The sequence below is a fragment of the Cetorhinus maximus genome, chromosome 2, assembly GCF_964194155.1.
Source record: "Cetorhinus maximus chromosome 2, sCetMax3.hap1.1, whole genome shotgun sequence".
Lineage (NCBI taxonomy): Eukaryota > Metazoa > Chordata > Chondrichthyes > Lamniformes > Cetorhinidae > Cetorhinus > Cetorhinus maximus.
This window is the reverse complement of record NC_135880.1, coordinates 79,540,281-79,644,074: the sequence shown is the minus strand read 5'-3', so window position 1 is coordinate 79,644,074 and position 103,794 is coordinate 79,540,281. Positions and strand designations below refer to the sequence as shown.

The 103,794-nt window shown below is 42.6% G+C and overlaps 1 protein-coding gene across 1 annotated transcript; it reads left to right on the top strand.

The window, feature by feature from the left end:
* Window positions 1–10,247: 10,247 nt before the first annotated feature.
* Window positions 10,248–91,018, top strand: pggt1b (protein geranylgeranyltransferase type I, beta subunit). The gene is made up of 9 exons (XM_078566412.1): window positions 10,248–10,400; window positions 26,206–26,324; window positions 43,845–43,912; window positions 46,418–46,569; window positions 49,124–49,256; window positions 81,928–81,973; window positions 87,557–87,741; window positions 89,138–89,246; window positions 90,533–91,018. Exons 1-9 carry the CDS (start codon window positions 10,282–10,284, stop codon window positions 90,712–90,714), a joined length of 1,113 nt encoding a protein of 370 aa, XP_078422538.1. The 5' UTR covers window positions 10,248–10,281; the 3' UTR covers window positions 90,715–91,018.
* Window positions 91,019–103,794: the final 12,776 nt, after the last annotated feature.

The following is a 103,794-nucleotide window of genomic DNA, read 5'->3' as shown; positions in this document are numbered from 1 at the left end:
TCCAGGAGTCAGTCACGCCCCTTAGGTTAGATACTTCAGATTTTGTGTGTGACAATGAGTGAGGCAGGTACGGGGATCGAGAAGGTAGTAATGGAGAGCCTCAGCCCTTGCTATTGTCCCAACAGGTTTGAGGTTCATGCAACTTGTGTGGACAAATGCAGGGACTGCAGGGAGGATGAGCAAACTGACCATGGCACCGTGATGCAGGGAGCGAATCAAGTTGTGGTGGCGGGGGGAGTAAAAAGTAATATAGTAGGGGACAGTATAGTTCAGGGGATAAATACTGTTCTTTGCAGCTGAGAGTGTGAGCCGTAAAGATTGAGTTGCCTGCTCGGTGCTAGGGTTAAGGACATTTTCTCAGGGCTGAAGAGGAACTTGGAGTGGGAGGGGAAGGATCCTGTTTTCATGCTCCCGTGGGTACTACCAACACAAGTAGAACTAATAAAGAGATGCTGCTGAGGAAGTATGAGCAGCTAGAGTCTAAATTAAAAGCTTAATCACGAAGGTGGTAATCTTTGGATTATTACCTGAGCCACAAGCAAATTGGCAGAGGGTAAATAAGATTAGAGAGTTAAATGTGTGGCTCAAAGATTGGTATGGGAGAAATGGGTTTCAAACCATGGGGCACTGGCACCAGTACTGAGGAAAGAGGGAGCTGTACCATTGGGATGGTGTTCACCTGAACCGCACTGGGGCTAGTGTACTGACAAATTGTATAACTAGGGCTGTAGAGAGGGCTTTAAACTAAATAGTGAGGTGGGAGGGAGGGTTCAAGTGAGGGGAGACTTTGAAAATTAAGAAAAAGAACAAGGCAATAGTGCAGGTTAGCGATGCGGGTAATGATATCCAGGGTGTGACCGGAAGGGACAGACTGTACAAATAACAAAACAGATGAACTGAGAGCGCAAATAGAAATAAATAAGTATGATCTGATGGCCATTACGGAGACATGGTTGCAGGATGACATAGATTGGGACCTGAATATTGAAGGGTATGTGACATTTAGGAAGGACATGAAGCTAGGAAGAGGTGGAGGGGTGACTCTGTTAATTAATGGTGGTATTAACACAATGGAGAAAGATGACCTAAGTTCAGGGAACAGGATGTAGAAATGGTTTGGGTAGAGATGAGAAATGATAAAGGCAAAATGTCAGTTGTGGGAGTGGTATACAGGCCACTTAACAGTAACCATACAGTAGGACGGCGTATAAAGAAAGAAATAGTGGGAGCTTGTCAGAAAGATACGGCGATAATCATGGGGGATTTGTATCTACATGTAGACTGGGAAAATCAGATCGGCAAAGGTAGCATGGATGAGGAACTCATAGAACGTTTTCAGGACAGTTTCTTAGCACGTCCTGGCACCTACCAGAGAGCAGGCTATACTACACTTGGTATTGTGCAACTAGATAGGATTAATTAGTGACCTCATAGTGAAGGCGCCCCTAGGTAGCAGATATCAAAATATGACTGAATTTTATATTCGGTTTGAGGGAGAGAAGAAGGGGTCCAAGACTAGTAGTTTAAGGGAGGGAGGAACTCGGCGGGGGTGGGGGGTGGGGATCACAATCACCGGGGAAGTGGTATCGAGAAAATTATTGGAGCTGTGGGCTGACAAGCCCCTGAGTCGTGATGGACTTTATCCTAGGGTCTTAAATGAAGTGGCTAGTGAGATAGTTAATGCATTGGTTTTAATTTTCCAAAATTCCTTAGATTCGGGGAAGGTTCCATTAGATTGGGATATTCAAAAAGGGAGACAGAAAGCAGGAAACTACAGGCTAGTTAGTTTAACCTCAGTCAAAGGAAAAATGTTAGAAGCTATTATTAAAGACATTATAGCAGGGCACTTGGAAAAATTCAAGGTAATCAGACAGGGTTAACATAGTTTTGTGAAGGGGAAACTATGTTTATCAGATTTATTGGAGCTCTGTAGAAGTATCATATGCTGTGGATAAAGGGGAACTGGTGGACGTACTGTATTTAGATTTCCAGAAGGCATTTGATAAGGTACCACATCAAAGGTTATTGCGAAAAATAAAAGCTCATGGTGTAGGGGTAACATTGGCATGGATAGAAGATTGGCTAGCTAACTGGAAACGGAGGATAGGTGTAAATAGGTCTTTTTCTAGTTGGCAAGATGTAATGAATGGTGTGCCACAGGGATCAGTGTTGGGGCCTCAACTTTTTAAAAATTATATCAATAATGTGGATGAAGGGACTGGAAGGTATAGTTGTTAAATTTGCTGATGACACAAAGATAGGTAGGCTAGAAAGATGTGAAGAGGACACAAGGAGGCAACAAAGGGATATAGATAGGTTAAGTGAATGGACAAAGACCTGGCAAATGGAGTATAATGTAGGAAAGTGAAATTGTCCATTTTGGCAGGAAAAATTAAAAAGAAGCATATTATCTAAATAGTGAGAGATTACAGAACTCTGAGGTGCAGAGAGATCTGGATGTCCTAGTGCATGAATCACAAAAGGCTAATATGCGGGTACAGCAAGTAATTAGGAAAGCTAGAATGTTACCATTTATTGCGAGGGGAATTGAACACAAAAGTAGGGAGGTTATGCTTCAGTTAACAGGACATTGTTGAGACCACATCTAGAGTACTGTGTACAGTATGGTCTCCTTATTTAAGGAAGAATGTAAATGCATTGGAAGCAGTTCAGAGAAGGTTTACTAAAATAATACCTGGATTGGGCAGGTTTTATGAGGAAAGGTTGGACAGGCTAGTCTTGTATCTGCTGGAGTAAGAGGCGACTTGATTGAAACATATAAGATCCTGAGGGGTCTTGACAGGGTCGATGTGGTAGCATGTTTCCTCTTGTGGGACAATCTAGTACTGGGGGCCACTGTTTAAAAGTAAGGACCATTTAGGGCAGAGATGAGAAGAAATTTTTTCTTAGGGTTGTGAATTTTTGGAACCCTCTTCCTCAAAAGATGATGGAAGCAGAATCTTTGAATATTTTTAAGGCAAAAGTAGATAGATTCTTGATAAGCAAGGGGGTGGAAGGTTATTGGGGGTAGGTGGGAATGTTGAGTTGAGGTTACAATTAGATCAGCCATGATCTCATTGAATGGAGGAGCAGGCTCGAAAGACTGAGTGATCTTCTCCTAATTCATATGTTCGTATATAAGAGTAAATAAGGTCAGAGTAAGGAAAGATAGTGAAGACAGAACTAAAAGCTCTTTATCTAAATGCATGCAGCATTCGTAACAAGATGAATTGATAGCTCAAGTAGAAATAAATGAGTACAATATGATAGCCATTACAGAGGCATATTTGCAAAGTGATGTGAATGTTCAAGGGTATGACATTTAGGAAGGACAGGAGGAAAGGAAGTGGAGGTGGAGTGGCTCAGTTCCAAATGGATGAGATCAGTACTGTCGTGAGAAATTACCTTGATTTGGAGGATCAAAACGTGCAATCAGCTTGAAGATGAGAAATAGTAAAGGAGCAAAGTTACTGGTGAAGGTGGTTTATAGGCCTCTGGACAGTAGCTACAATGTAGGACAGAATATAAATCAATAAGGGGGAGGTGGTGGCGTAGTGGTATTGCCACTAGATTGGTAATCCAGAGACCCAAGGCAATGCTCTGGGGACCTGGGTTCAAATCCCACCACAGCAGATCGTGGAATTTGAATTCAATAAAAAAAAAATCTGGAATTAAAAGTCTAATGATGACCATGTCAATTGTTGTAAAAACCCATCAGGTTCACTAATGCCCTTCCTTTAGGGAAGGAAATCTGTCCTTACCTGTCTGCCTACATGTGACTCCAGACCCACACCAACATGGTTGACTCTTAAATGCCCTCAAGGGCAATAAGTGCTGGCCCACACCCCATAGTTTCTTAGAACAATACGTTCTGGAACCAACCAGGGAACAGGCTATTTTAGACCCGGTAATGCATAAAGAAACAGGATCTTCTAGGTAAGAGTCATCATAACATGATAGAATTTCACATGCAGTTTTGAGTGAGAGAGATTTGGGTCGGAAACTAGTGTTTGAAACAAATAAAGGCAATATTGAATAAGGAATAATAGATTTTTTAAAAATGATAAGAAGACAGTTGGGTAAAGTGGAGTGGGATAACAGGTTAAAAGTTAAGATGGTAGAGAAACGGTAGCAGACATTTAAGGAGATATTTCATAACTCTCAACAAAAATATATTCCCCTGAGAGAGAAAGATGCTATAGAAGGTTGCACCTTCTGTGACTAACTAAGGAAGTTAATGATGGTATCAAATTGAAAGAAAAGATGTACGATGATGCAAAGATTAGTGGTAGCCCAGAAGGTTGGAAAAATTTTAGAAACCAGCCAAAGATGTATTTTTTTTTAAAAAAGAGAAATTGGAGTATGAGAGAAAACCAGCAAGAATTATAAGAATAGACAGTAAAAGCTTCTACAAGTATATAAAAAGGAAGAGGGTAGCTAAAGTAAGTGCTGATGTTCATTAGAATTAAAATGGGAAGCAAGGAAATAACAGGGACTTTGAAGAAGTATTTTGTATCTGCCTTCACAGTAGAAGACACAAAAGGCATCCCAAGAAGCATAGAAAATCGAGAGGTAAAACAGTCATGAGCATTAGAAAAAAGGTACTAGGAAAACTAATGGGATAAAGGCTGACAAGTCCCTGGATCTGATGGCTTGTATCCTAGGATCTTAAAGAAAGTGGTTGCAGAGATAGTGGCGGCATTGATTGTAATCTTCCAAAATTCCCTAGCTACTGGAACTGTCCCAAAGGATTGAAAAAGCACAAATGTAACACCACTATTCAAGGAAGGAGGATGACTGAAATCAGGAAACTATAGGCCAGTTAGTCTGACATCTGTCATCGGGGAAAATGCTAGAATGCATTATTAAGGAGGTAGTAGCAGGAAACTTAGAAAATCATAACACAATCAGGCAGAGTCAATAGGTTTCTGTGAAAGGAAAATCGTGTTTGATTAATTTATTAGAGTTCTTTGAGGATGCAACGGGCAGGGTGGATAAAGGGGAACCAGAAGGTATTGTGCGTTTGGAATTCCAAAAGGCAGTCAATAAGGTAACACATAAACGGTTACTGCACAAAATAACGGCTCATGGCTTTTTTTTGCGAGGGCGGGGTGATGCATTAGCATGGATAGGAAATTAGCTATCCAATAGGAGTTGGGATAAATGGGTCACTTTTCAAGTTGGCAAACTAACCAGTGGAATGCCGGGCAGATTAGTGCTGGGGCCTCAACAATATACGATCTATATCAAAGACTTGGGTGAAGGGACAGACTGTATTGTAGCTAAAACAAAAACAAAAACAGAATTACCTGGAAAAACTCAGCAGGTCTGGCAGCATCGGTGGAGAAGAAAAGAGTTGACGTTTCGAGTCCAATAGGAGAGGGGTGAAATATAAGCTGGTATAAGGTGGGGTGGGGGGAGAGAAGTTGAGGGTGGGGTGGTTGTAGGGACAAGCAAGCAGTGATAGGAGCAGAGAATCAAAAGATGTCACAGACAAAAGGATCAAAGAGGTGTTGAAGGTGGTGATATTATCTAAGAGAATGTGCTAATTAAGAATGGATGGCAGGACACTCAAGGTACAGCTCTAGTGGGGGTGGGGTGGAAAGATTGACAAGGTATTAGTTGTAGATTTAAAAATAATGGAAATAGGTGGGACAAGAAAAATCTATATAAATTATTGAAAAAACCAAAAGGGAGGGGGGAGAAACGGGGTGGGGATGGGGGGAGGGAGTTTAAGATCTAAAGTTGTTGAATTCAATATTCAGCCCGGAAGGCTGTAAAGTGCCTAGTCGGAAGATGAGGTGCTGTTCCTCCAGTATGCGTTGGGCTTCACTGGAACAATGCAGCAAGCCAAGGACAGACATGTGGGCAAGAGAACAGGGTGGAGTGTTAAAATGGCAAGCGACAGGGAGGTTTGGGTCTTTCTTGCGGACAGACCGCAGGTGTTCTGCAAAGCAGTCGCCCAGTTTGTGTTTGTTCTCTCCAATGTAGAGGAGACCGAATTTGCTTATAATACAAAGAGGTAGGAAAGCAAGTTGAGGAGGATACTAAGTCTGCAAAAAGATTTGGATAGGTTGAGTAAGTGGGCAAAAAATTGGAGTATAATGTGGGGAAATGTGAGGCTGTCCACATTCACAGGAAGAATAGAAAAGCAGAATATTTAAACGGAGACACTGCAGAATGCTGTGGTAAGAAGGATCTGTATACAAATCACAAAGTTAGCATGCAGGTACAGCAAGTAATTAGGAAGGCAGATAAAATGTTGGCTTTTATTGCAAGGGAAATCGAGTATAAAAGTAGGGAAGTCTTTCTACAGCTCTACAGGATACTTGCAAGACCACATCTGGAGTACTGTGTACAGTTTTTGTCTCTTCACGTAAGGAGGGATATACTTGCATTGGAGAAAGTTCAGAGAAGATTTACAAGGCTGATTCTGGGATGAAGGGGTTCTCTACTGAGGAAAGATTGAGCAGGTTGGGCCTATACTCCCTGGAGTTTGGAAGAATGAGAGTTGATCTTATTGAAAGATAAGATTCTGAAGGAGCTTGACAGTGGGGCTCTTCTAGTGGAATCGGCATCTATCTCCTGGTGGCTATTGAAAACAATCGGAGAGATTTTGAAGTAATATTTTAAGCAAATAATACAATGCACATAATTTGTACAGAAGCTCATCATCCATTGAAACAGTGATCTGCCATAAAATGTAAAGCAGTACTGATGTGCATGCATACTGCTGAGCCACAACTGGACCAATCAGTCATCAGTAGCAAAAGAGAGAGAATGGCTAAAGTGAGCGAGGGGCCCTTGGAGGATGTGACTGAAGAATTGATAATGGGGAACAGGGAAATGGCAGATAATTCAAACCAATATTTTGCATCAGGCTTCAAGGTGGAGGACACTATAAACATCCCAAAGAGATCAGATAAGCAAGGAGCTAATGGGAGGAAAGATCTTGTAATAGTCTCTATCATAAGGGACAAAGTATTTGACAAACTAATGGGACTAAAGGCAGACAAGTCGCCAGGACCTGATGGCCTGCATCCAAGAGTTTTAAAGGAAGTGGCTGCAGAGATAGTGGAGGCATTGGTCGAAATATTCCAGAACTCTCTGGATTCTAGGAAGGGCCCAATGGATTAGAAAACCGCTAATGTGACGCCCCTGTTCAAGAAGGGAGGGAGACAAAAAGCAGGAAACCATAGGCCAGTCTGCCGAACATCTGTCGTTGGGAAAATGCTAGAATCCATTTTTAAGAAATAGGACATTTAGAAAAGCTTAACGCAATCAAAAAGGGTCAACATGGTTTTGTGAAAGGGAAATCATGTTTGACAAATTTGCTAGAGTTCTTAGAGGATATGACAAGCAGAGTTGATAAAGGGGAACCGGTAGATGTAGTGTATTTGGATTTCCCAAAGGCATTCGATAAGGTGCCACATAAAAGGTTTTTGCACAAGATAGGAGCCGGCAGTACTGGGGGTAATGTATTAGCATGGATTGAGGATAGGTTAACACACACAAGACAGATTCGAGATTAATCGGTCTTTTTCAGGTTGGAAAGACGTAACTAGTGGAGTGCCACAAGGATCAGTCCTAGGGCCTCAATTATTTACTATCTATATTAATGACTTGGAGGAGGGGGCAGAGCGTAATGTATCCAAATTTGCTGATGATACAAAAGTAGGTTGGAGAGCATGTTGTGATGAGGACATAAGGAATCTGCAAGGGGATATAGGTAAGTTGAGTGAGTGGGCAAAAACTTAGCAGGTGGAGTTTAATGTAGGAAAGTGTGAGGTCATGCATTTTGGTAGGAAGAATCAAAAAGTGCAGCACAGAGGGATCTTGTGCATGAAACACAAAAAGTTAGCATGCAGGTGCAGCAAGTAATTAAGAAGGCAAATGGAATTTTGGCCTGTATCTTAAGGGGGTTGGGGTTTAAAAATAGGGAAGTCTTGTTACAACTGTACAAGGTGTTGGTGAGGCCGCAGCTGGACTACTGTATATAATTTTGGTCCCTGTATTTAAGAAAGGATATACTGGCATTGGAGGCAGCTCAAAAGAGATTCACTAGGCTGATTCCTAGGATGAAGGGATTGACTTATCAAGAACAGCTAAACAGGTTAGGCCTTTATTCATTAGAGTTTAGAAGAATGAAGGATGATCTTATTGAAATGTACGAGATTCTGAGGGGGCTTGACAGGGTAGATGTTGAGAAGATGTTTCCATTAGTGGGGGCATCTCGAACTAGGGGACATAGTTACAGAATAAGGGGACACTCATTTGAAACTGAGATGCGAAGGAATATCTTCTCTCAGAGGGTAATGAATGTCTGGAATTCTCTATCCCAGAGAGTTGTGGAGGCTAGATCACAAAGTATTTAAAGAGGAGGTAGATACATTTTTGAAATATTGGGGAGTTGAGGGCTATGAGGAGCTGGCAAAAAAGAGTTGAGGTCTGGGGCAGATCAGCCATAATCTTATTGAATGGCAGGGCAGAATGGCCTCCTACTCCTATTTCTTATGTTCTTAACCACCGTAAAGGGGAAGAAATTACAACCCCTGTCATGCAGCATTGCCATGCAGTGATATCATATCTGGCACAGCATCACACAGTCAAATTCAATCCTCAAACTAAAGAAAAGCCAGGAGCATGCAGATTGCCTGGGATATTGGCGCGTTGCAATGGAATTGGCAGGGTTTGTATTTCTTTGAGGGATCGGGCATTAGTCTGAGTCTGATTGGCACAAGCGGGGTTTCGGATTACTTCACCTCAGATCTTTTTATTAAAACATAGAGAAAACAAAACATTTTCTCAGTTTTAGCAGCTTTTAATACCCCTGTTGGAAACCATGGCATTGGATCTTGCATCAAGCCCCTTAAGAGTAAAGCTTTTATTTTCTCTAAACTTCAATTGTTATTCATTTACCCTTGCTGCAAGTTCTCCCATATGCCTCCCTAAAGCTGGCATATTTTCCCTTCTCACGGTCCCTCAGAACCTGCTCACATCACACTGCCAGCTTTCCGTGACATCATTTCCACTGACATCTCTTGGGATATGTCCAGCCAGAGCTGGCAACCCTACTTTTTAGGGTACATACTGTGCAAATGTTTCCCTTCATGAGGGAATCTAGAATGAGGTGGCACGGTTTAAAAATAAGGAGTCTTGCAATTAAGACTGAAGTGGAGATTTTTTTTTCTCAGTCGTTGGTGTTTGGAATTTTCTTCCACAGAGAGCAGTGAAGGCTGGGTCATTGAATATTTTCAAGGCTGAGGTAGATTTTTGATAAAAGCAAAATACGTGGATACCGAAAATACTAGAAACCTGAAATAAAAACAGAAAATGCTGGAAAAACTCAGTAGGTCTGACAGCATCTGTGGAGAGAGAAACAGAGTTAATGTTTCAAGTCCGTATGACTCTTCCCAGCTAAAGAGAGGCAGAAATGTGATGGAATTTATACTGTTTAAGGGGGGTGGAGCAGGTAAAACAGGATAGAAGGTCAGCAATAGGTGAGGGCTAGGGAGGGATTGACAAAGACGTCATGGATACAAGACAAAGGGAGTGTAAATGTAGCGGTGAAGACTAAAGAAGGTGCTGATAGTGGCAAAAAGGTAAGAAAGAATGTTACTAGCAGAACAAGGGTGAGCACTCTGAAAGAACAACACAGAACAAGTGACAGATGGCCCTTTTGCAGGGGTGGGGGCTGGTCGGGGAAAGAAGGATAAAAAGAGGGGGTAGGGGGTGGATTTTGATCGACAAGGGAGTCGAGGGTTATTGGGCCAGGCAGGAAAGCGGAATTAAGGCCACAATCATGTCTTCTGTTGGGATAAGAGCTTGAACTGCATTGACAGTTAACGTTTCGCTTTTCAATGAAAGTTATTGAAGAACAGCTTTTTAGTTTCCCGCGAAAATAGCGGGAAGGGGGTGACGATCAGGATTACCTCTAAACTGACGTTTAGGTTTGTTTTCGCAACTATTTATTCCTTTGCTCCTATTTTAACTGTCTAGTCCCAGTCAAAGAGAAATGTGACTACATATTTCGGAACTTTCTAATCATCAGTACAATAATAGCTTTGCTGGATCTAAACTGTTGCAACAGAGGGAAATGCCCCCTATTAATTAGTTCGAGTAGATTCGCTACCTTTAAATGATTTGGTAAAGTTCATATTACGAATGAATTTTTTTGCAAATCCTTTGCGAGCGGAGGAAAGGGGAGTGCAGCTGCGCGCGGCGCTCTCGCTGATTGGCTGGAGCCAGGAGGGGGGCGGGGTGTGGCCATGGCGATCCAATATGGCCGAGGAGACGGTGGTTGCTGAGCACCTGGAGTTCCTGAGGGAGAGGCATATCGGCTTCTTCGAGCGATGTCTAAAGATCTTACCCGAGAGATACTGCTCGCTGGAGACCAGCAGGTAAGGCCTGGTTCCGGACGGAGGTGGAGTAAACCGAGAAGCCGTCTGGCCGTCCCCGTACAGAGATCTGCAAGTTCGGCCCCACCCACCAGCCCGGCACAGAGACTCTGGGCAGTGGCTGAAGGCGCAACATCCGCCCCCCCCCCATCCCCATCGTTTCCTGGTTGGTGAAGTGACGGGTTACTTCAGCTGACAGGTCGATTAAGAGGCGCACAATGGGCTACAGCTCCCGAGGGGTTTCCGGGCTGCTGGGGGGGTTTTCTTGTTAGGCGGGGCAATGGAGAAGATAACGGGAAACTGCTGAGTGTGTGTAAACGCAACGGGGTCCTTGCTTTAATTTATAAATTTCTGAAGCACCGGAAACGGGCTACACTTCTAACCAATGGTTTGTGTTGCATATGGAAGGTCCTGCAATACTTTTGTAAATGGTAATATTAATTTTCCATGCGAGCCCAAGTTTGTTGAGTCGGTCCTAAAATATCCCTAAATCGTGACTTTAATTTCTTTCAAAGTCATTAAGATTATTTCAATGGAGGGTCATACGCCAGAGATGGTGTTTGAAATTCCTGTGATTCATCATCTGGGAATTTCGTTATAATATAGGGAGGTCTTGTGGTGCAGTGGGTAGCAGCCCTGCCACTTAACCAGAAGCTCCAGTTCAAGTCCCACTACAGAACTTGATGGCTAAGGAAGGCACAATGCGGGCAACTTGTAGGTCCTTCCAGGTGGTAAGAGCGGGAGAGGTTCCTGTCAGCCATTTGATACAAAGAAATTGAAGTCTCAACCCATTTTTGTGTAAGTTGATGCAACAATTTGGACTCCTTGGGTGGCCAATTGGCAAAGTTGACTGGCCAGCTGGTGTGGATCAGTTTGGTGCCAACAGCATGGGATTTGATCCCCGTTCTGATGGGGTGGATTCAGGACCTACTTCCTTGTGCTGCCTAGGGTGGAGGTCGTGGTACTGTGGGTCGTACCTGCCTTTGGGCAGAGAACTGGAGAAGAATAATACAACACAGGAGGAGGCCATTCTCTCTATCGCCCCTGTGCTGACCACTTGTCTTCAAATATTTATCCAATTTTCTTTTCAATATTTCTGTTGAATCTCTTTCAACCACTCTTTCAGGCAGTGCATTTCAGATCACAACACACTGAAAGGAAATTATGTTGAATATTTATGAAACAGCAGCTGGAGTGTTGTGTTCAATTCTCAACATCATGCATTAGGAAAAATGTTAAGGCTTTACGATGCAGATGAGATTTATTATAATGGCTCAACAGAACAGAAGGAAACTGCTTCAGCCACTCTTTTGGACTGTGCATTTCAGATCACAACAAAATGCTGTGTTTGAAGTTTCCATCTGTTGTCTCTGGTTATTTTGTTTAAGGTTACTTACCTTAAATCTATGTCCTCTGGTTACCCACCCTTCCCACAGGAAACAGATTCTCTTTATTTCTGCTACAAAACCATTCATGATTTTGAAAACTTCTATCAGAGTTCCTCTTGAACTTCTCTGCTCTAAGGAGAACAATCTTGACTTCTCCAGTCCCTCCACATAGTTGACGTCCCTCATCCCTGGCACCATTCTAGCAAATCCCTTCTACACCCTGTTTAAAACCTTAACATCCTTCCTAAAGTGTGATGTTGAGAATTGAACTCAGTTCTACAGCTGCTGTTTTATAAATAGCATAATTTCTTTATTTTTGTACTCTCTTCCTCTTAATAAAGCCAAGGATTCCATTTGCTTTTTTAACAGCCTTTGCAACTTGCCTTTCGACCTATAAACATTTGTCCACATATACACTCAAATCTCTCTATTACACCTTTAAAATTGTGCCATTTAGTTCATATTGTCTCCTCACTTGCATTTCTCTGGTTAAATTTCATCTGCCGCGTGTTTGTCCTTTTCACCAGTCTGTCTCTGCCTTCCAAAAATTGTTTACAATCCTCATTGTTTACTATATTTCTAAGTTCCATATCATCTGTAAACTTCAAAATGACCCTGTATAACCTAAGCCTGGGCCATTAATAGGAATAGTAGCAGTGGTCCTAATGGAACACCACTGTATACCTCCCTCTAGAATGAAAAACAATCCATTCATTACTCTCCTTGTGTGCTCCCTGTCCATGAGTCAATTTTGTGTCCATGCTATATTTGTTCCTTTAATCCCATGAATTTCAATTTTGCTAACAGGTTTATTATACTTAACAAACACCTTTTTGAAAGCTTATGGAACATTAACCACATTGCACTCATCAAGGGAAGGCGGTGGTGTAGTGGTAACGTCATTGGACTAATAATCCAGAGGCCCAGGCTAATGCTTTGGGGAACAAAAATAAAAATACCTGGAAAAACTCAGCAGGTCTGGCAGCATCTGCGGAGAGGAACACAGTTAACGTTTCGAGTCCGTATGACTCTTCAACAGACTCAAAACGTTAACTGTGTTCCTCTCTGCAGATGCTGCCAGGCCTGCTGAGTTTTTCCAGGTATTTTTATTTTTGTTTTGGATTTCCAGCACCTGCAGTTTTTTGCTTTTATCTTAATGCTTTGGGGACATGGGTTCAAATCCCATCATGACAGCTGGTGGAATTTGAATTCGACTAATGAAATCTGAAATTGAAAACTAGTCTCGGTAATGGTGACTACTGTCGTAAAAACCAACCTGGTTCACTAATGTCCTTCAGGAAGGAAAGCTGCTACCCTTAAATGGTCTGGCCTACATGTAACTCCAGACCAATGTGGTTCACGCTGAAATGACCCATGACCCTCCAACGTATTGTGGAATAGATTTTGAACAGATCTAGCAACTTCAGACTGGGCCATCAGCAGCAGCAGAATTGCACTTGAACACAATCTGTAACCTCATGGCCTGGCATGTCCCCCACTCAGCCATTACCATGAAGCCAGGGGATCAACATGAGTTCATTGAAGAGTGCAGGAGGGCACGGCAGGAGCAGCTTCAGGCATACCTAAAAACAAGGTGTCAACCTGGTGAAGCTATAAGACAGGACTATTTGCATGCCAAACTGCATAAGCAGCAAGTGATCCCACAACCAGCGAATCAGATCTAAGCTCTGCAGCCCTGCCACATTTAGTCGTAAGTGGTGGTGGACAATTAAACTCACTGGAGGAGGAGGCTCCACAAATTCCCCCATTCTCAATGATGGTGGAGCCCAGCACATCAGTGCAATAGATAAGGCTGAAGAATTTGCTACAATCTTTAGCCAGAAGTGGCCCCCTCCAGAAGTCACCAGCAACACAGATGCCAGTCTTCAGCCAATTCGAGTCACTCCATGTGATATCAAGAAAAGGCTGAAGGCACTGGATAGTCCAAAGGCTATGGGCCCTGACAATATTCTGACAATAGTACTGAAAACTTGCGCTCCAGAACTTGCCGTGCCCTTAGCCAAGCTGTTCCAGTACAGCTACAACACTGGCATCTACCTGGCTATGTGGAAAATTGCCTGGGTATGTTCTGTACACAAAAAGCAGGACACATCCAACCCTGCCAATTACAGCCCCATCAGCCTACTCTCGATCATCAGTAAAGTAATGGAAGCGGTCATGAGCAGTGTTATCAAGCGGCATTTGCTCAGCAATAACCTGCTCACTGGCACCCAGTTTGGATTCCACCAGGGCCACTCAGCTCCTGGTATCATTACAGCCTTGGTTCGAACATGGACAAAAGAGCTGAATGCCCGAGGTGAGGTGAGAGTGACCTCCCTTGACATCAAGGCCGCATTTGACGGAGCGTGGTACCAAGGAGCCCTAGCAAAACTGGAATCAATGAGAACCTAGCACAAAGGAAGACGCTTGTGGTTGTTGGAGGTCAGTCATCTCAGCTCAAGGACATCAATGCAGGAGTTCCTCAGGATAGTGCCCTCAGCCCAACCATCTTCAGCTACTTCATCAACAACCTTCCATCCTAAGATCAGAAGTGGGGATGTTCGTTGATGATGATTGCACAATGTTTACCATTTGTGACTCCTCAGATACTGAAGCAGTTCATGTCCAAATGTAGCAAGCAAGACCTGGACAATATCCAGGCTTGGGGTGACAAGTAAAATTTATGCCACATGAGTGCCAGGAAATTAAATCGCCAACAAGAGAGAATCTAACCATCGCCCCTTGACGTTCAATGGCATTACCATCATTGAATCCTCCACTGTCAACACCCTGAGGGGTTACCATTGACCAGAAACTGAACTGGACTAGCCATATTAACACTGACTACAAGATCAGGTCAGAGGCTAGGCATTCTGCGATGAGTAACTCATCTGACTCCCCCAAAGCCTGTTCACCATCTACAAGGCACAAGTCAGGAGTGTGATGGAGTACTCTGTACTTGCCTAGCACAGCTCCCACAATAATCAAGAAGCTTGACACTGTCCAGGACAATGCAGCCTGCTTGATTGGCACACCATCCACAAGCATTCACTCCCTCCACCACCGACGCATAGTAGGAGCAGTGTGTACCATCTACAAGATGTACTGCAGGAATTCACCAAGGCTCCTTTGACAGCACCTTCCAAACTCATGACCACCACCATCTAGAAGGACAAGAGCAGCAGATAGATGGGAACACCACCACCTGGAAGTTCCCTTCCAAGTCACTCATCAGCCTGACTTGGAAATATATTGCCGTTCCTTCACTGTTGCTGGGTCAAAATCCTGGAACTCCCTCCCTAACAGTACTGTGAGTGTACGTACACTACTTAGACAACAGCGGTTCAAGAAGGTAATTCACCACCACCTTCTCAGGGGCAATTAGGGATGGGCAAGAAATGCTGGCCTAGCCAGCGAAACCCACATCCTGTGAATGAATCTTTTTAAAAAGCTACTCAGTTCAAGGGCAATTAGGGATAAGGAGCAAATGCTGGCTTGGCCAGCGATGCCCACATTCCATGAAAGAACAAAATAAAATAACCCATTCTTGATGAAGTAATGGAAAGAGTTAAGTTAGTCAAATAGGATTTGTCTTCAATAAATCTGTGTATTGCTGGTAAAAGACATTTTGTTGAAGCTTTTCGTCTTGCACTTAGAATCACAGAATCTTTACAGTGCAGAAGGAGGCCACTCGGCCCATTGAGTTTGCACTGGCTTTCTGAAAGAGCGTTCTACCTAGTCTCAATCCCCTGCCTAATCCCTGTAACCTTGCACATTCTCTCTTTTCAGATAGCAATCCAATTCCCTTTTGAATACCTCGATCGAACCTGTCTTCACCCTCCTCCAGACTCCAATCACCCTCAGGGTTAAAAAGTTTTTTCCTTCCATCACTATTACTCCTTTTGCCAATTATTTTGAATCAGTGCCCTCTAGCTCTTTATGCTCTCTAGAGTAAGAACAGTTTCTCACTCGTTACCCCGTCCATACCCCTCAGGATGTTGAATACTTCTATCAAGTCTCCTCAGAGTCTTAAGGTCTCCCTCTTAGACTTGCTTTTATGTTTTGGCAGAATTTTTAAAAAACATTAATTTGCAGCTAAAGGTTACAGGAGCTACAAAGTTATACTCTTTTTTTTAAAAAAAAACATTATTATACACTTAACAGAACGGGCTTTCACACAAATGGTGTGAAATGATATCTTTTGAAATCTTAACGTTTAAACAGGCATAGACTTATTCAAAAAAAATTATTTCGTGACCCACTAATCAAAGTGACAGCACCCATTTTGTGGGCTTATATTGGGTACATTTCTAATACTTTTAGTGCTCTTTTAAATATCAGAAAGGATATTTATTGACAATCGCAAGAATATCAATGTGAGGGGAAGCAACAACTTAATACTGTTTGAGAAGCAAGTGCTGATTGGTTGGCAAGTGGCCTCTGGTAGAGGCATTGCCATGGAGAATATTAATGGCGACTGACAGTTAACTGCAAAGCATTGTTTGAAATTTAAACCGGGCAGCTTGACTCTGGCCAAGGCACTGCCCTGAGGAATGAACCAGTGAATGGTTATCACTTTTGTTTAGCTGAAACAGGCACAACGTATGTACATGTTCTTTCTGTATGCCAAAAACAGGGCCCTGTGTATTAATACACGTAGCTCTTCCAGTACACGCAAATGCGCCGCACCACGAGCCTGACTGACAATCTTAAATTGGTTGTCAGCGTGATTTTTAGCACATAGAGGATTATTTAACAAATGTTGTCCAATCACAGAGTCACATCTAATGTCGGACACTGTGTTTTGAGTTTTGCAAGCATAGGCTGTGTTGTAGTGCACCTCGAAACATAAGTTCCTGAGGAGTTTTGACAGCGTGGATATTGAGAGGATGTTTCCTCTTGTGGGAGAATCTAGAACTAATACCCTGTTTCAAAATAAGGGGTTGCCATTTCAAACAGAGATGAGGCAAAATTATTTCACTGAGTGTCGTGAGTCTTTGAAACACTCTTTCTGAAGAGGTGGTGGAAGCAGAATCTTTGAATGTTTTTAAGGCAAAGGTAAATAGATTCTTGGTAAGCAAGGGGTGATAGGCTATTGGGGGTAGGTGGAATGCAGATTTCAGGTTACTATCAGATCAGCCATGATCTTATTAAATGGTGGAGCAGGCTTGGGGATGAATGGCCTACTCCTGTTCCATGTTTGTATGTTCGACAAACCACCAGGAGACTCAGGTACAGGTTTTGATTGTTTATTATTCAAGCGTATGCAGGGAGAGACAGCCTTGGGCAGTCCAAGACCGTACTCTAAAATGTTACAAGTGTTCCCTCATCAGATGCACCTTAGCCACTTGCATATATTCTAATTTTTGTCAACTTACAATCACATGCTTCCCCGGTCTCAGTTACTTGTTTCCCATGTGTACATACATCAAGTATTGTTCTCATTCATGCAAGACCACCATATCTTGCTGATTGTGCAGGAGTCTGGGCTTCCTTAATTTCAACACCCATTCCCTGGCCTTGTCCTTTGTTCTACAAGCTTGTTTGTCTCATTCCTTTTCCTGTCTAAAGCACATCTGCTACCCTCCCATTCTGCTTTTCTACTTGTATTTTATTTCACTAAAAGGCACTTCTAACTAAAATCGTTTATCCCTTTCAGTTGCCCCATTTTGGCCCTTGGCCTAGCCCAAGGTAGCCAACTCAGTGGTATTGTCCCTTTTTATTATGTTCCACTGCCCATTGATACTGGCCAGGTATCGAGCTTAGGGTTATAAGGCTATCGAGTTATACCATCTGCACAGGTTGGCCCTGCAACACGAGCACTTGCCCCGCCTTGTTTAGCCCCCATATTTCTGAAATCCCATACTCTTTGCCATATCGTGTGTCCTTCTGATGTGGTGAACCAAGTATGTTAAGTGTAGAACCAATACCAACTGGACCATAACAGAAACATGGGAGATGATCCTAATCCACGGGTGCACCTGGACATTCAGCCCCCAATTCCAGAAGTCTTCCCACCACGCGATATCGTCTTTCTGTTTGATCTCGTCTGTCAGTGTTTTAACTTGTTGCTGTGATATGTAATAGGTTCTGTGCATTTGCTGGGTCTCATCATGGATACCTGTAAGGTGTTCCAGTAACAGTGGGATTATATAGGAGAACTGGCTTAAATACCGTGTCAGGTTTTCTTTAATGCCTTCCTCTGCCTGCACATTAACTGTTTCCCTCTTGTTGATTTCCACCAGTTCTACTTTTCCCACCCTGGCTGGTACCTGTGGATGTAAGCACACCACATGGCTGGTTAAAGGACAAGATCGATTGTTCCCATACTGGTATTCTTGTTGTGATGTGGTAATGCAATATATCTCTGTACCCAAGGATGTAATGTAAATTGCTTCCATCGGAGCCCATATCGCTTCCATTGTACAACTGGCTGTTGTATTAAACCTGCACCTTGCTTCTTCTGTCTCATATATTGGATGTGGACACACTACCAAGGAGGTCTCTACACTCTAAAGTGGTGCTTACTATATTACCCTCTATCTCTACTGCATATGGCAGTATAATATGATAGTTTACATAATTACCCCAATATTTTTCTACTCTATATAATATCTTAGTGGGTGTTGATTCTGGTTTGACTGGGATTGCCAAAACAATGCCGATTAACATACTATTATTCACAACACACTTAGTATCGGTTCTAAATACACACGTTAGACCCCTAAGCTGGCAACTGTCAAATCATGATTCTTGTGTCATGACAGGTTAAACAAGTGTGCATTTATTATCCACAGAGGTACCTTACCCTCATGAATTTATCTCAAGTTTTCCCATATCTGCTTGAGTATCCATGATCCATAGGTGCTGCAGACGTCATTCCTGACCACATCATCTGAGAAGTTTCTCTTTACATTAATCAATTTGTTAATGGTCCAAGCATGGCTCTCCAGTACAGTGGCCAAGCTCTGAATTATCCGTGTCAGGTCTTGGTCTGTACTGAGTTGCCAGTCCTGGATCCCTTGTCCCTTTTCCCAAATTAAGAAAATTCTGGAGCTTACGATCTGGACCTTTTGGCCCACTGTTGCCAAATCAATTGAATTCACTATTGAGGTCCCTGTGTTAAATGCTGTGGTAATGTCATTAACCAGACTACTTTTTAGCCGATCTTTTCCCTGAACAGGGGGTGCAACCATGGTTCGCCCTCCACCATTAAATCAAGCCACCTGTGTTGTCACTTGTTTTAACCAGAGGTGCATACAATGCTTGGGTCTGACCCGAGCACCACTCAGGCAAGTCAGTATCGGCGATGTTTAGGACGATGGGTACCAGCTCATGGTGTATGTTATTGTAGCGTTTTGCTCACTTTTATCAACACCAGTCCATTCTCTGGTCCAGGGCTCAATGCTGGACTAGGGGGATCAGTTAATTGCGACTGTGGCATTTTGCCTCCACTTGTCAAATCAGTTAGTGCTGTTGTTGTAGCATCATTCCTGTGGGTTCAAGTACAAGACCTCCCAGTCACCACTGGTTGGTCGTGATTAGTTCTGTAAAATAAGATCAGTTAGTAACATGTTTCAATTGCGACCAATGCTTCTAGTGCTACTTCCTTTTCATATCCACATAGGTGCAAGTATCACTAATCATTATTATCTCAAAGTCCTCTCCATTTAGGTGCAAAACCTGGTTTCTCGGGAATTACCTTCACCGTTACCTTATCTTTCACTTCTGGCATGTCCTGGGGGAGCCGTACCCTCTCACTTCTTTCCTGGTCTGCCATCTGCTGCTGCTGTCTCACTTCGGACCTCAATTCCTTAAGCTGCATACCCAAGTCTACAATGCACCTTCTTATTCTATCTTACAATGGCTCAGTATCTTTGCTTCCAGTGGCGGTTTTCTGACAGCCTCTCAGCTCTGCCTGTCATCATGGTGTTAATCCTGTGGTCTTACTCTTTGTAGCTCTCAGGCATATTAGTATAGTCAGTAATACATCTGATCAGCCTTTTTCCAGCTTTCCCGTTACCTGTATCCATCTTGTGGTAAATTGTCAAGTATTATTTCTCCTTATCCTTCAATTGCCTCAACTACAGATTCCTTATACTTCTAGCTTTTAAGTCTTTTTTACCCTCTCTGATCATGATCATCCCAAGATTCTCTTAAGGTCAGTTTCTCTATTGCCTTGATTGTTTAAAATATTTCCTAACTCTTTACGTCATATTAACCACCCCATGTCAATGGGAATATCTGTCTCTAGATCTTTGTTTATCTCCCCCTGTGCGATTCCAATGTCTCAGGTGATGGCCAGATTATCAAATTCAGTTCTCTTAAAACAGTTTGTCTATTGTGTACTCTTTCCCTAACTCTATCTTCTATCCTTAATCTTTTCCTTGTACCATTTTACACATGCAATAGCTACCATCTCATCTCATTCAGGTTGTCTGTAGAGACTTTACAGTCAGTAAAGTATTCTCAGCATTTTTAAAACAGAAATCAAACATTTCTATTTGATTCCAGGTATTAACATGTTTTGCTTCCTTATCATCCCCTCCTTGCAACATTTTATTTTCTCAAAAGTAACCCACTAGATTGTGTCTGATTTTTTTTTTCATTTTCAAATTATCCCAGATTCATTAACTCTGCCAAAAATTGGATTTCTGCCAAACTTTGACAAGGTCTTGAGCTTAACTTTATATTTTGGGAACAGACTTACAAATGCAAAAAGCTTGCAGCATTTGAATTCGTGTCAATTGTTGTCAAACCTTTTAAAATGAAAATTTCCCTTTGAGAACTTTATCGGGAACCAAACCTCAAATTTTTAAACTTTGTAAGAACTATAATTTACGCTATCAAAATTAAAACTACCTCTTTTTATCATGTGTATAAATTTATATCCAGATTAAAATTCCCACATGTTTATCAACACACGTTCTTTATCTTGGATAGCATCCTAGTTATTCAAAATTAACTTGCTAAATTACACTGCACTTTTCACTTGTCCCAAAGTCAAATAACTTGTTGGGCTGCAGATTTCCTTTCATGTTTAATTAATCTCTTCTTCAAAAGAAACACCTTTTTATCCATAGAAACCACCTAGACATGTGCTTTTGTCTTTTGAATTTTAGGTAATTTTTTTCCTCAGAATTTTTAGAATACCAACTCGTATGAACTAAAATTAATTCATTAATCCCAATCAGCTTGGAAACGGATGGAAAGAGTTACTCCCTGCTAGTCTGCAAGGAGGTGGTGCAAAGGCTGGTTCATCTCAAAGGAAAACCCTGTTTTATCTTTGCAATACCGTCAAATTGCGATTTTTGCCAGAAATCTCAACTTGAACCTTTTACTCAAAACATTAGAATGTTTTAGTACACTTTTCCTTTAATCTAATATGAGGCTTTTGACTCAAGTGCTGAACTCCACGCACAAAGGACCTTTTAGGGAAGAAAACACATTAAAGCTCGCATACAAATGCTTCCTTGCACACAAACACACACACATATAGATAAAGCTATGTATTTCCATTCTTATAACATTTAACTTAATGACTTAAAGGTTTCATACTTTAAACAAAACTTCAAATAGCAGTGGTGGGGGGGTAAAGGGATCTTCGAGGCTCCACTTACAGGGACAATCAAAATGACTGAAGCTCCCATTTCCTCTGCTCTTGCCTATCACAGCGTATTAACTGTCTCTAGGGGTATCTCTCCCCAGATCACACAGCTCTTGTGACTTAAATGACTTAAAAATGAATTGATCAACCAGAAATTCAGTGAGGGACCTTTCGGTTCCCACCCGTCCTTTGCATTTTCTTAAGTTTTTTTAAGATGTTCTGCTATGAACCTCGTAATGGAGCCTTCCGGTCCCCAATTGAGGTCCATGGCATCCTCCATCTCCTTCTGCTCTCCCGAAAACTTCTTTTTTTCCGCCTGCCCTGCGTGATCTTTTTCACCCTAGCGTGGCTTTGGCTTATGCCTTCTAAAGGGTCCTACCTATCTGCGTGGCTTTGGCTTTTAATCCACCAGCATGGTTCCGCCTCCTGTTCTAAGTTCTTCAGATTCTTTTGGATACTTGGCTGGACCTTTACTTGGGTAGGCTTACTGCTCTAACTATGGGTGGTAAATAAATGTAGTCACCTGTTTGTAGTGCTGCTCTGATGATCCGGTACGAGTCATCCTGCTCGCAGGCCAATTGGTGTAGTTCACCTAGACAAACCATCAGGAGACTCGGGTACAGGTTTCAATTGTTTATTATTCAAGCATACGCAGGGAGAGACAGCCTTGGGCAGTCCAAGATCGTACTCTAAAAGGTTACAAGTGTTCCCTCCTCAGATGCACCTTAGCCACTTGCATGTATTCTAATTTTGTCAACTTACAATCACATGCTTCCCCGGTCTCAGTTACTGTTACTCCCATGTGTACATACATCAAGCATCTCATTCATGCAAGACCACCATATCTTGCTAATAGTGCAGGAGTCTGGGCTTCCTTGATTTCAACACCCACTCCCTGGCCTTGTCTTTGTTCTACTAGCTTGTTTATTTCCTTTTCCTGTCTAAAGCACACCTACTATTCTCCCATTCTGCATTTGTTTATAATTTATTTTACTAAAAGGCACTTCTAACTAAAAGCATTTAACCCTTTCAGGCTGGCTGAGTATGGTCTGTACCCTGCCTGTTGTGAACAGCGGAAGGGACATACTATTTGATACGATCCACCAGTTTTGGGGTGTACGGTCCACAGACCTAGCATCACACTGGCACTGAAATTCATATACCACATTACTCATTTGTGAGATGGGCATAACGTCTTCTTGGCTTGACTGCAGCATCCTGTGAATGGTGAATACCACTCGTGTTGCTACTGCATATTAGCAGTGTTTTTTTTTAAAATTCATTCACGGGAATGTGCGCTTTGCTGGCTGGACCAGCATTTATTGCCCATCCCTAGTTGCCCTTGAGATGGTGGTGGTGATCTGCCTTCATGAACCACTGCAGCCCATGTGGTGTAGGTACACCCACAGGGCTAGGAAGGGAGTTCCAGGATTTTGACCCAGCAACAGTGAAGGAATGACGATATATTTCCAAGTCAGGCCAGTGAGTGGCTTGGAGGGGAACTTCCTGGTGGTGATGTTCTTACCTATCTGCTGCCCTTGTCCTAGATGATAGTCATCGTGGATTTGGAAGGTGCCGTCGAAGAGCCTTGGTAAATTCCTGCAGTGCATCTTGTAGATGGTACACGCTGCTGCTACTGGTTGTGGGTGCTGGAGGGAGTGAATGTTTGTGGATATGTTGCTAATCAAGCGGGCTGCTTTGTCCTGGATGGTGTCAAATTTCTTGAGTGTTGTTCGAGCTGCACTCATACAGGCAAGTGGAGAGTATTCCATCAAACTCCCGACTTGTGCCTTCTAGATGTTGGTCAGGCTTTGGAGAATCAGGAGGTGAGTTACTCGTCGCAGGATTCCTAGCCTCTGATCTGCTTTTGTAGCCACAGTATTTATATGGCTAGCCCAGTTCAGTTTCTGGTCAATGGTAACCCCCAGGATGTTGATAGTGGGGGATTCGGTGATGGTAATGCCATTGAACGTCAAGGGGCGATGGTTAGATTCTCTCTTGTTGGAGATGGTCATTGCCTGGCACTTTTATGGCATGAATGTTAATTGCCGCTTGTCAGCCCAAGCCTGGATATTGTCCAGGCCTTGCTGCATTTGGACATGGACTGCTTCAGCTAGCTTCTCCTGTTGCACAAATTTTTGAGATGCCTGATTCCGGGGTAATCTGAGGTAGGCTGGGGAGTAAAGGTTTCCCCACCACTGATGTTAGGCTGACTGGCCTCTAGTTGCCAAGTTTATCCCCCTCTTTTTAAACAAGGGCGTAACATTTGGTGCCCCCCACCCACTTCTCTGGCATCAACCCCATGCCCAAGCTGGATTGTAAGATTGTGGCTAGAGACCCTGCAATTTACACATCTCCCTCCCTCCATATTCTAGGATATATTCCATCTAGACCAGATGCCTTTTAATATTTAAAGTGCATTCTCTTTATTTTTATCCTGTTCAATGTCACAACTGCCTCTTCCTTTATTGTAATGTTGATAGCAGCCTTGTTGCTAGTGAAGACAGCTGCAAAGTGCTCATTTAGTACCTCAGCCATGCCCTCTGCCTCCACAAGAAGGTTTTCTTGGTTCCTAAACATTCCCACCCTTCCTTGACTACCCTTGTTATCACAATTAAGTTACGTTGTCTTAATTGTGGGTGATATAGACAATAGGTGGAGAGGCAGTTCTAAGTGGCTTATTTACCAACCAATTGAGATGATAAAAGCATGGGATGAATTGTTTTGAGATGCCTTCTGGAATTCCTTGTAGCTTTTCACAAATCAACATTGTAAGCTCAAGACCTAGAATGCTGATCCTCTTGAACAATGTGTACTGTAAGTGGGAACATCAAAAAAAAATGTCAATTTCTTCCTGAAAAGCAACTGAGAAAACTCACTTGGATTCTACTGAAAAACCCAATCTCTGCATTAGATACGCCATGTTGCTTCTTTCAGTTGGAGGCATTATTTGTGGATTTTCTCTCTGTTCTGAGTAGTGAGGTTGTTAAGAATATGTTTGATTTTGCTACACAGCTGATTTTGAATAAATCATCTGGATGTTACCACTGACAAAGGTGCCATTTATTGCTGATCCCTAGTTTGTCTGAGCAGCTGATGATGGGCTTCCTCCTTCAACCACTGGTAGCAGTTTGAAACAGCTGAGAGCTTCAGAGGGCAGTTGTCACCCACTTTGCTGCACGACTGAAGTCAGGTATAGGCTAGATAGAACGGTCTATTCTTCACTAGTATTTGAGACAGCCTTAGCTTAGTGATGGCACTTTAGCTTCTAGAGTCAGCAGTATAATTAAATGTTGATTTACATATTTTAATGCTGGTACCTGCTGTATAGCACCAGTGTAAGAAGCTTAAGTATAGAATAGAATGAAGACATTTCTTTTTACCCTTATTTTGGTTTGTTTACATCTGTCAGTTTGTAATGCTTAAAAGGTGCCGCAAAGCATTACATTGAACTCTGAATTAAAGGAACAATGGAGCAGGGGTAGGCTATTCAACCCTTTGAGCCTGCTCTGCCATTTACTTAGATCATGGCCGATCTACCAGCTCAATGCCATCACCTTGCACTATCCATGTATCCCTTGATGTCATTGGTATCTAGAAATCCTTTGATCTCTGCTTTGAACATACTCAATGATTGAGCTTCCACAGCCCTCTGGGCAGATAATTCCAAAAATTCACCACCCTCTGACTGAAGAAATTCCTCTTCATCTCAGACCTAAACGGCCTGTAACTGTGTCCTGGTTCTAGACCCTCCCCCCACCCCACCAACCAAAGGAAAAATCCTTTTTGCATCTACCCTGTCGAGCCCTGTAAGAATTCTTTACACTTCAATGAGGTCACCTCTCATTCTTCTAAGCTCCAGAGGACACAGGCCCAGTCTCCTCATCTTTCCTCATAGGACAATCCCAGCATCCCAGGAATTAGTCTGGTCCCAGGGTTTAGTCTGAAAGACTAAAGGATAGCATAATCATACGGTCAAGAACTTTGACTTGCTAATCAGTACTGAAATCCAGTTACTACCCCAATACCTGTTTCCTATATTGATTTTACATTTTCATCCCTTCCATGCTTTTGGGCAGTTATGTTAATGCACACCCGCCAGCTGAGGATAGCTAGGATATCTTCTAGGTCAGGAGTGCACCTTCTGGAGAAATATAGGCAAGAAGCTATCTCCCTTTACTCTTTGGTATAATGCATTTAAGTTCCATAAAGATGTGCCCAGTATGCTGCCTTTGGATTCCTCAGAATTTTAAAAGTACTCTAGGAATATACGTTGATGATTTATTCAATCAGATAAGAGTGGTTTCATGTGGATCTAATTGAAATAGTGAAAGTTGTGAAAAAAGTACTATCTACATGTAGAATCTGTCTGTTGGAGAAGTCTGCAGAAATCTTGAGACTCGTCGTCTGATGGAATAATCTATTAAATAGCTGATGAATTGTCAGGCTCCTTAGTGCTAGCATTAACTATATAAACTGTGAAATTTTGAAACTGAGTTCTTGCGGTCCTTAGAGAGAAATTCACCTCGTTTTATATAGTTTTGCAGAATAAATCCATTCTACACACTTTGTCTAATCTTCAGTTCATGTAGATTTTTAAGTAATTGGCTGAGGGCTTCCAGAGTTTTGCACATAGCAAGACATTTATATGAATGTGGCTCTTGCTATGCAAGTTTTATTGAAGAGCATTTGCCTGGTTCTCAGCTAATAATTTACACTGTGTGTACATCCTATACAATATGGAATGTGAAGATGTTCACTTGATGAATCTTAATGTTTCTGTGCTTTTTTTTTTGTTGTTTGATATTCACAGATTGACCATTGCTTTCTTTGCACTGTCTGGCCTGGATATGCTGAGTGCCTTGCATCTGGTGGATAAAGCCAGCATCATTGAATGGATTTATTCGCTCCAGGTTCTTCCCACTGAAGACAGTGAGTGAGTTTTTGTTTTTGATCTTGGATTTAATGCCACCTTAAAGATACCATTGTTATGATCTTGGACCAGACCTCCAAGTTATTGGTATGATCTGGTTAGGGACCAATGACTCTTTTCAAAAGTAGACAAAGTTTGCGATTCAATAAAGCCACAAGATTCCACTGTTTTGAACAAACAAAAATAAAGTTTACTATACAAAACCAGAAAGATAAAACAATTGATGATATCTATCTTATACTCTAACATTCATGAGGTACATGTCAATTAACAAAAACTGTGGTTGAACACATTATACTGCACAATAAATGACAGATGCAACCAAGACAGATTCCATAGATTTCTCACCAACCCACCCAGACATCAGTAACCTTGAGACAATCAATCTCATTGAAATTCACACTCCCTCACAATGGATTCCAGTCTTCACCTTCGAAGATCTCGACTTTGAATTCTCTCAAAAGTCACTCCAACCCAGCCTGAACAACAGCCCACGTTGCAGGGCTTCAATCTTGTCTCTTGAGACTCCGTTCACCTTAATTCCCAAGTCTGCTGCAAGCACTACTTCAGCTCTTTGGCCATGCAGAGCACTCCAAAGGGGTACCTGCTCCAAAGGGGTACCTTTGCTGGAGTTACCAACCTTCTGCTGCCAACTTCAATTCCCGGGGACTGTCCTGGGCCCTCTCTGGCTGCCAAGGGCCCTCCCCACCTCCACTTAGTCTTCCAACTGCAGCTCTTTTTCTGCTTGGAACCTCTTTCTCTGCTCTTCTTTCTTCTTAACTGGGACCTCCATCTGTCCCCAGTCAGTCTGGCACTTCTTTTTGGACTTCTCGCTGCCTGCAGTCTGGGACTCCCTTCCGATTATGGTGCTTCGCTCCCGGTCACATGATCAGGCTTGCATGCCACTTTGTCTTGAATAATTTTGTACATTGTGAGTCGAATAAAAACCATATGAACTATGCCCAATAGATCTTTAGCTTTGTGTCGTTGCCGATGATTCACATCTATTGCTCATCTGTTGTGAATCTTCAAGTAGGAGTACAGTCCATTTTGAGCAAGGCATTGTTGGGACATCATAGATCGTTATTTACTGATGTGGGAGCTGCTGCCGCATGTTCCTTCCTGTGATAACACTTTTCTGTGGTAATCTGAAGACATAGTTTTTCAAATTTCCATGCTCCAGTATGGAGACTTCAGAGCCACATGATTTGGTCACATATAGACTGTTCTCAATTATTGAAGCAATCTGATGTGAAATGACATCTTGCTTCCATGAATCCTTGTATCTTAGTTTTTGTCACTATTGAGCTCTCCAATACGTCCACCTTTTGGTAAGTAACCATCATCCATTCTAACAACGTGGCTTTGCCATTGTAGTTGACATCTCTTTGAGCATTGCCGTGATAACTTCTGAGTTGGAAAGCTGTGCTACTTCTGTGATGGAGATCCTAACGCTGCAAATGACTCCCAGGAATCTTCCTTGTGCAGTGCATATGAAATGAGTTCAATCTGTGTTCCCGCATCTGATGTGTAGTCCAAGTTTCAGCACCATACAGCAGTCTACTTAGTACGCAGTTGTTTTAAGTACTTAGCTATGTGGTAATTGAGAGTTTGGTACTTTTCCAGGCACTTGCCTGAAGCTTTCCAAGTGTTGCAGCCGCATTACCAATATGAGCTGATATTTCCTCATCAAGTTTCATTTCTCTTGAGACTGTTGACCCCAGGTAGCAGAATTTATATACATTTTTCAGTTCAGCATTGTTTTGTCATAGTGCTGCTTTGGACTGAACACCTCGAGTCATTGTTAATGTTTCAAGTCTGTATGACCCTTCTTCAGAGCTCTGAAGAAGGGTCATAAGGAGTTGAAACGTTAACTCTGTCTCTCTCTCTCTCTCCGCATATGTTGCTCAACCTGCTGAGTTTTTCCAGCATTTTCTCTTTTTGTTTCCGATTTCCAGCATCCCCAGTATTTTGCTTTTACCTTGAGTCATTTGTAGACTGATCATGATCCCAAATTTCTCTGCAGCAGTTGAGAAGCCACTTAGAATTGACTGCAGGCCTAAAGTTTAATACACCACAAAAGCAGCAGCATCAGCAAACAGGAGTTCACAGGAAGCAGAGGGTAGGGGTAAATGGTTGGCATTTTTGGGTTGGCAAGCTGTAACCAATGAAGTGCTGCAGAGATCAGTACTGAGGCCTCAACTATTTACAAACTATGTCAATGACTTGGATGATGAGGCCAAATGCATGGTAGCTAAATTTGCTGATGACACAAAGATAGGAAACTAAGTTGTCACAAGGATGTAGAGTCTACAAAGGGATTTAGATAGTTGAAGTGAGTGGGAAAACATTTGGCAGATGGAGTACAATGTGGGAAAATCAGTCGAACTTGTTCACTTTGGTAGGAAGAATAGAAAAGCAGAATATTATTTTAATGGAGAGAGATTGCAGAACTCTGAGGTACAGTGGGACCTGGGTGTCCTGGTAAATGAATAATAAAAAGTTATTATGCAGTTACAGCAAGCCATTAGGAGTGCAAATGGATGTTGCCATTTATTGCAAAGGAAAGAGAGTATAAAAGTAGGGAAGTGTTGCTACAACTGTACAGGGCTTTGGTGAGACCGCATCTGGATTACTGTCTACAGTTTTGGTTTCCTTGCATTAAAAAGGATATAATTACATTAGAAGCAGTTTAGAGAAGGTTCACTCAACTGATTCCTGGGATGAAGGGGTTAACATAGGAGGAAAGGTTGAGCAGGTTGGGCCTATACCCATTGGAGTTCAGAAGAAAGAGCGATGATCTTATTGAAACATATAAGATCCTGAGGAGACTTGACAGGGTGGATGCTGAGAGGATATTTCCCCTTGTGGAGGAGTCTAAAACTAGGGGACACAGTTTTTTAAAAATTAGCGGTCTCCCATTTAAGACTGAGATGAGAATTTTTATTCTAAGGGTCGTTGTCTGTGAAATTCTCTTTCCCAGAGAGCAGTGGAGGCTGGGTCATTGAACATATTCAAAGCTGAATTAGATTTTTGATTGACAAGAGAGTCGAAGGTTAGGGGGGAGGGTGCGGCAGACAACTAGGTGGAGTTGAGGCCACAATCAGATCAGCCGTGATCTTATCGAATGGTGGAGCAAGCTCAAGGGGCCAAGTGGCGTACTGCTCCGAATTCTTGTGTTCAGGTATCGGAACATGTCTCACTTTAGCCTTTGCTCTCAATCTAGACAATTTGAACAGTTTTTAATCTGATCCTGTGCATAATAGTACTCCTCTGAAATCTTTATACCAGAAAGCATGCAAGAGGAGGCAGGAGAAGACAGTGCCAATGCATTGGTGCATGAACAGAACCCTGCTTTACTCCACTCAGTATTGGGAATAACTTGAATGTCATTCCATTGTAGATCATTCTTCCTTTTATTTCACAGTGTCAAAATTTCAGGATTTGGAATAGATTTGCTGGGCAACTGATTTTTATAAGAAAGAACAGACCAGCTCTGCTAACCAGAGCAAAGGCTTTGGTCAGGTTTACAAAAGTAGTGTGTGTAGTGGCTTCTGCTGTTCTCTGCACTTTTGAAGTTGTCTCAGTAAAGATCATGTCCGTGGTTAGAATGTTTCCTTTTTTTGCATATATAGTATCTTGAAGTGATGCCCACTCTTCTTGTGGACTCTGGTTCACTTGCAATAGATTTTTTCAGCAAAGGTGTCAGTTTACTGAAATTCATCTCTCTTTTGCCTATCCTTGAGTTGCACATTTATCTGTGGATGTACTTGATGTTTGTGAAATTTTTATTTTTGAATGACATGGAACATTTACAACAAACAAGAGCATGATGAGTTCCACAGTTGGCACTATACATAGATTTGGAGATCTAGACATCTTTCACATCCCAACATTGAGCAATAGTGAAATCAGGTTGACGCCACCAGTTGGAGTGGGAATGTTCCCATATTGCTTTTCATCTGTCCTTTATAGGAAACTGTGTTGATGATGTCCAAGTGATTACTATAGAACTCTTAGCAGCTGTCCAATTGAATTCATAGCTAAATATCATGGCAAAAGTCTTTTGCAATGTGTGCATTAAAGTCTCTTAAAAGATATCTTTTATCACTTTCTGGTACATTTGTTAACGTTTGGTCAAGTGCATCAACCTCCCTTTTCTCTAACTTGTGGGGCATTATTGGATCTTAAGCACTGATGAAGGTACCAAACCTGCTGAATTTATTGGGGTATGTACAGACATGTTTTTCTGAATGATACTCGGGTTTGTCAATTTACTCGGGTTTGTCAATTGTCTCAACCAATTCTTTTCTGATGGCAAAGCCTACTCCATACTCGTGCCTTGTCCCGTTTGGCTTCCCTGATTGGTAGAAGGTGTAGTCATTTTCATGGAGGGAATCAATTCCTGTAAACCATGTTTCACTCAGCTCTGCAGCATCGACATTCATACAGGACAGCTCTTAGATGGTGTTGATACCCAGTAGATAGAATTTGATTTATATTAAAAGTGATTCAACACAGATTGAGTTAATTCTGTATTCGTGGCAGTGAGAAAGAAAACTTAAGACTTAAAATTTATCTGAAGTGCACGGTGGAGTGGATGATACAATTATTTTACAAATGTAGGTGCTGAAGTTGATGACTTTGGTCTTCCCAGTGTTTAATTGGAGGAAATTGAGGCCCTTCTAAGACTAAATAGCAGACAAGTAATCTGACAATACAGGCAGTCTACAACAAAGACAGAATTACCTGGAAAAACTCAGCAGGTCTAGTAGCATCGGTGGAGAAGAAAAGAGTCGACGTTTCGAGTCCACATGACCCTTGAAGGGTCACGTGGACTCGAAACGTCGACTCTTTTCTTCTCCACCGATGCTGCCAGACCTGCTGAGTTTTTCCAGGTAATTCTGTTTTTGTTTTGGATTTCCAGCATCCGCAGTAGTTTTTTGTTTTTATCACAGGCAGTCTACAGTTGATGTTACCAAGGGCAAGTGTGCAGATTAGGAAGAGGAAGGGCCAAGGATAGACCCTTAAGATAATTGTGGTTGACCATATTATAAGATTGACAAAGAGGAGAAATATGTATTACAGCCATAGCTCAATGGAGAATGTCACTGTTGACTTTGGTTATGCTGGTTGGGTGTTGTAGTGGAATGGATGTCTGAGTGGAGAGATGCATATAGAGATTTGGGAGGGATAGGTATGGACAAGAACTTTGGAAAGGAAAGGGAGGCGGAAATAGGCAGTTGTTTGCAAGGACAAGGGTGTTGAGGATGGGATTTTTGTGAAGGGCTGATGGCAGTTTTGAAAGAAGGGAGACAACCTGAGATATTTACAGAGTAACTTGCATAGGTTAAGCATCCAGCAAGTTATTGAGGATGGTATTCAGAAATGAGACTCCTGGGTGAGGTAAACTCTGAGAACATGGAGGAGAATTTGGAGTGAGATTGAGGCTCGGGTGGGAGTGGAGTGTAGGGAGCGATTCAGTTAGATAGGGGAGTGGGGGTTGGAATGTGGCAGAGACAGCTGGATTCTAAGTTTGCTGATGGCACAAAACTAGGTTGAAACTGTGAGATGGACACCAAGGGGCTGCAAAGAGATACAGGTTAAATGACTGGACAACAAGGTGTATAATAGAGTATAATGTGGGGAAATGTGAGGTTATTCACATAGAAAAACAGAATATTTTTTAAATGATCAAGAGACTTGGGTGTACTTGCACAAGGAAAGCAAAGTTATTATGCAGGTATAGCAATCAATTAGAAAGACAAATGGCATGTTGGCCTTGTATTCTAATCCCCTTGCAATAAAGAATGATGAAGTCTTGCTACAATTGTATGGGGGTTTAATGGGACCACACCTGGAGTAGTGTCTGTAGTTTTGGTCTCCATATTTAAGGAAGGGTATGCTTGTATTAGAGGCGCTACAGCAAAAGTTCACTAGATTGGTCCCTGGCATGAGAGGGATGTCCTATGATAAGAGGCTGCAGAATGAGAGGCGCTCTCCTTGAAATGTACAGGATTCAAAAGGGGCTTGATGGACTAGACATTTAAAAGGTAGTTTCCTCTGACTGGGCAATCTAGACCACAGGCAGGATATGGGGTCAATTGTTTAAGACTCAGATGTGGGGAAACTTCTTTGTTCAGAGGGTTATGAGTCCTTTGAATTCTCTACCCCAATGGTTGTGAATGCTCCATCACTGGTTGTATTCAAGACTGAGATAGACACAGATTTTTGGTTTTTCATGAAATTGAAGGCTATGGAGAGCAGGTGGGAAAGTGGAAGTGAGGCACAAGGTTAACCATGATCATATTGCATGGTAAAGCAGGCTTGAGGGGCCATATGGTCTACCCCTGCTCCTATTTCCTATATTCTTATATTCTCTGGTGTTTCCCTCATCTAACTAGCATTTTTTTTTTAAAACTAGAAATGGCATGCCAGAACATTAAAAATTCAGACCTTCTTGTAACAATCAGTGTTGATCCAGATTTATTTTTTTTAATTTAAAACTGTCCAGGAAAGCAAAAAATCTAAAAACTAACATCATGTGTACAATATGTGTTCACAACTTCTTGAAATGTTCACAACCTGAATGGTTTGTTTTGTTAATGGTGATAATTTGAAATTATATATACACATGGTGTTATGTTCATTTTATTTTATTGCTATTAAGAACTGAATACTGCACCTCCTTTGGATACTATGGCTAGAAATATTAAACTATAATGACTTATATACAACTGTCAGTCATCCTGGTAGTTGGAATCCTTCAAATAATTGTAAGCATTCTTTGTAACTATCAGCCTCATCCGAGGAAGCCAGTGCAAGAATGCCATTTAAATAAGGTGCTTGAAATCTTTCTTTTTAATTAAAAAAAAACACACTAAATTGTCATCTGACAGGTTTCCCTGCTTGAGGGATAATTCATTCTCCCATGCCAGTTACTTCAATTGCATAGTTTTCAGATTTCACAAAATCTGCCCATTTTCCCTGCAGTTTGTGGATGGGAACGCATTGGCATTTAAAAGCTAGTAAACAGCAGGCTTATTGAAATCTGCAGAGATGAAAAACCTTTTTTGTCAGAAGAAGTGGCACCTACTCTGCACAAGATCAATATAAGTAATTGAGAAGGATTTTAATTCCAGAAAGAGGAACTGGTTATGTGTTTAATCATAGGAGATACAGAGTAAAGCTGAAAACACTCTGAAGATAGCAATTTTGTGCCCAATTTATATTGATTGTTTTCATTCATGTGGTGTAAGCCATCAATTTGTTGCCATTCTCGTTAAAAAGTGGATAAACTTGGGCATTATACAGAAGGTTTTCTTATTTGAATGAATGGTCAATAGGGTGACACTGTCTTAAGAAAATTCAAACAAATGTTTTCCATTTCAGGTAAAGGTCTTTTTTTTTGCCCCTGCACTTTATTATCACCCATCAATTATTGCCTGTCTTGAAAAGCCTGTCTACCATCTACAAGGCACAAGTCAGGAGTGTGATGGAATACCCTTCACTTGCCTGGATGAGTGCAGCTCCAACAACACTCAAAAACTCAACACCATCCAGGACAAAGCGACCTGCTTGATTAGCATACCATCCACCATGTTAAACATTCAATCCCTCCACCACCGATGCACAGTGGCAGCAGTGTGTATCATTTGCAAGATGCGCTGCAACAACTCACCCAGGGTCCTTTGACTACCCCCTCCAAACCTGCGATCTCTACTCCCTAGATGGGCAAGGGCAGCAAATCCATGGGAACACCACCATCTGCGAGTTCCCTTCCAAGCAACACACTATCTTGACTTGGAGCTATATTGTCCTTCACTGTTGCTGGGTCAAAATCCTGGAGTTCCCTTCCTAACAGCACTGTGGATGTACCTACACCAGATGGACTGCAACAGTTTAAGACGACGACTTGCCACCAACTTCTCAAGGGCAATTAGGAATGGGTGACAAACGCTGGCCTTGTCAGCCATGCCCACATCCTATGAAAGAATAGAAGAGGGATTGGTGCTGCTTATGCACTGCAAAATAGAGGAACTTTAAATAAAATACTAATTGGAATGCTGAAGCAATTTGTATATATTATGTTTGTGAGGGTATAAATCTGCCATGATTCCACCCCCCCCGCCCCAACAGTTTTCTCCAGACTATGGACTGTATTTACCCAAGAGAAATTTGTCGGCAGCATGTGCTGCTCTGAACTGCCAGAAAGGGAAATTCAAGAATATCCAAGAATAACGCTGACCCTAAGCTCTTTCCTTTTCCTCCCTAATTAGATAATTAAATTTGTAGTGTGGGAGCTACGTTTTTATACCACCGTGCGTTTTATTTCATAAATGTATTAAAACCATTTCACCTTTGTGCTCAAATGTGTGGTAATGCAACCTACCATGGCACAATCTATCCTGTGATTAATAATAACTTAATAAACTTGTGATGACACCCAGGGCCTTTGGTTTCTATCTGTGTGTTTGGGGTAATATGTTTGGATATTCTATCTATCCTCAGGGTTGGCAAATTCAGGAAGAAAGTTGAACGTTATGATCCTCACTTTAATCTCAACCTCGTGAAATAATTAGACATGAGATGCTGAAAATACTGCTCACGTGTTTTGTTAGGTTTGATGAATCTGCTGAATTTTATAGAAATTAAAATAATGTACTGTTGTAAACCAAAATAGCAGATTCCAGAAAGCTAGTTTCAAAGATCAGGAAATAATTAAGACAACAAAAAAATGCCATCTCCAAAGTGTGTTACTTGAGCAATTATTTCTTTACTATACATTCAAGTTAGAACATTAAGTACATTTTGTACATAACTTCAGTAAAGGAAGGTTGGTATGTTCAAACAAAAGCTTTAGCTTTAGTCTGGTAGAGAGGTAGATCTCCTCCTCCCCAGAGGTGTATTTGAAATATATCACACTTTAAAGATGTGTTTTTTTTTAACTGCAATGTAGTAACTGTGTAGCTTTGTTGGACATGGCGCTGGAGTGCAAACTGCCTGGTGAGGAGGGAGGGATTGAATGTAGCATGTGAATGTCACAAAATGCAGAGACAGTTCTGAGATAACGTGGCCAGAAGTGCGGGGCAGCCAGGCAGGTATGTTATCCCTGAGCATGGCTGCAGACAAGGATGAAATCAGGTAGCTGATAGCTGACTTCCAGAGAGTGAAGTTTGCAAGCATAGTGCAGAGGTACAAATGTGCAATTATATTTTCCTTTTCTCTTTGCTGATGGTACAATCAATACATTTAAATATTATATATTTAACAACACACAACTTATTTTTTTATATATTCTTTCATGGGATATGAGTGTTGCTGGCAATTTGTTACCCACCCCTGATGGCCTTGAACTGAGTGGCTTACTAGGCTATTTCAGAGGGCAGTTACAAGTCAACCACATTGATGTGGGTCTGGAATCACATGTGGGCCAGACTGGGTAAGGATGGCCGGTTTTCTCCCCTAAAGGAGATTAGTGAACCAGGTGGGTTTTTACGACAATTATTAATAGTTGTCATGGTCACAATTGCTAAGACTAGCTTTTTAATCCCGATTTACTAACTGAATTCAAATTCCACCAACTGCCGTGGTAGGATTTGAACCCATACCCCCAGAGCTTTCGCCTGGGTCTCTGGATTACTAGTTCAGTAACATTACCATTACACCACCATCTACTCATAAAATTGTTTTTTCTGCTTCTTTGAGTGTCTTCAATCAAATTTTATTTGGATGATTCATCCTCTTCAAAAGCCTGTGCATTTTAGTTAGGATAAACAGGTTAATTCAAAAATCATAAAGCAATGCTCAAACAAAAGCTTCAATGGCCCAGCATTTCTATGGGCAAATTATGCAGATCAAGAGATTCCCAGGTCACTATATGATGTCAGCTAGGATTCTGTGTCCCTGAGCTTGAGTGAGCAGAGTCTTGAAGATTAACCACTGTCAACTCCAGGTCAGGCCTGTCCGTTTTGGCAGGAAGAAAAAAGAAAAGCATATTATCTAAATGGGAGAGGGTGCAGAGAGATCTGGGCATCCTAGTGCATGAATCGTAAAAGACTAGAGTGCAGATACAGCAAGTAATTAGGAAAGCTAATAGAATGTTATCATTTATTGTGAGGGGATTTGAATTCAAAAGTAAGGTTATGTTTCAGTTGTACAGGGCACGAGTGAGACCACATTTGGAGTACCATGTGCTGCATTAGTCACCTTTATTTAAGGAAGGATGTAAATGCATTGGAAGCAGTTCAAAGAAGGTTTACCAGGCTAATACCTGGAATGAGTGGGCTGTCTTCAGAAGAAAGTTTGGACAGACTAGGCTTGTATCTGCTGGAGTTTAGAAGAGTAAGAGGCCACTTGATTGAAACATAAAAGATCCTGAGGGGTCTTGACAGGGTGGATGTGAAGAGGGTATTTCCTCTTGTGGAAAAATCTAGAACTAGGGGTCACTGTTTAAAAATAAGGGGTCGCCCATTTAAAACAAATGAGGTGAAATTTATTCACTCAAAAGGGTCGTGAGTCTCTCCCTGTAAGGGTGGTGGAAGTAGAACCTTTGAATATTTTTAAGGCAGAGGTGGAAAGATTCATGGTTAGCAGGGGGGGTGATAGGATATTGGGGGTAGGTGGGATGCAGATTTTAAAATACTATCAGATCAACCATGATCTTATTAAACGGAGGAGCAGGCTTGAGAGGCTGAATGACCTACTCCTGCTCCATGTTTGTATATAATAACCCCAGAATCCCTGTAGGCAGTGACTGGTGAGAGCTCCCTTTCAGAATGTTGTGCATCCTTGGCCTGAAGGCCTTTCTCTTGGACTATTATGTACGGGTTTAGCGGTGGGGGATGATTTTGCTGAACTTTGGTGTGCCAAACTTATTTATTGGTTATGAAGCACCAGGTAGGAGGCCTTTCCTCTATTTTTTGCCCTAACCTCTGTATTCTCTAAAGCTGCTTAGCTATATTGACCAGCAAGGAAAGTTGGTCTCAACTGCTTCACTAAAAATTACCATAAACATTTTTTTAAAAATTCTTTCACGAGATGTCGTCTTCACTGGCTAGGCCAGCGTTTTTAGTACCCATCCCTCATTGCCCTTGAAGGTGGTGGTGAGCTGCCTTCTTGAACCACTGCAGTTCATGTGGTGTAGCTACACCCACAGTGCTGTTAGAGACAACCTGTCAATTACATTGACAAAAGACAGAGCATTCAATTTGTAATTTTATTTTTAGCAAATCTTGTGAAATGAGGCAAAAATATAAATATTAGAAATGTAGCTTAAGTTCGTTTAGAGATTGTGGCTGCAACCATATGTTTGGGGAAATTAGTTAGTGATTCAGTGCTCTTATGTACATAACAGTGATTTGTATTTATAAAGGGGCTTTAATGTAATAATACATCCTGAGACGTTTCACAGTATTATAAAACGAGTATGATACCGAGCCACAGAAGGAGTTATTCGGACAGATGATGAAAACCTTGGTCAAAGAGGTAGGTTTTAAGGCATCATAAAGGAGAAAAATGAGGTGGAGAGGTTTCTTGAGGGAATTCCAGAGCTTGAGGCCTTGTCAGCTGAAGGTATGACCACCAATGATAAAGTGATTAAAATTGGGGATGCACAAGAGGCTGGAATTTAAGGAGCACAGGCCTTGGAGCTGGCGAAGATTATGGAGATAGGGAGAGGTTGAGGCCATGGAAGGATTTGAAAACAAAGGTGAAAATTTTGAAGTGGCGGTTTGATTAACCAGGAGCCAATGTAGGTCAGCAGCACAGGAGTGATAGGTGAACAAGACTTGGTGTGATTGTGGATGCGGGCAGCAGAGTTTTGGATGACCAAGTTTACTGAGGGTAGAATGTGGGAGGCCAGCCAGGATTGTGCTAGAATAGTCAAATCTAGAGATAACAAAGGTATAAATGAGGGTTTCAGCAGCGGGTGAGCTGAAACGGGCAGAGGTCAGGAATGGGAAAGGTGCAATAACAATGATTGGCGTAATATATAGACCACCAACTAATGGAAGGGATGTGGAGAAACAAATTAGCAAAGAAATTATGGAGAGATGCAAGAGTTATAGAGTAACCATAATGAGAGACTTCGATTATCCAAATATAGACTGGTGCAGGAATAGTACAAGTGGGACGAGAGTTCCTGGAATGTGTTCAAGATAATTATCTACAACAGTGTGTCTCTGGTTCAACGAGAGGACATGCATTTTTGGACCTGGTTCTGGGGAATGAGTTGACCCAAGTGGATCAAATATCAGTCGGAGAGCCTGTAGGGGTCAGTGACCATTGTATCATAAGGTTTAGGTTAATCATGGAAAAGGACAGAGAACAATCCAGAGCAAGGATAATTAACTGGGGAAAAGCCAACTTCAATGGGATAAGAATGCATCTGAGTCAAGTGAGTTGGAATCAAATGTTGGCAGAAAAGACAGTGGCTGAACAATGTGCTACCTTCAAAGAAAAAGTATTGCAGGCAATGTCAAGGTATATTCCTTGAAGGGGAAAGGTAGGACAAATAAATCCAGAGCGCCCTGGATGATGAAAGAGAGAGAGATAACTTGCACTGGAAATGGTGCAGAGGAGATTTACCAGGATGCTGCCTGGGCTGGAGGCTCTGAGCTATGTGGAAAGATTGGATAGGCTGGGGTTGTTTTCCTTGGAGCAGCGAAGGTTGAGTGGGGACTTTGTATCAGATTGAGGGGCATAGATAGGGTGGATAGGAAGGCACTTTTTCCACTAGTAGATGGGTCAATAACCAGGGGGGCATAGATTTAAGGTAGAAGGCTAAGAGGGGAGTTGAGAAGAAATTTTTTTCACCCAAGAGGGTGGTGGGAGTCAGAAACTCATGTAACATTTAAGAGGTATTTAGATATTCACTTGCCTCCAGAGCTATGGGCCAAGCGCTGGAAAATGCGATCAGTGTAATCAGATTTTTGTTGACTGGCGTGGACACGATGGGCCAGATGGCCTCCTGTGCTGTAAACATCTATGAGTAAAGATGAAAAGGAAGAAGTGTGTGTACGACAGATGTCAGGTAGAAAATACAATGGAGGATCAGGCTGACCAGAGGGGAAGTGAAGAAACTAATAAGAGAAGCAAGGAGAGAGTATGAAAAGAAGCTGGCAGCGAACACAAAAGGGAACCCCTTCTATAAGCATGTAAATAATAACAGGGTGGTAAAAGAAAGAGTAGGGCCGATTAGGGACAACAAAAGGGGCTTGTACATGGAGACTGGAGAAATAGTGGAGGTATTGAATGAGTGCTTTGCATCTGTCTTTATAAAGGAAGAACTTGCTACCCAGGCTGAGGTGAGAGGAGGTAACTAGTACACTAACAGAACTTACAATCAAGAGGAAGGAAAGGCTATCTTTACTTAAAATGGATAAGGTACCAGAACCAGATGAGATGCATCCAAGGGTACTGAGGGAAGTGAGAGTGGAAATTGCAGAAGCTCTAGTGGTAATCTTCCAGCCTTCCTTAGACAGGGGGGAGGTGCCAGAGAACTGGAAAACTGAATGTTACACCCTTGTTCAAAAAGGGGTGCAAGGATAAAGCTGGCAACTACAGGCCAGTCAGTTTGACCTCAGTGGTAGGGAAACTTCGGATAAAATCAGTAATGACTTAGACAAGTGCAGGATAATTAAAGAAAGCCAGCATAGGTTAATCAAGGGAAAATCATGTTTAACTAACTTGCTGGAGTTTTTTTGAAGAGGTAACGGAGAAGGTTGATAAAGGAAACGTTGTTGATGTGGTGTATTTGGATTTTCCAAAGACATTTGATACAGTGAGACAAAACAGATGAGCAAAATTCTAGGTCATGGAATAAAAGGGAAAGTAGGCACTTGGATAAGAAATTGGCTGAGTGGCAAGAAACAAGAGAGGAGTGATAAATGGTTGTTTTTCAGATTGGAGGAAGGTTTGTAGTGGAGTTCCTCAGGGGTTAGTGTTTGGGACCCTTGCTCTTCCTGATATATATTAATGACCTAGACCATGGTGTGCAAGGCACGATTTCAAATTTTACAGATGATACGAAGATTGGAAATGTTGTCAACTGTGATGGGGATAGTCTTGAACTTCAAAAGAACATAGACATGTTGATGGATTGGGCAGACAAGTGGCAGTTGAAGTTCAATGCAGAGAAATGAGAGCTGATTCGTTTTGGCAGGAAAGATATGGTGAGACAGTATAAAATAAAGGGAAACTCTCTAAAGGAGGTGCAGGAACAGAGGGACCTCAGTGTATATGCACATGGGGCATTGAAGATGACAGGGCATGTTGAGAGAGCAATTAATAAAACATAGCATATTAGGCTTTATTAATAGGGGCATTGAGTGCAAGAGTAAAGAGGTCATGTTGAACTTGTATAAGACACTAGTTAGACCTCATCTGGAGTACAGCGTCCAGTTCTGGGCACCATACTTGAGGAAGGATGTGAAGGCATTGGAGAGAGTGCAGAGGAGATTCATAAGAATGATTCCTGGGGTGAAGCACTGTAGCTATGAGGATAGATTGGAGAGGTTGGGACTGTTTTCCTTGGAGGAAAGAAGGCTGAGAGGAGACTTGATAGAGGTATTCAAGATCCTGAGGGATATGGGCAGGTTAAATAGTCAGAAACTGTTCTCACTTGAGAGCAGCAAGAACTAGAGGGTGTAGAATAAAAACAATTGGCAAAAGGAGTAAATGTGATGATTTTTTTTTCACCCAGAGGGTGGTTGGAGTCTGTAACAAGCTTCCTGAAAGAGTGGTGGAGGCAGGTTCAATCGAAGTATTCAAAAGGGATTGGATTGCTATCTGAAAAGAAAGAATATGCAAGGTTACAGGGTTAAGGCAGGGGAGTGGGACTAGTTAGAATGCTCTTTCAGAGAGCCAGTGCAGTCTCGATGGGCTGAATGGCCTTCTGCACTATAAAAATAGTGATACTGTGAGATGGGCCGTGTTACAGAGGTGGCAGTAGTTGATCTTAGTGATGGGATAGATACATGTTTGGAAGTTGATCTTGGGACCAGAAGAGTCTGGTTCAGCCTTAGAAGGGATTGGAATTGATGGCTAGAGAATAGAGTTTGTCTTGGGGACTGAAGACAGTGGCTTCAGTCCTCCAAATATTTAATTGGAGGACATTTCTGCTCAGTACTTGATGTTGAAGAAGTGGTCTGAGTTTTGAAGCAGTGGAGGGTTTGAGAGGGGTGATGGTGAAGTAGAGCTGCATGTTGTTTGTGCACATGTGGAAACTGGCATGTTTATAATCCAATCTACAACATCTGCCTTTGGAACTGGAGTATGTTCAATTGTCTAAACTGAGCTACAAAGTAGATTAAATTCAGCATGTTAGATTGTGGTCTGGAGTTTTCTCCTTGAACACAATTGGGAACTTAGATCCAAAAATGCCTCCATTGTTGGTGCCCGTTTTGTTGATGTCAAGTTAACCCCAAGTATTTTATCAATTTTATTAGACTACACCAAAATTTTAAATAAACGTAAATCAGATTGAACAATCAGAGCCATAGAAAACACCAAACCCACTCCATATATTTCTTTAATTATGAAAATTTATGTTTGCACCATTCATGCAGAAGATGGACAGATAAAAATAGGGCATGTTCTGTGTTAGTACTTACTACATCCTGTATTACATGTTCCAGCTGCAGAACACGCACATGTTGAAATGCTTTGGTGATTTGATACAAGTGTATTGGTCCACAGTCTTGATGGTAATAGGAAGTAAACAAAGGGAAAGCTATTGTTTCTACCCACTTGAAGTCTAATAATTCCACCTCTTAGAAGTGGCCTAGAAGCATTTGCATTCACTACAGATCATAAAATTCTATATTTACATAATTCCTTGTCACAAATTTTCAGACATTTTTTTGTCTCCTGGCACTAATTTTCAGACCTCCTTTGTCTTCACCCACTCATCCCTGTGTTAGCTCTGTTTTTCTCTCCACGGATGCTGCCAGACTTGCTGAGTATTTTCAGCATTTTCTTCAGTATTTTGCTCTTCCATTAGATGGCACTGTTGAGTCAGAAGAACATACTTTTGTAGCATGGTGGGATAATACTTAAGATATGTTGTGAATGTTGATGATATGCCACTCTTGGTTTGTTTCTGTTTATGAAAATAAATATATTTATTTTAGGGGTCTGACAGGAAATTAATTTTGTGCTAAGCTTCATTAAACAGGAGAGAATATGAGATGTAGTGTGTAGTGATTCCTCAGAGAAAATAGATTTGCATCAAAAAAGTACTTTCTGTATCAATAATTTGAAGTTTTCTAGATACATACAGAGAGGACACTGTCATGCCCAATACCAGCATGTAACAATATGAACTTTCAGACAACATTTTAACATTTTTAAAAATAGGACACAAACCAACTGTTAAGATGGCTGTTGTAAATCATGTGACTTTTGGCATTTGGGTTATAGACACTAGCAAGTCACAGTTGAATATCTAATTAAATATAAATATATGCAGCCATCCAGGGAATTCACACACCTCTTTGTTCAAGGATGGGCCAAAAGACTATAGAGATATTTAATTGGAGGAAATTTCTGCTCATCCAGTACTAGATGTCAGACAAGCAGCCTGAAAATATAAAGACAGAGGAGGGGCTGCAAAAAGTTCTGGTGTGGTAGAGCTGGATGTCATCAGTGTACATGTAAAAATTGATGAAGTCTGATGTCACCGAAGAGCAGCATGTATGGTATTGCTGTAATAGTATCCAAAGAGGAAGAATAGGAGACCAAGATAAACTGAGAAAGTTGGAATGTACAAAGTGGTACAGAAGGATGATGAAGAATTGAACTGAAACAGCTATGCATAGAACAGATTAGAAGTGCTGCAGTTGATTTCAGCGATCTGGATTAGCTAACCAGCAGTGCCTCCTAGAAAGGGAGCTTCTGTGGATGTTAGTGAGAACAGAAACCAGCTCAATTGTGATGCACCCCATGCTCAAAAGTTGCTAGTTCACATATGAAGATTGACTTCTTGGTGAATGCATTGGTAGGTAATGAGAACCTAGGAACTCTCACCTCGCATGAATCAGTAGTTTTAAGAGAAGAGTTAGACAAACAGTGAATGCAAGATTATTCTTCTGTCATACTGGGATAGATGAAGAATGATCTTAAGAAAAGGAAAGCCAGTCACTGTCTGGTAGACTGTCAGTTACAGGCAATTGACAGTCCTCTGCTACAATTTTCTGTATTCCCAAGGAGCCCATTTATAGTAGACTATTTCTAAACTGTGTCTTAAGAGTTCTGCTAATGCATTAAAGAATTAAATGTGGTATAGCACATTGAAAAAAAACTCAATCGCTGTTTACAATAATAAAACAGAAAATGCTGGAAATACTCCACCGGTCTGGCAGCACCTATTGAGAGAAAAGCCGAGTTAATATTTCAGGTTGATAACCTGTTCTTTTTAGCAGTGAGTTCAGAGATGCTTACGTTTTAAAAGGTTTTAAATAAAACTCATTGTAGTTTATTTTAGTGTAAATTAACAATTGTTTTATTTTGTTTTTCAGGATCCAATCTGGACCGCTGTGGTTTCAGGGGTTCATCACATCTGGGAATTCCGTACAGTCAGTCAAAGGTTAGCTGGACTCTGCAAAGCATCTCAGTATGAAGCCACTCCTTTATTCAGTGGTGACTACTTCAGAGGTCAGCGTAGAAGTTTCTTCATTATTCCTTATAGGGTCCCACAAGTAATTTTGAGTTGAGTGCAGTTTGAGGCTCTGTGGGTCTTATTTTCTATGGAACGTGGCTATAATTTATGTACAGGTGTAGCTTCTTAGCAATCTGCATTTAGTAATATTTGATCTTAAAAAGTTCCTTAGTGCTGTTGAATTACACTGTTTCCTTGAGATATTTTAGCATGTGTGTACCACAAACTAATAGATCAGAAAACAGTTGAAGTCTGGACATGAGTAAGGGCTATCACTTTATTATTCCAGTGGATAGAACCCATCCTTTTCAGCAGATGATAGAATAACTTAACCTTGAAATCCCACTACTGATGAGGCATGGAAAGAGGAAGTTCTGAGTAGGCGAGGAAGAATTCGGGACCATTTTTGTACCTAGAGATTAAAATTGTTTTGAAAACTGAAAAAGCACTGATGTTCCCAACTTACTTATTGCCTTGTTTGTATAAGAAGGTATTATAGTAAATTATCTGGAAATTTGTATACTATATCTCAGAAATGTAGAGTTTCCTACAAGTCACCTGAAACTGAATAAACCAGCAGTAACGCAACAACTCATACAGCACCTTCAATGTAATAAAATATCCCAAGGCACTTCACAGATATGTCATAAAGCAAAAGTTGAGATTCAGCCACGTAAGGTGATTGTAGAGCAGATGGTCAAAAGCTTGATCAAAGAGGTAGGTTCTAAGGAGCCTCTATCTTAAAGAAAGAAAGACAGGTAGAGAGGCAGAGGGGTTTAGGGAGGGAATTCCAGAGCTTAGAACCTAGGCAGGTAAAGACACAGCCACCAGTGGTGAAGCTATTAAAATTGAGGTTTCCAGATATCCTGGTGAGTGTAGATATCCCAGAGAGTTGCAGGGCTGGAGATGATTACAGAGATAGGGACATGAAAACAAGGATGAGAATTTTAAAATTGAAGCTCTGCTTGACTGGAAACCAATCGACTTGAGCAGCAGAGTTTTGGACTGCTTCAAGTTTGTGGAGGGTAGAATGTGAAAGGTTGGCCAGAAATGCATTGGAATAGTCAAGTCTTGAGAAAACAAAGAAATGGATGAGAGCTTTAACAGCAAATAAGCTGAGGCAGAGTTAGGCATTGGTACGGAGATGGAAATAGGCAGTCTTGCTGATGGTGCAGACATGTGGTTGGAAGCTCATCTCAGAATCAAATATGACATTGAGTTGCGAACAATTTGGTTCAGCGTCAGATAGTTGTCAGGTATGGGGATGAAGTGGGTAGCTAGGGAACATAGTTTGTAACCCAAAGACAATGGCTTCAGTTTTCCCAATATTTAATTGGAGGAAAATATCTGCTCATTAAGTACCGGATGTCAGACAAGCAGTCTGATAATTTAGTTACAGAGGATGAGTCAAGAAAGGTTGAACCGGGTGTCATTAATATACATGTGAAAATTAACGTTCTGTTTTTGGATGATGTCGTCAAGGGAAGTATGTAGGATGGGGCTGAGGATGGATCCTTAGGGACATCAGAGGTAATAGAGCAGGTAAAGGAGTCATTGCAAGTGATATTCTGGCTACTGTTCAATAGATAATAATGGAACCAGGCAGTGCAGTCTCAACCAGCTGGACTGCATTGTAGAGCAGATCCACGTCAAAAGCTGCAGCCAGGTCAAGGAGGACGACGAGGGATAGTTTACCTTTATCACAGTTGCATAGGATAGTCAGTTGTGACTTTAGAAAGAGTTGTTTCAGTAACCTGGCAAGGGAAGAAACCTGAATGGATGGATTCAAACATGGAGTTCTCGGAAATGGGAATGGATTTGGGAAACGACAACACTTTTTCATGGACTTTGGAGAGGAAGGAGAGGTTGGAAATGGGACGGTAGTTTGTAAGAGTGGCAGGGTCAAGGGTAACCTAAAGTGACCTGTTGCGATTGTTGTGATTATATAAAAAACACAAAGCGTACTAACTTGTTTATATCAACATCCTTATATAATTTAGGTACAAGAAAGAAGCTATGAGGCATTGATTTCAAACTTGTAACTTTTAATCTTTAGGATTTAGGGGACTGGTTCCCCTTTCATTTTCTGTCTTCTGACTCCTTTATCTCACACAAAGGAGAATTATAATTATTTTGAGTATTTGGTCTGTTTGAAACCTACGAACAAAATAAGTAAAATGCTCATACAAGAGCAAAGTATTGTAAATGCTGGAAATCTGAAATAAACATAGAAAATGATGGAAATACTCAGCAGGTCTGACTGCATCTGTCCACACAGAAACACAGTTAGCAATTCAGGTTGATGACCCCTTGAAGGGTCACTGACCTGAAACATTAACTCTGTTTCTCCCTCCACAGATGCTGCCAAACCTGCTGAGTGTTTCAATTTTTTTGTGCCATTTTACCTGATGAATGCTTACTGGTACTTTTTAGGATAATGGTGCACATCATTTGTATGACAGTGGTCACATAGCCATGACATACACTGGCCTAGCTAGCCTGGTGATCCTCGGAGATGACCTGAAACGGGTAAATAAAGAAGCATGTCTGGCTGGGCTTGGAGCTCTTCAACTGGAAGATGGCAGGTAAAGTAAAATCTTTTTTGTCACATTCTGAACAAGTTATTCCAGTACTTTGAAACCTATCATGAATTGACTTAGCAGTGGCACAAAAATGCTGAGATATTTAAGCTCTGTGGATTTATCCTCACTGGTTTGGGAAAGTCCAAGTTTTGCTCACCTGGAACCTTTGATGCCTGTGAGTAAGACAAAATTTTCTTTCTTATAAAACTGAAATGATTGAACTCCTGTGTGTGCCCTTATAGTGTTCTAATCCACTATCACGGTTACATTTGTTTTAGTTTAGTTCTTCGGTCTTTTTTCTCTTTTCCCTCAAACTTAGACTTATCCTATAGTTTAGTTTCTATGGCAAATTGCTAATACATTTATTCAAATGAATCTTTCCTTTTGTGAGCCTGTATGGTTATGGTCAAATGACTATGGCTATAACTGACTCCTAATACTTTTTTTAATGGGATGTGGGCGTCTCTGGCTAGGCCAGCATTTTTATTGCCTTTTCCTAATTTCCCTTGAGAAAGTGGTGGTGAGCTGCCTTCTTGATCCGCTGCAGCCCATCTGGTGTAGATACACCCACAGTGCTATTTGGGAAGAGTTCCAGGGTTTTGACCCAGCAACTGTGAAGGAACGACAATATAGTTCCAAGTCAGGATGGTGTGTGGCTTGGAGGAGGACTTGCAGGTGGTGATGTTCCCATCTATCTGCTGCCCTTGTCCTTTCAGGTGGTAGAGATTGTGGGTTTGGAAGGTGCTGTTGAAGGAGCCTTGGTAAGTTACTGCAGTGCATCTTGAAGATGGACATGGACAAAAGAGCTGAACTCAAGAGGTGAGATGAGAGTGACTGCCCTTGACATCAGGTAGAACTTGACCGAGCATGGCATCAAGGATGCCATGTGATGTCCTGGGACTGAGATGATTGACCTCCAACAACCACAACCACCTTTCTTTGTGCTCGGTATGACTCCAACCAGTGGAGAGTTTTACCCCTGATTCCCATTGACTCCAATTTTGCTAGGGCTCCTTGATGCCACACTTGGTCAACTTCGACCTGATGTCAAGGGCAGTTACTCTCACTTCTTGAGTTCAGCCCTTTTGTCCACGTTTGGACTAGTGCTGTAATGAGGTCAGGAGCTGAATGGCCGTGGCGGAACCCAAACTGAGTTTCAGTGGGCATTGTTTCTGAGTAAGTGCAGCTTAATAGTGCTGTCACCAACACCTTCCATCACTTTGCTGATGATCGAGTAGACTGGGGCTGAGTTGGATTTATCCTTTTTGTGACGGGACATACCCGGGCAGTTTTCCACATTGCCAGGTAGATGCCAGTGTTGTAATTGCACTGAAACAGTTTGGCTAAAGCCGCTAATTGACCATACCTGACAGCCTTCTATGTAAACCTGCCAGCGGAGATCACTGGATCCCAATTAGGAGCAGGAGTATTGTTATTTCCCCTCTACTTTCTCCACAGCAACACCTACAAAAGAAAACCCTCCCTTGAAGCAAATTGCTGAATCCAACTGAAAGTAACAGATTTGCAGTTGGACTTAATGTTATTTGTTACTTAATGCCACACCAAGTGAATTTACCCACTGAAACATCAGGAAGCCCCGTTCCACTTGAAAATTGTCTACGTCACACCTCAGCATATATTTGTAAAGAACGATTGAGGTTTGCTTCTTTTGGAATAAGATATATTTTGCTATTTAGCAAGCACATTTTTTTAAAAGTGCAATGAAGATTGAAAGTGTCCTGATCAAAACAAATTTAGAATTGTAGAGCAGATACCTTTATGAAACAAGAAGTATTGAAACCTTAGCCATGATTTTCAAAGGGTGTGGGACTGGGGCTCTGTGCAGGTGGCCTATGACAGTCACAGTCTTGGAGGTCGTGTTGGGTTCCCAGCATCTCCAGGTCCCGAATTTTCAATTGGGGGTGGGTTGAAGAGAGCAGGAAAGGTGCATGACTCCAATTATTGAGAGTTTAAGCTCCTTAAGGAGCTTGTTAATGGGCCTGTCTGAAACAAAATAAGGCTTTAAAAAATTTTCCTGGCAACCCCAAACAGTTTTGTACACGGCTGTCGGGTATGCAGTGTGGCTCAGACATCTTGTTTTGTGCAACTTTTTAAATCGTTGGGTCTGCCTAGCACTGTTCTTAACTGTCCCGACCATGGCCACTTGCAACTTTGTTCCATCTTAAGGAGCTGCCTTCTCTAATCGGCAAGGCAACGGCAGCCCCCAAATTGGTTTTCACCTTCCATTGCCCCTGTCAGCAGACAAGCAGCGCTTGCCTCCTGGAGGCACTCGACACCTCTAATTGAGCGCCACATTTGCCCTCTAGCTACTTAGGCCATTTGCATTTGAAGATCGCGTTGAGTGTGACACAGCATTTCATCCAAGAATTCATCCGAGTGTTGAGTTCCTGACCCTGCATTGAAAATCTGACCCCTTATTTTCAATATCTCTAAATTAAATTTCATGATTGAAAAATTAAATGAATGCTCGATCACCAAGTGTATTAGTTGCTGCAGTATTTTTTTTCCTACCTCTCTTTCTCTTTATGTCTTGCAGTTTCTATGCAGTGCCAGAAGGGAGTGAAAATGACATGAGGTTTGTGTACTGTGCCACTTGTATCTGCTACATGCTTAATGACTGGTCAGGAATGAACACAAAGAAAGCCATAGAATATATCAGGAAAAGCATGGTAAGTGAGAAAAGAGAAGAAAATGAGGTCTGTAACCTGAATAAATCTTTGAGTTGTTGAATTTTAAGTGTTTGTTCTATTCAATGGTTCTTACGGTTGTAATTCTCAAAACTTTAGCTCATGAAATTTATCTTCATAGTACAGATAACAACACAAATGGAAAACTACAGTTCTTCTGAGGATGCAAAGGTTTTTTTCATTTCTAAGGAGGGCTTTTATTTAGCTAGGACCCTTAGACTTGAGTAATGTTGGCAAATAACAAATACAGATATTTTATGTCTTTTATTACTCATTGATTTGGGGATTACCCAGCAGAAAATGTGATTACAGGCAACAAAATCAAATATAACACAGTCTCATTGGTGACATTTTAATAGTTGCCACAGGTTGTGCTTGGTGACCTTGTTTATGTTGCACCTTAACAAAAATGTCACGTGGGTGGGACAGGTTCCCATCCTGCCTGCAACGATGCCTGTTGCAGGCGGGACTGGAAAATCCCACCCTCAGACTTGAGTGATTTTAAGCTCTTTAGTTACCAGTGGTTAACTATTAGGCACTAGTAATTAAATACTGGGCACCCATGTTTCTTTATTTCTTACTGAAGTAAGAGATCAACCTGGAATGCTGTTTAAACTCTTCTACAACCTCCTACTCTTAATCTGTGAAATTTGGGATAATGTCAATTTCTATAGTGATATCTTAGAACAAATTGAAATTGTGTGCAAAATGAGTGCTCTGTGGATTCATTAAACTGCTTGAATAGTAATAATGCATAAAGGCTTTTTAATGAAATTAGTCTAACAGTAATAGACTGTAATTCATAGGAAACCCCAACTCGATGTTTTTTTGTAATTTTACAGTAACGTGGCAAGTATGGTTTTTATGTCTAGATACCTGAAGCTGTTTTTGACTTTACGCATTTGTTCTGGAACCTTCTAGTTGGACACTGTACTTTACATTTTAATGCAGTTAATTTTGTAGCCTTCAAGCTGACTTTTTTCCAATAGTTTGAAAGATACAGTGCAGCAAGGCAGTGGCCCAAATATAACAAATATTGCCAACATAGAGTGCCAACATAGAGCCATACCTATTCTTCCACACGCCCGCACACATTGCACATGAGCAATATGCTGCTCTTTGGTCTTATGGATGATGCTGAAGGTTCTATGATGAAGTAATATGGGTGAACATTCTCGTTTAGTTGTTCATTGGAGGGTTAAATCAAGGAGGGTACAACCTTCAGCTCTGACAACAGCCATGGTTTTTTGATTCACTTTGTGAGTGTATTTTCAAACACTTCTTTAAAAGGTAGGAAGTAAGAAGTCTTTTTTTCGCATTTGGCAAGCTTACCAGCTGATCATTGAAGAATTATTTACAGTAGTAAACATGAAGTGGTAATTTGTTGCTGCTTTCACTACCCTGTAAATGCAGGAACTTTTAGTGTGTGTGTGTATCTATTTGTGACCAATGGTCACATTTGCCATTGAGTTACCACTTGTACACTGAGTTACCATTCGCACATCAAGACTTTTAAAAGTCAAATATTCTTTGAACATCTTCTTTGTTGTTAAATCCACTTCAAAGAATTTTCAGTTCGAAAACCCTAATCACTGTAGGCACCTGGTTGAGTCATAGAGGTCTACAGCACAGAAAAAGGCCCTTTGGCCCATCGAGTCTGTGCCAGCCAAACAAGTATCTAACTATTCTAATCCCATTTTCTAGCACTAGGCCCATAGCCTTGTATGCCATGGCATCACAAGTGCGCATCCAAATACTTCTTAAGTGTTATGAGGATTTCTGCCTCTACCACCCTTTCAGGCAGTGAGTTCCAGATTCTCACCACCCTCTGGGTAAAAAAATTCTTCCTCACACCCCCTCTAAACCTCCTGCTCCTTACCTTAAATCTATGTCCCCTGGTTATTGATCCCTCAACCAAGGGAAAAAGTTCCTTCCTGTCTACCCTATCTATGCCCCTCATAATTTTATACACCTCAATCATGTCCCCCCTCAATCCCCTCTGCTCCAGGGAAAATAACCCCAATCTATCCAATCTTTCCTCATAACTAAAACTCTCCAGCCAAGACAACATCCTGGTAAATCTCCTCTGCAGTCTCTCTAGTGCAATCACATCCTTCCTATAATGCGGAATCCAGAACTGCACGCAATATTCTTGCTGTGGCCTAACCAGTGTTTTATAAAATTCCAGCTTAACCTCCCTGCTCTTATATTCTATGCCTCGGCTAATAAAGGCAAGTATCCCATATGCCGCCTTAACCACCTTATCTACCTGTCCCGCTACCTTAAGGGATCGATGGACATGTACACCAAGGTCCCTCTGATCCTCGGTACTTCCCAGGTTCCTACCATTCATCGTGTATTCCCGTGCCTTGTTTGTCCTGCCGAAGTGCATCACCTCACACTTATCTGGATTAAATTCCATTTGCCACTGATCAGCCCATCTGACCAGCCCGTCTATATCCTCCTGTAATCTAAGGCTATCCTCCTCACTGTTTACCACCCCACCAATTTTCGTGTCATCTGCAAACTTACTGATCAACCCTCCTGTATTCAAGTCTAAATCGTTTATATATACCAGAAACAGCAAGGGACCCAACACCGACCCCTGTGGAACCCTAATGGACACAGGCATCCAGCCACAAAAACACTCCTCAACCATCACCCTCTGCTTCCTGCCACTCAGCCAATTCTGGATCCAATTTGCCAAATTGCCTTGGATCCCATGGGCTCTTACTTTCGTTATCAGTCTCCCATGCGGGACCTTATCAAAAGCCTTGCTGAAGTCCAAGTAGAGTATGTCAAATGCATTGCCTTCATCTACACACTTGGTCACCTCTTCGAAAAATTCAATCAAATTGGTCAGACATGACTTCCCCTTAACAAAACCATGCTGACTGTTCTTGATTAATCCCTGCCTCTCCAAGTGTAGATTAATTCTGTTCCTCAGAATTGCATCCAATAGTTTCCCCACCACTGAGGTTAGACTGACTGGCCTGTAGTTCCCTGGTTTATCCCCTCATCCCTTCTTGAATAGCGGTACCACATTGGCTGTCCTCCAGTCCTCTGGCAGCACTCCTGTGGTCAGAGAGGTATTGAAAATTATTGCCAGCGCCCCTGCTATCTCCTCCCTTGCCTCACTCAACAGCTGGGATACATTTCATCCGGGCCTGGAGATTTATCTACTTTTAAGCCTGCCATACCACTCAGAACCTCCTCCCTTTCTATGCTAATTTCTTTAATTATATCAGAGTCCTTCTGCCTGATTCCCATACCCACGTCGTCCCTATCACTTGCAAACACCGACACAAAGTATTCATTTAGAACCCTACCTTTATCTTCCGGCTCCACATACAAATTACCACTATGGTCCTTAATGGGCCCTACTCTTTCCCTACTTATCCTCTTACTCTTAATGTACTTGTAACATAACTTTGGATTTTCCTTTATTTTACCTGCCAATGTTTTTTCATGCCCCTTTTTGCTCTCCTAATTTTTTTTTAAGTCCCCCCTTACACATTCTGTACTCCTCTAGGGCTTCCGCTGTTTTGAGCCCTCGGTTTCTGCCATAAGCCTCCCTTTTTCTCTTTATCCAATCCTGTAGATCCGTCGACATCTAGGGTTCCCTGGATTTGTTGGTCCCACCCTTGTCTTTACTGGAATATGTTGGCCCTGTACTCTCCTTGTTTCTTTCTTGAATGAGCCCCACTGCTCTGACGCAGATTTACCTAAAAATAGCTGCTCCCAGTCCAGTCTGGCCAAATCATATCTGATCTTATTAAAATCAGCCTTCCTCCAATTTAGAACTCTGATTTCTGGCCCATCCTTGTCCTTTTCCATAACAACCTTGAATCAAATGGAGTTATGATCACTATCTGCAAAATGCTCCCCCCTCTACCACTTGCCCGGCTTCATTCCCTAAAATTAAGTCCAGGACCGCCCCCTATCTTGTAGGACCTTCTACGTACTGGCTTCAAAAGCTCTCCTGGATGCGTTTTAAGAATTCTGCTCCCTCTAAACCTATCACACTATGACTAACCAGTTAATGTTGGGGAATTTGAAATCCCCCACTATTACTACCCTGTTATTTTTACACTTCTCTGAAATTTGCCTACATATTTGCTCTTTTTCTCTCTGACTGTTTGGGGGCCTATAGTACACTCCCAGTGATGTGATTGCTCCTTTTTTGTTTTTAAGTTCTACCCATATGGCTTAATTTGAGGAGCCTTCTAAGATGCCATCCCTCCTTACTGCTGTAATTGATTCCTTGATCAATATTGCGATACCCCCTCCTCTTTTACCTCCTTCCCTGTCTCACTTGAAGACCTTATATCCTGGAATATTGAGCTGCCAATCCTGCTCCTCTCTCAACCATGCCATGGTTGATTCCTCAGTTTCATATATTTCTACCATTTTGTATTCACCAGTTAGGTAACATAGTAGAAATTTATGTTAGGGTTAGGCCTTGGAAGACAGTTGATTCTCAATGCAAATTATATTATAGCCTGTTGATTTGCTATTTGTTTTACCATTTAGCAACAGATCCATCATAACATGGGCCCTTTAAGGATTTTTTCAAACTTGATGGGTGACTGGTGTGTTAAATATAGATCAAGTCTACCCACTGTAGTAACCTTTCGTCACCATCTGCTCAGGCATAAGAAGCTTTGTGGATGTAACACAGTCAGCAGTTACTGGCAACATTTCCATTGTACATCATGCTTTACTGTAGTTCTGATGACTATGGATATAGCATCCCCTTAGAACTGAAGTGAATGCTGGTTACCAAGCAAGAAAAAGTTATTTCAAGTATTGCAGCATTGTTAATACCCATAGATCTTTTGGGTTATATCGTCCTTTTGATTTTATTTGTGGCTTTGTGGTGCTTTCACAGCAATAACCCCTATTGCTGTATTTTGGAAGCAAGTCATATTTATGCTGAGTTCTGCGACCAGAACCCAGTCTCCTCATTTGACGTTGGTGCCACTTGTATCTATGGAATTGCTGTAATTTATTGCTTAACAACTCCACTAAAACCAGAGTTGACAAAAATATCTGTTTGCCAATATTTCACTTGTTGCTTGCATGCACTTTTGTGTGGTTTTTCCCCTCTAGTATCAGTAATTATAGTTAAAAATCAGAGTTTTGTTTGCCTCTACGATAGGAGAGTGCTGATTGGTTGGCAGGTGGACTCTGATTGGTAGAGGTGTTGCCATGGAGAATACACCAGTTAATGGTGATGGACAGTTAACTGCCCAGCATTGTTTGAAATTTAAATCAGGCAGCTTGACTCTGGTCAAGGCATTGCCCTGAGGAGTGAACCAGTGAATGGCCATCACTTATTTTGTCTAGCGGAAAAAAGCGCAATGTATGTACGTGTAATGTGTGTACATGTACTGCACTCTTTTCATACAGTATAAATTTGTTGCTTCCCCGACATTGATATTCTTGTGATCGTCCTGATGAGTGCAAGACAAAAAGCTTTGACAAAATGTCTCTTTTTGAAGCAATAGTCAAGCTCTGTATCACCAAACAACTATTTACATTAAATTTCTGAAGAATAAGATTATCATTTCATTTTTCTTTCTCCTCTTAAAATATCCTCCTCCAAATCAAGTAGCTTTAGTGATTTATTGCCGATAACCTGCTTAAAACTTCTCAATAACACATGCAACAGATGAAGGCCAGGTTTTCTGTGATTTCTGCTTTATAAATAACAGATTGCTTTTATGTTTTTAAACACTTTTGGGTTACAATATTTGCACAAAGTTGGACAAACTTTGGTTAAGTTTGAAGTTACTTTTTGGCATAAAGCACTTATCCTTTTTATGTTTGTACAAATAGACCAGCATTTCACAGGAATAATCCTTTTTTTGTCAATACTTCGCCATAGCTGCTACCTATTTCATTTCTGTAGGCTACATCCCAATATCAGGAGATCACCATGGAACATCCAGTAACTTATTTCACTGCTGCTTTATTTGCTTATATACAAATTCTCCCTTCATGCATATTGTTAGCAAGGACAACTCTCCCTGTTTTTCCATTTAATTTTCCACTTCAGCTGCCTAGCCCCTAAGTCCTGGAATTCCTTTTTTAAATCTCTTTATTTCTCTACCACTATGTCCTCCTTTAAGATGCTCCTTAAAACCTAGCTCTTGATTATTTGTCTTAATATCTCCTTTTGTGGTTTGTCAAATTTTGTTAACACACTGTGAAGCGCATTAGCACATTTTACTGCACTAAAATGCTATTTTAATGCAAATGGTTGCGGAATATAGGAACAGGAGTAAGCCATTCAGTCCTTGAGGATGTCCTGCCATTCAATTAGATCATGGCTAATCATTGTTCTTAATTACCCTCTTGTGTTTCCTGATGCTTCAACCATAGTTGCACAGATAGGCTTTTTTATTTGTTTATGGGATGTGGGTGTCACTGTAAAGATTAAAATTCCTTGCCCCATCCCTAATTGCCCTTGAAAAGGTGGTGGTGATAGGCTTCTTGAAATGTTGCAGTCTTTGTGCTGAAGATACTCCCACAGTGCTGATAGGAGCTGGATACATTTACTTCAGGGCAGCGTAAACTTAGGTAGGATCTGATGGAGATATATAAAATAGTGAAAGGCTAGATTGCATACTCATTGAGATTATTTGAGTTTAATGTATTTGAGAAGACATGGGGTCATGCATTTAATCTACTCGAGTAGGAGTAGACTAGATTTTAAGTGGTTCTTTTACTGAAGACTACTGGAATACGTTGTTGGCTTGTGTGACATGTTAACTCGCATGCCTTCAAAATAGAGCTGAACTGGGTCTGACCCGAGGTAGGGATTTCATCTTATAAAAATTAAGGATTAAACAGTTAACATAAGCTTGATAGATGTGGTTTTCTAGATTTATTTTGATCTCCTGATGGGGTCAAAGGCATTCTTCAGATTTTGTTTTTCCTTTTTGGCCCAGGTTTTTCACCTTTTTTTGTCTCTCCCAGGAGATTACATAGCTGTTGGGGCTAAAATGTGTCTGGACTGATGAAGCTCCAGGCATGAAAATAAAAACAAAAATAAAAACAAAAAACTGCGGATGCTGGAAATCCAAAACAAAAACAGAATTACCTGGAAAAACTCAGCAGGTCTGGCAGCATCGGCGGAGAAGAAAAGAGTTGACGTTTCGAGTCCTCATGACTCTTTTCTTCTCCGCCGATGCTGCCGGACCTGCTGATTTTTTCCAGGTAATTCTGTTTTTGTTTTGAAGCTCCAGGCATGAATGTGGGACAGACCTGATTGACCAGCTGGTCTTTTTCCACCTGTCATTTTGTATATCTGTGCTCCTGATCTTTAACCAGCTAAAACTGCATGCTTACCAGCATAGACTATTGGTAGGCTTTTCAACTGCTTATCCAAATGGGTTTTTTGGAGTCAAATGGAACCAAACCCAGTCCCAATGACATGTCTACTTCATTTGATCCCTTCAATGAGTCAATCGTGAACAGTGCTGTCAAGTATTACAAACCTGCTCGCCTCAAGTTTAACATTATTGAGTCTGCCTCAGTATCAGCATTCTCCCACTGTCAGACATGCTACCTGGGAGACAACTCAACCCCTTTAGCAGCTTATGTTGCATGCGATCTGTGCTGACACCATTGACTTCTGAAGCATAAACTCCTCCATGCAGCCACCCAAAAATAAATGGCTGGATTTGCTACCACAGATGACTAGGACCCATAGTAAATCTAGTGTATGCCTGGTAAACTTGCAATGACCCTCAGTGAACACTTCATATTATCTTAACAGAAAATAACTCATGAAGTGAAAGATTAAAATATATCTATTTGTTAAAGTGCAGATAATTCACATTTTAAGAGCCTTTTGAAAATCAGTCTCCTAGCGTCAAATGCTTTCTTAAAATGCCATAAGTCTAGATTACACCTCTCTCTACAGGAATCAAACAGCAGACCATGGAGAAATATTTAGATTTACTGTCCAAAACCTGCATAAATTCCTCCATTCTCAGCATGCTGCTTGCATTGCAGAATGGTCAGCCATTTGAATCTGCAGCAAGTGCAGTAATAAAATCCTGGGATTCAGTGCCAGGCCACATTATCAGTCTCTCTAAGCTTGTTAGTGACCATGGTGCTAGAGTTTTATGTTGTCTTTTCTTAACCTAAGAGTATCTCTTGATTAAATATTAATTGAGCTGAAACTTAATTATTTAAGGGAATTCACTTACCTCACTCAGATTTCTGGAAATATATGAGGTCTTAAAATTGAGAAAACACCAAGTTTATTGCTAGTGTTTGACCTTCCAAGATGGTGTGTTATGGGATGTGTATACTAAGGCCTTTGACAAGAAACAAATTGCAACTTTCCAAAGATCCTGGACTTTACAGCTTTATTGAGCAAACAGATGAGAGTGCACCTCCGGGCAAGCTGAGGTGTTAGGAGGTAAAAGTTTGATTTTAAAATCTTTACCTATAGAGGGAATAATGCAGTGGCACAGTATACCTGAGCACCAACCATATGTGCCTCAACAAAGATGTGACACAATTTGAGCAGAGATTCTCCTAATGCCCTGTACTAGTTGGTATCCGGTCCCCTATTCTAATGCAAAAAAAAATTGCGCTCATACACTACAGCCGTACCAGGATTTGTGCTAATTGAGTTATGTGTGCATTCACTATCATCAACACCTTGGCACTCTCTTGGTGTTGCTCCCATCAGTATGTTCATTTCAACTGCTTGACACTAAGCATCTGGACTGACAGAAGTAGGCCAACAACTCTGTAATCATATTTGGTAACTAGACTGATTAAAAGCAGCAGGGAGTTGGCAGCAGTGGTAGTTGGAGGAAATATTTGACAGTTGCTTACAGAAATGACAGTATGTGCTGGAGTTTGCAAAAGATATAGTCAAACTTTACCCATTTAAAGACAGCGATAATTAGTAATAATATTCCATGTTTAAAATATGTAGTGCACATAATTTGTTTTTCCTGTTGCAATGGTAACCAGGTTTAACCATGAGGCAGCTGCTTGGGTAGAAAATCTTTCCACTACATGGACAATGATATGATACTGATTCTACAATAGTTTTTTACTTTCAGTAATTATATAGAAGTAAAAATATTTACAAATCGTGAAATCAAATCCCAGGAGATGCTTGATGAATGTATTTTTTGCAGTCCAGCCCCTTTACACTACAAAATTGCTACCACTGGCAAGAATGCTATTAATACAATGCTCTTGCCATCCAAGTCAGCAACTATCTTTAGGTTGCATGTTTTAATCTTTCAGCCTCTGATCCTAACTGCTAGTGGTGACATAAGATCATAAAAAATAGGAGCAGGAGTAGGCAATTCAACCCATTGAGCCTGCTCCGCCATGCAATAATATCATGGCTGATCAGATTGTGGCCTTAACACCACTATCTTGCCTGTCCCCCATAACTCTTGACTCCCTTGTCAATCAAAAATCTGCCTAACTCAGCCTTGAATATATTCAACGACCCAGTCTCCACTGCTTCCTGTGGAAGAGAATTCCACAGACTAACATCCCGGAAAGAAGAAATTCATTTTCATCTCAGTCTTAAATGGGAGATCCCTTATATTTAAACTGTGTCCCCTAGCTCTAGATTCCCCTATGAGAGGAAACACCCTTTCAGCATCCACCCTGTAAAACCCCCTCAGAATCTTGTGTGTTTCAATAAGATTACCGCTCATTCTTCTAAACTCCAGTAAGTATCTGTCCAACCTGCTCAACCTTTCCTCAAGACAACTCTTTCATCCCAAGAAATCAACATAGTGAACCGTCTCCGAGTTGCTTTCGAAGCAAGTGTATCCCTCCTTGATGAGGAGACCAGAACTGTACACAATAATCCAAGTAAGGTCTCACAAATGCCTTGGAGAAATCTAAACAATTCATGCAACAAGATTGAATGCCATGGATGAGCTGAGTTCCTGGCTACGCATATGGGGCAGAAATGTCCTTTTGGTAGTGTAAAGTAAAGTACCAGTGAATCTGGAAAATGTGACTGGCCTAGTTACATATGTATAAAATCTGCATTGTCTCAGTAGGGCAAAAATCACAATTATAGCTTTGGACAACTGTCAGAAAGCTGGGTTGCATAACCTGTGACTATTTTGCTGACCATAAATGTTGAACTGCACATCGACAACAACCTAAAAAATTGGCAGATTTTCTATCAAGTGCGTTCTGCGATTTGGTTTCTTAAATTATTTAAATCTATATGTAATTATTGAAACAGCAGGATTGTACCAGTTGGTATAAATATTCTAGAATCATTTTAATTTTAGTAATGAAGGCAGGCTCTTGGTACTTCCTCCAGTGGGGGCACACAGGAGTGGAATGGCATGTTGCTGCAGGAATCGAGTATCAGTTAAATGCCTGACAGTTCAGCTGCAAGGTGAAGTGAATCCAAATTTTCAGAGAAATCAGTAGGAGTGACAGAGCCCAGGATGAGGAGAGCAAGAGACAGTATTGGGATGCGTGGAAAAAAAGTAGTCCAAGGAAATTACCCAGGTACAGTGAAGGAGGTGGACAAGGCATTAAGTGCCACCTCTGTGATACCCCACCACCCCCCCGCCCCACAATTGTACATCTCGCAACTATGCATGGATTGACCTCAATAAAATTCTCGCATAGCATGGAATTGCTTGTTTCAAGCAACTGTAGCCACCATTGTTGGAGCTGACATCTTTATTCCCGCTGTACATCATAACAACCAAAAGGAATTCTGATTTCTGACATTCTCCCAAAACAAGAAGACAGCCCTGACAGCAGGGCAGTTAGCCACATGACTTCTGTCCTGTATAGTGGAAGCTATGTAGCTAATGAGAGAGCAGACAAGAGAGTCAAAACTTGGGAAGGTGGATGTCAGCTGCAGTTCCTTTATAACAATTTTTTTTTTTGCCTTTTCATGCTTTTGGTTTAGACATAACCTGTAAGCAGACTGCATTGTCAACAATCATTATTTCTACTGTAAGTCAAATGGATTCAGGGCCTCAGCAAATCATTCTAACCTATCTCATCCTCCTTCCCTTAGGTGTCACAAAGCAGGTAGAAGCAAAGGACAGATATCTGCGAAGTGTTGTGATGCAATGCATCACATGCACTCTCACTCACCTTCTCTCTCCAAAGCATGAGCCTAGAGACATTGATCCAGGTGAATTACACAATGAGCAGAGGGGAAGCCCACAGAGTGATGTAGGGAATGCAAGTTTGCTGATTGAGCCAGAGTAGAAGTTGAAGAGAAAGACATTTTTGACACAAGGTCAGAAAATGTCTCATTTGCAGATGAATCTCTCAAAACCGATCTTGTAAATTCTACTTTTAAAAGGAAGGAGCACAGCATCACGCATGCAGGGAGTCAGGGCAGTTTGCCAGATTTGCAATAGGTGATGGAGAAGTCACATACTTACTGTTTTTATATGCGTAAGAAGATATTGGTTCCAAAAAATTGGATATCCCTGCTCCATGATAGCATTGTAACTAAAGTTATCTATCACTTTGACAGTACTGCAATAGCCATCATCAAGCACCTCGATCTCTCTGCAACCTTTGACACATTCACCTGATCCTCCTTCATTGCCTCCATTTTCCAGCCCTATAAGAGTGTCTTATTTATCCATTTGTTGCCACATATCTCAAGCAATTGCTTCTCTTCCCACTGCCATTGCCTCTGGAGCCCTGCAAACTTCAACCCCCTCCTTATTTCATCTACATGCTGCCTCATTGTACATAAACTGAAGCCATGGGATCAGGTACAAGATGCATATCAAAGACAATGAACTCTATATCAGCCATAATGCTCAATCCCTGCACAGCCTCTGTCCTGTCATACTGATTATTACCAAATCGGACCTTGGCCTGACCCCTACTTCTCTGGAACTTGCTCTTCCTTTAAGAATTTCACCTTGTTCCATCTCTCACCTTTCGTTCAAAATCATCACTATCTACTGCCCTCCCAAGTTCACTGGTTTCCTCCCTCCGCCTCTGCACTAAACAACTTCTCATCCTCTTTGGTTTCAACCTCTATCTCAACTCATCATACTCTCTCTTCTCAGCGGATGTCTGGGAGTGTGGAATCCCGGAGTTGGTGGCGGCAGTACCAGACTCTGAGTGGGTCATGCAGCTGAGATGGCAGCTTTGTGCATGAGTTCTGCACGCTCCCCCCCCCACCCCAAACAATGCAACCCGCACCCTGCTTCCAGGCCTCGTCAGCACCCTGCCCAGAGCTCGTCACCCTGACCATAACATCACCTGACTTCACACTGCCTCGGCTCATCATCTGTTGAAATCCTCATTCATGCTTTTGTTAGCTCTAGACTTGACCATTACATTGCATTCTTGGCTGGCCTCCCACGTTTTACCCTTCGTAAACTTGAAGTAATCCAAAACTCTGCTGCCCACCTTAACCGTTACAAGTTTGAGTTTACCTATCACCCCTGTTACCTATTACTTATCACTGTGTTCAATGACTTCTAATGGCCTCCTGATCAAACAAGATCTTGATTTTAAAATTCTCATCTTTGTTTACAAATCCCTTCATGGCCTTGCCCCACCCTATTTCTGTAACCTCCTCTGGCCTCATAACCCTCAAATACCTGTGCTCATCTAATTCTGGCTGTTTAAAATTGCTCCATCATTGGTGGTTGTACTTTCAGCTACCGTAAACTCTAGAATTCACTTGCTACACTTATCTGCTCATCAACCTTGCTTTCGTTCTTTAAGGTACTCTTTAAAACCTACTGCTTTGACCAAATGTTTGGCCATTTGACCTAATATCTCCTTATGTGGCTCAGTGTCTGTCATATTTTGTTTTATAGTGTTCCTGTGAAGCACCTTGGGATGTTTTATTATATTAAAGATGCTTTATAGATGTAAGTTGTTGTCCAACGTCCATTCTTGGACTTGGTTGTAACTTTCTCAAGTTAAACGTTGAGAAGACTAAAGCCAATTCCTTCTACAAATACTACAAATTCCTTCTCCTTCTCTGGTTTTGGGCATATCCCAATTGTTTACAACCTCAACATTCCATTCAAACCTGAGCTGAAGTTCTGATCCCTTAGTCTCTTCACCACAAAAACTTGCCTATTTCGCTTCCATTATATTTCCCACCTCGCTCCTTACCCGAGCCCATCTGCTACTCTTTACAGCTTTGTCACCTCCTGATTTGATGATTCGAGTCATCTCCCATTCTTCACCATCCCACAAACTACAGTTTATCCGAAACAGTTGCCTGTACGTTGTCCAGATTACCTAGCTCCATTGTCCTTGCTGACCTACATTAGCTGCCAGTTCCCAAATGACTCATTTAAAACTTTCATCTTCTCATCTAAATCTCTTCAGGTCCTTGTCTTTCTTTAATTCTGAAAATTCTTGCCCGACCCTGCCCACTCTGTTCTTTTGACCAGCATTGGCACAAGTGTCTTGAGGTATTTCATCCCCATATTCTGGAATTGCCTCTTTAAATCCTAAATAGGCCCAGGAGAAGTTGGATAATACATATAACCAACGTGTGATTGGTTTCTTTGTTCGCATATCACGTCTGTTGTGTATGTATCTAATGTACATGCTAGATTTGCGCAGCAATGATTTGCTTGAGCCAGTTGCCTCTTTCAGCCAATGGCTATTTTACGCAGTTATCACAATTTCTTTCCATGTTATAGGACAATGTATAGCCTTGTATGAAAGGAGATTTACATTATTTTGGTGTGGGGAAAGTCCATAAAAAAAGTAAATTTTTGATCTGACAAAAATTTATTCAAGCCTGAGGGAAAATTAATGATTTTCAATGAACTACCCAAACTGCATGGTTTAAATAGGCTAAAGACCGGCTTGAAATTTTATGCTGGTCTTCTGTGAGGTATCCCAAAATAGGCTAGAAAGGCATAATGCCATTTGATGCAGGGCCAATGAAAGCAGGAAGAACTGATCCCCTAGAATGTTCAAGTCATCTTTTGCATCTCCAATATAGGATTGAAAATTGGGCAGGAATTTGTTTTTCTGCTAAAGTCTTGTTAGTGATATCGCAATTTTTAATACATTTGTGCAGCATTCCTCTTTTCCACTGTTTCAATGGCAGTGCTAACACATTTTATTTTTAAAACGGTTAATGCCATCTTTAGAGGGCAGAGGGAGGTTGTAAAAACATTAAGGGTGGAATTTTCTGTGCCTGTGGGCAAGCTGCACTTCACTCTGGACTTCGAGGCTTGTTTGCCTACCTTGCTTCGGGCCGCACTCACTGTCATTAGTGCTAGGCTTTGCAGGCAGCAGCACATCACTTTTAGGGGGGTTCACGGACAGATCTTACGAGCCAGCCGTAAGACGGGGGTGGCTTTTCAACGGCTGCAGGGCTATAGCTTGCTTGGGGAAGGGGAAGAAGTGGCCTCAGACAAGGGAAGAGGCTGCAGGGCTAGGGCATTACTGGGCACCGGGGGTATCCCAGGGTCTGTGTGGGAACACATGTTGATCTGAGCATTTGGCTTCAAGACAGTGAAGGCTGAGGAGGCAGTCTCCAGAGGAGATGAGGCCAAATGGAGATGTGAGGGTGTGGGTGAGAGAGTGAGAGGTGATGTCCTTTGAGTTAGCAGTGAGTGAGATGCCAGTGAATGTGTGATGGGCTTGAGTGTGTGAGTTTAGAGTGATGGTAACACGGATGAAATCACTCATCCTCTTTCTGCATTGGATGGCGAACCTCTTCTGTACAGCGTTGGCACTGATCACCACTGCCAGCACCTCCCAACTGGAGTGGTGAGACTGATGGGCCTCCTGTGGCCAGAGCGGAGGTAGAGGACATCGCGACAAGCTCCAATAGTGTCCAGAAGGCGTCGCAGGGATGTGTCACTGAATCAGGGGGGCGGCTACAGTCTTCTTGCCTTTCGGGACAATGTCTTCTGTGCAGCAGCCCTGGGCTGGAAGCACTGAGAGGTGTGCATGCGGCTGCACTTTAAATATGGCACCTGGCGTGAGGAAGTAGCAAGGTGACAGTGTGGCGGGTGAATCGGAGGCCACCTGCCAGCGAACCAGCATGTTTACTGGAACAACATGATTAATGAAGCGGGATTGGGACAATACGGCACAAAAACCCGCCATTGCAGCCAGTGGGTAAAACATCCTTTTCCCCGTCCACTAACGTGCTTAGTACAAATCTGGAACAATTCTGGCTGCACTTGCTACCACAGTGATTCATACGAGAAGTGCGCATGTGTTCATGAATGAGGCTGTGGTTGGGTTTGGTTGTGGTGTGACCAGTTACCCCACTGATCACAATCTATCCGGATGCACACATGATTTGTAATCCTTGGGCTAGGTGATAGGTTAGTAAATTCAAGTTAAGCATATGATATTATGAAAAAGCTAACTCTAAAGGCAGTAGGTCTTGATGGGTATGCTTTGATGGACAGAAATAATTAACAGACAATATTGACACAAAGAAAGCAGGGTGAACTTATGCCAATACTTGCTTACCTGGAAATATATTACAGTGGAGGGAAGATAAAAGAGCTAGAATGTAAAGAGATAGAAATAGAATTATAGGAGGGGGAAAAATGGAATTGAAATAAAGCAAGTTGAAAAAAACCATAAACAGAAATAAAATCTGATTTAGAATATTAAATAATATCACGGTAGTCATGGCAAAGGCTGTTAGAGATATCACATTTGCATATTATTTATTTATTTAGAATGGGACATTCGGTCTTTGTTGCTTAAAACCTATTACATATCTAACTTTTTCCAATTCTGATGAAAGGGGACCTGAAGCATTACCTGTGTTTCTCTGTCCACAGATGTTGCCAGACCTGCAGAGCATTTCCAGCATTTTCTGTTTTTGTTTCAGATTTCCAGCATCTGGTGTATTTTGCTTTTGTTGCCAGTGTTTTTTCTTACCCATTTCACTATTGTAGATTTATCTAAGGAGTGTCCTCTCATCTCTTTAATGGTCCAATGGATCAGCTGCACAATGTAGTAATGTCAGCATCTGTTCTAACAGCACAAACTAGTATCATGTTGAGATAGAAACTTCTGTTTAACTGTCAGCCTGTGCCGCAGGAGTTTTATTGAAAGCAGGTATTTCTTTTAAGCCATAAAACATAATGGCATATTTTTCAGGAGTAGCAGTGTAATAAACTGCTCCAATGCTTATGCTGTCACTGCTCAAGTTAACTAAGAAGGCAATATATTCTGTAATATTGCTGGACTTTGAATAATTTACTTCTTATCGTGTCCATGACAGTCTATACATGGCCCAGCCAGAACTGGACACGTTTTTGCGCCTTGTTGTTGAATTCGGCAAGATCTGCAACTGTGCAGGGTTCCTCTAGCAATAAACATTACAGGAGATGTTGCATAGTCTGTGGCTCAGTTCCACATTCACAAGTTGTCGGGCAGGTTGTATATCCCCATTTGCTTAGTGACACCTTTGAACGACCTACACCAGCCCTAAGTCTGTTAAGGCACTTCCAGGTTGCCCAATTGCAATTAGCTCCTGGGGGAAGGCTTTCATCTGGTAGAATTTCCATTGTTGGGGGTTGTTTGAGACTGGCGAGCCGGTCTTTCCACAAGGCGATGCGGGCTTTAGATGGGGTTGATTGTAATGGAACAACACTGTTCATGAAGCTCTTCCTTGACTTTAGGCGGCTGGGTGTAGATGTATGACCATGTAGAGGGTGCCTCTCATCTGATGTTTGACGGAGTCGCTCTTTCTTGCTGGCTACCGTTCTTCTTATATCAGGGGAAGTGATACCCGCCTGGATATATAGGCTGTTGGTGTTTGTTGGTTTTAAACAATCCGTGATAAGTCGGCAGCTTGCATTCAGAACGGCATCCATCATCTTAGCATGAGTAGATCTTTCCCATGCAGGACAGGCATATTCGGCAGTGGAATAGCAAAGAGCAAGTGCACTGGTTCGCAATGTTTTCGAGCTTGCTCCCCATTTTGTGTTAGTGAGCTTATTCAGGATGTTGTTTCGTGCGCTCACTTTTGCCTTTGTCTTTTCGATGTGGTTCTTGAAGATGAGGCATCTGTCAAGGGTTACTCCGAAGTAGATATGGTGCTCGCAATGAGTCAGTGTTGCTCCACACCAGGTTACTTTAAGCTGGCGTTTGGCTTCACGGTTTCTGAGGTGGAATGCACAAACTTGCGTCTTTGATGGGTTTGCGCGAAGGTGGTTTTCTTCATAGTAGGCTGTTAGTCCCTCCAAGGCCTTAGAAAGTGTTTTCTCCACGGTGTTAAAATCAGTGCTTTGGGCAGTGATGCATAATTCATCAGCAATTTACTGTTTTGCATTTTAAAGTTACCTCTGTTTCAAACGTCTATATTGTATTTTTGGTTTTGAGGGGCGGTGGTGGAGTATTTACTAATCTCAATCTATTCCTGTCACAATTCAGAGTATACTTTTTGTTCTGATTTATTAATTCTGCACTTAGCCCTGATTCATAATTCTCAAGTCAAACCCTTGTTCAAACGCCAACTGGGAGATTTAATAATGAATTTTAATCTACTCCATCTAAGATGGTTGTATATTTCCCATTTACATGTATCTACTTTTATAAAATACCCAATAAATTATGCCAAGATATTGATATTGCCTTTTTTAATAGGTATTTTAGTGAAAATCAGAGTTCCACATTCACGCAGTTTTCTGAACTTTTGGATGTCTTGCTGTAACTTGTGAAGTACAGTAAATTTAATTTTCTCCAGATGTTACTTGCCATGTCCTATTCCCTTTATTTGGAATCTGTACAACATCTTGCTCGCCAACCTCTTTCTAGATGGATTGCAGTGGTCAGCTATTTCTGCTTTGAGGTGAGTATTGTAGTGTTGCTCTCAGTTGCAACATTCTTGGTATAAGATTGAAAAATCTCAACTCAATGGCAACAGCTTGTATTTATATAGCACTTTTAATGTAATAAAGTATCTTAAGGCGCTTCAAAGAAGCATTATAAAGCAAAATTTGGCACAGAGCCACATAATGTGATATTAGGGAAGATGGCCATATGCTTAGCCAAAGAGGTAGGTTTTAAGGGGCATTTGTAAGGCAGAAACAGAGGCAGAGATGGTTAGGGAGGAAATTCCAGAGCTTTGGCATGAGTAGGGGAAAGGTGATGGCGTAATGGTATTGTCGCTAGACCAGTAATCCAGAGATCCAGGGTAATGCTCTGCAGACCCGGATTCAAATCCTGCCATGACAGATGGAGGAATTTGAATTCAATAAAAACCTGGAATTAAAAGAATTAAACTGAATGTTGTAATAACATTTTTGTAAAAACCCATGTGGTTCACTAATGTCCTTTAGGGAAGGAAATCTGTCATCCTTACCTGGACTGGCTTACATGTGACTCCAGACCCACAGCAATGACTCTTAAATGCCCTCTGAAATGGCCTAGCAAGCCACCTATCAAACTGTTAAAAAACCATAAAAAAGTAATGAAACCGGTACAGACCACCAGAAACACCAGGCACCAGAAATGACAATGGCAATCTCAGCCCTGTCAACCCTACAAAGTCCTCCTAACTAACATTTGGGGGCTAGTGCCAAAATTGGGAGAGCTGTCTCATAGACTAGTCAAGCAACAGCCTGACATAGTCATCCTCACGGAATCATACCTTACAGATAATGTCCCAGACTCCATCATGCCATCCCTGGGTATGTCCTGCCCCACCAGCAAGTCAGACCCAGCAGAGGTGGCGGCACAGTGGTATACAGTTAAGAGGGAGTTGCCCTGGGAGTCCTCAATATCGACTCCAGACCCCAAGTCTCATGGCATCAAGTCAAACATGGGCAAGGAAACCTCCTGCTGATTACCATGTACCACCCTCCCTCAGCTGATGAATCAGTGCTCCTCCATGTCCACTTCAACTGAGGGTGGCAAGGGTGCAGAATGTACCTTGGGTGGGGGACTTCAATGTCCACTACCAAGAGTGGCTCTGTAGCACCACTACTCACCGAGCTGGCTGAGTCCTAAAGGACATAGCTGCTAGACTTGGTCTGTGGCAGGTGTTGAGAGAACCAGCAAGAGGGAAAAACATACTTGACCTCATCCTCACTAACCTGCCTGCCACAGATGCATCTGTCCATGATGGTATTGATAGGAGTGACCATCGCACAGTTGTTGTGGAGACAAAATCCCGCCTGCACATTGAGGATACTCTCCATCATGTTGTGTGGAACTACCACCGTGCTAAATGGGATAGATTTCTAACAGATCTAGCAATTCAAAACTGGGCATCCATGAGGCGCTGTGGGCCATGAGCAGCAGCAGAATTGTTCTCGAACACAATCTGTAACCTCTTGGCCCGACATAACCCCCACTCTACCATTATCATCAAGCCAAGGCATCAACCCTGGTTCAATGAAGAGTGCAGGAGGGCATGCCAGGAGCAGCATCAGGTTTACCTAAAAATGAAGTGTCAACCTGGTGAAGCTATAACACAGGACTACTTGTGTACCAAACAGTATAAGCAGCAAGTGAAAGACAGAGTCAAATGATCCCACAACCAACGGATCAGACCTAAGCTCTGCAGCCCTGCCACATCCAGTCGTGAATGGTGGTGGACAATTAAACAGCTCGCTGGAGGTGGAGGCTCCACAAATATTCTCATCCTCAATGATGGGGGAGACAGCACATCAGTGCAGAAGATAAGGCTGAAGTAGTTGCTACAATCTTCAGCCAGAAATGCCGAGTGGATGAACCAACTCGGCCTCCTCCAGAGGGCCCCAGCATTACAGATGCCAGTCTTCAGCCAATTCAATTCTCTTCACGTGGTATCAAGTAGCGGCTGAAAGCACTGGATACTGCAAAGGCTATGGGCCCTGACAATATTCTGGCAATAGTACTGAAGACTTGTACTCTAGAACTTGCCATGCCCCTTGCCAAGCTGTTCCAGTACAGCTACAGCACTAGCATCTACCGGCTATGTGGAAAATTGCCCAGGTATGTCCTGTCCACAAAAAGCAGGACAATTCCAACCCTGCCATTTACTGCCCCATCAGTCTACTCTCGATCATCAGTAAAGTAATGGAAGGGGTCATCATCAGTGCTATCAAGTGGCACTTGCTTAGCAATAACCTGCTCACTGATGCCCATTTTGGGTTCCGCCAGGGCCAGTCAGTTCCTGACCTCATTACAGCCTTGGTTCAAACATGGACAAAAGAGCTGAACTCCTGAGGTGAGGTGAGAGTGACTGCCCTTGACATCGTGTCAGCATTTGACTGAGTGTGGCATCGAGGGGCCCTAGCAAAATTGGGTTCAACGGGAATCAGGGCGAAAACTCTCCGCTGGTTGGAGTCATATTTAGCACAAAGGAAGATGGTTATGGTTGTTGGAGGTCAGTCATCTCAGCTCCAGGACATCATTGCAGGAGTTCTTCAGGGTAGTGTCCTTGGCCACACCATCTTCAGCTGCTTCATCAATGACCTTCTTTCCATCATAAGGTCAGTAGTGGGGATGTTGACTGATGATTGCACAATGTTCAGCATCATTCACGATTCCTCAGATACTGAAGCAGTCCATGTCCAAATGTAGCAAGACCTGGACAATATCCAGGCTTGGGCTGACAAGTGGCAAATAACATTCGCACTACACAAGTGTCAAGCAGTGACAATCTCCAACAAGAGAGAATCCAACCATCGCCCCTTGACGTTCAATGGCATTACCATCACCGAATCCCCCACTACCAACATCCTGGGGGTTACCATTGACCAGAAACTGAACTGGACTAGCCATATAAATAGTGTGGCTACAGTCAGAGGCTAGGACTCCTGCGATGAGTAACTCACCTCCTAACCCCCTGAAGCCTGTCCACCATCTACAAGGCGCAAGCCAGGATTGTAATGGAATACTCTCCACTTCCCTGGATGAGCGTACCTCCCACATCACTCAAGAAGCTTGACACCACCCAGGACAAAGCCAGCTTGATTGGCACCGCATCCACAAACATTCACTCTCCACCACCGACGCACAGTAGCAACAGTGTGTACCATCTACAAGATGCACTGCACAGTTCACCAAGGCTCCTTAGCACCTTCCAAACCCACAACCACTGCCATCTAGAAGGACAAGAGCAGCAGATAGATGGGAACACCACCACCTGAATGTTCCCCTCCAAGCCACTCACCATCCTGACTTGGAAATATATCACTGTTCCTTCACTGTAGCTGAGTTAAAATTCTAGAACTCCCTTCCTAACAACACTGTGGGTGTCCCTACTCCACATGGACTGCAGAGGTTTAAGAAGGCAGCTCACCACCATCTTCTCGAGGGCAACTAGGGATGGACAATCAAATGTGAATGAATAAATTTTTAAAAAGCACACGGGCAGCAGAGCTTTGGATAATTTCAAGTTTGTGAGGGCAGAATGTGTGAGACCAGCCAGGAGTGCATTGGAAAAGTCAGATAATGGTAACAAAGGCAGTTTAGGTATTAAAACTCAAGTTGCTGGGCACTATGCCCATAAGGTCTTAAGACTTTTGGCAGTTTCTTCAGGCTGCATTTTTCTATATCACTGGGCTTTCTAGTACAATATTGCTGTTGCCACAAAGTAAAATGTCTCGTGCTATGATAGCACTTTGTTTTCTTTTGTAAGTTAGAATAGGAGTTGTATAAGTTTGGACTTGACTGGGTCTCCCATACAGGAAAATTTAAAAACCACTGTTCCTCAATCTCTTGCTTTGCAAGAAAACTGCCGTTGAAAATTATCCAAGGTGGAAATAGGCAGGAAATTACTGGTAGGGAAAATTTGTTGTGAAAGGTATGATTAATTGATTCGTTTGTATGTCATTGAATCAAAAGTGTGTTATGACTCCCTAAAAGCTTCATTTATGTCAATCTTTGATCTCAAGTGTTTTAGTAAAATATACATCGTGCTTTCTTATTAGAAGATTAGTGGAAACTAAGCCCTAACCCCCTTTCTTTTCAGTTATCTCAAATTTAAGGGTCAACATGTCTCTATTTTTAAATACATTTTTGCCCCAACAATGCCAAGGCTTTAATTGAGTTATATCAAGACCAGCTGCATTAATGATGTAAGCATGTAAATGAACTTGCCTTACTATTTTGGGCTGGAGTGTGAGTTAATCAGAAAAGTTCAAGAGATTGAACAAAAATAGCGACTCTCAGTATTTTTTTGGATATCGCAAAGCTGCTGTTTTCAGTGTTGTTAAAATTACTTTAAAACTCGCTATACCGAGCTTAAAGGAATCCTTCAGTTTTGAAGCATGAGAGTTCAGTAATGCTGTTTAATTACATTGATCTGGGAGAAAACTTCACTAATCACAAGAGCTATCTTAATTAATATAAATAATAACTCAATAAAGAGCGTAAATGAACAAGAAGCTGAATACCCTGACTAACAAATGAGTTTGTTCTCAAACAGCTATAGCAGGTATGATATAGTGCAGTGCATATTTAATCCAATCATCTCAGTCCCCTTCTGTTTTAATAATAAAACACATGTAAATGTATTATTCATCTCCTCTTTTCCTTCTTTGTAAAGTCAATGCTTACCTCAAGTAAAGTTCCACAAATGACTGCAGCTTTCTGTTATCTTAATGCAGTGGCATTCTGCATAGAGGATTCCAGGCGATGACTAAGGTTCAATAAGTTGACCATAGGAGGCATCACAATTGAGCCTAATCGTGCATATGCACATTTTCAAGGAGTGGTCACTGGGTATTGATCAATAGTGGGAACATGGATGAATTTTATCCCTTCTTGAAACTGGAGCAATGAGGCTAATTAAAATGACTGTGCCAGTCCTACCTGAGATTGATGTTTTCTGGAGGACTCTTTGGCTTACAAGCTTTCTTAGAGGCTTTCTGTCGAGTTCACTCTTCAGGGCACTACCCTGTGTCATCTGTATTACAGCAAATGGGGATTGTCTGCTCCGCTGGAGAACCTCCTCTGAAGTGGAGAGGGCCAGAAGGGAGAGGAGGGCTTGCGTTTGCAGGCAGCCTCCCAGAGAGAGACCTACGGAAAGGAAGGCACAGCAACATGAAGTACAGGGCCAGCAGAAAATGCAGGCAGAAGGGTCCGCAGAAGAAGCCGTTATCCTGCAGTGTGGGTCTACAGGCAGCACTCCAACTATCTGGACATGTCAAAGGCCCAGTGTTGAAGGAGGCTTTTCCTCCCTAGGGAGATTGTGACCTCCATTTGCAACATGATTGGTCCAGAGGTGGCCTCAAACTGTAGGTGGCCACCTGATGCCAGTGGTTCTTAAGGTGGCAGTGGCCCTGAAATTTGTCGCCTCCAGCTCCTTCTAAGGGTCAGCAGGAGAGCTATGTGGTGTTTCCCAATCTGCTGCCCACAACTGCATCAAGCTGGTCACTGACACTTTGTTCAGACGGGTGATGAACCTCATTCATTTCCGGACCGACGAAGCCAGCCACGCTGTGCGAGCCAGAGGCTTCACTGCAATTGCTGGGTTCGCCCCCTTCCAGGATGCCATAGGTTGCACTCGTGGCACAAAGGTGGGTGAGCCGGGTGCCCTCATCAACAGAAAGGGCTTCCACTCCATCAATGTCCAGATTGTTTGCGACATAGGACATGGATTTTGCAGGTCTGCACCAGGCACCCGGGCAACTCCCATGATGCGTACATCCTGCAGCACTCCCAGGTGTCAAGGCTCTACATCACTCCAGCTCGGTTGAATGGTTGGCTCCTGGGTGACAAAGGCTATAGCCTGAAAAGGTGGCTCATGATGACACTCATACAGCCAAGGACAGAAGTGGCAGAGAGGTACAATGGGAGTCATGCCTCTACCAAGGCAGTAATTTAGAGGACCGTTGGTCTGCTCAAGATGAGGTTCTGCTGCCTAGACCAATCAGAAGGAGCACTACAATATCCTCCCGAGTGCACATCGCTTATTGCCATTGTCTGCTGCACTCTGCAAAATCTGGCTTTCTCAAGGGGGACCTTTTGGAGGATGATGGCAGCAAGGCTGCTCCCCAGGCCGCAGAAGACAACTCAACTGATGAGTCTGATGAGGAGCCAGAGGAAGCCCAGGGTGAGGACATGACTGCAGAAGTGATGAACCTTGTGGGAGGCCAGGAGATCAGCAAGGCCTTGATTCTGTGTTCATTCAGCTAGGCATCCAAGGTTTGGCTAACTAGTGAGCGCAAGGGTGATGCCTCCTTACTGAATATTCCTGATAAGGCCATCCTGTGACCCCCTATGTCAACTAACTACCTCTAAAATTAAGTTTGCAGCCCTTCCCATCAGTCACAAGTGTTAGGAAATAGAGAGAGTTTAAGTAAGTTATATTGGTGTTTGCAGGTGTTAGGAATGAGTTTCAGCTTTAATGTTTAAGTTTGTTTTGTATCTCTGTATTTGTGTGTTAAGAAAGGTCAAATTGAGTTTTAGTTTCATTGTAAAAAGATACCTGCATTTCTAATGAGTTTTATGATTCCTAAAGAGAAGGTAAACAATCAGGAGTAGAAGAATTGGGCTGTTGCCTAACAAGGGTCTAGAGAGGCAGGTCCCTCCCACAGACACACACACACACACAAGAGAAATTCCAGTTTGATTTTGGAAACTGTTTAAGTTCAGTTGGTTTCGAACGTAACTGCCAGGAGAGACTGGAGCAAAGGGGACATATAGCCAGTCCCAAACTAAAGAAAAGACCCCAAAATCTAGGGGCGTGGAACAGGGGAAAATCCCAAGCAGACCTTCTAGTCAAAGGAACCTGGAAAAGGTCTTGTTAAGTGTAGTTAAGAGTGAGGGGCAGAGAGAAAAACTCCAAGCTTCAGATTTAAAGAGATAAAAGCTGCAGAAAGCAGATTTAAAACGAGAACAGTTTGCAAGAGGCAAGAAGGTCCAAAGAGATGGCTGAAGGTCAGTAATTCTTTGCTATAGGTGTGTGAAGCAGTGGTACTGTTGATGGCTGAGTTGGTGAGAGAGAGTGAGTGGAAGACAGCTTGAATGCATGTGGTGACCCAGGGGAGAGGAACATCAGAAGGAGAGTTTGAAACCCTGGAGGTGAACCCTTGCAGAAGGGATCTGAGAGAAAGCGGCGGTTTGGGAGAAGATTCCAAGGCGAGTTCTTGGAAAGTGGAGATTGGAAATCCTCATGTAAAAGACAGAATACAGTAAGACTGGTTCGCTCATAATGTGGTAAGTGTCTGGGGAGAATTGTGGAGAAATCCATAGCATTTGGTTGAGGTGGCATCTGACACTTGCTTTCAGAGTTTGAGGTGCATATTGGTACATGGACTGTGTACTTACTGTGAACATTAGAGTAGAAGATAGCTTTTGTAACTTGTGTTATCCTTACAAATCTGTATATATCTGTAAAAGTATAGTTGTGGGTGAAGGAGTATTGTAATATAATCTTGTTTAATAAATATTTTACACTTTTGTTAAAAGCTCATTAGCTGACTCAGGTGACTCTGTTCAGTAGCTATTCTCCACATATCTAATAAAACAAATAAAAGCTAGGATTTGTCAAGCTAGGTTCCACCCTGGGATCAGGCTTGTCCAGGGGTAACCTCAGCTGGGGATCATAACAGAAGCCACTCCCATGCCCAACACCTATGAGAAATATAAAGCACAATCAGACCATGAAACGTCATAACATCTTTAAATGGTAGTCATGTTTACATAATTTGAACATAGAACACGTTTCAACTGAAGTAATATCATCCGTGACAACCCCTCTTGTGTTTGTAGTGCCATAAACCTCCGCTTACAAGTACTGCATCTTTGTGCCCCACCCCACCACCCGCCTCGCTGGTAGCAGCATTAGAGCCTGCCTGCTGACTGTGATGTCCTGTCGGCCCTAATTACCTTGGCGGACATGTTCTGGCCAGCGGAGCCTGTGCAGGCATCGCCTGGGAGGGAGAGTCCTGCGCCATGGCTGGGCACTCCTCAGTCTTCGCGGCCTCATCAGATGCTACGGGCACTGGCAGAGGGGCGGAGGAGCTGCCTTCATCTAGGAGTGCCCTGAGAGGAGCCCACAGATGTGACATGCAACTGGCCCACCAGCGTGAGATTGGTTTGTACGTCCCTGCTCACCATTGATGGATGGGCACCTAACAGAGTGACTAGGTGCTTCGTCCATCTCTCACACTGGCGATGACCTGTTGAGTTCACTTCCAGTGTGTGGGCTCGCAGGTCCAAATGCAGCCCAGAAACCCCTGATTATGTTCTTGTAGTTACCTCTCCATGAGAGTCGCCACTCTCTCAATGGAGGAGTTTGTGCACTCGGAGCTCCAGGTCAACGCAATGCTCACGCTCCACATGGACTCCTCATGATAGAGACCATAGCACGCAGACCCTCGAGATCTCCGCCAGATCCTCCTGCTAGAAACCCAGCATCTGCTGCCTGATGTTCGACTCCAGAGGCTTATCATCTGCCTTGGAATCAGCATGGTGGTCTTGGTCTCCAGCAGTCCTCCAACTGCCGGTGCTGGGCACTCTGCCTCTGCCAACTCCTCAAGCGAGTGTGATGTGCCCTTACTACTGTGCACTGCCAACGGAGCAGGCGCACTAATGCCCACCAACATGCCTATATCTGCGCTGATGCTTGGTGCATAGAGGTTGTGATGCGGGTGCATCTGTCGGCAGCTCCTCCTTGGGTGTCAAGGGTGGGGGATCCTCGGGGTCTGCAGTGCATAGTGAGGATGGTGTATCTGAGAGAGGAAGAGAATATGTCTGTCGCGCATCATTACTAAGTGACTGCATGCACGACTGTTGCTTGGCACAAAGGACAACTACCTCACTGAGGCATTGTGATTAGACAAGCCATAGTTACTCTGCATTTGAACTTCTCATTGGAGACACCACAACCCTACCTTCATTGTACGCTCCCCCACTCTCTCATCTGTCCACTGGACTCTTACCATCCTCCAAGACCCCTGCCTCTCTCTGACCTGTGGACCTTGCTCCTCACTTGCATTCCATGTCCAGGACGTCCATCTCCAACCTGCAGAGGATCAGAATGTTGGGCACCCCACCATCTGTTCATGCATGCTTCAGCACATTATGGCTTCTCTTCTCCAGTACAGTTAAAAATGCATTCATTAGTCCATCCTTGACCTGCAACAACATACTGGCCTCACCCCCCACACCCCCAGGAAAGCCAGCTTGATGTGCCTGTCAGATTGGCACACCTCACCCTTCCATACACCCAAGGCAAGCAAGCACATCTCCCAGCCTTGGCTGGCATAGGGAAATATGCCATTTGGCACTCTTCATCTCACGCCCCAAGCCCACGATGAACATCCACCCTTCAAGACATCTATACACAGTTCAATGCAAAGTCGGTACTTACCCTTGCGGATCACTGAAGATCATTGAAACTTTTCTGACACTGGACCCATGTGTGGCGCACAACATCATAACCGCCCACCTGGGCGGCCACCTCCATCCAGGCCTTCCCCATTTGGTGGGGTGGCCTCCTCTTGCCATCCTGCGGCATGAGTATTTCATGCCGGGCACTCTCTGCTCCACTAGAGTGCACAGGCACTCGTCTGAGAATCGTGGGGCAAAGTGCCCACTGGCACTGCCCTCCCATCTGGCGTGCCCAGCAGGTGCTGAGGCCATAACTGCTGCCAGATATTAGAGACTCTCCTGGACAGCTCCCTGAGGCTCTTCACCAACTCCTAGCAACCTTCAGGGAGCTGCCTGTGCAGTTTTTAGACTCCCCAAGTCCACATTGGAACTGGCACCCGCCATGTTCCCGGCCCTGCGGGCAGCGCTGCGCCAATGTCCGAGCATGTTTCACGCTGGCCGAGCCTTAATTGGCCAGCCAGCATAGAATCACATGTCAGTTGTGACCGCAGCCAAATATCGTGTCCGCTTCCAGGCCACCCCGACAGCGTGTGCAAGATTCAGGCCATGAAATAGATCAGATTTTCGCAAATAAAAATCTTCATTATTTAGTTGACTTTGATACATTGGCCCAGAATTTACTGGAGTAGAGTATCTCATGGTATGTGCCTTGAGTCGGATTTTTGTGCTGTAACTTGTTGGAAGTACGGGAGGTCGCTCGGGCATCTGAGTTCTTGAATGACAGCATCAGCTGTCTATCTCCTTAACCAATGAAATGTAAGGATAGAGAAAGAAAGGGAATGAAGATGGATGAGTGAATTAGAGCTAAATTTGATACAGAAATAGAAAGAGGAAAAGAAAGATTGGGTTCAGAGAGAAGCAGACAAAGGAGAAGAAAGGAAAAGTGTTTTTTTTTAAAGCCATCTGCAGGCATGAGATTCCATAGTTTCATTTGTTCTATTTCTGGGCCTTAGGTTGAGTAGCATATCAAGACCATTAATCACCTCATTAACAAGAATCTTGCATTAGGGAATAATGTCCCTAACCTGCTGTGGTGAGTTTAATTCTTACTTATAGCACAAATGCAGCAATTTTTTTGACACTTGTGGGGAAGTTGACAATGGGCTACTTTTTAAAATTCTTTCATGGGATGTGGCCTTTGCTGGCAAGGCCAACGCTTATTCCAATCCTTAATTGCCCTTGACAAATGGTGATGAACTGCCTTCTTGAAACACTGCAATCCGTGTACTGAAAGTACTCCCATGGTGCTGGTAGGTTGGAAGTTCCAAGATTTTGATCGAGTGATGATGAAGGAATGGCATTATGTTTCCAAGTCAGAGTGGTGTGTGACTTGGAGACGTTTTCTGAGGCTAACATTGGACTTGTGAATCATGCAGTAATTTGTGATGATTTGCAGTTGGATTTTCTCTTGTTGGAGATGGTCATTGCCTGGCACTTCTGTGATGTGAATGTTACTTGCCACTTGTCAGCCCAAACCTGGATAATGTCCAGGTCTTGCTGCATTTGGACAGGAACAACTTCAGTATCTGTGGAGTCGCGAATGGTGCTGAACAATGTGCAATCATCTGTGAACACCCCCCACTTCTGACCCTATGACGGAAGGAAGCTCATTGATGAAGCAGCTGAAGATAGTTGGGCCGAAGACACTACCCTGAGGAATTTCCTGCAGTGATGCCTTGGAACTGAGATGATTGACCAACACCAACCACAACCATCTTCCTTTGTGCTAGGTGTGACTCTAAACAGCGAAAAGTTTCCTCCTGATTTCCATTGACTCCAGTTTTGCTGGAGCTCCTTAATACCACACTCTGTCAAATGCTGCCTTGATGTCAAGGGCAGTCATTCTCGCCTCACATCGTTCAACTCTTTTGTCCATGCTTGAACTAAGACTGTAATGAGGTCGGAGCTAAATGACCCTGGCAGAACCCAAAGTGAGCCTCAGTGGGCAGGTTATTGCTAAGCAAATGCCACTATATAGCACTGTCGATGACCCGTTCCATCACTTTACTGATGATCAAGAGTAGGCTGTACGGTAATTGGCCGGGTTGGATTTGTCCTGTTTTTTGTGTACAGGACATACTTGGACAATTTTCTACATTACCGGTTAGATGCCTGTGTTGTATCTGTACTGGAACAGCTTGCCTAGGGTTGCAGCAAGTTCTGGAGCACAAGCCTTCGGTACTATTGTCGGGGCCCATAGCCTTTGCAATATCCAGTGCCTTTAGCCATTTCTTGATATTATGTAGAGTGAATCGAATTGGCTTAAGACTGGCATCTGTGGTGCTGGGGACCTCCAGAGGAGGCTGAGATGGATCATCCACACGGCATCTCTGGCTGAAGATTGTTGCGAATGCTTCAGCCTTATCTTTTGCACTGATGTGCTGGGCTCCCCCATCATTGAGGATGGGGATATTTGTGGAGCCACCGCCTCCAGTGAGTTGTTTAATTGTTCACCACCATTCATGACTGGATATGACAGGACTGCAGAGCTTAGATCTGATCAATTGATTGTGAAATTGCTTAGCTCTGCCTATCAATTGCTGCTTAAGCTATTTGGCATCAAGTAGTCCTTGTTGTAGCTTCACAAGGTTGATACTTCATTTTTAGGTATGCCTGGTGCTGCTCCTGATATGCCCACCTGCACTCTTCATTGAACCAGGGTTGATCTCCTGTCTTGGTGGTAATGGTATGTCCACAATGTTGTAATGGGCAATTCTCTGACCTCAGTTAAGGGTTAGGCACTAAAGCATTTAAAGTAGAATTTCAGGCAGGTATTTGAATTCGAATCCTATATTAGATGTTGAATAAGAATTTGACTTGATATAACCAGGTACCAAATTAATTTTCATATTGATTATTCCCATAAGATTTGAAAAATGGAGTCAGTTCTTCCATAGGATCAATGGCATGTCACTGAATTTCATGGTTTGCTGTGTTAGGAATATTGGAATGCAGTAGAATCGTAGGGTGGAATCTTGTTGAGATGTCGAGGGCCTCACCTGCCAGCTGGTGAGCTGGCAAGATACTCATGCTGCCTCTTCTTGGGAAAGGCTGCCGAACCCTGTACCGATCAAGCAGTGGTGGGACCAGTAGCTGGCCATCCCCTGGAATCAAGACACCAAGTTGGAAATCTCGCCGGCTAGTTAGAGGCCGGCAATTCTTTTGCTCAGCAGCATCACTGGGGAAGCTGTGACTGCTGCCAGAAGAGCAGAAAGCAGAGTCCCAGGATCATGGAGTGACCCAAACCACAAGCAAGTAATGTGGGGGGAGGGGGGATTTGCAGGGTGGGAGGTGCAGGTTTATGTGTGAGGGTTTATGCACGCACATAAAAATAGTTCTAATCATATTTATCCACCCTGTTCCCAATTACCCTTAAACTGCTTTTCCTTCATTCATGCATCCAATCTAATTTTAAATGTTGACATAGTTTCTTCCTTGACCACTAGCCATGGAATTGAATTCCACAGCCTCTGATGTCTTTGTGGGTTGTATTTGACTCACAAGCAGCTCTCAGTTTATTTTGCAGTGCTGACCACATTTAAATAAATAAAACTACAGAGCAGCTGAGGATATAATCAGCCCTAAAGTGGCAGGCCTTCATTTGGTCTACATTGGGAAAGAGCATTTTAAACAGAAGCTGCTCCCAGTAGACTTACCTATCTTTTTAAAAGGTCAAATACCAGCAATTCTATTACAAACTCCCTGCTCCTGTTTTCCCTGTTCACTTTGCCCACTGATCATACCATGGTGAGCAAAATGTCCTTTGTTCACACAAAAATGGACAGAATTGCAGAATAGGCTCCTCCATACAATAGCAAAATACTATAATCTATAATGGAATTGGACTTAAAGGAATGGATCTCATTTTAAATGGATGGAATCACAAAACATCAAAAAAACGTCCAGAATTTCAAAAATTCAGCGTGACATTCAGTCAATATAGATTGATGAGCTGAAGAGGGAATGGGGAGAAAAACATTACCACTTCTACTATCACCACATTGCAACATAGGAGAAAGGAATGAATGTACTTGCTGAATTAAGCAGGAATGTATTTATGGATAAAAACAAAAAACTACTGCGGATGCTGGAAATCCAAAACAAAAACAGAATTACCTGGAAAAGCTCAGCAGGTCTGGCAGCATCGGTGGAGAAGAAAAGTCGACGTTTCAAGTCCTCACGACCCCTCAACAGAACAGCTCTGTTGAGGGGTCGTGAGGACTCGAAACGTCGACTCTTTTCTTCTCCACCGATGCTGCCAGACCTGCTGAGTTTTTCCAGGTAATTATGTATTTATGGATGCCTGAAAACATGAGGAGAAGATTTCCAATCAGCTTCGCAATATTTTCCCTCATCTTATTTGCAAATTTTATGAGGCTACTTTATATACGAGTACATATGGTAAATATAATGCTGTATTTAGTGTTACTTAAGTATTTAAGTTCATATTGCAACTCTTCTTTAAAAGCACATGTATAAAATTCAATTTGTTCAAGAGTGCTTTTCTACTGTACAAATTAGACAACCTCCTCAAAGCATTTCCTCTACTTGTGTGCAATGTACTGTTACGAAACCAATATTATGGACATTAGCACATGATCATTTGCTAAAGCTTAGCTTGTAAGGTACCCTGGATATGCTTGGTACTTTCTTCCAGAAATAGGTGGCCACGGTTATTCTGCTTTTGAGCTGCACAATTGAGCCAGTTTTAATGACCTTTTCTGGAGATGAGCCTTCATTTAAGTTTTTCAATAGTGCCTGAATTAAGTTTTTTTTTAAATTGCTCTAATGTTTTAGCCTCACTTGGACTCGCTCCACGCACACACACAATGGCAAGGAATGGTCATGATCAAGGAATGGCTTCCAGTCTATGGCCCTAGCTCTCAGTCACCAAGCAAGCACTGGTTCACTTCAAATTGTTTGGTTTCCATTGATCAGAAATTTAAACATGATACTTGTGCATACCAATCAACAACGTGAATGGGGTTAGAAAAGTGATAGGTAAGTCAGTGGCGGTTGGATCTTGAGGTGCAACCATACGGAGAGGGGTGATTGTATTTGTCTGTAGCAGTCAATTAGAAGTATAGGTTACATATTCCTACAAACTCCAATCACTAAACGAAACATTCCCACCAAGTAAACAATTTTGAATCAGTCAGTACTCATACTGATGAGAAAACATAATCAACATTTTTAATTTTGTGGAAACCGATAATCTGCATTATCATCTAGATTATCTTTGAAAATATTACTGACTGAAATTCTAAGATTGTAAAACTTTATTGTATGCGTATTACTATGTTTATCTACTTATATTCTTATAAATGTATTCTTAAATGTATTTTCTTCTCAGTCATATGACAATGGACTTGCCCAGGGAGCTGGACTGGAATCACATGGTAAGCATCAATTTTATAGTAGAAAAATTATGTTTATCAGCATGTTTGTTTTACTATTGTGCTGCTAAACAGCATCAATCTAATGAGGTAAACGTAATTTGTACGCATGTCTTCCCTTATTGATGTAATTGGACTGATTTTAAAACTGTTACTTCAAGCTACAAAATGTAGCTCTTAAGTCCCTAATTTTCCACATGTAATATCTGTGGTTCAAGCTGTCTGGAAGCATTTTTTAAATTTTCATTCACGCGATGTGGGCTTCGCTGGCTGGGCCAGCATTTATTACTCATCCCTACTTGCCCTTGAGAAGGTGTTGGTGTGCTGCCTTCTTGAACCGCTGCATTCCACGTGGTGTAAGTACTCTCACAATGCTGTTAGGAAGGGAGTTCCAGAATTTTGACCCAGCGACAGTGAAGGAATGGCGATATATTTCCAAGTCAGGATGGTGAGTGAATTGGAGGGGACCTTTCAGGCGGTGCTGTTCCCATCTATCTGCTGCCCTTATCCTTCTAGATGGTAATGGTCGTGGGTTTGGAAGGTGCTGTCTAAGGAGCCTTGGTGAATTCCTGTGGTGCATCTTGTGGATGGTACACACTGCTGCTACTGTGCATCAGTGGTGGAGGGAGGGAATGTTTGTGGATGTGGTGCCAATCAAGCCGGCTGCTTTGTCCTGGACGGTGTCCAGCTTCTTCAGTGTTGTAGGAGCTGCACTCATCCAGGCAAGTGGGGAGTATTCCATCACACTCCTGACTTCTGCCTTCTAGATGGTGGACAGGCTTTGGGGAGTCGGGAGGCGAGTTACTCGTCGCAGGATTCCTAGCCTCTGACCTGCTCTTGTAGCCACACTATTTATATGGCTAATCCAGTTCAGTTTATGGTCAATGGTAGCCCCCAGGATGTTGATAGTGGGGAGGATTCAGTGATGGTAATGCCATGGAGTATCAAGGGGCGATGGTTGGATTCTCTCTTGTTGGAGATGGTCATTGCCTGACACTTGTGTGGCACGAATGTTACTTGACACATGTCAGCCCAAGCCTGGATATTGTCCAGGTCTTGCTGCATTTGGACGTGGACTGCTTCAGTATCTGACGAGTCGTGAATGGTGCTGAACATTGTGCAATCATCAGCAAACATCCCCACTTCTGACCTTTATGATGGAAGGGAGGTCATTGATGAAGCAGCTGAAGATGGTTGGGCCAAGGACACTACCCTGAGGAACTCCTGCAGTGATGTCCTGGAGCTGAGATGACTGACCTCCAAGAACCACAACCATCTTCCTCTGTGCTAGGTATGACTCCAACCAGCATGCATTAAGTATAAGCATGTGCAGGAAAGGAAGCGATATATCTGAGGCCAAGTTGTCCCCAGTTATTCTTACTGTCTATTTTCAGAGTTAGCATGGATGACACGAAGTATCACACTTGTACCTGATGAAAAGCATTGAACCTTGGGAAAGTTTGAAGTTACAAAAACTTTTCTCTCCAGATTGGTGTCTAGATAGTTTGTGAAACAACATTGATGCCCTTTCAAAGTCTCGATCTCAATTATAAATCCTATTATTTTAGTTTCACGATGAAAGCTAAAAATGACCCTATTTGACAGTCCACCTGGGTAATCTCATATAATTTACAATGGTTTTTACAAATGCCTGATGTCATAGGTCAGTGGAGGAGTAGAGCAGGAGTAGACTATTCACCCCTTCAAGCCTGCTGTGCCATTCGATAAGATCATGGCTGATACGATTGTGTCCTCAATTCCACTTTACTGTCTGCCCCCCACCGCCCAAACCCCATAACCATTGACTCCCTTATCTATCAAAAATCTAACTCAGTCTTGACTAAATTCAAGGACCCAGCCTCCACTGTGTTCTGATGAAGGGAATTCCACAGACTAATGACCCTCTGAGAGAAAAAAAGTTCTCCTCATCTCCATCTTAAAAGGAAGACCCCTATTTTTTAAACTGTCTCCCCTGGTAGCCTGGGAAATGACTTCATAGAATATTTTTGGGACAGTTTGTTAGAGGAGCACATTCTAGTGCCAACCAGGGAGCAGACTATTTTAAACCTGGTAATGTGTAATGAAATTGGATTAATCAATAACCTCATAGTAAAGAAGCCTATTGGCGACAGCAGTCACAACACAATAGATTTTCACGTTCAGTTAAAGGTGAGAAGCGTGGGTCTAAGGCTGGTGTTTTAAACCTAAATAAAGGTAATTCTAAGGGTATCAAGGCAGAGTTAGCTAAAGTGAACTGGGAAAATAGGTTAAAAGGTAAGACAATAGAGATGCAGTTCCAGACTTTTGAGGAGATATTTAATAACTCTTAACAAAGATTTATCCCAGTGACAAAGAGAGACTAGGAGAAGGATGCATCATCCATGGCTAAATGAGGAAGTTAATAATAGCATCAAATTGAAAAAAAACTGTACAACTCTGCAAAGATTCGTGGCAATTAAGAAAATAGGACAGATTTTAAGAACCAGCAAAGAATGATTAAAAAAATGAGGGAGAAATTAGTATGAGAGAAAGCTAACTAGAAATATTAAAATATATAGTAAGAGTTTGTACAAGTATTTGAAAAAGGAAAAGCTAGCTGAAGTGAGTGTTGGTCCTCTAAAGAGTGAGTCTGGGGAAATAATATTGGAAAACAAGGAAATGGCAGAAGCATGAACAGGTGTTTTGTCTGTTATCACTGTAGAAAACTTTCCAAAAAATCAAGAGGCAAAAGGGAAGGAGGGAGGGAGGAACTTAAAACAGTCACCATTACCAAGGAAAAGATACTTGGAATAACTATTAGACCTAAAGGCTATCAAGTCTCTAGAACCTGATGGCCTGCATCTTAGGGTCTTAAAAAAAAAAAGGAGCCACAGAGATAGTTGATGTTGTAAGGTTGTTTGGTATCTCACTAAGAGCTCAGGACGCTTGTGTGGTTGAACATAAACCTTTTATTGCTAACACACAAGTATATACATGTCCCTAGGTACCATCTTCATCCCAGCTTCTCTCAGACTCTCTCTACTCTCAGTCTACCATCATGTGACTCTACATCATAATGTGGGCGGTACTGTTCCTCCAGTCCCACATTAACCCTTATTAACCCAAACATCATTATACTACAGTAGAGGCATGTCAATCTACCAAAATTCTTTAGATTATGGAAGGGTCCCAGTGGATTGGAAAATAGCAAATGTAACACCTTTATTCAAGAAAGGAGGGAACCAGAAAGATAGAAAATATAGGCCAGTTAGCCTAACATCTGTCATAGGGAACTTGCTAGAATCCATCATTAAGGCGGTTATAGCAAGATATTTATAAAATCATAGTTTAGTCAGGCAGAGTCAACATGGCTTTGTGAAAGAGAAATAGTGTTTAACTAATGTATTAAAGTTCTTTGAGGAAGTAACAAGCAAAGTGGATAAAGGAGAACCTGTAGATGTAGTTGCCTAGATTTCCAAAAGACTTTTGATAAGGTGCCAAGTCAAAGGTTACTACTCAAAATAAGAGCTCATGGTGTAGGGGGTAACATATTAGCATGGATAAAGGACTGTTTAACTAATAGGAAGCAGAGAGCAGGGATAAATGGGCCTTTTTTGGGTTTGCAAGTGTAACTAGTGGAGTGCCACAGGGGTCAGTGCTAGGACCTCAACTATTTACAATCTATATCAATGACTTGGATGAAGGAACCAAATGTGTGGAACCTAGCTGGGATACTGGGTGCCTCATCGATCTCCCACATGGACACTGACCACCTGAGGTCATTGCCTGTGTGAGGGCTTGCAGGTCCGAGTGCAACCCCAGGAACCCTTGACTCTGCCCCTGGAGCTGCCACTCCATGAGAGTTGTCACCCCCTCAATGGAGGAGGCAGGGTGCTTGGCCATGAGGGTCAATGCAGTGCTCATGCTCCGCATGGACTCCTCCATAATGGAGACCATGGCACACAAACCCTTACGGATCTCCGCCAGATCCTCCCATACATCTCGCTGGACATCCAGCATCTGCCGCCTAATGGATGACTCCAGAGGCTCATCATCTGCCTTCGACTGAGCATCGTTCTGATCTCCAGCAGTCCTCTGACTGCTGACGCCATGGGCACTCTCTGCCTCCGCCTGCATTTCAAGTGAGTGTGAGGTGTCCTTACTGCTGTGCACTGACATTCTAGCCGAAAATCTAATGCCCACTGAGGTGCTGGTATCTGCGCTGGCGCCTGGTTCAGAGGACGTGTGTGACGCAGATGCACCTGGAGCCTGGCGGGCCTCTGGCATCTTCGGGGCCCTGCGGTTGGGTGCATGGTGGCAAACCTAAGGGTGAATAATGACACGTGTTTAGTTTAAGTCATCACACTGTCACTGTGCATGCCAGGCAACCTGGTGAGACCATGGAGATTTGTATAATGGTGCCATCGTCTTTCAATGATCACTGGGGAATCCAGTTTTGAGGCTCCCATCAATGATGAGACTACACAAGAATGTTTGCACCCATCCGAAACTCTTACCTTCGTCTGACACCCCAGCCTCTCCGCAGCCGGCGACTTCAGTGCATGCCGGCTCTCCAGCTCAAGGGCATCCTGCTCGTATCTGGTTAGGATTAGGAGGTTTGGGGGGGGCCTCTGCCTGTCCGCAACCTTTCAATGCTGTTATCACCCGTCTTCACCTTAAAGGGCAGAGAAGCATTGAATAGTCCACTCTCCACCTGCAGTGCCTTGCAGCCTGGCCAACCCCACCTGAGGAGAAGTTACAGGGCACATCTTAGTCGTGGCCCTCGAGCCGCAAGGCACTCAGCCCAAGCAACCAGGGCTCACCCCCTTGGCCAGCTCCAGTGTCATTGACAGTTGGCACTCAGACTCTAACACCCCTGAACTCCACGGTGGGACAGCCAGTCCTTAACACTTCAACACACTGAACCATGCCAACATGGTACTCACCCTTCCTGAGAGCAGCAGGTCATTAAATCTCTTGTGGCACTGGACCCAGGTGTACTGAACCACATCTGCTGACCAGCACTGCCACCTCCTCCCCACCTCTTTTTGTTAAGTGCAGTGACCTCCTCCTTCCATCCCTGGGGACAAGGGTGTTCTTCTTAGTAGCCACCCCCTCCAGGAGGACTGCAGGCGCTCATCAGAAAAACCAAGTGCTATGTCCACCCGACCTGCCCTCCCGCCTGGCGTCTGCAGCCACATTTGTATCCATAATTTTTACTCTCCTGCTGAAAACACCGAAGATGTCTTCATCGCCAACAGCCTTCCAGGGCTTGACTCTGTCGGTTTTAATCCGGCCGCCAGGTTGCCATTGGACCTGGCAGCTGACAGGCTCCCGCCCCCATCCCCACCCACCCCTTCCCGATCATTGGGGAGTCGTCGTTCACGCTCGGCGGGCCTTAATTGGCCCGCCAGTGTGAAATCGCGCTCGGAGACCGATCGCAGGCGCCGGGCTGTTTCCCGGCCACTCCCGGGCCCACCGACCGCGCCAGCCCACCAACCTCAAAATTCTGGCCATGTTCATAATTGCCTTCATTAGCTATTCTTGTGCAAATTTTAAACAAACAACACCTTGCTATGATGTATGTGTTCTTGTGTTGATTATTAGGTGGATCCACATTTTGTGCCATTGCCTCACTCTGTCTGATGGGGAAACTGAAAGAGGTATTCTCTGAGAAGGAACTAAATAGAATAAGAAGGTGGTGTATAATGAGACAGCAGAATGGTTTCCATGGCCGTCCCAATAAACCTGTAGATACATGCTACTCATTCTGGGTTGGCGCGACCCTAAAGGTAATTCAAAACTTGGAATTTTGCTTGTGTTGAAATATTTTCTGTAAGATCTTCTGGTTTTGTTGATATTTTATTAACAGACTCCTATTTTATGCTAGATACACTTTGTTTATTCATTCATGGGATGTGGGTGTCACTGGTTAGGCCAGCATTTATTGCCCATCCCTAATAGCCCTTGAGAAGGAGGTGGTCAGCTGCCTCCTTGAACCGCTGCAATCCGTGTGGTGTAAGTACACCCATAGTGCTGTTAGGAAGGAACGGTGATATATTTCCAAGACAGGTGGTAGTGTTCCAACTGAGTAGCTTTCTAGGCCATTTCAGAGGGCACTTAAGAGTCAACCACATTGCTGTGGGTCTGGAATCACATGTAGGCCAGACCAGATAAGGACGGCAGATTTCCTAAAGCACATTAGTGAACTAGATGAGTTTTTAGTGATTGAATTCAGATTCCACCATCTGCCATGCCAGGATTGGAACCCAGGTCACTGGAGCATTACCCTGGGTCTCTAAATTACTAGTCCAATGACAATATTACTCTGCCACCACCTCCCCCTTTAAGGTTTTAAGAATCCAGACTGGATCAAGGGTAGAGAGTGGGCAGATCAAAAGTCTTTGGCTGCAATTTGAGTAGGAACCTACTTCTATGGAAATTTTGCCCTGCTTCTTTCTTGTAGCCTTTTCCAAAGAGACCAGCCAGTCAGTACACTGCCAACCTGCCCTAAGTCAAGGGAGGGGTGAGGGTGGTGGTGGGCATGTTCAGAGAACTTGATAGGCCTCCCCAGGAAATTTTGTCCTGACTGCTCTCAGTAAAGTTCATCCCAGTTTAAAACTGACCTGTAAAAAGGACTTGTCCCATTACTACAGCAAGGTGAAATCTATCCTGGAATCGTTCAAGCCCTACTCTAGAACTTGAGCGCACAATCTAGGATGGCACTTCAGTGTGGTACTGAGGAAGTGCTAAATTGTCAAAAGTGCTATCCTTCAACTAAGATATTGATTTGTTCAAGCATTATTTGAAAAAGGCTGGGAATTGCCTGAGTATTTTCCCTCCAATATAATTACAAATAGGTAAATTAAATATTAATTTCATTGCTGGCTGCTGTGTGCAAAATGGATTATGTATTCATCCACATAATGTTGACTACAGTTCAGAAATAGTAATTAAAATGTTTTACATCTTTTGAATCATGAGAAAAACACTACATAAATAAAGTTTCTTTCTGTCAACATTTTTAAAGATAGCCCATAAGTGATACCTCAATTATGTTTCTATGACCTGCAATATAGCTGACAAACATGTTAGAGCAATAACTCAGGATTTATTGACCCATATGCAAAATGTTTAATGGAGCATTGTTTAAAAAAAATCAATACATCTTTTTGAATACTTTTCCAGCTTTTGCAGATTTTCCAGTATACTAATTTTGAGAAAAATAGAAATTACATTTTGTCGACCCAGGATCGTATCATTGGAGGATTTGCAAAGTGGCCAGATAGTCACCCAGGTAAAATGGAATTTTTTTCTGATTTAGAAAACTGAATGTGGATAGATGTTACGGAAAGCAAAAGTTTCTAGTTTAAGGTTCCAATTTGGTTTAAAATGTAATTCTTAAACTGATTACCGAGTATGATTAAGCAAATTCACTTTAACTAATCAAGCAGTTACGGGTTACAATGAATGTGCTGTCATGGCTACATATTCCTCAACTACTTCTTTCCCCCAGCAACCACCATTTTCTTGTATGTGGCAATTATCGCACAGCTGAGTTGCATTTAGGTCATGAAATTGAGGCAGTCAGGGCTTGTCGTCGTTTACAAGCTATTTGTCAACTCCATGTGTTACTTCACTTTGACTAAACAAATAATTAATTCTCTGTTTAGAAATATTTGATCTCCTTCATATGCAAGAAATATTCTTTAGAATTTGGCAATAAAATAAAAATGGAAAATGCAGGAAATGAAAGACTGTCAACACCTGAAAGAGGATAAAGGTTAATATTTGGTGTGGGACCTTTCATTATAGCTCATTATGTTTAAATTTTACATAATGACTGACTTCATTTCAGATTTTTAATGTTTGCACATTTAGTTTTTATTACTTTAATAAAGTGCATAAATTATGTACCCCTTGCCATGTGTATAATTTCACTGATATATTTAAGGAATTTTCTGATGAGCCTTGATCCCCTTTCTCCCTCCCTCTGTAATGTAATGAAGAAATTGTTAGGGACATCTCAGTTCTGTGGCCAACATGGCAGTATGTACAGCTTTACTATCCATCAGAAGTGGACAAATTGAATGGAAGTAGTTAAACTGCATTATATCAGCGGGATAAACAATTTGGTGTGCCGCACCAGTATTCTGATGCGGCACACAAAATTGATGTTTACACCTTCATCTAAATACCTCCAAATTTTAATAAAATAGATAATGAAGTTTGTTTGATGACTCAGCAACTGTATGCAGTTACAGCTGTAAGATTCTGTGCTCCCTCTTGGATCTATGTTGAGCTAACTCATCTCAGCAGAGGTAGTATCACAGTTGGCTACAGCATCCCTGAAGTCTTCTGTTCGGCTTTTGGAGGGCCAATTAGATTCAGTGCTGCCGTATTTTTAGTCAGCACCTTTCGGAAAGAAAGCAATAAAATTAGGAGTTTGTTATCTTGCCTAGACAATGAAATGTGATAACTCAGCAATTATTAGATTAAAGAGGGTTTCATCCAGTTTACAACCCTGTCTTCTGTTTTTCTTCAAACATGCTTCTAACTCTGACCATTGTCTGTCTGTTTCAGATGCTTTGCATGCATACTTTGGGGTCTGTGGTCTTTCCTTAATTGGAGAATCTGGTGTTTGCAAAGTGCATCCTGCATTGAATATGAGCATAAGGGCTTTTCAACATCTTCAGCACCTGCACCAGACAGCGGAAACTCAAGGGCAGGGCCAGCACTTAGAATCTGTGCCTGACTACACATGACAAAAGTGGTAGCAAAAATAAAACTGAAACTAGGTCAAATATTCTAGCCCAAGGAAAAAGCCATGTCATTAGGAAAAGGTCTTGCTTGAATGCTGGGACTTCATATTAAAAAGACAGCCATACAGAATGTTTTAAAATATCATTGGTCAGTTAATAGACCAATTGCTGTTTGCTCTGAATTCTGATAATGCATTGAATGTGTGTTTTGAGTGAATGGAGGTTTGTCTATATTCTGTAGGAAATCATTTATACTAATTTTCTAAACAATTTTGAGCATTTAATAAATAAAATCACATCTGCCTGCTGCCTGACCCTTTGTTTTCTCACAAAGCACTGTTGATTTTCTGGTCTTTGTTTTAAATCACTGATGTGAACATTTCAGGTTTTAAAAATATATTTTTTTAAAGTTCTAAAGCTGCTTTTACAGAATTAAAATTAATTTGATTGAATTTGTGATTTTATACTGAAGGGAATCAGTAAATTTGCATCAAATACATTGAAGAAACGCTACAGTGCATCAGTTTGTCATTTTGATTTGAGGCAAGTGAATGCAACTTCTAATTCACCTGTTGAGTTAGAAATAACACATCTAATTACTTGGATTTTCCTCAGATCTGTACTTGTATCCCCACTGTAACTGGACCCCCATTTACGTGTGCAAATGCGATTTCTGCCAGATCTTCCACCAAGTTATGTTGGCAGAGCAGAATCGGCTCTGAGGAGACTTCTAGCTTTTTGTTTCTTTGTTTATGGTTTGTTAAAGCTACTAGTCCTACATTGGGCGGAGTGGCTGGTTCAGGAGCAAAAGAGGATACTTTTGACCACTTGATGCACAATAAAAGTGATGTGTTTTGTTGTAGAGAGGCTCTGCTTCGAATGTTTGTAATTCCAACATTGAAATTTTAATTTGCTTCAAATATCTATTTAGAAACTTCATGTCACCTGGAGATTTTTTGGGGAGGTGTGAAAGAGAATAACTATATCTCATGCATTTCACATAAAGGAAACTTTCACTTGTGCCTCATTTAATCTTGAATATGTGAAGATGACTCAGGAAAGTAACACCTGGTCCCCATCTAACTGACAATTTAAACACCTTTATCGAGTCTCCTCATAGCCTTCTCTGTTCTAAGGAAAACAACTCTATCATCTTCAGTCTACACATGTAACTGTAATCACTGTTCCCTGGAACCATTCTAATAAACCTCTTCAGCACCCTCACCAAAGCCTTACATCCTAAAGTATGGTGCCCTGCATTGGACACAACACTTCATCTTCAATTGAACTAATGTTTTGTAAAAACTTAGTATGACTTCCTTGCTTTTGTAGTCTATGTTTCTATTTGTAAAGTTCAGAAACCCAAATGCTTTAACTGCTTTGTTAACTAGCACAGCAACTTCAAAGATGTGTGCATAGACACCCCCAGGTATTTCTGTTCTTGAATCCTCTTTAAAATTGTACCATTTAGCAAGGATTCTCTCTTCTCATTCTTACTGCTAAATGTATCACCTCACACCTTTCTGCATTGAATTCCATCTGACATGTGTGATGCTTTAGCCTTTGCTAACAGCAAACAAGATCATTGCCTGATCCAGATCTAATGGACAGAATTTTACACCCCATAGGCAGGTGCGCACCCAACCCTATCGGGCGCAAAATAACGCGCGATGATGTCAGTTGAGTGTCCCGATGTCATCTTGCAGTTGCGCGATATTTTGGTTGGCGGGCACAAGTGGGTTCCGGAGCCACGCCTGCCATTAATTAAGAGGCCACTTAAGGCCACTAAAAAGCCAATTGACGGCAATCTTTCATTGCCAATGTAATTTCGCACTTGTCGCATGGGCAAAATGTGCAGGCGGCCAGCCAACAATTTCAGAAACATCATCCACAGGCAGGATAAAAGGGGTGAGCAGTATTGGCAGTGTCAGTAGTGGAGAGTTTGGTACATAGTTTGCTGCTGATCACTTATTGGTATTTGGCAGCTTCATCTCTGTTCAGGGCTTCATTGTTAGCATTTCCAGGTTTATTTCAGGACTCCTTGGTGTCTCCAAAGGCCCCCGGAGGATTCAGACAGTGTGGACCCTTCCAGGTATCAGACAGCCTTCTGTTACGCTGGTATTTGGGATTGTGGTCTCCCTGGTGGCACCACCTCTGAGGAGGAAGAGAGGGGCAGAAGGGAGAGGAGGCCAGGATTCCCAATGCAGCTTCCAGGGGAGGGACCTGTGGGAGGAGAGGCGCAGGGCCAGCTGGCAGCCCAAGGCGGAAGGGGCTGCAGAAGACGCTGCTATCCTATCACCAGGGTTTACAGATACCTCAATATGTCTGAGGCGCAATGCCGAAGGGGGCTCTGCCTCTTAAGGGAAACAGTGACCTGCATTTGTCAGATGATTGAGCCTGAGATCAGCTCCGACTGTGTGGGTGGACACCCCATGCCAGCGGCTCTGAAGGCACAGCAGCCCTCAACTTCTATACTTCCGACTCTTCCCAGGGGTAAGTGGGGGATCTGTGTGGAGTCTCTCAATCAGCTGCCCATAGTTGCGTCAAGCTGGTGACAGAAGCTCTGTTCAGGTGGGTATTGACCTTTATTCTTTACGGCTGAGGCCAGCCAGGCTGAACAAGCAGTCATTGCTGGGTTCCCCTGAATCCAGGGTGCAATCGACTGCAAACATGTGGCCATCAAAGCGCCAGCGGGTCAGCTGGGTGCCCTTGTCAACGGGAAGGGCTTCCACTCAATGAACGTGCAGATAGTGTGTAATCACAGGATGCAGACTCTGCAAGTCTGTGCAAGGTACCCTGGCAGCTCCCATGACGCTTATATCCTGAGACTTCTTGGTGCCGAGGCTCTTCAGTGCTCCAAGCCCAACTGGATGATGGCTGCTGGATTTCAAGGTCTATCCATTGAACAGGTGTCTCAAGGTGCCTCTCTGCAACCCAAGAACAGAAGCAGGGCAGCAGTATAAAAGGAGCCATGCCCCCCACAAGGGCAGTAATAGAGTGACCCATAGGTTTTCTCAAGATGCGCTTGGCACAGGCACAGGCGTTGGAGACAGCCATCTACTCTGCTGTCTTGTTGGCCTGATAACCTTGGTTGTCGTCCTCTGGCTCCGCCTGCGAGGGAGCGGCCAGTGCCACGGCTGGCATCTCCCCAGTTGCCGGAGCATCATCAGATGCCACAGTCACTGATGGAGGAGCTGCTGCTGTCATTGAGAGGGCCGCAGAGATGACAGGCAGCTCCTGCGCCAAGGTGAGGTCTCCATGGACCTCCCTGCTCACCATTGATGGATGAGCACCTAGCTGGGATACTAGGTGCCTCATCCATCTCCCACATGGACACTGACCACCTGAAGTTATTGCCTGTGTGAGGGCTTGCAGGTCCGAGTGCAACCCCAGGAACCCCTGATTCTGTCCCTGGAGCTGCCTCTCCATGAGAGTTGCCACTCTCTCAATGGAGGAGGTAGTGCGCTCGCTCATGAGGGTCAGCGCAGTGCTCATGCACCACATGGACTCCCATATAACGGAGGCACATACACCCTCATGGATCTCCACTAGATCCTCCAAGACATCCCACTGGACACCCAGCACCTGCTGCCATATGGACGACTCCAGAGGCTCATCGTCTACCTTTGACTGAGCAGCGTCCTGATCTCCAGCAGTCCTCTGACTGCTGGCGCCCCAGGCACTTGCTGCCTCCGCCTGTACAACAAGCGGGGGTGGATTGTCCTCACCGCTGTGCACCGGCATTCTAGCTGAAGATCTAGTGCCCACCGAGGTGCTGGTATCTGCACTGGTGCCTGGTTCAGACAGCGGGTGTGACGCAGGTGCACCTGGACCCTGACCAGCCTCTGGCATCAGGAGTGGGTCTTTGGGTGCATAGTCGCAAACGTAAGGGAGAACAACGTGTCATTAGGTTAAGTCATCACACTGTCACTGTGCATGCCAGGCATCCTGGTGAGATCATGGAGATCTGCATCATGGTGCCATCATCTTTCAATGATCAATGAGAGAACCAGTTTTGAGGCTCCCAGAAATGATAAGACTACACAAGAATGTTTCCACCATCCAGAACTCTCACCTCTGTGCACTGCACTCTTACCTTCATCTGACACCCCAGCATCTCTGTGACCAGTTAACCGAGGTGCCTCTCCATGGCCAAGGCATGCTGCTCACCCCCTTGGCCGGTTCCACCATCATTGACATTTGGCACTCAGACTCTTAACACTCCTGACCTCCACAGGGGGACAGCCAGACCATAATACTTCACCACACTGATCCATGCCAAAACGTTACTCACCCTTCCCGAGCGCAGCAGCTTGTCAAACCTCTTGCAGCACTGGACACTGGCATGCCACACCACATTATGGCTGCTGACCAGCACTGCCAAAACCTCCCAAGCTCTTTTTGTTAGCTGCAGTGGCCCCTCCTTCCATCTCTGGACACTTTGCTCCAGGAGGCTGTCACATACCTCAGATAAGGTAATTCAAATTTGGCCTGTAATCAGGGACAGGAAGGTATGACTGCAGCTGAAGCAGGTATGGGGACCCAGGGGTAGCTTTCCAGGAGCCTCGGCCCCTGCAACTGCAACTAACAGTTACGAGGTTCTTGCAAGCCGTGTGGACGAGAGCGGGAACTGCAGGGAGGATGAACAAACTCATCACAGCACCATGGTATAGCAAGGAGGAAATAGGAATGTAGTAGTGGTAGGTGACAGTATAATTTGGGGGATAGATACTGTTCCCTGTAGCCATGAATGTGAGTCCCGAAGGCTGTGTCGCTTGCCTGGTTCCAGGGTTAAGGACATCTCCTCCGGGCTGGAGAGGGACTTGGATTGGGAGGGAAGGGATCCAGTTGTCATCATCCACGTTGGTACCAATGACATCGATAGGACTAGAAAGGAGATTCTGCTGAAATAATTTGAACAGTTAGGAACTAAATTAAAAAGCAGAACCTCCAAAGAATACTACCTGAGCCACAGGCAAACTGGCATAGGGTAAATAAAATCGAGGAGTTAAATGGCTCAAGATTGGTGTGTGAGGGATGGGTTTCAGTTCATCGGCCACTGGGGTAGAAGGGAGATGTTCTGGGAGGATGGGCTTCACTTGAACCATGCTGTGACCAGTGCCCTGGCGAATCAAATCGCTAAGGCTGTAGAGAGGGCTTTAAACTAAATAGGGGGATGGGGTAGGGTTCTAGAGAGGGGATAGGTAGGCTAACAAAGCAAAAGGATATGGCAGCATTGCAGGGCAACTATTTAGGTATGGATACCTGGAGTGTGACATGAAGGGACAGAGTTTACAAACAAAAAAAAACAGCAGCAAATAGCGTCAAAGGGGGAAAAAATGGTAAAAAGGTAAAATTAACGTATCTTTACTTAAACATATGTAATATTGGGAACAAAATAAATGAATTAATGGTAAATATAGAGGTTAATTGGTATGATCTTATAGCCGTTACAGAGAAGTGGTTACAAGGAGATCAAAGCTGGGAACTAAATATTCAGGGGTATGTGACTTTTTGAAAGGACAGGCAGGAAGTAAAGGGTGGTGGGGTAGCTTTGTTAGTACAAGATGGAATAAGTACAATAGCAAGGAATGATCTTGGATCGGAAGATGTAGAATCCATATGGGTGGAGGTAAGAAATAACAAGGGGAAGAAGACCCGGATTGGAGTAGTCTATAGGACCCCTAGCAGTAGCTATGCTGTAGGACAGAGAATAAATCAGGAGATAGTGAGGGCAAGTAAAAAAGGCAGTACATTAATCATGGATAACTTTAATCTTCATATTGATTGGGAAAATCAAATTGGCAGAGGTGGCCCTGAGCAAGAATTCATAGAGTGTATGCGGGACAGTTTCCTAGAACAATATGTTGTGGATCCAACCAGGAATCAGACTATTTTGGATCTGGTAATGAGGCAGGCTTAATAAATGATCTCAGAGTAAAAGACCCCTTAGGAAACAGTGACCATAATCCGGTAGAATTTAACATACAGTTTGAGAGTGAGGAACTTTGGTCAGAATCAACTGTGCTAAACTTAAATAAGGATAATTACAAAGGAACGAGGGCAGTGTTGGCTGGAGCCAACTGGGAAAGGAGTTCAGCAGAAAAGACGGTTGATGAACAATAGCAGATGTTTAAGAAAATAGTTCATGACTCACAACAAAGATATATCCCAGTGAGAAAGAAGGATTGTAGGAAGGGGATAAACCAGCCCTGGTTAACCAAGGCAGTTAAGGATAGTATCAAATTTAAAGAAAAAACATACAATGTGGCAAAGATAAACGATAAGCCAGAGGTTAGGGAAAGTTTTAAAAACCAACAAAAGATGACCAAAAAATAATAAAGAGGGAGAAAATAAACTTTGATGGTAACCTAGCAAGTAATATAAAAGCGGACTGTAAGAGCTTCTTTAAATATATAAAAAGGAAGAGAGGGGCCAAAGTGAACTTAAGCCCCTTAGAGAACGAGGCTAGGGAAATAATAATGGGGAACCAGGAAATGGCAGAGGAGTTGAATAAATACTTTGCATCAGTCTTCACGGTAGAAGATACTAATAGCATTCCAAAAATACTAAATAATCAAGGGGCAAAAGTGGGGTAGGAAATAAATACAATAATCATCGCTAATGAAAAAGTACTAGGGAAACTAATGGGGCTAAAGGCCGATACGTCCCCTGGACCTGATGGTTGCATCCTAGGATATTAAAGGAAGTAGCTACATAAATAGTGGATGTACTGGTAGTAATCTTTAAAGAATCCTTATATTCTGGAAAAGTCCCAGAAGATTAGAAAACTGCCAATGTAACGCCCTTATTCAAAAAGGGAAGGAGACGATAAGTAGGTAATTTTATGCCAGTTAGCTTAACATCCGCCACTGGGAAAATGTTAGAGTCTATTATAAAGCATGTATAAGGCATAATCTCAGACTAAAGGGTCACCCATTTAAGACAGAGATGAGGAGGAATTTCTTCCAGAAGGGGTTGAATCTGTAGAACTCCCTATCGCAGAAGGCTGTAGAGGCTGGGCCACTAAGTATATTCAAGGCTGAGATAGATTTTTAATCAGTAAGGGAACCAAGGGTTATGAGGAAAGTCGAGTTGAGGATTATCAGATCAACGACCATCTCACTGAATGGCGGAGCAGACTCAATGGGCCAAATGGCCTACTTCTGCTGCTATGTCTTTTGGTCTTATGGTACAAGGATTTCTCTCCTGGCAGCAACCTCCTCCAGGAGGACCGCGAGGCACTCATCAGAAAACAGGGAGGGGTCAAGTGCACACCCAACTTGCCCTCCTGCCTGGTGTCTGCAGCCACATTACTCTCCATAATTTAGGAGTTGTCCTCGTCGCCGGCAGCCTTCCAGGGCCTGACTGTGCCAGTTTTAAACCGGTCGCCGCTTGCTGACCATTGGAGAGCCACCGTTCACGCTCGACGGGCCTTAATTGGCCTGCCAGCGTGAAATCGCGGTCAGGGGCTGATTGTGGGCAGCAGCCTGTTACCCGGCTGCTCCCGGGCCCGGTGACCGTGCCCGCCCACCAACCTCAAAATTCTGTCCAATCTTTATAGTGATTATAAAGGTATGAAGAAAGGGCAATGACACAAAAATGTTGGACTTTTGAGTTTTAAAAAGTTGAATTGTAATACACATTTGGGAAATCTACCATTAAAGTATTTATGAAAATATTAATGAAAGGATATAGTTGCAATAAAAATTAATGTGCAACACTGGCAATATTATTTAAGTAAAGTTGAACACAAGGCTTTGAAATTGTGCAAGGAACCTGGTACACTGGAGGAGATTGGGTAAGTTTTAAAGATGAGCAAGTGCAGTTAAAAACGTGATGAGCACCATGGAATATAAAATTGCTGAAAGTATCTGGGTATGCAAAGTAGTTGTTCAAATATACATCCTATTGTTAACAGTGAAATAAATATAGGATCTTCTTACAAGTGAAGCTGGTAAGCTTGACACTGAGGCTAGGAAATAGGTGTTCAGTAATTTTGTTGCATCTGTCTTTAATCCAGCAAATTTACTAGACCACCTACTAGAATTCCAGGGGAGAAACTTAACAGTATGCAAGTAACATGATATAGAGGCAAGATTTCCTCCGCAGTATTTGATTATAAGAAGAGTGTTTGTAATTTCACTACGAATAATAGTTGGAGGAAAATTTCGTCTGTGATTATGAATAGGTTTAATGCTCCTAAAGTACTTGGCTGAAACAGTTTGTAACCGTGAGTCTTGAGTGCTGGGGGCTGAATTTAGTGATGCATTAACTGATGTTTGTTAAAATGGATTGTGAGATCTGAGGATTGGAAAGTGGCTGACATAACCCTTTTATTCTAGAAGGACCAGGAAGCATAGCTGGTAATTAGTTTAACACCCATGAGGAAAGAGGCCAGAATCAGAAGCAAAGTTGTAGGAGTGATGTGAGGATGGATGAGATTTCTGTGAGAGAGTGATGCAAGACTGTGGAGGTATTTGAAGATCAGGGCAAGGATTTTAATCTCAAGGCACTGGGAGTAGGGAGGCAATGTGGGTCACTGAGGTGATGGGCAAGTGGAACTTAATATGGGACAGGGTATGTACAGCATTTGGTCATCAAGCTTATGGCAAAGGGGATGACCAGTATGTAAGGATCTCAGTGGCAGAAAGAAGAAATATTGTGGAATTGGAAGCTATCTTGTGACAGTTTCATACCTAATATACTAAGTTCAGGGTTGAACAGGATGCAAATGGTCTAGTTAGGTATAGCAAAGTGAACAGGGATCTTGGTGGAATCTGATGTGAAAACAGGATTGGTGGCTGGAGCTGAAGTCAAGAGCTAGTGGTGTCAAACACATAGAATCTTGTTAGCTTTAATGCTATTTTAAACACAGGAAGAATTTCTATAGGATTTTCATGATCTCCCACCATAACATTGGCGGAACCCTGGGGAATTGGCTATTTAAAACCATCGAAATTGTCTTTTCAGAGGTTCTGTCGATCTGCAATTTTGATGGGACCGTTAGAAGAACCTGTGAAAATTCCAGACATAAAGCATCCTATTAACCCTACAATTACTACCTTTAAAGTGCTCCCTACTTCTGTTAGAAAGCTTTGTTGGCTGTGGCCTATCCCTTTGTTTCTGCCTTCCAGAGTGCCTGACTCGGTTGCTGCCTGTTTAATTAGTGCTTAACAATTGCTTAGTTGTTCAGATGAGGTGGCAAAGCATGATTAAAAGCCATGAAGCTCTGAAAAGCCATGAAGTTCAGCTCCGAAGAAGAGTCATACGGACTCAAAAGGTTAACTCTGTTTCTCTCTCCACAGATGCTGTCAGGCCTGCTGCATTTTTCCAGCGTTTTCTGTTTTTATTTCAGATTTCCAGCATCCACAGTATTTTGCTTTTAACTAAAAGCCATTTCTTTGGTTACTTTTACTGAAGTTGTATGTTAGGCTCACAAAGGCTGTGCATTCATTTAAATAAGGCTTAAGAGGTTGGTGCTTACCACAAATTGAAAAGATTGAGTCCCTTCCTGCCAGTAAAGTTCCTAGTGCACTATGAGCAGCCAGAAATACATTGCTACTGCCCTACAATACAACCCAGATTGTGTCCTGAGAAGCCCACACTGAAGCCAGTGAATTATGCAAATAGATGATCTAATGAGAGCCCATTTATGTGCAAGTGCATCTGCACTGGTGCCACTGGCACAATGCTTAGGTCATAATTGGCTGGATCTTGCTGGAGTGGGGCATCTCGCAGCAATATTTTTCTGCACACTTCAGCTGAAAAATCTTTTATGCCACAAGTTGCTTGAAGTGCAAGCTGACTAGGCGAACAGAGGTTCTAGAGCCTCACTGAATGGTGGGACCAGGATCTTCATAACCAATGAGGTTTAAGGGTTAAGAAAGAAACCAGAGTGACTGTAAAGGAGGATGATTTAGAGTGGATAAATTAATCAACTCAGGTCATTCATGGCAGAATGCATTATAGAAGGTAGCATCTTTTGGTTGAGAATTAAACCAGGGCCCTGTTCAGAAGTACGTAAGAGATCCATAATGCTTCTACAAAGAACATAAGGGAACTCTCCTGATATCCTGGTCAGCATTCATCCTTCAGCCACCACAACACTGGATTATTAGTTATTCATTTCATTGCTATTTTGCATTACTTGACTGCAATTTGGCTGTCAGTGACTACAGTTCAAAGGTAAGTTATTGGCTTGGACTACTTTGAAATGTAGACATTCCTGAAGATATGAAATGCACTTTTTAAAGGCAACTTCAGTTTTCATGACTGAAAAGATATTTCATAAAGTAAAAAATGTATGCATCTGGGGTATACTGAAAATTGGCTAAGTCAAAGAAAGCAGAGAGTGGATGAGTGGATGTGAGTAGATTTAGCCCTAAACATGTTTTAAGACACCCCCAAATATATGAGCTATCTTTGCACACACTCAATTAAGTATATGAAATGTTGACGCTAAACTACTAAACTGCCAGCAGGGCCAGCGAGTCCCAAATTCTTGAACTTGCTGGCTATATAGGAACTCTCAAGCTGGCCCTCCTCCAGTTGATGTTTATTGCAAAGGGAATGGAATATAAAAGTAAGAAAGTTTTACTGCAGCTGTACAGGCCGTTGATGAGACCACACCTGGAATACTGTGTACAGTTTGGGTCTCCATATTTGAAAAAAGATATAATTACATTAGAAGCAGTTCAGAGAAGGTTCACTCAACTCATTCCTAGGATGAAGGACTTAAATTATGAAGAAAGGTTCAACAGACTGAGCCTATAACCATTGGAGAAGAATGAGAGGTGATCTTATTGAAACATATAAGGTCCAAAGGGGACTTGATAGGGTGGATACTGGGAAGATGTTTCCACTTCTGGGGGAGACTAGAACGATCACAGTTTAAGAAGAAGAGATCTCCCTTTTAAGACTGAGATGAGGAGGACTTTTCCTCTGAGGGTTGTTAATATGTGGAATTCTCTTTCCCAGAAAGCAGTGGAGGCAAGGTCATTCAATTTATTCAAGGCAGAGTTAGATAAATTTTTGATAGACAAGGGAGTCAAGGGCTATGGGGAACAGAAAGGAAAGTGGAGTTGAGACCACAACCAGATCAGCCATAATCTTCTTGAAGACAGAGCAGGCTTGAGGGCCGAAAGGCCTACGCCTATGTTCCTTGTACCTGTATGTGCTCTGCGCTTGATGAAATGCTCCCCTTATTAGTCAATGAATAATCACTCATTCTTCCTCCCAAAAAGGTGTCTTTGCTGATACTCTGGAAGTGTATTACACAGGTTAGTACTTGATTGAGGCTACGGGGCATCTAGAAGAGCAGAGGAGTATGTTTTGGAATGGCAGCAGGGTTATATGATAAAACATTGTAGTGTGTTAGGCTGCAAGGAATCCCTGTACGTCAGTGTGTGAATGAAAACTGAATAAATAGATTAGGATTGAAAATCAAAGTATGAGCTTAAGAGAGACCTATGGCCTATTTTTGCCCCCTCATTCAATTGTCCCCCCTGCCCAGAATCTCTGGAGCCCTCTCTTTGTAAGAAGTCAATGATTAGAGCATGGTCTTTCCTGCTTCCTCTCTACATTTGCTGGAACCAGTTTTATGTGGCCCTCTATTGCAAACAGATAAAGGACATGGTGGAATGAGGCATGAGAGACAATGTGCTTGATAGGAGTTGTCCAGGTCATCAGTGACCTCCAGTAAGTGTGTGTCCGTGCAAACTTGTGCTGGCAGTGTGATTCATGTTTGTTGCTTGTTGTGTTTCATGAGCATTATGGTAGCAACAATGCTGGTATAACGTAGTCATGTACATCGGAAAGTAGATGAACAATCGCTAGAGAGATGTGCTGATCCTTCTGTGCCATACCAAGCTTACAGTGAAGCTCTATTGAAATGCCTTTCATGTCACATTGTTAAATTATACAGTGTGAACATATTTGTCCCTTTATCTTCTTCCACGTTTTGACCACTAACTCAATCAACATCCAGACTGGTCTTCCAGTAAAAGATCCCTTTACTCGGAAAATGTCCAGTCTAGTCTATAACACCTTCAAAGCAGCATGGTGCTGCTCAACCTCTGTATTATGCATCTGTCAGTTTTAATAATGGAGCCTATTCCTCTTTTAAGAGTGCCCATTGTTTTGTTTTTAAAGAAGTGTAGTTGCTAAATTCCTGCCTGTTCCCTGGGTGCTGTGTGCCTGGAGTGCTGAAATATATTGAAATGAGCTGACCTCATTATATAACACAGTGTTAGTGTGCTACAAACAGAGGCATCACCCAAAAGGCAGCAGTTGGCATGTCTCTGATCTAGGAGTCCATTATTGGCTCTGCTGTTTTATTCTGGCCCCGGGAGCAGAACTACAGGAGGAAGAAGCTAGAGCTAGCTGTGAACAGAGAGCCACAGAAGAACGGAGAGCAGCCAGACCAGGCATTAACCTGCCTGCTGCATTCTATCTGTTGATGGAGTACAGAAATTGGCGAGGTGCAGTATTGGGAGACTATGCCTGAGGTTTATTTTTGTATTGAAAGAAGAAACTTATAAGATTAAAAGGTGTGATGGGGAATTTTCAAGTAAGAAAATGAAGCATTATCAGGATAGATGACAAAGGCTTAGTCAAAGAGCTATGTTTTAAGGAGGCCTAGCTGGGGAGTCTAGAACTAGAGATCATAGTGTCAGGGTAAGGGTCAGCTATTTAGGACTGATGTAAGAAATTCTTTCACACTGGGTGTGTACATCTTTGGAATTCTCCACCAAAGAGGGCTGTGGATGTTCAGTCATTGAATATATTCAATATATTCAAGACTAGAACAATATATTTTCAGACAGTAAAGGAATCAAGTGATATGGGGATAGGGCAAGAAAGTGGAGTTGAGGTGGAAGATCAGCCATGAACATAGCTTGGTAGAACAGGTTCAAAGGGCCAAATGGCCTATTCCTGCTTTTATGTTCTTATTACATGGTGGAGCAGGCTCAAGATCATCAACCTGAAACATTAACTCTGTTTCTTTACACAGATGCTACCTGAATTGAGTATTTCCAGCATTTTCTGTTCTTATTTCAGCTGGGATCAGTTTTTGCATTG

Excerpts from the sequence above, each read along its gene's own strand:
- pggt1b (XM_078566412.1), top strand. The coding sequence starts at position 10,282 with ATGGCCGAGGAGACGGTGGTTGCTGAGCACCTGGAGTTCCTGAGGGAG. Across the intron at positions 81,974-87,556 it reads AGCTGGACTGGAATCACATG|GTGGATCCACATTTTGTGCC; the intron begins GTAAGCATCAAT and ends GTTGATTATTAG. Across the intron at positions 87,742-89,137 it reads GGGTTGGCGCGACCCTAAAG|CTTTTGCAGATTTTCCAGTA; the intron begins GTAATTCAAAAC and ends ATACTTTTCCAG.